We start from the raw sequence: 144,179 nt of genomic DNA, 5'->3' as shown, positions 1-144,179 counted from the left end.
TGTTAACATGAAATTCCTTATATTTATGCACAGTAAGTCCACTGTTTAACTGAGGCAGCATGACATCAAACTGATGACAAGTCCTCATGTAAACTTTTGTGAATAAGTTGAATATAAACTCATAGAAATATAGAAAGGATATTATATTGAGATATACAAATAACACATTTGTAAAGGATCTAAGGCGATCTATTTAGGCCCCTTCCATCAGTCTGCACCTCTTGTACTTACAACAACTTTCTAATTAGTCTCATGCTTCTTCCTTATTCAGGCCTGGACCATTCTACTACATATTCCAAAGTGTTCTGTACATGTTAAAGTTCTATAAAATGGAAATAGGTACTTAAGCAGTTTACTTACACTATTTTATATAATTCACATCCATCACTCTGCCAAAAGAGTAGAAGTTTTATGATTACAAGCATAAAAACTAAGAAGGTTTGTTTTATAATTTAAATAATTAAAATGGAGAAGTTTGCTTTCCCAACATCTTACTGAGTTCTTATAAAAACAAATCCTAAGAAAAGTTCTTGGAAGATGACACCAGGAAGAACCCCTGAGACAGTGGCAAAAGTGAGAAAGAGAAGGGAAAAAAAGCCAATATAATATATATTAATGAGTAAGATATTTTGTCTTCTGTTGCATCAGAGTTATCCCACCATAACATAGGGCACCTGAGATAGTCACTTCTCATCCTTTATGAGTTAAGGGTAATCTCAAGGCATTAATTCTGTTTTTGGTTTGTTTTTGTTGTTGTTGTTGTTTTTTGTCAAGCAAGCTGCAAAGTTTCTAGACAAATCTCTTAAGCAGAGTAGCAGTGGGAAATTTTAAGTCTGGACATTATCTATTCTATCTAGCTGCAGGTAAACTCAGAGGTAGAAATCAGTGTAGAATCTTCTACATTTTGTATAACTCCTGAAAGTTTCCACAGGTGGATGAAGAAAAAATATATGATGTACATAAAATTCAAATCAACTACTACATATTTCAAAATTGTATTAAAGGTCAATCAAATTTCCCCAGGTAAATTATCTTGAATCATGACTTTCAGTCACTATCACATTGATGTGCAATAGTCTTTTTCAATATTATTAAGTATTTCACAAGTATTACTTAGCTAAACTGAATAGTTATGTATTCCCTAAGTAAACTAGCTCAGGACAGTGAATTTAAATGTGTTTGATAAAGAAGTACAAGTTACTGTGTTGACTAGTGAGTAAAAATTCTGATTAACATTGAAGAACTCCTATGTCAGTTGTCTCTTTACAAGATTTTGTTTATCTTGTGTGAAGGCAAAATCAATTCACTTTTCACAAGATAATAGAGTTAACAAAACTCACTCAACAGATACTCAAGAACCTGGTTTATCTCCCAGACTCTACACTAAATACACAGCTTATAAATTACAGAAGTATGTATTGTGCAAGGCAGGTGAGGCATTATTTTCTCTCATGAAATAAAAAGAAAACTTGAGTTAGGAGAATTTAAATCCCATTACAACTCTCTTATCTCATGCTCAGGAATGGATGCTTATAAGAGTATCATTCTCAGTTTTTGCAAATGGTTAGACATCTTCTTACTTTCCATACATTATAATATTATGCACATTATGGTACTATCACTGTGTCCCCTTATAAAGAGAGGGGAAATTCTTAAGTAAATCACCAGTTACCTAGCACTGTGCTTGATAGATACTGTTTAAAAGGGATACCTGCACAGATTATTTCACGATAACTTATTTCCTTGAAATAATTGATTTTAAATATATTTAATTTCTAGATTATTTTTTATTTTCCAGTTTAGAATTAAGATTCCAAAGGAATCCCACCATGTCATGTAAGCAAAAGCATTTGAGTAATTTGTTTTTAGAAAGATAGAAAGTGAAATTTGATTAAATTAACAATGAAATAATGACTTTTAAGACTGTTTTAGTAAATCAGTACTTCGTTTTGTTGTTGATTGCATAAAAAAGATTCACACAGTAGGATATAATTTTGAAAGTGCTAAAATTTGCATTCATTAAAATTGCAGTGGTTAATCAAGAAATTTGCAATTAAACACCACTTCAGCTGCATTTTCATCAACTGTGAGAACTTTCTACATAGCTAATGATAAAATTTCAGACTGCACCTAACTATCCTTGATCTGTTCAGATATGAATATTTCTATCTTATAATTTTATTATCTATCTTTTATATTTTTGAATAGTTAGTATATTTTCATATATATAAACAAGGAATTGAAGAAATTACACTTTTTGCTTTAGGAGCAATTTATATTAAAATTGTCTTGCATTTGACCAACATATTGTATCTATTGGACAGAATATTAAAGGTGGTCTTCCCTAATTTCATTTTCCATTAAGAAATTTGAGACCTGGAATGGTAAAATCATTTTTTAAAAGGGCCTAAAATTAAACTAGAACATAGAACTCTTAATTATCATGCAATTATCATTTTATAACACACTGAATTTCGGTTGCAGTCATTCATGCAATAAATGTTTTTGGTTTACATTCTTTTATGCACCACAGTAGGTGCTGAGGAATTGTGTCTAAAAATAAATTACAAGGAGTTTATGTGAAAAAGTGATAAGATGTCAGGGAGGCCATCTTCCTTACTGTAGTAAATATTTAATCTACTCTGTACTTATAGTTGACTTGCTTTAGAGATTTTTTGTTGTTGTTGTTAATGAGGGTTCTTAATCCTTTATGCCTAGATCTTAAGTTGGTACACAGTTAAAATTCTAGAAATGTAAACTGTAGTCTGTATCATATTTAATTAATGACAGAAATATGAAGCAGGCAAAGACTGTGTCCAATTAGCTCTTCATGAAAATTTCTTATGGTATTCTTTTGGTGGGATTCTTCCAGATGACTTGAGATTGACAAATGCTTCTTTCTCTGTGGGCTGGGAATTTCTAGGGCTTTGTACTTTTCTATATTAGGAACATGAAGTGAGTATGATAGCTATATCCATGGGCTCTAGAAGAAGACCACCTCATTCTAACCCTGCTCTCTCTCTTAGCAGATACAAACTTTGGTCAAATTACCTATCCTTTCTGTATCTCACATTTGACTTTCTACTTCAGTTTCATCACACAGTTCTAAACATCATACAAGCTAACTTATGGGGGGTTGGGGGGGGAAACTTACTACCTGTGAATCAGCACCTAATAAGCAATCCAGAAAAATAAACTATTATCCAAATATAATCCATGGATTAAATCTGTTTTCCATTTTCTTTAATTGCAAAAATGTGAATCCAAATATATATCAAATCATTCTACATTTAAAAAGTCAACTTTTAAAATTCATCTCAGATATTTCATTATTAGTCTAAGCAGGCTTTTTCTTCTTCAATTACAGATAATCTTCAGTTTATTAGATTTTACTAGAAAAATATAGAGATATTACACTACTACTGTGGTGGAGTAAGAACCTCTAAAAAGCAGCTCTTTAATAAAAACAGAAATAAAATTGAAAAAATTATTTTTTAGAACTCTGCTAATTAACTAAAGATTTTTGATAATCCAAAAAGCATGGACTAAAAAAATGGCTGAGTACTAGTAAGAACAGTAAGTTTTTTATCTTAATTAAGTTGACCTAATCTTATCCCTTTCTCCTTTGTAATTGTCCAGAAAGTCAAGAGTCACAAATATGGTAGTTGTGAAACTCAGCATCCTAATATCACTTGGATAGGACAGATGGATTTGGAGTTCCCTAAAAGCTCCATTATCAGAATTGTCACTGTTTGACCTGGCATCTTGCAGAAAAGCTCTAGTCTCAGGACTTGTCATTCTTTGATGTGACTTCGAGCTCACTCTGTGCAACTTGCTTATCCCCCTCTCCAGGGATTTTTTCCCAAAAAGAATCATTAAGCAGTTTTTAACGTTACAACTGTCTGAGATGGTTTTATCAGTTAGGCTAAGAAGAGGCCGACCAAAAATAAACCTAATGGCAAGAATCTGGCATTGGAATATACATAAATAGATTTTAAAAGTCTTAATATATTCCCAGGAATCTAGAAGGCCATGCATATGTGCAGTGCTGTACATAAGAACAGCAAAGACCTGGGAAAACGTTAATCTCTAAACTGTGGTATGGCATGAGTGAGAAATAAAGACTAAGGTAGAATATAAACTATCAGAGAATGAAGACTGCTCCTGACACCCATGCAAAGTCACCCAGGAAAACTGGAAGAATTAATGATTAAAAGGATTTAAACAAATATCTTTTTAAACATTTTATGATCACTAGGCTAACTACACAAAGAATACTTTGCAAATTAGCCAAAAAAATTTTCATGTAACAAGAACAATAAAAAAGCACAACAATCAGCATTAAAAAGAAACACTGTGAGGAAGGGGAGGCAATTTAATTTACAGAATTGTTCCAATATTTTAAATAAATTTTTAAAAAAGATTTTATTTATTTGAAAGAGAGTGAGAAAGAATACAAGCAGGGGAGCAGCAGGCAGAAGGAGAAGGAAAAGCAGGTTGAGCAGGGACCCTGATGTGGGGCTTGATCCCAGAACCCTAGGATCATGACCTGAGCTGAAAGCAGACACTTAACCAACTAAGCCACCTAGGTGTATCTTAAATAACAACTTTTAAATAAGAAATTACATCAAAAATATAGAAAAGTTTGTCCTGTACACAAAAAAGAAAGTAGTTGATAGAACTGTCGCTGAGGAAGCTCCAATGTTGAAGAAACTAATCAAAGACTTTAAACCAGCTATTATAAATATGTTGAAAGAACAAAAGGGAACCAGGCAAAATAATTTAGTTGTGAAAAAATGTTTATATTCTCTACTGGATGAGACAAGTAGATATAAATTATTTTTTTAAAAAAAGAAGGAAATAGAAACTCTGGAGTTGAAAAGTAAAATAACGGAAGTGGAAAAATGAGTGGAGATCCTCAGGAGAAGAAATTGCAAATTTGAAGATATGTCTCTCAGATTATTCAGTGCAAGGAACAGAAAGTAAAATAAATAAAATAAATTAAAAGGGCCATAGAGAACTGAAGTATATCATCAAGCATATTAATTTACAGATGAAAGTAATGGCTGAAAACTTTCCAATATGTTGTAACATTTTAAAATGTTTAACTTTAAAAAAAATATTTCAGTTCCAGTTAGTTAACATACAGTGTAATTTTAGTTTCAGGTGTACAATATAGTCATTCAAAACTTCCATACAACACCAGGTACTCATCATAACAAGAGTACCCCTTAATTCCTGTCACCTATTTAACTCATTTCCCAACACCCCTCCCCCCCATAATCATCAGTTCTCTATAATTAAGAGTCTGTTTCTTGATTTGCCTCCCTCTCTGTTTTTTATTTGCTTTTCTTGTTTTGTTTCTAAAATTCCACATGAGTGAAATCATATGGTATTTGTCTTTCTCTGATTTATACAAATATGTTGTGACTTAATTAGTACTTCCAAGAAGCTTACAAAACTCTAAGTGGGATAAACTCAAAGAGATTTACACCTAGACATGTCATTATCAAATTTTAGAAATAGAATGACAAAACAGAACTATAAAAGAAGAAAAAAGCTTTAACATATAGGAGGGAATCATAAGATTAATGGCTAATTTCTTATCATAAACCATGGAGACATGGGAGAGGGACAAGATGGCAGAGGAGTAGGGGACTCGATTTCAACCAGTCCCCTGAATTGAGCTGGATATCTACCAGACCACTATGAACACCCACAAAAATCAGCCTGAGATGTAAGATGTTATCTCTGGATAAATACCAGCAGAATATCTCTGGCAGCTCATTTGGAGATATGAAGTGGGGAGCCATGATTCTGCGGGCAGATATTGGAAGATAAATGGAAGTCGGTGGGGAAGCATCCAGGATCCTGTGCCAATGAAGCTCAAAACCTTCCCACATTGGGGACTGGGCACAGACTTGCAGACTGGGAGCAATAGGGAAAGGACTTAAGGACTGCAGGGGCACTGAAAACTGGAGCTGCAGGGCCATATGTGTGACCTGGGGATGGCTGGTGGTTTTAGAAGCACAAAAGGCAGAGATGTGCCTGGACATGGAAGTGAGGGCTGGGAGTTCTGTTATGGGGCACACAACCCAGGATGCTGTGTTTTTTAGCAGCACCGACAAAAATGGAGTCAGTGTGGCCTGGAGAGTTTTCTGGAGAACAGATGGCAAACTCTCTGTTCTGAGGCAGAAGTTTGGATACAGTCACTTCTGCTCTGACTCTTGGAAGAGACACGGAAAGCTGCCAGGGAAAGTTGCCAGAGAACAAAAGCCTCCCAGAACCAGTTTTCACTGTGCCCATTCTCCCCCACAGGGGCAGGTCAACTCTGCCCAAACAGGGTTGACTGAGGAATAGCACAGGAGGCTCCTGCCCAATGTAGACAGGCTAAAGAACAAGAGGCTGACAACCCTAAAGTCCATATAAAACAGGTGCATCTTGCTTGGGATGTGGCCAGTAGTTTGGACTCTGTACACTCCCTCAATCACCCCTCAACAGAATGACTAGGAGGCGAAACCCCAACAAAGGAAAAATTCAGAGAATGTGACCTCTGCCACAGAACCAACAGATACAGATATAAGCAAGATGTCAGAAACAGACTTCAGGGTAACAGTTATGCAGATAATAGCTAGGTTGGACCATTATTGCCAACATAGATTCTTCTCTAAGAGCAGAAGTGAGAGATGATCTGGCAGAACTTAAAAATGCTATCAATGAGATCCAATCTAATCTAGATATTCTAATAGCCAGGTAAATGAGGCAGAAGAAATAATTAATGATCTAGAAGACAAACTGCTAGAAAAGAAGGATCAGGAGGATGCCTGTTACAAACAGCTTAGAAACCATGAAAAAAGAATTAGAGAAATAAGTGATGTCATGAAACATTCTAATTTCAAAATTATTGGGATCCCTGATGGGATGATATGAGAGAGAGAGAGAGAGAGAGAGAGAGAACTAGAATATATATATATATATATATATATATATATATATATATATATATCAATCCTACCTGAGAACTTCCCTAATCTGGGGAATGAAACAAGCATTCATGTCCTAGAGGCAGAGAGAACACCTCCCAGATTAAGATTAAACCAGTGCCCCAGCATGAAACAGTAAAACCCTCAAATCTTAAAACCAGGTTTCCCTGGTTTTAAGAAACTAGAAACCTTAAAGACAGTTAAGGGGAAGAGATACCTTATGTTCAGAAGGAAGAACAGCAGAATAATGTAGGACCTGTCTACAGAGACCTGGCAAGGCAGAAAGGACTGTCAAGACATATTCAGGATACTAAATGAGAAGAATATGTAGCCAAGAATACTCTATCCAGCAAGGCTATCATTTAGAATAGATGGAGAGATAAAGAGTTTCCAAGACCAGCAAAAACGGAAAGAATATGTGACCACTAAGCTGGCCCTGCAAGAAATATTAAGGGGGGGTACTCTCCTACAGGGTCCAGAAAATGCATTTGAATATTAGGTGAAAACAACCCTAATCTGGGGAAAGAAACAGATATGCAGATCCATGAGGCACAGAGATTCCCATCAAAATTCACAAAAGCTGGGGCACCTGGGTGACTCAGTGGGTCTTGATCAGCTTCAATGATGACCTTCAGCTCAGGTCATGATCTCAGGGTCCTGGGATCAAGCCCCAAATCGGGCTCTCTGCTTAGCAGAGAGCCTGCTTCCCCCTTTCTCTCTCTGCCTGCTTCTCTGCCTACTTGTGATCTCTCTGTCAAATAAATAAATAAAATCTTTTTAAAAAATTTCACAAAAGAAGTCCAAGAAGAAGACATATTATAAATAAGTTTGCAAAAGATCCTGATAAAGGGAAAAAAAAAATTAAAGTAACAAAACAAAAGAAGACAGTAACTTAACAAGGGAAAACCGACAAGGCTAGGAGGAGATGTTTCAACAGAAACTTGACAAGCCACAAAAGAGTGGCATGGTAAGTTTAAAGTGCAGAATGGGGGTAGACAGTATGGAAACAGTGATCTGAGAAACACCTGGGGCACACTGTGGGGATATTATTCACTATTCTAGAAATACTTCCCTGAGAGGCAGCATTCACAGAGATATCTCTGGGAACAAAGGAGCCGGCTGGGCCATTTTCCTTCATGCCCACCCCCCGGCCCAGGAAAAAGACAGAACCACCTGAGGGAAGCAGCTCAGTGGACACTAGCTGCCTAACTTACTTACACCAAGCCCCACATCCCTGTGCTCTGGAAGGACTACCCTTCACAGTCAAGCTTGGCTCAGTGCCAATGTGACAGGCCCCTTCTCCAGGAGACAAGTACAAACCCATGCCTACACATCTCTCTACCAGAGTTCTGCAGGTCCTCTGTTCTAGTGGAGTTGGTCTCAGGTCTCAATTTACAAGCACACCACAGCTCACCTAGTTAAAACTTAACATCTTCAGGCCAGGGACCAAATGCTGCTCAAAGTAGGCAAGGAGAGCCTTTGCAGATAATTGGCCTAAAGGATAGAGCAGTAAATATGTAACAGTTGAGTGCATGCATACCAGAGACACTCCCTGAAGTGACAGGCCCTATATACTACATAACATTTTCTTCATAAGGCTATTACACTCAGAAACAGGAAACATACCTGTTTTTTCTCACACAGAGAAGAAAGTGGACTTAACAAAATGCCAGGATGGAGTAATTTTTCTCAAATGAGAACAAGAAATGGCCACAGCCAGAGATCTAATTGAAACAGATATAAGTAACGTGCATGATGGAGAATTTAAGGCAACAATTATAATGATACTCACTGGGCTTGAAATTAAAAAAAAAAAAAAAAGACATCAGTGAGAACCTTACCACAAGATAAAAGAGTTAAAGAATCAATCAGACATGAAGAATGTAATACACAAGATTAGAAACAGGCTGATACAACAAATAGATAGACCTCTTAATCCTGTTTCCCCCAACAATTTTGGTCATTTTGCCTAGTCCCTGTAAAATACCTCAAAACTTTTGATATATTTTTAATCATTTACCTATATTTCTTTTACAATAAAAAGGAAATTCATTTATATTTTAAAAGATGAGTAATACCATTAACTAAGAATCCTTTCTTTTTATTATTAGTTTAAAATTTTTCCATAAATAAGTACTATTTGCTTTAATATCCTACCTAGTTACACAAGTGCAAAGAATATTTTTATTACTTTTATATAAATACGGCTTTAAAATACCATTTTTTTAATCTTAACATTTTTAAAAATTTTCTTTCCAGTGTTCCAGAATTCATTGTTTATGCACCACACCCAGTGCTCCATTCACTATGTGCCCTCCATAATACCCACCACCAGGGTCTCCCAACCCCCCACCCCTCTCCCCTCCAAAACCCTCAGTTTGTTTCTCAGAGTCCAGAGTCTCTCATGGTTCATCTCTCCATCAAATTTCCCCCAACTCACTTCTCCTCTCCATCTCCCCAAGTCATCCATGTTATTCCTTATGCTCCACAAATAAGCAAAACCATATGCTAATTGACTGTCTCTGCTTGACTTATTTCACTCAGCATTAAAGATATCATTTTGGGGGGTACTTGGGTGGTTCAGTCCTTAAACATCTGCCTTTGGCTCAGGTCATGATCCCAGGGTCCTGGGATCGAGCCCCACACTGGGCTCCCTGCTCAGCAGAGGGCCTGTTTCTCCCTCTCCCACTCCCCCTGCTTGTGTTCCCTCTCTTGCTGTCTCTCTGTGCCAAATAAATAAATAAAATCTTTTTAAAAAATAAAAAAAATAAAAATAACTCTTCTGTGTCTCTATCTTGGATTAGTTAGGTGGGATATGTCTCTTTAAAACCCAAACAAGAAAAAATAAGTATGTATATTTTGTATTATCATGAGTTATCAAAAAATAAAATCCAAGTAAAAATTATTAATGCCAGAGGTAAAACTGAGTATAAAACATAAAACACAGACATATATACTGCATCTTGGGTTTTGAAGAGAAAATTGGTAAAATATTACCAATATCTGATTCTTCTCTGTTCATGCTGATTGTAGAAATTTAGTAAATAAAATTTTTCCTATGCTCATTAGTTCACTAAATATTATGTTTTTCATATTCACAGGCCTAAAGCATATATTTCTTTATAGATCATGGAAAGGACACATCTTCCATGAAGACTATGATTTCATCAACAATGTGCAGATTTTCTTCAGTTGAAATGTTTGTTCAGTTTCTATAAACCAGTTGATACATTTTATATTTTATAATATAGAGGAGGATATTTCAGTTCAATTTATAAACTGAAATGTTTTCCTATCATGGTGTATAAAATATATGGAGTCTCAAAATTATTATAAATACTCCTGTAACACATAATTAACCAAGTGTATGTCATCATTACAAACAATTGATATACCTTTTTATTGAAACTATTGTTTTAAAGAGGTATCATTTTTAATGAATGAAATATTAAGATTCAATATACAATAAATTCATTTTTATTTTGTTAATGATTTTAATTAAATATATATCCTCATTTTCCTAAAATAAAATGATATTTATTTTTATTAAAGACTTCATTGTTAGTATCACTATAATTGGTTATGAATAGACTACAAGTCCATCTTCCTTTTATTATACATACTGACACTACAGTTCAAGTACAGGTCACTAAAAAATGTTACCTATTGGCCAAGAGCAGATTTCTGAATGAAGTTTCAGTTGAGAAGTAAAAAATTAAAACATTGTACCCACCCACTTTTTAAAAATCTAAGTCATAGACAGAAAGTGACAGCTTGAAGATGCTTCAGGTTTTAAAATTCAGTTGAGACAGGCAAACCTGTCTTGCTAAAACTTTTGTAGTGCAGGGACAGTCAATCACAATGAAATGCATTCTGACATTGAAATGTGCTAAAAGATATTGTGAAAAATAGCCCTGATGATTGCCAATACTGAAGTGTATTTGAAGAACGACTGACTGGAGATCAAGAAACAGAATAATTCATGCTCAGGATTATCACTTTAAATCTAAGTGTAGCCTTAATGTCACCATACCAAATAAGCAATTACTATCCCCAAAACTTAACACTATTGTGTAGTCTATAAAGGATAAACACTCACATTACTGGTAAATTTCATCTTCTTGTTGAGGACTTCTTGTTGTCAGGATCAAACACTATTAAAGAATAAGAATATTGATTGACTTCCTTGATCTCATCATACACTACCAGTCAAAAGATGATGGATGACTCTGTTTATTAATCATGCAAAAGGGACAACATGAGGTATAATTTCTCTCCTGAGCACAAAATTAGGAGAGCTGTCAGAAACACTGACATCATCAACAATTACTAGGGTGTTTTTCAGTTATTCGATTAAAAATAAAATGTTAACGAGAATATTCCCTAAAAAGCTTTTTAGGACTTTTTAATAGAGTCTGACAAGTATTCAGGGCATTGTTGTAATGCCTCAGTGAACAACAAATTAAAAAAAAAAGAAAAAGAAAAAGGAAAAGAAAAGAAAAGGAAAGGAAAAAGAAAAAGAAAATTCAAACTTAGGTCAAATTTACCATCAAGGCTAAATACAAAGATCAAGCGGGGCTGATTTAAGTAGGTGGAGTAGTAGGGAGATGCCAGGCTTGCCTCATCCCTCAAGCATAGATAGATCAATACCAAATCATTTTGAACAACTAGGACATCAATCTGAGGATTGAGAAAACAATCTACACAATTGTAGGGAGATAACATGGCAGATGTGTGCTTCAAAGATGTGAACTGGGAGAAAGAAAAGGCCGTGGTACTAAGGAGTGGTTCCCTTCTTTTCACAGAAAGAAGTCAGGGAGAGAGTGGGAGATAGTGATGCCTAGGGTTCTCACAAGGCCCTGTGGTGTGGAGATCCCCTGGGTCACACAAGGAGAAAACATTCTTCTTTCTGGAGTGCTCTTAGAAGAGGGTATTTTGCCTCACCAAGGACAAAAGATCCACTGGATGGTATTGTGCCACTGTTCAACAGCATGCACAAGGGGTAGATCACCTGGTCACAACCTTGTGCTGTGCTTTGACACAAACTCCAGGCACTTGCACAGGAATGCGACCACATTTCTGAGACAGAAAAGTACCAGATGTAGCACTTTGAGTCTCTCCTCCAGGAGAGGGCGGTGGGTATGCATACTACTGGGTACTTTAAGCTTTTTTGTTTTAATCCTAGCTGCCTGTCAGAGATAAAACACAAGAGAACTGAGGTGCCAGGAATGCCGACTACTGGGCACAGACAGGTTGAAGGCAGAGATCTGATGAAAGCTTGGGACACAGAAGAGATTGTTCACTATTTTTTGAGGGCCTTGTTGGGACCCCAATGTTGGGTCCCCCAATAATGGGTCCATGGTCAAAGGAGGGAGACTGATACAAAGCGAAGGTCAAGCAAAGCTTTATTTCGTGGCAAGCATCAAGAATCAAACCGTCTGTCAAACTGGTCAAACAGACTGGTTGGGGCCACCCCTTACAGAAAGGACGACCCCTCCCTGCTTTCCAGACTAACTTTTATTGAGCAAAGGCCCTGTGGTTGGGCCTGGCCATACACAGGTGGCTAATTGAATTACAACGCACCCCATAGTAGCCATGGAAACTAGCCCATCACCTTGGTAGCTAATAGACAGTATGCGCCCCCACTGATTGAATGTGACCTGACCCACCCTTGCATTTGGGCTGTTACCTGGGACTGGTTTCCCGGACTTGCTTTTAAGTAAGTTCCCCTGGTGGGGGGCAAGGTTAATTTAAGTTTTACAACAAAACGGCAGTTCAACCGGGGTGGGGCTGCTCTGGCTGAATAGGCCCTTACAGGCCTCTGGAATGCTGGTGGCCATGGTGGGGTGACATTATCTTCCACTCCCTGCCCATGAGTGTGATTGGACTTCAGAGAGAAACACAGCACCTCCAATGGAGACTAGAGTTGCTTACACCAAACCCCACCCCCTGAGCCTGGCAGGGACATATTTATTAGGGCAGGTCTCACTGAGCCAGCAAAGTGTGCCTCTCCCTCAGTAGACTCACACAGGCCCTCCACATGCATCAGGGCTACTAATCACAGAGTGCTCCAAAGCATCAGCTTCAGTTCCAGTGGAAACAGGACAAGACTTTTATTTTTTTTTAATCTTTTCTTTAATTTGTTATTTTTTAAAAATTTTTCTTTGGCAATAGGCTTGCAATTTTTGGTTCATTTGTTGGCTTATTTCTTTCTCTAATTTTGTGGGTCAGACTCACCCCCCGCCCCAGACTTTAAACAAATCAAAGCACATTTAGTTAAAGATCCAAACACTCCCCAATGCAAGCAAGGAAGAACTTTGCAGAGGACTGGCTTGTGGGGGAAAACTAGCCAAAACACAATAACAGTGCACACAGCATACGCCAGAAACAGTTCCCAAAGTGCTAGGCCCTGGAGAGTGTAGGAACCTTCTTAATATAGTATTATTGTTAGCAACAGGAAACAGAACAATCTTTCACAACACACAAAAGACAGAAACCTAGATGGGATTGGGAGGGAGACAAACCGTAAGTGACTCTTAATCTCACAAAACAAACTGAGGGTTGATGGGGGGAGGGGGGTTGGGAGAGGGGGGTGGGGTTATGGACATTGGGGAGGGTATGTGCTATGGTGAGTGCTGTGAAGTGTGTAAACCTGGCGATTCACAGACCTGTACCCCTGGGGATAAAAATATATTATATGTTTATAAAAAATAAAATTAAAAAATAAGTAAATAAAAAAATAAATAAATAAATAAAAAAGACAGAAACCTAGACATATGGACAAGACAGGAATTCTACCCAAATGAAAGATCAAGGAGAATACAGCCAGGGATTGTCTCAAAACAGATATAATCAACATATCTGAACAAGAATTTAGAACAAGAGTCATAAGAATACTAGTAGGGCTTGAAAGAGGCATAGAAGACACCAGAGAAACCTTAGCTACAGCAGTAAAAGATCTAAAAATTAGGACAAAATAAAAAAATGTTGTAACTGAGTACAAAAATGACTGGATATAATGACCACACAGATGGGACAATCAAAGGAATGTATAAGTAATATAGAAGATAAAATTATGGGAAATAATGATGCAGAAAAGAAGAGGGGAAATATTAGATCACTGATAGAGACTTAGGGAACTCAGTGATCCATAAAGCACAATAATATCCACATCATAGGAGTCCAAGAAGAAGAAGAGCAGGGAAAAAAGGGATAGAAGGTCTATATAAACTAATTATCACTGAGAACTTCTCTAATCCAGGGAAGGAAACAGGTATTCAAGTCAAAGAGGCACAGAGAATTCCCCTCAAAATCAACAAAACCAGATTAACACTAAGGCATATCATAGTGAAATTTTCAAAATACAAAGTTAAAGAGAATTCTGAAAGCAACTTGGAAAAAGAGGTTTTTAATCTACAAGGATAAACACGTAAGGTTAGCAGCAGACCTGTCCACAGAGACATGGCAAGCCAGAAAGGAGTGGAAGAAAATATTCAACATGCTAAATGGGAAAAATATGATGTCAAGAATGCTTTATCTAGTATTCTGTCATACAGAATAGAAGGAGAGGTAAGGAGTTTCCAAGACAAGCAAAAACTAAAGGAATCCATGAACACTATACCAGCTCTACAAGATATATTAAAGGGGACACTTTGAATGGGAAAGAGAGCCCAAAAGCAACAAAGGCTAGAAAGGAACAGAGACAATCTATAGGAACAGTGATTCTACAGGTAATAAAATGTAACTAAATTCATATCTTCCAATAATTACTTTGAATGTAAATAGACTAAGCTTCAGTCAAAAGACATAGGGTATCAGAATGGTTAAAAAAATAAGACCCATCCATATGCTGCTTATAAGAGACTTACTTTAGACTCAAGGACACCTCCAGATTGAAAGTGATGGGGTAGAACATTATCTATCATGCTAATAGACATCAAAAGAAAGCTGGAGCAGCCAACCTTATATCAAACAAACTAAATTTTAAACCAAAGACTGTATTAAGAGATGAAGAAAGGCACTATGTAATAATAAAGGGGTCTATCCAATAAGAAGATTTTAAAACTGTAAATATTTATGCCCCAAATTTGGGAGCAGCCAAAAATATAAATCATTTAATAAGAAACTTTTTAAAAAGATAACATTTATTTATTTGAGAGAGAGAGATAGAGCCAGCAAGCATGCACAAGTGGGTAGAGGGGCAAAGGAGGGGGAAGCAGTCTTCCCACTGAGCAGGAAGCCTGATGCAGGGCTTGATCCCAGGATCCAGGGACCATGATCTGAGCTGAAGGAGATGCTTAACCAATGGAACTATCCAGGTGCCCCAATTAATAACAAACTTAAATTCATTGATAATAATATAATAATAGTTGGGGACTTTAACACCCCACTCCCACCAATGGAAAGATGATCTAAGCAGAAGAGCAACAAGTTAATAAGGGCTTTGAATAATACACTGGACCAGAAGGACTTCAGGTATATTAAAAGCATTTCATCCTAAAACATCAGAATTCATATTCTGAGTACACATGGAACATTTTCCAGAATACATCACATACAGAGTCACAAATCAGGCCTCATCTAACTGGTACAAAAAGATTAAGATCACACCATGCATATTTTCAGACAACATCCCTATGAAAAAAATCAGCCACAAGAAAAATTTGGAAAGACATCAAATACATGGACACTAAAGAACAATCTATTAAGGAATGAATAGGTTAACCAGGAAATTAAAGTAGAAAATTTTTTTAAAAAGTACATGGAAATAAGTGTATATGAAAACATGACAGTCCAAAACCTTTGGGATGCACCAAAGGCGGTCCTTTGAGGGAAGTATATAACAATACAGGCTTTCCTCAAGAAGCAAGAAAAATCTCAAATATACAAGTAATGTTAAAAACAAAGGAGATGGAAAAAGAACAACAAACATAGCCTAAAACAAGCAGACTCCTAACCAGCAAAGAAATAAAATCAGTAATCAAAAATCTCCTAACAAACAAGAGTCCAAGTCTGGATAGTTTCCCAGTGGAATTCCACCAAACATTTAAGAAGAATTAATACCTATTCTTCTCAAACTATTCCAAAAAAATGGAAATGGATGGGAAACTTCTAAACCCATTCCCTGAGGCTAGCATTATCCTGATCCCAAAATCAGAAAAAGACACCACTAAAAGGAGAAATACAGGTCAATATGCCTGATGAACAGGGCTCCAAAAATTTTTACCAAGATACCAGCTAGTAAGATCCAACAGTACATTAAAAGGTTTATTCACCATGACCAAATAGGATTTATGCCTGGGCTTCAGGGGAGGTTCAAGATCCACAAATCAATCAATGTGATAAAACACATTAATAAAAGAAAGGATAAGAACCATACGATCCTCTCAATAGATCCAGAAAGACCATTTGACAAAATAAAGCATCCTTTCTTCATAAAAACCCTCAAAAGAGTAGGGATAAAAGGAATGTACCTCAACATCCTAAAGACCATACATGAAAGACCCATAGCTAATATTATCCTTAATGGGGAAAAATTGAGAGCTTTTCCCCTAACGTCAGAAAACAAGAGCGATGTCCACTCTCACCACTGTTGTTCAACCTAGTATTGGAAGTCCTCACCTCAGCAATCAGACATCAAAAAAGAAATAAAAGGCATCTACATCAGCAAAGTAGAAAATATATATGAAAGACCTATAGCTAATATCATCCTCAATGAGAGAAAACAGAGAATTTTTCCCCAACACTCAGGAACAAGACAGAGATGCCCACTCTCACTACTGTTATTTAATATAGTACTCGAAGTCCTAGTCACATCAGAAAACAAAAAAATAAAAGGCATCCAAATTGTCAAAGAAGAAATCAAACTTCTACTCTTTGCAAATTACATGATACTCTATGTAAAAGCCCAAAAGACTCTACCAAAAATTGCTAGAACTGATTCATGAATTCAGCAAAATCATAGGATATAAATTCAATGTACAGAAATCTGTTGCATTTTTATATATCCATAATGAAGCCGCAGAAAGAGAAATCAAGGGATCAATCCCATTTACAATTATACCAAAAACAATAAGGTACCAGGGAATAAACTAACCAAAGAGGTAAAAAATCTATATGCTGAAAACTGTAGAATATTTATGAAAAGAATTGAAGACGACACAATAAAATGGAAAAAAAAGTCCATGCTTATGGATTAGAAGGAAAAAAAAACACTGTTAACATGTCTATACTACCTAAAGCAATCTACACATCCAGGACAATCCTGGTCAAAATAACACCAGTAATTTTCACAGAGCTAGAACAAATAATCCTAAAATTTGTATGGAACCAGAAAAGAACCTGAATAGTCAATTTCTTTTTCTTTGAAAAAAAAAAAAAAAAAACCAAACTGGATGCATCACAATCCCAGACTTCAAGCTCTATTACAAAGCTATAATCATCAAGACAGTATGGTACTGACATAATAAACAGACACATAGATCAGAGAACCCAGAAATGGACCCTTTATAGTCAACTTTATAGTCAACTAGTCTTCAACAAAGCAGGAAAGAATATGCAATGAAAAAAAAAAGACAGTCTCACTTAATCCTAGGAAACAAACTGAAGGTTGCTGGCAGATGGGAGGGTAGGGATAGGGTGGCTGGATTATGGACATTGGGGAGGGTATATGCTACAGTGAGTTCTGTGAACTGTGTAAGCCTGATAATTCACAGACCTATACCCCTGGGACAAATAATACATTATATGTTAATTAAAAAAAAAAAAAAGACCGTCTCTTCAACAACTGGTGTTGGGAAAACTGGACAGTAGGAAGAAGAAGAATGACACTGGACCACTTTCTTATAGCATACACAAAAATAAATTCAAAAGGGAGGAAAGACCTAAATGTAAGACAGGAAATGTAAGAACTAAATGTAAGACAGGAAACCATCAAAATCCTAGAGTAGAAAACAGGCAGCAACCTCTTTCACCTTGGTTCCTGCAACTTCTTACTAGACATGTCTCTGGAGGCAAGAGATACAAAAACAGAAATTAACGATTGTGACCTCATCAAGATAAAGGCTTCCTCACAACAAAGGAAACAGACAACAAAACTAAAAGGGAACTGACAGAATGGGAGAGGATATTTGCAAGTGACTTATCAGATAGAGGGCTAGTATCCAGAATCTAAAAATATCTCATCAGACCAACACCCAAAAATAAATAATGCAGTTAATGGGCAAAAGAGGTGAACAGACATTTCTCCAAAGAAGACATACAAATGGCTAAAGACACGTGAAAAAAAATGCTCAACATGACTTATCATCAGGGAAATACAAACCAAAACCACAGTGAAATATCATCTTACACCTGTCAGGATAGCTAAAATCAATAGCACAAGAAAGAGTAGGTGTGGGTGAGGATGTGGAAAAAGGGGAACCCTATTGCACTTTTGGTGGGAAGGCAAACTGGTACATCCACTTTGGAAAACAGAATAGTTTCCTCAAGAAGTTAAAAATAGAACTACCCTACAACTCAGCAATTGCACTACCAAGTAGTTATTCAAAGAATACAAAAATACTGACTTGAAGGGGCACATGCAGCTCAATGTTAATAGCAGTACTATCAACAGTAGCCAAATTATGGAAAGAACGCAGATGTCCACTGAATGATAAATGGATAAAGAAGAGGTGGTGCGTTACACACACACACACACACACACACACACACACACACACACAGGAATATTACTCAACCCTCAAAAATAAATGAAATCTTGCCACTTGCAACAATGTGGATGGAGCTAGAGTGTATTATGCTAAGTGAAATAAGTCAGTTGGAGAATGACAAATACCATATAACCATATGTAAAATTTAAGAAACTAAACAGGAACATAGAGGAAGGGAAGGATAAATAAAATGAGATAAAAAGAGAGAGGAGGGTAAACCATAAGAGAAGTATAGTTAAGAGAACAAAATGAGGGTTGTTGGAAGGGAGGTTGGTAGGAGGATGGGCAAAATGGGTGATAAGTATCAAGGAGGCACTTGTTGCAATGAGCACTGGGTGTTATATGTAAGTGATGAATTACTAAGTTCTACTCTTAGAAACAATACTATACTTCATTTTATCTAAATTGAATTTAAATAAAATTTAAAAAAAGTTCTACCTCATGCAAATTCTATATTTATAAAATATAAACTTGCATATGAAAATTAACATAAGATATTTTATATTGCAGTTTCTACCCTCTGGCCCATCTGAAGAATTCGCTAACACACAGTACATAAGAGGATAACTGCAAGAAGGTAAGTAGCAAATCCAATTATGTGATGAAAACAAAATATTCCATTATTTATGTCAAAATTTGTAAGTGGACAATGATTTATATTACAATTTACTTATCCTATCAATAAGTAGAGGCTTATAAGCATGAATTACACAAATACTAAGTAAATCATTAAAAATTTGAGCCATCCTCTATTCAAAAATAGAGAAAAATATTGAATCTCACTGTTGAAATAGTTCATCCTACACACCAGGCCAAATACTAGGAAGTGTCCTTAAAAATGGGCCTTTTCTATATGAGAGGATCCCTAGAATTGAAAGAGACCATCAGGGGTCCCTGGGTGGCTCAGTCGATTAAGTGTCTGTCTTCTCCTTGGGTCATTATCCCAGGGTTCTGGGATTGAGCCCTGCATCGGGCTCCCTGCTGAGCAGGGCTCCCTGCTTCTCCCTCTCCCTCTGCCTGCTGCTCTGCCTACTTGTGATCTCTCTTTATCTGTCAGATAAATAAATTTTTAAAAATCTTAAAAAAAAAAAAAAGACCATCAGAAAACTGAGAGATCTCTTTGTACACTAAGTACTCTCCTATGAAAACTCACACTTGTTTTTAAATTAACAATAATTAAAATCTTTGAAATATTTTTTCTCTTTTTTTCATTAAACTGTTGGTTCACCTAATCAACATTAATAGACACATACTATAATTTTAGGTCCTTTGCTTATGCTAAGGATAGAAAATGAAGACATAGGGGTGCCCGGGTGGCTCAGTTGGTTAAGCGGCTGCCTTCGGCTCGGGTCATGATTCCAGGGTCCTGGGATCGAGCCCCACATCAGGCTCCCTGCTCAGCAGAGAGCCTGCTTCTCTCTCTCCCCCTCTCCCTGATGCTCTGCTTACTTGTGCTCTCTAACTCTCTGTCAAGTAAACAAATAAAATATTTAAAAAAAAAAAGAAAAAAGAAAATGAAGACATAAATTAATCATAGATACATAATTTCAGGGGTTTTTTTTGTTGTTGTTTATTTTGTTTTCTTTGAGAGAGAAAGAGTATGGGGAGGGTGGGAGGAAGAAAGAGAGAGGGAATCTTAAGCAAGCTCCAGGCCCAGCATGGAGCCCAACAAATGGCTCAATCTCACCACTCTGAGAACATAACCTGAGCCAAAATCAAGAGATGTACATTGAACTGACTGAGCCTTTCCAGCTCCCCAAACAATTCTAGGACTGAGAATCTTTTTTTTTTTTTTTTTTAAGGTGGTGGGGGTAGGTTGGGATAAAGTGAGAGAGAAAGATCAAGCCTAATATTTGAAGTTAATTCTTCATATGTATATTTAAAGCTATGGATAGCTAACAGGATTCTAAAATTAAATATTTCAATAACAGTGGTTCCCACATTCCCATACACATAAAAATAATTGTTCCTGTTCAGTTAATAATCACATTTACCTTCCATGATATCAGATCAGATTCTACAGTGTAAACTTGGACTCCAGTTTTCTGCACACTCTATAACCTAATGCTGTTGAGTCTACTTTCAGAATATGCTTACATGGAAGGCATTAAAAAAGTAACAAGTCTGATGGATAGATAAAAATGAATAAATAAATGGATGTATAAGAAAGCAAATGTGGCAAAATGTAAACTATAAAATATAGATGGTGGGCATATGTGAGTTCCCTACACAATTCCTTGACCTTTTCTATATGTTTGAATATTTTTCATAATGCTGAGGAATAATAAATCAGTAACACAGTTTCTTTTCCAAAAGTTGTGGAAGACTGAACCCTCCTCCCAACAGCAATTACAGATTCTTGACCAAATATAAAAGTAAAAATGATTTCAACACAAATTAAGAGTGATCAAAACTAGACATAAGGGGTGAGGTATATAAATTTTGGAAACAATGTCATACTATAAGTCTCAATGAGAGATCCACACCTAACTGCCCTTTTCACTTAGACCATATGGGCTTGGCCTAAAATGAAGATGAAAAGTTATGTGCTGCTTAAATAACTGGTGAAATCAGGCAGGCTTCAACGGTCTAGCAAGTTTGCTTCCCAATTCTGCTACCATAGATAAGGTCTCCTAGCACAATAATCCTCCTCATTAAAGGGAACAGTCATAGTTGTTGCCTATTGCTGAGTTGTGGGTTCAGTCCCCTACCAACCAGCAAAATTCATCTAACACGCCAATCAAATCCTCCCCTGGAACCAGAAAGAACCCATCTTCTTGATACTATGCCTTACCTATCACAGTCCCTGAGTTTTCACTTTGTTCTTGAGTACAGCATCAATGTGGCATTCCCTTCCTTCAGGTTATGAATGTATGTGACTAATAAATTTTTGTTGGTGTCATTTGTTCAGTGATGGGTGTGTCATATGTTCATCCCCTTTATCTTAGGGCCAAAATCCTTTCCTCAATAATAGAGGAAGGAAGAGGCACACTGAAACAGCATCATCCCACCCCTAAAACTCACTGTATTGGGGGAATAAAATACAAGAAAAAAAGAAGCAACAGTGTTGCAGTATGGAGAAGTCAAGTTTCTAATTTAGAATTGCCCATGTACTTGGAAGTAAACTGGGAAATCTGACAAGTGGGAAAGCTGAAGAATTTGCACATTGTCCTTAAATATTTTGCTGTTAAAGTACACACATACCAGACAAGACTACAATGAATGCAGATTAAGTAGCAATTGTAAGATTAAAGAGAACTGAGAAAAGAATTTATAAACTACCAAGTTGTGAAAACAAAGAGTGAATGTCCCCCCAAGTTAGAGGGGATAATAAACACATTGAGCCTCTGCTGAAATCCCAGATGAGATAAACCTTAGGAATAAACCACCTCTTGGATGGTGGGCTCTATTTTAGGGATAAGGGTAAAAACAAAAGAAAGTTGACATAAAGTCTAAAACCAAGCCTCCCTAATATCAAGGTGGTCTGACAGTAACTGTAAATCATTGCCTGATAGAAAAAAATTCTAACATTCTTTAGAGGAAGATAAGAATATCCCATATTACAACATTTTACCCATAATATCTGCTATAGAACAAAAAAACGAGCAAGCAAGAAAGATGGTAAATTATAGGAACCATAATCTAGAGAAAAGAAAACTAATGGAAACAAATTTTCCTAAGATTACACAGAGTTGGAATTAAGAGAAGATGTTAAATAGCTACTATAAAATTTTAGGACAAACATAGAAAAGTATATTGGAGATAGCAATAAATTAGAAAAGGTAGAATTGAGAAATATAAAATTAAAAAAAAACATAATCAGGGAGCACTGGGTGTGGTGCATAAATAATGAATTCTGGAATACTGAAAAGAAATAAAATAAAATAAAATAAAATGAAAAAAAACCATAATCATGATTGCTTCACCTAAAGATAGGGTTCTTTATAAATATATAAACTAAAGCACTGAGAAGTAAAAGATGAGAAAAAATTAACAGTATCAGCAACATGTGAGACAGTGCCATCTATAATCATATAGAAGAGGAGTGACAAGAAATATTTGAAAAAGCATTACAAGTCCTTTTGAGGAGGACAGGTGGAAATCATATTTTTATTTTTTATTTATTTATTTTTTATTTTTCTATTTTGAGAGAGAGAACACAGGTGAGTGGTGGAAGGGCAGAAGGAGAGAGAAAATCTCAAGCAGACTCCATGCTGAGCATGGAGCCGGACTAGGGGCTTGATCTCACAACCCTGAGATCAGGATCTGAACCAAAGCCAACAGACACTTAACCAAATGAGCCACCCAGGCATCCCCGGAAATCATAAATTGTTTCACCTGTATGAAAGCATGGAAAGAATAAGTGTCAGCCATAAAAATAGGTAAAAAGAAAATTTCAAATTATAATGAATGTTTAAGGTCTGAGCGTTGGTGAGCATGATAGAGCAGATGCAACAAAAGTACATTCTGACTTGCTAACTCTTTTCCTTAGGCCTCCATTGGATGATAAGTGAAAAACTGGAGGCCAGACAGGTAATGTGAGAGTAACTTCAGTGAACAGCTGTGCAGGTGATGATTAGTTGTGAGTGTAAGATAGACATGGATATGATTTGCTTCCCAACTCTTCTTTCCTATGAAGTATAAGCTAATTTCCTCAGAGGGAGGAGCAAAAAACAAATACAAAAACAAACTTTTTGCTGCTTCCTTTCCCAGGCAAAGATAGGTCAGGCGCCACAGAAGGAGGGTTTAAAACAAAAAGTGGTCTGCTGCTTCTCATTCCAGGGAAATTTCAGTGGCTGCTGGAGGCCTTCTATAACCTGTCCCATCTCCAGCACCAACATTGGCAAAATATATCTGCTGGTGGTGGAGGGACAGGAAGCCATTTCCTGCCCAGATCCTATTCTGAAACAGTGCAGAGGTACCTGGGTGGCTCAGTCCACTGAGCACCCTATTCTTGATTTCTGCTGGGGTCCTGATCTCAGGGTCATGAGATCCAGACCCCAGCTTCTTATCTGGCTAAGAGTCCCCTTGGGATTATCCCCCTCTCCTTTTGCCCCTCCCCCCAAACTTCCAACCTCATGCTCTTCTCTCTAGGGGAAGAAAACTTGCTAGCACCCAAGATCCCTAGTAGATAAAAGGCAAGACACAAGATCTATATTGCCTTCTTCTGTGATGAAGGAGTAAAGAACCTGTAGAAAACTGAGGCTGGAAAAAAAAATTCCGACACGTTAGACCTCACACTAACTAGAATGAATCAGTAGTCTACCATTGGAGAAACTTGAAGCCAGAGGTATATTGACAGTAACAATAGCAACAACTGAACGCAAATTCAGCCTAATTACTGACTAAATTGTAAACTCTCATACTAAAGGAATATTGCAGCAGCAGAATACCCACTTAGGGAAATAGATATAATATTTAAATAAATAATTTGAATAAATAATTTGAATAAATATATTTATCTCAGTTTCTACTGTTCTTTTATATGCAATGCATGATGATTAAGCCAAAGGAAGAGAGAAAAATATTGTTTTAAATTCCCCAAAACAGATAAGTCAAATACAAATGACAACATGTAATCTTAAACTTAACCATACAAAATACTATAAAAATAAGGAAACCTTTCATTATTAGGCAATACCTGCCAGATTGGATGAGAGCCTAAAACCTGTGTATAAAGAAAACCACAAAACCATGGATAAATTGAAAGTAAAAGAATAGTAAAATTGTCCATACAAACGGTAACCCAAGGAAAGATTTAGTGGCTCTATATATGTTGATGAAGTAAACTTTAGGACAAGGAAAATGAGCAGTGATTTAAAAAAAGAAGAGAAAGCATATTCTTTATTATTGAGGGTAATTCCATCAAGAATCTATTACAGCCCTAAATGTGTATATATACATAATAATTTATCAAAATCCATATTGCAAGGGCACAGTCCTAAAAGGAGAAATATACAAAGCCACACTTACATTTGGAGATGTCAACATGCCTCTCTTAGTAGTTGATAGAACACACAATGAATATTGAATATTAAAGATTTACACAATGCTATTAACAAACTTGGCCTAATTGACATTTTTACAGTATACCAGATGACAACAGTAGAATACACATTTTTTCCAAATACACATGTAACATTTACCAAGACAGACTATACTCTGGGCTATGTAACAGCCCATTAAATTTAAAGACATTAAAATCATACCAGGTATGTTCTCTTACAACTAGATATACTACAAATCAATACACTATGCAACTGTTTCACTGAATTAAACAATTCTTATGAAAGATTCCTGAAGAGGTTGCATCCTTGCTTAAAAACAACCTGAATGTCTTTATGGTTATTAAATAAATAAATTTAAGAAGAAAAAATATTTTTAGATAACATACTTCAGGTCCATTGACTTAATTATCAAAATCTCTCATACTCTTAACAAGATATAAAATATGTATTACTAATCCTATAAATTGTCTTTCACAAAATAGATTACAAATGACCAATACCCATGTCATATTTTGGGAACAAAATTATACTAACCCTATATATCATATATACATGGAATAATATTTAGCTCTCAAAGTAAAGTAAATTCTACAATATACGACATGGTTGAATGTGGAGGACCTTATGCTAAATGAATTAAACCAGTTATAGAGAAAGAAACACTGCATGATTCCACCTACATGAAATATCTGAAATTGCCAAATTCATGGAATTGAGTGGAATAGAGGTTGGCAGGGCCTTTGGGGAGAGGGAATGAGGAATTATGTGTAATGGACACACGCTTTCAGTTAAAAAAGATGAACAATTTCTAGAGGTGTGCTGAACAGAACTGTACTGGTGGTCAACAATAATGTACACTTAAAACATTGTTAACAGATTATTGTATCTCAGGTTAAATTTTCTTGAAAGTGTTTAAAAAATGAAATAGAGAATTGACACTATAAACAATGAATAAGATTTATATATGAATGGCAATACATTTAAAAATGCACAACATCATTGCATACCAGAGAAATGTTAGTAAAATCACAACATGATGCCTCTGGAAAGCTCATATATGATTGATAGAATTAACAGCAACCTGATACAATCAACAATAATATATCAGTGATTTGAAAAAGCATTAGTCCCATTATCTTTTTAATAAAGTATACACTGACTATAAAATCCAACAATACTATTTCTATATTTTGCCCCAAAATAAAGGAAGCATATGTTCTTATAAAAACATAAGTGTTCAAATCTGCTATATTCATCATACTTAGAACTAATGTTCATCAACTAGTTCATCAACCAATGAACAACCAAATTATAGTATATCAACACAAGGGAATACTGCTCAGTAATAAAAATATTAAAGTATGGATGCATACAATAACATAATTTACTGATTTATATGAATTTGTAGAAGACAAAAAGTAGCGTGGTTTTTATATGCTAGACATGGTTGGGGGGAACGATTGATTTTGAGGAGGCTCAGGAAATATTTTAGGGTCATCAAAATGTTCCTTATTTTGACTTTTGATCACTACATAAGTGTTTCCATGTGTAGTGGATTGAGTTTTGTATCTACACAAATTTTCTATGTTGAAACTTAATCCAGAATGTGATTTTTTTTTTGGAAGTGGGGACATATAAAGGTCATTAGATAATGAGTGTAAAACCTTCATGAATTAGATTAGTGAACTTTTGAAGAAGGTCCCGAGATCCCCATTGCCCTTTCTTCTATGTGAGGTTACAACATGAAAATTGATGTCCATGAAACAGGGAGCAAGTCTTTACCAAACACTGAACTGGCCAGTACTTTAATGTTGGCCTTCTCAACCTCCAGAATTGTGAGAAAGAAATCACTGTTATTTATAGTCCACCCAATTTATGGTATCTTTTTATTTTTTATAGATTTTATTTATTTATTTGTCAGAGAGGGAGAGTGAGCGAGCGCGCACAGGCAGACAGAGTGGCAGAGGGAGAAGCAAGCTCCCTGCGGAGTAAGGAGCCTGACGTGCGACTTGATGGATCAGGATGGATCATGACCTGAGCCGAAGGCAGCCGCTTAACCAACTGAGCCACCCAGGCGTCCCTATGGTATCTTTTTAAAGCATCCAGAGTAGACTATGACATGTATCAAAAATAATTGAACTACACACTTACAAAAAGGTAGAGTTTATTGTACATTGTATTTTTTATGACAATACACATTTCTAATAGCACTATAAATATGAAATGTTTAGGAATAAATTTAGCCAACCACATGTAAGAACTCAACACCGAAAATGGCATAACATTGCAGAGTAAAGAAAATGTTAAAATAGAGAACTATACCATGTCTGTAGGTTGGAAAACCACATTTTTAAGGTATTAATTCTCATTAAGTTGTTGAATTGTTGCAGTCCATTCCCTATCAAAATCCCTCAGAGTTCCCAAAGCAATTCAATATAGAAAGGAGTGTCATTAAAAAAAAAAAAAATAGTAATTCTGGAACAATGAGTTATGTGCTTAGAAAAATAAACCTTATATGATAAGCAAAAATGAATTAAAGTCAAATCATAGATCTAAATTAAAAAGCTATAATATCAATGATAATGGAATAAGGCATAGAGTATACCTTGTGTGACCTCTGGGTTGATGAGGAATTATCAATCAATCATTAATCCATTAAAATTAATGTCTTACTGGATAAGGGCTATTCAGGAACCTGCTGTATTATCTTCATAACTTTTGTATAAGATAAAATTATTCCTTAGTTTATCAAAAAATAAACCTAAAATGAGCATTAAAATTTTTTAAAAATGTATTTTACTCAATCAAAAGATATCCTTAAAAAAGCAAAGCACTGTCTTAGAAGAAATATTTGTGACACATATATCTAAATCGGACTCACATTCAGAATATCTGAGCTTTTACAAGCCAACAGCAAAGAGAAAATTAATCCAATGAAGATGCACAAAAGACTGAACTGAACTATTCCAATAGAATATTTATAAATTTCTAAAAGCAAGTGAAAATGTGCTCAACATCATTAGAACTTCCAGGAAATGCAAATAAAACCCAAAGGAGATATCAATACACAACCAATAGAATGGAAACTATTAAAAACAAACAAAAAAGACTGACAGTATCAAGTTTTAATAAGGATATGTAGTAACTAGAGACCACATATATTCTAAACATTTTAAAAGGAATATGAAAAAATGTTTGGTACCTTCTTATGAAGTGAAATATGTATCTACTATGACCCAGCAATTGTACTTCAAGAGAAATGAAAACATATTCTCCTAAAAGACCTATATACCAGAATTCATAGACATTCTATTCATAATTGCCCCAAACTGTTGATCACGAGGAGAACAAATTAAGCTCCATTTTTACAATGGGATACTATTCTTCAGTAAAAGAGGCAATCAATTGTTACACACAGTGAATGATATGGATGACTATCAAAAACAATGTGGTGCTACCAAAGTTAGATACAAAAGAGCACCTACTATATTATTTACATGACTTATAGGTACAGAAGTACTAAGTAATGGTGATGATAGAAACTACAACGGCAGTTTTTTATATTCAGATGGGTAGTGGTAATCATGGTGAATGAATAAAACAGGATGTTCTGGGTGATGAAAATTTTATGTATCCTGAAGGAGGTGTTTGCATCCCTCTTTGGCTTCATCGTTTCATTTTTCCCTCCTTTCCCCTATTATTTTCTGTCTTGTTTCTTAAATTTTTCATATTTTTGAGATCATATGATAATTGTCTTTCTCCAATTGACTTATTTCACTTAGCATAATACCCTCTACTTCCAACCACATCATTGCAAATGGCAAGAATTCATTTTTAATGGTTGCATAATATTCCATTGTAGATATATACCACATCTTTTTTATCCATTTATCTGTTCAATGGACATCTAAGCTATTGTGAACATTACTGTTATAAACATTGGGGTGCATATGCCCCTTCAGATCACTACATATGTATCTTTGCAGTAAATACCTAGTAGTGCATTACTGGGTCTTAGGGTAGCTCTATTTTAAACTTTTTGAGGAACCGCCACACTGTTTTCCAGAGTGACTGTATCAGCTTACATTCCCACCAACAGTGCAGGAGGGTTCCCCTTTCTTTGCATCCTTGCCAACACCTGTCGTTTCTAGATTTGTTAATTTTAGCCTTTCTGACTGGTGTAAGATGATATCTCACTGTGATTTTGATTTGTATTTCCCTGATGCCCAGTAATGTTGAGCACTTTTTCATGTGTCTATTAGACATTTGGATGTCTTCTTTGCAGAAATGTCTGTTCATGTCTTCTGCCCATTTCTTGATTGGATTATTTGTTCTTTGGGTGTTGAGTTTGACAAGTTGTTTTTTTTTTTTTTTTTAATAGATTATGGAATCTAACCCTTTATCTGATACGCAATTTTCAAATATCTTCTCCCATTCTATTGGTTGTCTTTTGGTTTTGTTGACTGTTTCCTTTGCTGGGCAAAGCTTTTTATCTTGATGAAGTCCCAATAATTCATTTTTGTCCTTGCTTCTCTTGCCTTTGGTGCTATATCTAGGAAGAACTTCCTGTGTCTCAAAGAGGTTCCTGCCTGTGTTCTCCTCAGGGATTTTGATGGATCCCGCTCACATTTAGATCTTTCATCCATTTTGAGTCTATGTTTGTGTGTGGTATAAGGAAATAATCCAGTTTCATTCTTCTGCATGTGGCTATCCAATTTTCCAAAACCATTTGTTGAAGATACAGTTTTGTTTTGTTTTGTTTTGTGTTTTGTGTTTTGTTTTTTTTCCCATTGCACTTTCTTTCCTACTTGGTCAAAGATTATTTGACCATAGAGTTGAGAGTCCATTTCTAGGTTCTCTATTCTGTTTCATTGATCTATGTGTATGTTTTTGTGCCAGTACCATACTGTCTTAATGATGATAGCTTTCTAATAGAGTTTGAAGTCCGGAATTGTGATGCCGCCAACTCTGGTTTTCTTTTTCAACATTCCTCTGGCTATTATGGGTTTTTCTGGTTCCCTACAAATTTTAGGATTATTTGTTTCATTTATTTGAAAAAAGTTGATGGTATTTTGATAGGGATTGCATTAAATGTGTAGATAACTCTGGGTAGCATAGACATTTTCACAATATTTATTCTTCCAATGCATGAACATGGAATGTTTTTCCATTTCTTTGTATCTTTCTCAATTTCTTTCATGAGTATTCTATAGTTTTAGTATAGCTACTTTGCCTCTTTGGTTAGATTTATTCCTAGGTGTAATTCTCCTTTTTGATGGGGTCTTTGGTTTGGGGATTAAGGTAATGCTGGTCTCATAAAATGAGTTTGGAAGTTTTCCTTCTAATTCTATTTTTTGGAACAGTTTCAGGAGAACAGGTATTAATTCTTTAAATGTTTGGTAGAATTCTTTAGGAAGCCATCTAGCCCTGGGCTCTTGTTCATTGGGAGATTTTTGATTACTGATTCAATTTCCTTACTGGTTAAGGGTCCATTCAGGTTTTCTATTTCTTCCTGGTTCAGTTTTGGTAGTTTATGCATCTCTAGGAATGCATCCATTTCTTCCAGATTATCTAATTTGCTGGCATATAGTTGCTTGTAATAGGTTCTTATAATTGTATTTAATTGGTGTTGGCTGTGATCTCTCCTTTCTCACTCATGAATTTATTAATTTGGGTATTTTCTTTCTTTTTGATAAGTTTGGCCAGGGATTTATCAATCTCATTAATTCTTTCAAAGAACCAGCTCCTAGTTTCATTGATCTGTTCTGTTCTTTTGTTTTCTATTTCATTGATTTCTGCTCTGGTCTTTATTATTTCTCTTTTCCTGGTGGGTTTAGGTTTGTCTGCTGTTCTTTCTCTAGCTTCTTTAGGTGTAGGATTAGGTTGTATATTTGAGAGCTTTCTTATCTTTTGAGAAGGCTTGTATTGCTACATACTTTCCTTGTAGGACTGACTCTGCTCCATCCCAAAGATTTTGAACAGTTGTGTTTTCATTTCCATTTGTTTCCATGAATTTTTTAAATTCTTCTTTAATTTCCTGGTTGACCCATTCATTCTTTAGTAGAACACTCTTTAGCCTCCATGTTCTTGAGTTCTTTCCAACTTTTCTCTTATGGTGGAGTCCTAGTTTCAAAGCACTGTGGTCTGAAAATATGTAAGGAAAGATTGCAATCCTTTGGTACTGATTGAGAGGTTGAGACCTGATTTGTAACCTAGGATGTGATCTATACTGGAGGATGTTCCATATGCACCAGAGAAGAATGTGTATTCTGTTGCTCTGAGATGGAATGCTCTGAATATATCTGTGTTGTCCATCTGGTCCAGTGTGTCACTTATTTTTAATTTTTTTGAAAGATGTTATTTATTTATTTGACAGAGAGAGAGATCACAAGTAGGCAGAGAGGCAGGCAGAGAGAGGGGGGGAAGCAGGCTCCCTGCTAAGCAGAGAGCCTGATGTGGGGATCAATCCCAGGACCCTGGGCTCATGACCTGAGCTGAAGGCAGAGGCTTTAACCCGCTGAGCCACCCAGGTACCCCCAGTGTGTCATTTAAAGCCTTTATTTATTTGTTGGTTTCTGGCTTAGATGATCTGTCCATTTCACTGAGGAGGTGTTAAATTCCCCTACTATTATTGTATTATTGTTGATGGGTTTCTTTGATTTTATTATTAGTTGGCTTATATAATTGAATGCTCCCATGTTAGGGGCATAGATATTTAAAATTGTTAGATCTTCTTTCCTTCCTCATCTCTTCTTACAGTCTTTGGTTTAAAATATAACTTAATTTGAGGACTGCCACCCCAGCTTTCTTCTGATGTCTGTTAGCATGGTAAGTAGTTTTTTACCCCCTCATTTTAAATCTGAAGATGTCTTTGAGTCTAAAATCTGTCTCTTGCAGACAGCATATCAATGGATCTTGTTTTTTTATCCATTCTGATACCCTATTTCTTTTGATTGGGGCATTTTTCCCATTTATATTCAGGGTAACTATTGAAAGACATGAATGTCATACCACTGTATTGCCTGTAAGGTGACTGTTGTGTTATATTGTCTATATTCCTATTCAGTCTTATAGACTCTTTCTACTCTATGTTACTTTTAGGCTCTCTCTTTGCTTAGAGGACCTCTTTAAATATTTCCTGTAGGGCTGCTTTGATGTTCGCAAATTCTTTTAGTTTTTTTGTTTGTTTGTTTGTTTGTCCTGGAAGCTTCTTATCTCTCCTATTTTTAATGACAGCTTAGCTGGATATAGTGTTCTTGGCTCCATATTTTTCACATTCAGTGCTCTGAATATATCATGTCAGTCCTTTCTGGCCTGCCAGGTCTTGGTGGATAGGTCTGCTGCCAATCTCATATTTCTACCACTGTAGGTTACAGATTTCATTCCCTAGCTCCTCTCAGGATTTGCTCTTAGTCTTTGACTTGTAAGTTTTATTATTAGATGATGGGGTGTTGACTTATTTTATTGATTTACTGATTTTGGGTGGTTCTCTGTGTCTCCTGGGTTTTGATGCCTGTTTCCTTCCTCAAATTAGGGAAGTTCTCTGCTATAATTTTCTCCAATATACCTTCTGCTCCCTCTTATTCTTCTGGGATCCCAATTATTCTAATATTGTTTCATTTTATAGTATCCCTTAGCTCTCACATTCTCCCCTCATGATCCAGTAGCTTCTTTATTCTCCATCGTTTGGTCTTCTGTATCACTAATTTTTTTTTAAGATTTTTTAAAATTTTTTTATTTGACAGACAGAAATCACAAGTAGATAGAGAGAGAGGGAGGGGGAAGCAGGCTCACTGCTGAGCAGAGAGCCAGATGTGGGGCTCGATCCCAGGACCCCGAGATCATGACCTGAGCCAAAGGCAGAGGCTTTAACCCACTGAGCCACCCAGGCGACCCTTTATCACTAATTCTATCTTCTGCCTCATTTATCCTTGCAGTTAGAGCCTCCATTTCTTATTGTACCTCATTAATAGCCTTTTTAATTTTGACTTCATTAGATTTTAGTTATTTTATTTCTCCAGAAAGGGATTCTCAAGTATCTTCTATGTTTTTTTCAAGCCAGGCTAGTAGCTTTATAATTGTCACTCTGAATGGTAGTTCTTATATCTTACTAATATCCATATTAAGTATGGATATTTCTGAAGTAAGTTTCTGAAGTAAGTACTGCCTCTTTTTTGTGTGTTTGTTTTTTTTGTTTTGTTTTTGTTTTTGTTTTGAGGTAGTTTTTTTTTTTTTCTTTCTTCCAATGTCTTTGCCTCATTTCAGTTTTAGGGTAATGCTTACCTCTTAGAATGAGTTGGGAAGTATTCCCTTGGCTTTTATCCTCTGAAAGAGATTGTAGAAAATTGTGATGTCTTCCATAAATATTTGGTAGAATTTATCAATGAATCCATCTGGGTCTACTGCTGTTTTGAAGATTATAATTTTGATTCAATTTCTTTGCAGATATAGGCCTATTTTTTTTTATAGGCCTATTCATATTGTCTATTTCCCTTGTGAATTTTGACAAATTGTATTTTAAGGAACTAGTCTATTTCATCTAGGTTATCAAACTGTGAATGTACGGTTGTTAATAGTATATTCTTTTCTTTTTTAATTCCCATATGATCTGTAATGATGCCCCCTATTTCATTTCTGTTATTAGTAATGTACTTTGCTCTTTTTCTTAGTTAGCCTAGCTAAAGGCTTATTAATTTTATTGATCTTTTTAAAAAAAACTGCACTTGCTTCCATTAATTTTCTTACCAATTTCCTGTTTTAAATTTCATTGATTTTTACTCTAAATCTTATATTTTTTTCTACTTACTTTGGATTTAACTTGTTCTTCTTTTTCTAGTTTTCTATGGTAAAAAGAATATGTATTTTAGATCTCTCTCAGTTTTTAAATATATGCATTCAGTGATATAAATTTCTCTTTAAGCACTACTTTCAGTGCATCCCATACGTTTTAATATGTTTATTAAATTCATTTCTATATTCACTTAAAAATCTGGGTTTTGAATTCTCATGATTTTACTTTTGATCATTCAGGAAGAAATTAATAGTCCTAGGTTTTCCCCCCTTTACCTGAAGTATGTAGCTTTAAGAACAGATTAAAAACAAAACAAAACAAAACAAACAACAACAATAAAACACTATCATGCACTGATTAAGTGCAAAAAGACTTTAGGTGGTTTTTGCCATTATGTTATAGCCATGCTGAAAAGACTATGTGAGTGGGTGAAAGGAAATAAATTAACTAGGTAAAAATCAACTTAGGTAATATTAGCTATGGTGGCAGAATCCTGAAAAATTAGTAAGAATTTGCAAAGGTAATTTTAATTTTTTAATAATAATTTCAAAATTCTTAGTAAATTGTAGTTATCAGGTTATTATCATTCTATGTGTTGGTCTTCTTGAGCATCTTGAGAAATAATTTCCCAATAAACAAATTGAAATGATTGTCATTAAATAAATACTGACAAATGCTATTTTAAAATTTCAGCTGAGTGAAGATACTTAGCTGCTGCCAAAATTGTAATAAAGAAATTAACTTGAAAATGAATCTTTTTGTAAAAGTCCTTGTTAAAGATATTCATTCAAATCCTTTTCTGTTTCTGGGTGATTTAACACTGATTAATTTGTTAAAGAAATTCTGAACTTCATAGAGATGTGTGCTTTTCCTCCATTTCTGGATTCTTTGGAGAATATGAATTCTCTATGTGGTAGTAAAATCCAAGAATGAACAAACACATGATCTTAGACCTAGCATATATAATCTGATAGAGAAAGGTCAATTTGGCCCAATTTATCAGAACTTCAGATGTTGTCATACTGAGGAACAATGCCACAGATTAGACAATAGATTTTTCACTTTCTATTACCCTTCAAATACTTGGTAAAAATCAAAGAAACATAGACATTCAGTAGAAGAGCTTTTTGCTCTAATTTCAGTACAAACTTTTTTTCTCTTGAGATCAGAGTAAAACTCATCCATAATACCTATGCAAAGTATTTTTTTTTTTTCAAATCATTCACAGGCTACAGATAAGATAAAATATATGGACAGTAGACAATTCCAGGAATTTTTATATTTGACTAATTATAAAATATTAATCACATAGCATGGAAAGATTATTTTGCTGTTTTCATAGGCCACTGAAGATCATGGAAGAATACCATTGGAAGGTAGAATTAAAATATGAATTTGACATAGTACATATGTCATTTAAGACATTTAAATTTTTAACAGTTTACATTAAAATGTTAGTATATATCAACAAATATAGTTCTGTTTATTTAATATTTATGAAAAATAAATACTGGAAATTTTATTCCCCAATTTGTAAGCCAGATTTCTTTTGACAATTATATCAAGAAAAAGTTCCAAGATTTTTATTTTTGAATACTGATTTTCAATTGTATTTTGTAGGCATTACTTTGCAGACAACCATCTGTTTCATTCTAAGTTTCTTCATATCCAGTCAGAAGGCAATTATGCTATCAATAGACAATTCTTTTTCATGGAAAAGATTTTAAAACAGCTTTGAAAGTTGAAGTTGCAAGCAGTTGTTGAAATATAATTTACATATAGTTCCCCATATTGCAAACTGTGAATTATTATTTTAAATTCCAAAATATAGATGTTTTTAGTATCTTCTATGATGTAATGCAGATATCATTTAAAAATATTTTTAGCTTGAATACTTAATACCTTTTTAGCCAGAAAGTGAGTTAAAATCACACATAAATAAACATACATGTGGCCACACTCTCAAACACCCAGGGAAAATAACATTTGTTTAAAGTTTGTGTCATTTGAATAAATTATCTATGCAACAGTTTAGATTTTTTTATATTGAATTTATAGGCAAGATATTAATACTTTAAAAAAACAGTAAAAATATTAGACCTCCTTAATCTCTTTGAAATTTTTCATCTCTACATGAAAACCTCAATGGGCTCCTTTAAAAAAAAAAAAAGGCCTCATATTTAGGGTTACCAGATTAAGCAAATAAAAATATAAGACACCCAGTTAAATTTTAATTTTGAATCAACTGATGATTTTTTAGTATATCTCTAATACTTCAGGGGATGCCCACATACACACAATTTTGGGACATATTTATGCTGAAATTTATCGGTTATTGATCTTAAATTCAGATTTAACTGGATGTTCCATATATGATCTCACATCCTACTATTATTAGAACATATATATTGAGAACATCAGGGTCATAATGTTTGTGTAATATAATCAGTATCTAATTGAGGAAAAAAATCACACATTCTGAATTCAGGGCACTGGATCCTATGTATCTGAGGATTGGTCAAGAGAAGGGGATTATTATCTGAACTCCTTTCCAAATGTATCTCTGAAAGTGCAATTCAAATCATTCCTGGTCCCAAAGTTTAAACTCATTTTATTATTCCATACATCATTTTCCTGGAGTGGAGGTAGTCCATAAACACAGATTTCTTCTGCACGGAGCCAATTTTACCCAGAGTGTGGTATATGCAGTTCCTATATGCTATAATGGAGGGAATCCAAGTTGCTCACCTGTTTCCAACTATGATTTCCATCAGCTTATCAGATGTGTAAAATAAATAGCATTAGAGTTGGTTCTCTACCAATGTGATAGGGAAAGAGGAAATCATCAGATAAACTGTGTTTCCCAAATCTGGCTCTGGCTGCTTGTAAGAATCTGGGGAATTCATTTTTAAATAGATATTCTTGGACTTTACTATGTGGAGTATAATTCAGTAGGTTTGTTCTGATAATCTTTTATGTTGTTCTGTTTTAATAAACTCTCCTATGAATGACATTTGGGAATTCCATATAGCCCAATTCCTTAATATTAGGAAGAACTGGAGTATAAGCAAGGTAGAATTGCTCTCTGAAGATTTCAGAGACAGTAGAAATTATGAATAAAATATAGACTTTCATAATTCTAGAGTTTCCTGGAGATCCAGGTCCTGTTCCATTCTCTGGGAGAACAATATGCAACTAACATTTTGACAGGTACTCTTAAATCCAATGTTACACTGTCACCACAATGTTATCACATCATTTCTATACCGAACTTTAATTAAAATTACAAACTGAGGGCTTTGGAAGGGAGGGGAGTGAGGGGATGGTTGAGCCTGGTGGTGGGTATTAAGAAGGGAACATCTTTCATAGAGCACTGGATGTGGTACATAAACAATGAATCTTGGAACACTGAAAAAATAAAATTTAAAAAATAGATAAATTAACTAATTTTTAAGAACTTGTCTATCATCACTTGTTATGTATTAACCTGGGAGCAACAATTTCTTTTGATTCCCAGAGAATCATGCATTTCTAGAAAAATGACAACTGCCAGGTGGAAAGTCCAGGAGAAGAAATTGGGTAAGTAGAAAAGGTGGAACAGAGTATTTTACTTATGGTTTGCAAGATTACCCAATTATGACAGAGTCTTATGCAATACTGCATTTCATTTAAAGAGGAGGGCATAGGACATTCAAAGCAGAAATCAACATGTTAAATATTAGATAGTGGGATTGGGGAAAGAAAGACAAATTTTAGGCCAATTTAACCTGGTTCTTCCTTTTCTGAACCTGGCACTGAACACTAACTTTTTGACAGAATGAATTATTAACATTATCTAAAGAATCTTTTAATTTTTGGCATATTCTGAAGATGACTAAATCTTATGCATGCTAACCACTGATATAAATTTTCAGTGATAGAAGGAGCTTTTCTTTTTTTTTCCTTTCACTTTTGGAGACTGAGAGACACTAATATGAAATTATAGTATTTGTGTGAGAAGAAAAAGCAGGAAGAAAGGGAGAATAAAAGAGCATTAACTATCCCTATTACCAGGCTCTGCTACTTTAGGATAAATGATTGGGAAGAATATTATCTAAGTCATATCAGATGAGAAGAGAATATGTTTGTGTTTCATTATTAACACAGCATAGAGGCATATTTAATAACATCTGAATGGTTATAGAACATAGTATACAAAAAATTTACTGAATTTAAGGCAAGTGGAATCAAAGAAATGAGGTATTTTTCCAATCGTGTTTCTGCAGCTTAAATAACAATATGGGTGTTATAACATAGTGGAACACATTGTGGGTTTCTTTTTAGTACAACTATTGTCTCCCTTTGATTCTTCAAAGTGAATAACGTTTTGTGGGAGTGAGAATCACTGTCATTTTTGTCAGATAACTAGCCAATATCTGGTAAAATGGATATTATCCTTTCTCCTTTTAGAAATAAAATTAAAATATCCCTGTTTTTGAAAGAAGTATTTTCCCCCCATTACAAGCTAGAAATTATCTCAATGTACTGTCACAGAATATCTTGCAACAGAGATCTTAGAATGAAGCAAGCATTCAACCCATCTACTTTGAGGGCCCTTATTATGCTTTAGGCAACTTACTTCACTCTGTGGGGTATCATAAGTCTACTTTGAATGCCTCTCAGGTACCACTCATTAAATAAGATGGTTCAAAACTGAATCTCAATCCAGGTTAGATATGTATGATTTTATATAGTTCTGAGTTCCTTTCTGCCTTTTAGAAATTTAAATTATTTATCCCCTTCATTCCTAGGTTAATAATCTTTAAACATATTTTAATAACTGATACTTCACAGCAATCATAAAAATTTATAAACATATATATTTATATATAAAATCCATCCATGTACTTATATTATATATATATTAAAGTATATAAGATCATATATAAGACTATTCTATGTAAGTATATAGAATATTCTATAAGTATAAAGAAATACTTAATAATTTACATGGTATGTATTCAATACTTGCAGCTATTGTTAAATAGATTGGATATGTTTATTTCTGAAATGTATGTGATATAATAATTATACTGACAGCTACAAGGATCCCCAAAACAAACAAGTTGGAATGGATTGAAACTGCCTACTTAGAGCTAAACTTTAGGCAAGATATTAAAAAAATCTCTAAACAGCATTTCCCATATGAGATGAAGGTGGATATGAATTATCTAATGCTATTGTTGTGAAAATGTACATAGATGATGTGAAATTTCCTAAGACACTTTCATGTATACCCATTATATATACGTTAGTAGCACACATTAGTATATTTTGCTTGGGACAAAAATATGAAAGAAAAATTTCAATGTAAGATCAGAAACAACTCAAAGAGAAAAGGATTTCTGGGTTTATCTGGGTTCCTCACAGGATTTAGGTCTGGATCAAGATGGATACTTCTTAGAAAGTTCATTCACCAGGATATTACTAAGATCTTTAAATTTAAAAATTTCCCTTGATTAACTGGCCTTTCTAGGGTCTCCATTTTTCTAACTGTAAGTTGAGGAGATAATTAAGTGAAGAAAACCTAAAAGTTTTTGTTCATAACTCTTGGGCTAGGATAATGAACCAGTGACTAAATGCATTTTCCAGCAAAAAGAAACCTCCTGCAATATTTCAAAGAACCAGAATTAGCTTCATATACTCTCACAAGAGCTCTTGCGGACTATGGGCCACCTAAGCTGGCTGATGGTGGCAAGTACTTTATGAATTTTGGTTTAATGGAGGGGCTGTGTATCTGGCTCCAGGTCTGGGTTTTGACTTTCAATGGACTTTAAATTTTGTCTTAACAATTTGTGATGATATTTAAGATCACAATAGCATGAGTCTTCATTCTGTCCTAAGGAGCTTAAAATCTCAAAAATTTAATATTTTCCCTGTTTTGTTTGGGAATTTTTTTATTGATAAATTTTATTTTATTGATCCAGTTTTTGAGTTTACTATGATGTTTATAAAGAGAATTTGCATTGTTACTTATCAATTGCTATAACCCTATATGATGAATTTATTTTAAATGGAGCAAGATGATCACTCATTATAACATTTAGTAATTTGTGTTTGGGAATAGAGTAACTTGCGAAAAATTTTGTCTACTCTTTTAACATATTAAAAAAGAAAACAAACTTAGTAAAAATTTGTTGACAGAATCTGCTGCTTTCTTTTAAAAAATCTGGGAACTGGTTTAATTTCCTTCTTCTGGCTAAGTATTATTTAATTCCTATGAAAAATGCATTTCCCAAATAAGTATTATCACAGCACAACACATTACATAAAACTTATATTAGTTGAAAGAAAAAATGCATATTTATCTTCAAATACTTATAATTAACCTTTGTAGTAGTTTTGCATATGCCATAGACTAATGGCAATATGGTATGTCAGGTTTAGAGACTGTTGTTAGTAAACCAAGTTACTTTTAGAAAGAGTTTATTTCTGTGGAAACAGCATAAATTTATGGCCAGAAAGACAAATGTTATACATTTAAAACAAACTCCTTACTTTTTATGAATACACTTAAGGCAACACTCCAATCTTGGAAATGCTTGGTTACTGACCAAAAGGATGTTATGGGATAGTCTCAAATATATGTATTTTACAATATCAATTTCTGCATATATTTTATTAAACTCGTGTTTATTCAGCTGAGAAGCCACATGTGCTATGTGTACTTGGAATGACTACTGAAGTTGCAGTGAGAAACCACATGCTTAGCTTTTGCCATTTTTCTAAAATTACATAAAGTCGGAGTTTGCTGTCCTTTTTAATCACTGACAATATTTTTAAACGACTGGTTATCTAGATTTGCAAAGGCATCTTGAGATGAGCTGTTTCAACTTCATTCTCCTGTTTTTACTTAGATCCTTCCTGGAAAATGACATCTCTTTTTATTGCTGCTGTCCCAAACAGAAAATTATATTTTATTCTTTTCTTGCATAGAAAAATTTTTGATAACTTATGGCATTTTAATGATGCAAATTTGATTAATCTGTCATTTCTACTTTTGACATCATAGTAAGAACCTAATCCCTTCTCTCTCTCTCTCACTTTCTCTTCAACTACTTTACTCTACAAATCATAAAAATCATTTTAGTAAATTTTCTGACCTGTCAGAATTTATGTGATTTTAAAAATTTGTATTAACTTACTTTTTCTTTGGATGTCTTCTTATTCAGTCCCTTAATTACTCAAGTATCCTCACTTCATTCTAGAAATATGTGGTTAAATTCTATATAATTAAACTTTTGTTGTATAGTATATAAAATATACAGTTAAATAGAGTTAACTGTATTTATACAGCTATATTCTGGTTACATATAGTTTGAATGTAAATCTATGCATTGCATATTATGCAAATAACAATATAAGTAAATATTTTCCCAAGTTTCTAACATACTCTAAGACAAAATCATGCAAATTCAATATAATATAGTGCATAGAAAAAAAATGAATTGTCAGAGTTCGAGTTTCATGGGTAATTACACCCTTATCTTTACAAATATATGAGGTATGTAACCAAAAATTGTTGGACAGTTTCCCTGAAGGAGGTTGAGCATTAAGAAAAGCAAAGAGTAAAAACAACTCAAAGGTTGAATGGATAAACAAAATGTGGTATACACCTACAATAAAATATTATTCAGCCATAAAAGGAATAAAGTCCTGATACATGCATGCTACAACATGAATGAGCCTTGAAAACATTATGCTGAGTGAAAAAAGCCAGCCTCAAAATGCTACATATTGCATGATATCATTTATATGAAATATATGTAATGGAAAAATCTATAGTGAGGGAGAGCATATTAGTAGTTGCCAGGGGGCAGGAGAGAGGTAAATGAGGAGTGACTACTTAGTGGGTAGGAATTTCATTCCAGGGTGATGAAAATGTTCTGATACTAGATAATGGTATGACTGCACAATATTGGGAATGTACTAAAAGCCACAAAATGATATACTTTAAAATGGTTAAATTAGTGACTATTACATAAATTTTATCTCAATAAAAAAAGACAAAGAAGCATGAAATAGTGATATATTTTTATGTTACTATAATGTGGTGAATGACATTAAGATCATCGCATTGCCTGGTATGTAAGATATTAAAGCACATTTATTGAAAAGTTAATAAGGAAAAGGAAAATTTTTGAAAGACTTTGCCAACTTTGTTGAGTTTGAGCTAAATCCTAAAAATGACTATATGCCAATGAAAGTCTAATCAAGAAAGTGGCATTTTCAGATTGCATATTTGGTACATTCACTGTCATTTAAAAAATCAGAGGAAAAGTCTTTGGAAAAGTTTAAGTGTGGAGCATTAGTCTCATTGAGAGATGATGAGGTCCAGAACTAGAAGAAAGGCCATAGTGTTGTAGAGGAGGGAAAATTTACATTCAGAGAAAGCATCTGTAAGAATCAGTTGTTTACCAAATATGTTCACTGTCATGATGTAGTTCTTATCCTCAAGGATATTACTTCCAATGAAGTAATACTGATTTTGATATTGTAAACTGTATTAATGACTGACAAAACTACTGACACTGCCGAATATTATCTATGCATATATTCGTGTATCATATATACTAAATTATATTAAATATTTTATAGACAAATTTTTATCTCTATGTAGATATCTACCAAAATATACATTGAAATGCAACTAACAGAAATGATCGATTTTCAATTGCCTGGATGACAGTTCAGTGTGGTTAATTAACTTTTACAAGGTCCCTCAACCAGGTAGTTAATAAATTATTTCCATTCTCATTTGTTATTTTTTTGTTTTCCCAATGCATTTTCATTTCATTTTTCTGGCAAGCATAAGTAGGAAAATAAATAAATTTGAGAATACCTGTCCCTCCCTAAGGTAACAGAAAAAGTGAGAGAAAAATCATATTAAATCAACTTAGATATTATGAAAGAATTTATGCACCTTCAAATACAAGCAATATACACCTTTTGCACTGTTAGAATCAGAGTTACTGTATTGAAAAAAAGTATTGAATAACCATCCAGAATTATAAATATGGTATCTGCCTGGGCATCAACACACAAATGGAAAGCTAAAGAAATCGTATTCAACTTTATTAAATGCATTTTTTACCCAAGATGAAGTCTCTACGACCTTCTATACTGTAATTCACATTTGAGACACCTGCACTTTGCCTTTTATACAAAACTTTGCCTTTTATACAATACAAAATAATCAGACGATGGTGATAACCAAATAAGAGATGGTGAATACATCATCTTCCACAAAACAGAGTCAATTACTCCTGGCTTTGTATATGAAAAAATATGAAAATGATAACATCTTTCACCACCCTATTCCAAACCAGCTAAGGAAAAACAATTGCTTAAAAAACCTATTCAGATCTGAAAAACAGAAAGTAAAATTTACAGTTGAGACACTGCTTTAACTACTTACTAAATGCATTCACATGCAGGACCCAACATTCATTTTATAATAAACACTCAGCTCTCACTACAATAGATTACTACACTACAATAGATTAGTAACATTATAACTAACATCTTTTAAATTTTTCATTTTTATTATTAGAGAAATTTTAAATTAAACATATGAAACCTTTATGATTTTTTCCCATTATTAAAATATGGTACATGCTTTGTTGCTTAGTTTGTACAACCTTAAGTCCACAGCAATTAAACTAAAGAGATCATAGAATTTTATGGCTGGGATAACTTTTGACATTGGCTAACATGCTCGTTTTCTTACACTCTTACTGTTTTATTTTTTTCATCCTCACTTTGAGTATTAGAAATCTGTTGAAGAATGTTTAGCATACAAGTTTTGTATGTCACCCTTGCATTTTATATGTTGGTCAATTAATTCATTGATAATTTAAAAATCCATTTGAAACCCCAGTGTTCACCATCTAATTCCTTGTACCAAGAAAAAAATGTGAGTGATTTGGTAGGTAACATATAAACATATATATGTATGTTTTTATATATTATACATTTATATATATGTATATATATCACCCAACAAACTACTGATATTGTGTGTACACACACATACATACACACACATAGGGAGATGTAGCCAGTATATGGCAAATGGTCGATTTTATTGCTTTAATGACTTTTTGTTAAACTATTGATGGTAGATCAGAAAGTACAAACTTTTTTTATAGTAGTATGTATACTTTATGAAATTTTATTTAGAAATATTGCAATTTACAGTTTTACTAGAGAAAGTGTAGTGAAACTGATAAAAGGGATACTTTATATTCCAGTGTCCAATAATGCAGATACATGAAATTTCAGGTACCTTTTTGTGCGCTAGAAAATCTGCTATAATTTTTACTAATTTTAACATTATCTCACTTTTTGTATGGACAGCTCTTTTTTTTTTCTTTTAATTAGGCTGAAAATGCTGTATGCTCTAGACATTAATTTAAAAATTTATTTGAAGTTTAGAATATTCTTTTGGATATAATTAACTACTGACATACCAATAGATGTTTCTTCTATTTAAGATAATTAAAGCAAAATTATATTTCCCTTTCTATACAAATAAAATCAGTTTTGTGTAGGGTCTCACATTTATATGAAATCTTTTCTAATATAAGGTTTGAAAAGAAATGAGGCAGGTAAGACTTAAAACTGGAAACTAAAAATTCAACCAAAAAAACTAGATGTATTCTACTCATGTATCTGAAATTACTTATTCTGAGAAAAAGCACATTTATTCTAATAATGAGTAAGTGTGTTTAATATAATTTTTACTAAATCTATTCACATTTTAAAATACCCCTTTTGTGTTAAAACAGTTGGGATAATATTAGACAGTTCTTAGATCAACAGCCATTTACAGCATACAAAAGGCAAAGCAAGCTGAGAATTCAGAAAGGAGGAAATCTATAACCTTTAATTGAGAAATAGTTTGAAGTGACTGGGAAAGATTATTTTAGGAAGCATTAATTATAACATTAATTCACCATGGCTAATGAAAAAAGTTACTTTATATACATAGAAAGTTTTCTAGAAAATTTTCTTTTACATATATTTCAATAAGGATCTAGTCTGTTATTATGTAAGCATTACAAATACTGAGTGGATTAAAATACACAAGAAAGATGGATCACTATCCTTACATAGTCTTCATGATAACTTAAATGGGACATTTCATATTTAGAACCAATATCTTAATATTCTTAGATATTACTGGTTGTGAAATAAAAATAAAAGAAATCCAAAAAATATCATAATGATATTTGTAGAAACTAGGGTTTATAGGAAAAAAAATGGTATAATGAAAATATTAGAAAGTTTTTCATATACAAATTTTAAAAAGAGAAAAAGCGTATCTCTCATGGTTAATATATATCAAGGAGATGGAAGCAATATATTTAATATCATCCAACATCATAAGTTAAAGAGAACAAACTGGGTTTATCATATTTGGAGTTATTAGGAGAAAGGAGTTCTGGATGCTCTATATCTTCTTTCATTTTGATATAGGAAATCTTTATTGTGGTACAAACTGGCTGTACATGGGAATATGCCACATTATCCTTAGCAAGTTTGGTTGTAAGTATCGTAATTACAAAGAAGAATAAGTAACAACTATACAATTTAATACAAAGCTACTACTTTGTTTACTGTTTTCATTTTTAAAAAATGCCACCAGTATATATTTTTCAAGATGACTTTTATTTCATTTTCTGATTTCTGAATTCTGTCCAGGTAGTAATTACCTTATTTTCATTTTTGTCTCTAAAACAAATATACTCAAGACATCTACAGATATGTCACTGGACTTGGCCTTCCCCATAATACCTATCCTAAGAACACTCTTGCATATATAAACTAACAGGACAAAAATATACAACCAAAGGCAATGACTATATATATCAAACAAATGCATACACACACATACACACACACACAAATGGCTTGCTTTATGAACAGAGACATCTAAATTAAACCGATTTTCTTTGTATCTATTAACCTATAATACAGCTGAGTGTATACCAAGGATCAGATTGTCAAAATGAACTCACACATTAAGCTTAACTAGAGGGGAAGAGAATAGAGCAGGAAGATCCTGAGCTTGCCTTGTGTGATGGACACATCAAGGCAATAACTACATGCATTACAACTAAATCTAAAAATGACCTGAAGACTGGAAGAACAGATTGTCCACAGCTTATCATAGAGAGAAGGCCTTATCAAAGAGGGTAGGAAGGATGGAGATGCAAACCCTTGGCAGGACTAACCATGAATAGAAGGGACAATATGAAGGAGTGAGGGCATCAGACCTCACACTGAGAACCCCCAGCCCTGAGCTCCTGAATAAGGAAGACAAGTCCCCATAACATTCAGCTTTGAATTTCAGCAGTTCCAAAAACTTTAAAAATCAGTGAAGCTTACCTCCAGCATGCTAAATAACTTGGCCTAAGACACAGCACAGCACAGAAGCAGCACTTTGCAAAGTACCTGAGGTGTATATGAAGGAAATTTATTTATTTTTTTAAATATTTCATTTATTTATTTGACAGAGATCACAAGTGGGCAGAGAGGCAGGCAGAATGAGAGGGAACCAGGCTCCCTGTTAAGCAGAGAGCCAGATGCAAGGCTGGACCCCAGGACCCTGGGCTCATAACCCGAGCCGAAAGCAAAGGCTTTAACCTACTGAGTCACCTGGGTGCCCAAAAATTTATTGACTAATCTTAGGATATGTTCCAAAGGGGTACAGAATTTTGCATGGACATGTGCAGATTTCTCTGGGGAAAAACATTTTGGTGAGCACCATTTTTCTTGCCCTTCCCCAATCTAGACAGCTAGAATCTTATAGAAGCCAGTTCTAAAACTTTTCATCTACCTTGCTGGCACCAAGTGTCTCACTACAGTGCTCCCTTGTGATTCACTCCATCCAAACTACCCAGACAGGTGCTCCTCCAAATTATCTCATCTCCATTAGACAAAGCAGGTAGCCCTAGTCTGACACTAGTACTATTCCAAAGTGACACCTGCCCTGGGTGGGGAGGGGTATATTACTCCACACAGCAGTGTGTATGTGGTTCTTATAGCCAGGCCTATAGATGGCCATGCAGGGAGTTAGGACTACCCTTTGGTGTGCCTGCAGCTATGGCAGAAGCTAATTGCAGATGCCACTCACCAACAAGATCACAGCACCTCCAGCTAGGTCTCTTAATAGCTGGGGAGCAAACCCTGCAAGGTACACCCACAAGACTGAAACCAGGTTATTGCTGCCAGCTGGGCTGAGAACCAGGCCCATGCCTACAACAACTGCACCTTAGCCGAAACAGAAGACAAATAACCCACATATGAACACCCATGGAACATTTGGTTCTTGTGACCATGGTGATTGTGCTACAAGGTACCCCAGGACAACTACACACAAGGCCACCACTTTCAAGACCAGGAGAAGCAGCTGATATACCAAACACATAGAGGCAAAGAGAGACAAAATAAAGAGACAAACTAATATGTTCCAAATTAAAGAAAAAGAAAAAAATATAGAAAAAGAACTAAAGGCAATGGACATAAGAATTATGCCTAAGAGTTTGAAGTAATAAATCATAAAGAAACTCATTGGAATTGAGAAATGAATGATGAATTCAGTGAAAACTTCAACAAAGCCATAAATATATGAAAACTTACCAGTTAGAACTGAAGAATCCAAAAGCTAAAAATGAAAAAATATATATACTATAGGGAAAAACAACAGGTTAGAGGAGGTAGAAGAATGGATCAGTGATCTAGAAAACAAGGTAATGGAAAGAAAGTGAGCTGAATAGCAAAAAGAAAAAAAAATAAATAAAAATAACAGGAACATGTTAAGAGAACTCTGCCAAATCATTAACCATAACATTTGTATTATAGAGATTCAGAAGGAAAAGAGAGAGAGAAAGGGATAGAAAACTTATTTGAAGATATAATAGCTGAAAACTTCCCGACCCTGAGGAAGGAAATAAGCATCTAGGTCCAGGAAGCAAAGAAGCCCCTAACAAGGTAAACCCAAAGAGTTCTACACCAAGACACATGATAATTAAAATGAAAAAAAAAAAAGTAATAATAAAGAGAATCTTAAAAGCAGCAAGAGAAAACAGTTACATATAAGGGAAACCCAAAAAGGCTATCAAAAGATATTTCAGTAGAAACTTTTCAGGTTACAGGAAATGACATGATGTATTCAAAGCACTGAAAAGAAAAATCTACAGTCAAGACTACTCTGCCCAGCAAAGTTTTCACTCAGAATTGAAGGAGAAATGAAGTGTTTCCCAGAGGAGTTCATCATTACTAAGCCAGTCTCACAAGAAAAGTTTAAGGGAATTCTTTAAGTGAAAACTAAAGGCCATAATGAGAACCATAAATTATGAAGGGAAATAATTTCACAGGTAAAAGCAAACATATAGCAATGTAGTTGATTAATCTATATAAACCCCGTATGGAGATTAAAACACAGAAGTAGTAAAATCATTTATATCTACGAGAATTAGTCAAGGGATACACAAAATAAAAATATATAAAATACGATGCCATATACATAAGACATGGAGGGGGAAATAAAAAATAGTGCTTTTAGCATATATTTGAACCTAAGCAACCATCAACTTAATATAGACAACTATACAAATAGAATATAATGAATCAATTCAAAGGTAACCACAAATGAAAAACCTATAATAACTATTATAAAAATATATATAATAATATATAATAATGAATAACCTATAATAACACAAAAAATTAAGAGAAAGAAATTTGAGAAAAATGCAGAAAAGAAAAGCCATCAAACTACATGGGAAGAGAGAAAAAGAAGGAAAAATGAAACAGAACTATAAAAACAATCAGAAAGCAGTTAACAAAATGAAAATAAGTACACAGTTATAAATGTTTGCTTGAAATGTAAATAGATTAAATGTTTCAATTGAAAGAATAATGAAATGGATACATAATAAGACCCATTTATATACTGCCTACAAGAGACTCACTTAAGATCAAAAGACACATACAGACTGAAAGTAGAGGGATGGAGAAAATATTCCGTGCAAAAAAAGTGGGAGGAAAAAAGTAACATAGCAATACTTCTTTCAGACAAAATAGACTTTACAACAAAGACTGTAGCAAAAGAGAAAGAAGGACATTACATAATGATATAGGGATCAATCCAACAAAAGGATTTAACAATTACAAAAATCTATGTATGCAACACAGTAGCACCTAAATACATAAAGTAAATATTAAGATATAAATGTAGAAATTAACAGTGATACAATAATAGTAGGGGATTTTATCACCTCACTTATATAAACAGATCATCCAGACAGAAAATCAAAGTAGAAACAATGGCTTTGAAAACATATCAAGCATTTTTTTTCCAACCACATGGTATAAAACTAGAAATACACAACAAGAATAAAACTAGTAAACAACATTCTATTAAACAACCAATGTATCAGTGAAGAAAAGAAAGAGGAAAGAAAAAAATACATGGAGACAAATGAAAATGTAAACACAGTGGTCCAAATCCTTTGCGACACAGCAAAAAGCAGTTCTAAGAGGGAAGTTTATAGGGATACAGACCTGCCTCAAGAAACAAGAAAAAACTCAAAAGGACTAAACTCACACCTAATAAAACTAGATAAAAAACAAACCAAGCCCTAAGTTAGTAGAAGAAAAAATAATAAAGATTAAAGAGAAAGATAATGAAAACAAAAGCAAAAAAAAAAAAAAAGTAAATAAAAAAGATCAATGAAACCAAGAGCTGGTTCTATGGAAAGATAAAATTAATAAACCTTTACCCAGACTAATCAAGAGAGGACCCAAATAAATAAAATCAAACACATAGGAGGAGAAAGAAACAATAATCAACATCACAGGCATACAAAAAATAATTATAAGAGAATACAATAAGAAATTGTATGCCAACTCTTTGGACAACCTAGAAGAAATAGATAAATTCCTAGAAACATACAATCTTCCAAAACTGAATCACATAGAAATAGAAAATTTGAACAGGTCAAGTACTCATAATGAACCTGAATCAGAAAGAGGGGAAGGAAAAACAAAAAAAAAACAAAAAAATAAAAACAAAACAAACAAATAAAAAAACCAACCAGGATCAGATAGCTTCCCATGTGAATTCAACCAATATTTAAAGAAAAATTAACACTTATTCTTTTCAAAGTTTTCTAGAAAACAGAGGGGAAGGTTAACTTTCAAATTCATTCTACAAGGTCAGCATAACCCTAATAAAAATAAACCAGATGGAGATACTATAAGAAAACTACAGGTTAATAACACTGATAAATATAGATGCAAAAAACCTCAGCAAAATATTAGCAAAGCAAAGGGATCATTCACCACAATCAAATGGGATTTATTCCACAGGTGCAAAGATTTCATATTCCCAAATCAATTAATGTGATATATCACATTAAAAAAGAGGAAGGGTAAAACCATTGTAGTAATCTCAACAGATACAGAAATAACATGTGAAAAAATTTATCTGTTCACAACAAAAACTCTCAACAAAGTGGGTTTAGAGGCAATATACCACAGATATAATAAAGGCCATATATGAACAAAACAAAACACACAGGTAACAACATCCTGATCAATGATGGAAAACCAAAAACTTTTCCTCTAATATCAGGAAGAGGACAATGATGGTCATGCTCATGCTCACTACTCTTACTCAACACAGTACTGGACATCCTAGCTGTAGCAATCAGACAAAAAATAAAATAAAATAAATCCAAATTGGTTAGGGAGAAGTAAACTTGTCACTATTTATAGATGGCATAACAGTATAATATAGAAAACCCTAAAGATTCCATGAAAGATTATTAGATCTAATAAGTGAATTTGGTAAAGTTTCAAGATACAAAATTAATATACAGAAATCTGTTGATACCACCACCTTTGTTCTTCTTTCTCAATATTTGTCTATTTAAAGTCTTTCATGGTTCCATATGAATGTTAGAATTATTTGTTCTAGGTCTATGAAAAATGTAATTGTTATTTGGTAGGAATTACATTGAATCTGTTGATTGCTTTGGGTAGTACGGATACTTAAACAATATTCTGCCAATCCATGAATGTAGTATATATATATTTTTTTCCATTTGTGTCTTCAATGTCTCTTTTCAAAATCTGATACCTTTCAAAGTATAGGTCTTTAACCTCTTGTTAAATTTGAGGGATTTTGCTTGGGTGCAATAGTAAATGAGATTAGTTTTTATTTCTCTTTCTGCTACTATGTTATTAGTATATAGAAATGGACTAGATTTCTGTATATTCACTACCCCCAAATCTTCTGTGAACTCTGCATCTCTATCCCCATTGCAACCCTAAGCAACCACTAATCTTTTTACTATCTCCATAATTTTGTCTTCTAAAAAGTTATAAAGTTGGTATCATACAGTATGTGGCATTTACAGATTGGCTTCTTTCACTTAGTAATATATATTTAAGTTCCTCTAGGTCTTCTTATGGCTTGATAACTCATTTCATTTTTAGTGCTGAATGATATTCCATTGTCTGGACGTACCACAGTTTACTTATCCATTCACCTAATGAAAGATATCTTGGTTGCTTCCAAATTTTGGCAACTATGAATGCACCTTCTACAAACATTCATTTGCAGGTTTTTACATTGGTATAAGTTCTCAGCTTTTCTGTGTAAATACCAAGGGTGTAGCTGCTAGTAATAATATTCTCAGTTTTGTAAGAAGTGACCAAATTATCCTCCAAAGGGGCTCCAACACTTCACATTCCCATCAGCAATAAATGAGAGTCCCCACTCCTACACATCCTCACCAACATGCAGTGTTTTCAGTGTACTAGACTTTGGTCATGTATAGTGGTATTTCATTGTTTCATTTTGCATTTCCCTGAAGATATATGATTGGAAGCACCTTTTCATATGCTTGTCATTTGCGTATGTTCTTTAGGGAGGTGTTTGCCCATTTTCTAATTGAGATGTTTCCTTATTATTCAATTTTAAAAGACCTTCATCTTGGATAATATTCTTTTATCAAATGTGTCTTTTGCAAATATTTTTCTCCCAGTCTGTGGCTTGTCTTTTCATTGTTTTGACATTGTCTTTCCCAGAGCAGTTTTTAACTTTAATGAAACTCATCTTTTCAATTATTTCTTTATTTCTTCCATGGATCATGCCTTTAGAATTCTATCCAAAAAATCACCACCTTACTTAAGATTAACTAAATATTTTCCAAAGTTATCTTGTAGGAGTTTTACAGTTTTGTGTTTTACATTTAGGTCTGTGATACATTTTGAGTTTTTTGTGAAGGGTGTAAAGTTTGTGTCTAGATTTCTCTCTCTCTCTCTCTTTTTTTTTTTTTTTTTTTCTTAATGTGGATGTTTGGCTGTTCCAGTAACATTGTTAAAAAGACTGCCCCTATCTCTCATTGTTCACCTCCCTCCATGCTATTTGTTATGCTCCACAAATAAGTGAAACCATATGATAGTTTACTCTCTCTGCTTGACTTATTTCACTCAGCATAATCTCTTCCAGTCCCGTTCATGTTGCTACAAAAGTTGGGTATTCATCCTTTCTGATGGAGGCATAATACTCCATAGTGTATTGGACCACATCTTCCTTATCCATTCTGTCCGTTGAAGGGCATCTTGGTTCTTTCCACAGTTTGGCAACTGTGGCCATTGCTGCTATAAACATTGGGGTACAGATGGCCCTTCTTTTCACTACATCTGTATCTTTGGGGTAAATACCCAGTAGTGCAATTGCAGGGTCATAGGGAAGTTCTATTTTTAATTTCTTGAGGAATCTCCACACTGTTCTCCAAAGTGGCTGCACCAACTTGCATTCCCACCAACAGTGTAAGAGGGTTCCCCTTTCTCCACATCCCCTCCAACACATGTTGTTTCCTGTCTTGCTAATTTTGGCCATTCTAACTGGTATAAGGTGATATCTCAATGTGGTTTTAATTTGAATCTCCCCCATGGCTAGTGATGATGAAGATTTTTTCAGGTGTCTGATAGCCATTTGTATGTCTTCATTGGAGAAGTGTCTGTTCATATCTTCTGCCCATTTTTTGATATGATTATCTGTTTTGTGTGTGTTGAGTTTGAGGAGTTCTTTATAGATCCTGGATATCAATCTTTTGTCTGTACTGTCATTTGCAAATATCTTCTCCCATTCTGTGGGTTGCCTCTTTGTTTTCTTGACTGTTTCCTTTGCTGTGCAGAAGCTTTTGATTTTGATGAAGTCCCAATGAGAGACTATGGACTCTGAAAAACAATCTGAAGGTTTTGAAGAGGTGCGGGGGTGGGAGGTTGGGGGAACCAGGTGGTGGGTATTAGAGAGGGCATGGATTGCATGGAGCACTGGGTGTGGTACAAAAACAATGAATACTGTTATGCTGAAAATAAATTAAAAAAAAAAAGTTAAAAAAAAGACTGCCTCTGCTCCAGTGCATCACCTTTGCTCCTTTTTCAAAGATCTGCTAACTACATTTATGTGTCTATTTCTGGGCAGTCTATTCTTTTATAACAAGTTTTGACTTTACTGGACATTTCTCTAACTTAGCTCTCACCCTTCAATTTTGTGTTGACTATAATGGGTATTCTTTGATCATTACAGTTTCTATTATTTCTTCTATTCATTTATCTCTTTCTTCTCCTATTATTCCTAATAATTCCATTATGAGTAGGTCATAAATTTTTCAGGTGTCCCACTATCCTTGACTGTTCTCTTCTGTTTCCATCTTTGTTTTACTTACTTTTCAATTTTGGAAGTTTCTATTCAGATATCCTTAAGTTCAGAAATTTTTCTCAACCCTATCCAGTCTATCAAAAAAGCCCCTCAAAGATTATTTACACTTGTTACAGTGTTTTTGATCTCTAACGTTTCTTTTTGGTTCTTTCTTAACATTTTCATTTCTCTGCCTACATTAGCCATCTGTTCTAAAATCCTGTCTACTTTATTAGAGTCCTTTGCACATTAATCATAAGTGTTTTCAACATAAGTTACATTAAAATTGCTTTAAATTATTAATTGTAATCACTTAAATTCTGATAATTCCAATATCCCTGCCATTTCTGGTTCTGGTGTTTGCTGTTTCTTCAAATTGTGTTTTTTGCCCTTGGTATGCCTTATAATTTTTTTTCTTGAAAGCCAAAAATGATGTGCTGGGTAAGGGGCACTTCAGTAAATAATACTTTAGTAATGCGGTGGTGAGGTGTTGAGAGGGGTAGCACTCTATAGGCCTATGGTTCAGTCTTGTCTTTTGGTGAACTTATGCCTTTGGACTATGAAATTCACTACCATTTCTCAGTTTTGTTATCTTCCCACCCCACCTTATGTGGGACATGGCTAGAGTGGGCTGAAATTTGGTATTTCTGTTACCCCCAGATTAGTTGGTTATGATAATACCCCAGTAGGTTAAATTCTGGTTAACTGAGGTTAGGTTCATCTGAGGAGAGGCCTTGATAAGAACAGGATGCTCTGGTATATTTTAAAGTTGTTATTTCTCCTCTTCTGCTAGAAGCATGAGGCCACTATTCTCAGATATTGTGGGAATCTGGTCAAACCCCTGAAGATAAATTTCAGTGCTTGGGAAAGACCTCTCATGACTGGGTCCCCTTGGAGTTTTAAACCCTCAGACTTTTTCCACACTGATCCTCCAGAAATGTGTCCATTACAGTTTAATTTTCCTACCCAAATACTGGTTCCCACTACAGTTCTGCCCTTGAGTCTCTAACCAGGAAAGGTATGACTGTGTATTTCCTATGTCTCCAGTCTTGAGGGCAACAGGGTTTCCCTGTGCCTTCTCCTCTCTTATAAATCCAGAGAGGGTTGTTGATTTTTCAATCTGTTCAGCTTCTTACTGGCTAATAGGATGGAGTGGCAACTTCTAAGTTTCTTACATGCAGACCTAAAAACTAGAAACCTAGCTTAACTTTTCCTGCTCTAGAATTTTAAATAAAATCACGCAGTATGTACTCTTTTGTGTAATAAATCTTTCATTCAGCTTAATGTGTCTGAGACACATCCCTGTTTTTTGGCATATTAGTTTCACATTCTTAATTTGCATTTCTTTCTATAAGTGTAAAACAGCTTGTTTATTCTACGGATAGACACACTTGATGTTTCTAGTTTGAGATTATCAATAAAGCTATAATAAATATTTTTGTACTACTCTTCTTAAGGATTTTTTCTTTTTGGTAAACCTTAGCTAATCATAAGAGTGCCAGATTTTAGGGTATTTAATTTTATAAGACATAATCAAGAGACTTCTGCTTTCAATGACAGCATATAAAAAAAAAAGTTTTCAGATTTGTTTCAATGTAGTAGTACAATTTCACAGCCCCACAAACAATATTGCTTCAAATCATTATCAAAATTTGGTTATGCCTTCTTTATTTAGACATTGTGGTGGGTGTTAGCTAGTAAAACATTTTAGATTTTACATCTCCTTAATGGGTTAATGATATTGAATACCTTTTTTTAATGTTGAACACTTTCTAATGAGCTACTAGTCATTAATATATATTCTCTTGTTAAGTGCCTGTTCATTTGTTTTCCATTTTATTGGTTGATTATTGAGCTGCAGGGAGCTTTTATAGGTCATGTGTATCATAATTTTATCTGATGTTTTGCAAATATTTTCTTCCAGTTTGTGCCTTGAATATTTCTTAGCATTGTTTTTTTAATGAACAGAAATTAATGGTTTAGTCTAGTGTATCAGTTTTTCTTCTTTTACTGCTTTCTCCTAACTATGAAATCTTTACCTAGCTCCAAGCTATGAGCATATTTGTATGTTTTCTCCTAAAAGCTTTATGGTTTCAATATCTATAATACATATGAATTGGATCCTATTGTTTGGATCCTTCCTCTTTGCTTATTTGGTAATTTTATATGCTATGCTCAGCATTCCATAGAAAAGATTATGGAAACCACAGACATTATCTTACACCAGAGAAGGTTCCCCATTTCCTCTCTCAGAATATATAACAAGGATTCTATAGTCTCAGTCCATTCATGTATTGAGTTGAGTTGTTTCTTAATTGTAACTTCACTTCATCTCTAGTTTATTTCTAGTTTGGTTCTGTCTTTTCTGAATTTTTGATTGAGAATTTGACAGGCCCCCAACTCCTCAGCTCTGAAATATTACACTTCGGAGGTTTAAAATCTAATTCTTTATCTTCTTGATCCATGAAAGCATACATTGTAATTAGTGTCCTGAGGCCAGCTGTGTTTTGTAGTGGGCTCTCTCTAGCAAGACTGTTTTCAAGCAGCTCAAAACAATAGAAAATTTTAATTTATCTTTTATCTTTTGTCCATTTTGCCCACTATCTACAACACACCAGAAATCTGACAAGTAAAAATAGTGTGACTTTGGGGGTCTTCTAGTTTTCAGTCAATCATACTAGAGTCATAACTCATGCATCAGATAATTCTCTGTTGGTTTCTCATTCCTTCACTAGACTCTCACTGGTTGGGTTCAACATAATCCTCTATCACTCTCCTTGGAAAGATGATGGCTGGTTCTCTTCAGCACTTCCCTCCCTGTAAGTACTATTTCATCACTGAAATTTTAGTTTTCCCAGGTTTTATTGTTTCTGTAACTCTTCAATGCTTTTAAAATATAATTTTTCCAAGGTTTTTTTTTTTGTGTTTTCTAAATGCTACACTAGGAATATTCAGCGGCCATAATCCATTGGCATTTATACAGATGTGTAAGTCACATCTTTATGACTTTACTTGAAAGTTTATATATTCTTATTATTGCCCTTGGCATATTTAGTAAACTGTTATTGGATGGCTTTACTTGAAAGTTATAAATTCTTATTATTGTCCTTGGCATATTTAGTAAACTTTATTGAATGTTAAACATTTTATGTTAAGTAATTTTAAAGCCTTAAATGATGTTATCTTACAGCAGAGGTTTACTTTTACTTCTGACAATTTGTTAAAACAAGGATAAATTCACTGTGACTCAGTTTGACCAGATTTGAACCTGAGTTGTAGCTTTTGAAAACTTATACTTACTTCAACGGAGTAGCTCTTTAGGGGATCCTAGTGAAAGTGTGACTGTTTTCCAGTACCTCTTCTCCTTACCTGCCACTGGACTCTAATTTTTTATTACTGTTGAAATTTCTGCTTAATTTCTCAGTCTGTAGCCACCATTTATAGTCTTTTAGCTGCTTTTGAGTTAGCAAATTCCTGAAGGAGGAGAATGATGTTTGAACTACTTCTCTGAGCCTGCTTTTCTCTGGTAGTTTTGCCCCTCAAATTCCAGTTGCCTTGATAGCTCTTGGATGTCTCCAATGACTTAAAGAAATATATCATACCCTTCTTTTATTATTGCATTTGGTTGAATAATTTGTCTCGTTTATCAGAGCTAAGGGTAGACACACACCCTCTGACTTTTTGTAACCTAAGCCCTCTTTCCAGCTCAATACCTATACCCTAAACTAAGTTGTAAGCTACTGAGGAAACATAGCCGAGCTGTTCATATCTCAATCATAATCTTTCTCTAAATCATATTTCTAAGCACATTGGAGAAGTTGAATGGTCATATAGATCTTACTATAACCAAGTTTAATGCTTTTTTCATCATTTCTTAGTTTCTACTCAGATTCTGTTAATCCAGAGCCACCTCATAAACTCGTTATCACATGGTATATTCATACTTCTGATTCTTGAAATCCAATACCCAACATTCTGCCTAATGTCTCCAGATCACTCACTCCTTCAATCTTAATATATTTATTATGAATTTTAAAGAGTTTCTTGATTCTTCAATTTCTTTTAAGTTTTACAGTATTTTATGAATATTCTATAATGCTAAGCTTGTACAACATGACTATTAATTCAAAGAAAACTGTTTTCATAATAATTCTGAATATCCTAACATGGATGCATTCCATAAAATCCTCTCTCTGCATTTTCTAAGAAAATCTCACCATCATGATGATTTTTGTTACTACAAATTTGATATCTTTAACATTATATGGCTTAAGAAAGTTTTTAATTATTTTTTGAACAAAGTTTACCTGGATGCCACTTGCCAGTTCAAATACCAGGAGTCTGATGATTGTATGTTTGTGTGCAGGGGTGATGGGCATGGTTATAACTAATACTGGGTTATAAAATATAGATAGAATCCACATTGGAAAAAATACAAATAGGTAACATTGAAAAAGAATCAGGAAGTTTTTAAGCAGTATAACACAGACTGCATATAGAGGAAAATCAGTAAGATTGGTAAGAAAGAATAAAAAGGAACTTGTAGATATCCTGAAATATTGGAAAATGATCTGGGGAGCCTAAAAGAAGATAAAATAATTGTATACTTGGAATAATCACATAGTATAGGCATATTAAGGTTATTTTCATATCAGTGTTTTAAGACAAGGAATGATATTGACAGAACAAATCTTGTCTTATTTTTCTGTTTCTGAATTCAACAAAATGCCTCAATCCTATTCTACTTTTAACACATATTTAGTGTATAAAATGGGAGAAAAAACCCTTTTAACTGTATTTATTTAAGACTTTATTTATTTGTTTGAGAGAGAATGAGCAAGAGAGAGCACAAGCCCAGGAGATGTAGAGGGAGAGGGAGAAGCAGACTACCCGCTTAGCAGGGAGCCTGGTATGGGTCTCCATCCCAGAACTCTGGGATCATGATCTGAGCCAAAGTCAGACGCTTAACCAATTGAGCCACCCAGGCACCCCCACCTTTTAATTGTATTTAAATAATATTATAACTTTATTTTCAAGCTAATGTCACTAAGCTTACATTTCATAATTTGTATTATTACAGACCCACAGGATGAGTACATATGTAAACTGAACTTTTCAGTTGAGTACAATGTAATAGCCTCACATTACACAAGCTACATCTGTAAATTCTGTAAATTAAGTTTTCAAATTGAAAATGTAGGTGAATCTTACTTTGCTGGGGAACAGGGAAAAAAGTAACAACGTTTATAAGTGGGCACATATCTAGCTTACCCTTCCAACAAAGGAATATTAGGTATATCCAGTAAGCAAGTATGAAGAATAATGTAACATATGTTTATTGATTAGGTTTGACTGGGAACTATAGAGCATGTGACAGGATTAATAGAAAAGTAACAAAGTTTCCTAGATTTTTATTGTAAAGAAAAGTCATTTATTATTTTGATATATAAAGGTTATTCATTAGAGACAGAAATCTGGAAATAAGATTCTTTCTGCCATTTACTAGCTGTATGAATCTCAAAGTACCTAATTTTCTCTATGTTTAAAATAGAGAAAATGGCATCAGTGATTTGTGAGAATTATATAATAGGTTATGTCTAATAGAATACTTGGCACATGTTAGATGTACCAGAAAAGATAAGGCAGCAAGGAAATAACCAAAAAGTAGTGAATATATAATTAATAAATGCATACTTAAACTGGGAAATAAGAACTACCTAGGGATATTTTTGATGAAATGATTTAAGTATTCAGAGTCAATAATATCTCAGGTGTTTTTTTTTTTAAATTTTAAAGATTTTATTTATTTATTTGGCAGACAGATCACAAGTAAGCAGAGAGGCAGGCGGGGAGGGGGGGTTGGAGCAGGCTACCTGCTGAACAGAGGCAGATGTGGGGCTCGATCCCAGGACCCTGAGATCATGACCTGAGCTGAAGGCAGAGGCTTAACCCACTGAGCCACCCAGGTGCCCCTTAGGTGTTAGTTTTTAGAATAAACTAGGATATGGCAAAAAGGAGTGGTATGCTAGTCTTCTGACAAAAACAAAATTTTCTGTTTTATTTTAGTCATTTAGACAAAGGAAATGAAAAAAATAATAAAGATCAATTATATGGTCTTACTAAAAAGTGCTTGATTTATATCATTTTGACATAATCTCAATAATTTCATTTGAAGAGACATTTATTCCTGATAAAAAATTACTTTTTTTTTTGGCTATTCTACAAAATGAAGATGCTAACATTGGCCTTATATTCAGGGATGTGTCATAAATATTTGACAACATGCTAAAGATTGAGATGAAGTGATTTATGTTTGCTGGGTACTATGGTGTAAATATTTCCACCATGGCTAATTTCAAACTACAAATATGATGTCCACTAGCTCACATTGGACTTGAAAATTTAATAATTCACTCCCAAGAGGTAGTATAAGCTGGCTCCAGCACACCACTGTTCCACATGTTATACTAGAATAACTACCAGTTTATACTTCAACAGTTTACTTAATATTGTTTGAACTCTATCTTCCCCAATTTTAGTCCTTATAGAAATTATTTTATACTTTGTGTTTTATAGCTTAATGATTGGTAATTTGATAATACAGATTATCCTATGAATTATCAATAAATTAGAAAATTAGCAATAAGTTAGAAAATTGGAAATAAATTAGGAATATTCTCCAATGGAAAAATACTGAGTTCTTCCTCAACCAAGAGTATCATTAAAAGTCAGATCAGTTTGAAATAAAGGATTTGGCAACTTTCCTTAAGATTAATAAATCAGTTAAATCATCAGAGGATAACAGTTCTGTAAGTTTTTTTTTTTTTAAGATTTTATTTATTTATTTGACAGAGAGAGATCACAAGTAGATGGAGAGGCAGGCAGAGAGAGAGAGAGAGAGAGAGAGAGGGAAGCAGGCTCCCTGCTGAGCAGAGAGCCCGATGCGGGACTCGATCCCAGGACCCTGAGATCATGACCTGAGCCGAAGGCAGCGGCTTAACCCACTGAGCAACCCAGGCGCCCCAGTTCTGTAAGTTTGATCTTTAAAATTAAAACAAAATAAGAAAACTCAAGAAATGTTTTTTTCTTAAATTTCATATTCTGTGGCTGAGAACAGAGAATAAAGTTTAATGGAGGAGGATGAGACATTTAACAAAAGAAAAAGTAGCTTATGTTGTATAAGAAGGGTTCTGTCTCATAATTTAACCAAAGTAGAGATAATTTGAAACATAAAAGGCTTAGAACTATGTAGTCCTGTTTCTCTGTTGCTAGTAGAAACCTTTAAGAACATGCCATGGATAGCTTCTGCAATGTTTACTGATGTTAGCTTTGAAGATTCAACTTCCCAATTTAAATGTTTAAAGCCTCTAAAACAGAAGGCATGTCTCAAAGGGCTAGCTTAAGGGTGCCTGAGAATTGGTAACAGAAGTTCAATTTTGCACTTGGACTGTGTATCTTGGAACAGAGATATGGTTTCTTCTCCTGGCCCTTTATAAGCTTGTATTCATAATATTTATTATCTTTTTTAAAGCAACACACTGGGGCAAAACATGAAACCAAACCAGCCTTCTGTTCTCTAATAGCAAAAACTAAGTCCTTCCAAGAGATTTGCATCTCCCGAGTATCACAGCAGATTGACCAAAAAGCCAAAGTCACTGGCAAATTATGTTTCATGTCTGTACCTCATGGTTAACAGTGAATTTATGGTTTGTGTGCTGAAGTGATTTGCTGAACTGTTATAATTTACTATGTTTACATGACTGGACAATTTCATCAAGTTATTTGTTAACTAAAAGGAAGCATGTATTATAGAAATGTATGTTTAACACAATTTCAATGTGTAAACATGAGTCTTATTGTAAAATTTGAACAATAAATACCCATGCCTATATTTTTTTCAGCTCAAATAGAATATGACCATCCCACTAGGCTTTTATGAGAGAGACTTCTGGAAATTGAGTCAGTCATGATGTTGGCTGAAAATTGGAACAGATTTGCAGATCTTAAGATGTATACCAGTGGACTTACTGATTGTATGAAGAGTGACTCCTTGGAATCTGACAGTAATACTGTTCTTTGTCTCACATAATATATAGAAAACTTCATTAGGTCTTAGTACTTCACTGACTAGAGTCTACCTACTTTATGCTTAATATAAACCATCTTCTATAAAGTCTGGCTATTTATTTGGTCCCAGACTTTAAGAAGTACTTAGTAAGATCTTTTCAACTTCCAATTTGTTAGCCTTTATACATATTCTTTATCTCCCAACTTACTGTCTTTAGAAATACTACTTCTCTGCACTCTGTGCCTTAGCACAATTTCTATCATGAGCTGAGTTTTCAAGGCTAATTTTATTTATTATTTATTATTATTTTAGAGAGATATAGTGTACATGCATGAGCAGGGGTGGAGGGGACATAGGGAGAGGAAGAGAGAGACTATCTTAAGCATGCTCCAGGCACCAAGTGTGGAGCCAAACACGAGGCTCAGCCTTGACCCTTAAATCATGACCAGATCTGAAATCAAGAGTTGGCTGCTTAATCTTGAGCCACTCAGGTGCCCTGAGCTGAGTTTTTTTTTTTTTTTTTTTTAATAAAGATTTATTTATTTACTTACTTGAGAGAGAGAGAAGCAGCAGAAGGAAAGGGTTTAGAAAACTCTGTGCCGAGCACAGCCTTCTACAGGGCTCAATCCCACGACCCTGAGATCAGACTTGAGCCAAAATCAAGAATCTGATGTTTAACTGATGGAGCCATCCAGTGCGCACCCCCCCCACACACACCCAACTGAGTTATTTGAAAGATACATGGCAACAACAAAAAAGTCTTGCAAGAAAGTTCTACTTTTGGTCTCTAACTAAACGCAATGTTCTAAATTCATGTGAAAATTCTAACCCTGAGATGTGATGGTTATTAGTGGGCTGAGGCTTTGGGAAGTATTAAAAAGTGGAGGCTTGGAGATGTATTAAGACGTGGGAGCTTTGGGAGGTGATTAGTCACAAGAAGTTTGCACTTAGGAATGGGATTAGTGGTCTCATAAAGAAATCACACAGAGCTCTCTCTTCCCTTCCACCATATGAAGATGCAATGGGATGTTGGAGATCCAGGAGAGGACTAAAGATTCTATCACACAGATCTCAGACTTCTGGCCTCTAAAACTGTGACCAATAAATTCCTGCTGTTTGTAAATCACCAGTCTTTGGTATTTTGTCATAGCATCCAGAACAGACTCAGACACTAAATTTCTTCTAAGGCAAAAGAATACCAAAGAACCTAGAAAAGTTTATGGATGGTGCCTTTGAACATCTAAGTACATAAATGAGTGAATGGGCATGCAGATATTAAAACAACAAAATCTCGTTATCATGCCAAGTGACTTTTCATTCATTACTTACTACAGTCTAATCTGAACTATGAGGAAGCCCATAATAAACTAGTAATTACAATGAAGTGTAAGGGGTGCTATGAAAAGGGAAGTAGGATAAAATGGTAGAACACATCATGGATCTGTAGATTACATTTTAATGATACAATATAAGGCATAGAATTAACTAAGCAAAACAAAACAAAAGAGAACTACAAAGCCCCAAAAAGACTCAAAGCAAGTCCATTTCCTTAGATAAGTGCTTCTTAGGCTGTAAGAAATTTGAGACTTACAACTAGAACTTTCCTCTTATTCATCATGGAAAACATCAGCTTTCCAAAGAAACATATTTTCCCATGCTAAATTTCACACTTATTCCACATAGCTTTTACTCTCAAGTCTTCAATAAAATAAATCCTTGTTTATTATAAGTGGAAGAATTGAAATCCTTCCACACTTATTAAATATCATTATATCATTGATACCATTCATTTCTTTGAGCTTGACTGGATTTCCAATCTTGACAGCAAGACACCATAGAGCTTTCAAGATCAGTATTGTTACCTAAACTGTGACAGAAATATTTAATGATAGTTTCGTAGGAACATTTAAAGTGTGGGGATTTGATGGGAAGACTAAATGACTTCTACTGTGATTTGAATAAATGGTTTTACTAAAAATAATTATTCACAGTGAAACTGTAAAAATGTTATAGTACTTATCTTTAACAGTGTGGAATGAATTAAAGAAAAAAAAAGCCTCAAATCTAGTTTGAAATTTAAAGCAGAAGCTACAGACATTCTGGGAAAACAGCAAACCATTAAGATAACTACTGAAAAAAAATAACTACTGGCCACTAAGACAATTTAATTCCATCATTGGAAAAAAAACAAACAAACATCATTTTATGTAAACATATTTATTCTAATAATTACATTGAAAATGGCAAAATAAACTAGGTTAACCTTAAATTAGATAAAAAAAAAAATGTTTCAACCTCTGTCAGTTTCAAGTCTCAAATAGAAATCCAGCATTGGGAAATAATTGGAAGTAACTGATACATAAATCCTCATTCCCCATAACTTATGAAAACAGTCTCAAAACAATTTCCTTGAGTGCTTATCATTCAAGTTTTTATTCAATATATACTGAATCTTGTTATATGTCAATTATTGTCTTAAGTGGGAGACACAAATTATTTCTACTATATCTCTAATACCAAATAGACATATAAGTAATATTTTTATTCATTACAGAATAAATAAAACATAATTCATTCCCTCAAAAAGTTAATGTTCCAGAAAAAAACATTAAGATCTATATACAGTTGTATAAATGGTATAAGTAAAGGGCTTAGAAACAGACAATAGAGTAGGTAATTCTGAGTTGGAAGAAAGTAGCACAGAAAGGTTTCAGAGAAGAGGTAATATATGGAAAAATTGCCTTGTATGAGACATGATTGAATTTATTTTTGTAAGTGTACAGGTATATATAGAATCAAAATGAACAAAATCATATTCATAAAAAGTAATATAATGTATATATAGGAAGTGAGTTGTTTTATCATGATTTGTTCACAGGTTACAGAGATTGGTAAGGCTGGAAATACTGACAAAAGCCAGTTGTGTGTATAAAATTCCATCCTAAAGCTTGAAATGCATTAGTTAGAGTGTGGGAATCTACTGAAAGCTCTTAAGCAAGGAAATGACAAGATTCAATAGATATGCTACAAAGAAAATGCAGATCCCTGTGAAGGGTGAATGGGAGTTGAGAAAAAAGCTAGTTCTAGAGGGCGTTGATTAATTTGTTTACTTTTGCTTTCAATTACCCCAAACCTCTTTGACTATAATTCAAAGAACAGCCAAAGAAACATTCTCTCTCCCCACACTCTGCCTCAAGGGTGAAGGTACAAGTCCTAGTTTCGAATAATCAGGTGTTCCTACTGGAATAGTGCGTACAGGTAAATGTTCTCAGCAGGGCTGATGCCTGTACAGACATGGTCCAGCAGTGGCAGTAGCCATTGATAGCTATGGCAATAGAGCCAGCAATGACATCTTAGAATGTGTCTGTGACATGATCTTATTTATGATACTGATGATTTAGCTTTTCTTGGTACCTGAACATATGTTGAGACGTAATGTCTGTTCTTCCATTCATTCTGTGAAATATCCTAGGTTTTCTCAATTCATTTTCTGGGTTTGTTTTAAGATTTTATTTGAGAGAGCACGCAAGCATGTGTGATCATGAGTTGGGGAAGTGGAGAGGGAGAAGCAGACTCCTCACTGAGCAGGGAGCCCAATGTGGGGCTCTACCCCAGGACCCAGGGATCACAACCTGAGCCAGACAGCCACTTACCGACTGAGCCACTCAGGCACCCTCAGGGTTGTTTTCAACTGCTTGGAATGATGAACTCTTTCTCACTAACGAATGGGCAAAGTATTGAAATAAATTGCCAAGTGAAAAGTGGGAATGGAATGCTCTGTGAAGCATTCATGCTATTTTGGAACTAAAATGAACAGGTTTTGAAGATTAAAGACCTATTAGGGAACATTCAAATGACACTATTATGGTAACTTCATTATTGTAATAAATGGTTCCAAAGAGAAAAACATCTATAATGTTCTGAAGCAATCCATATTGTTTATTTATTAATTTAGTATTTATATATTTAGTAATCTATACTAAAATAACTTTGAATTTGGAATTTGGATAAATAAATATTTATAAAATCTTATCTGTACCTTAAATAGAGTAAATCAAGACTCTGAAGCTCAACATTGCAAGGAAAATTCTCATATATTGAATCATGTCTCCACTAAGTACCTTATACTGGGTCTTGAGTTTTATCTTACTTTTATAACCATCACCATAATTATGCTCCTCCCCTTATTATCTTGGAATTAAACATTAAATGTTCTTGCCAAAACATGGCCAACACACTGTTCTTTGTTTCACTTATAAAACAGGTTAAAATTTTTGGAACATTTTTATTAAGAATATGAGTAAACACAAATGAAATGGACTGAATACAAAGTTTATGAGAGTATAGTCTAATAAATTAAAAGTGCTTTGAAGACAGAAAAAAAATAACATTCAAACCCAGGACCACCTCCAAGATATGAAGGTCTCTGGGCAAATATTCTTTTTGACTGGAAGAAATATCTAGAAAAATGATGAGATTTAAAAATGTATAAAAACAGTGGCCTAGGGAGAGTGGAGGAAGACATAAGAGATGGATTACAAAGGACAAACTTTGGGTGTGATGGGTATGATTGCTATCCTGCTTTGATAATTTTCCAGGTATACATATATGCCAAAATACATTAAGGTGTACATTTTAAGAACATGCTTTATTTATATCAATTATAGCACAGTTTATAAACAAAGTAAATTATACAATTCAAGATCTGTGTAGATATAGTGATGTATTGATGAAAAGTTCAAATCATAGGAAGAAAGAGTTGCTTACACCTTACAATATATTTATTTTCTAATCAGTATAGGTGAAAGTTCATTATCCTGTGTCAGATGCAAGTGCAACTCGCCCCAAATCAGCACCATTATGGCATCACAGTTTTTTCCTCATCTCATGATCACATAAATGGCAGCTTGACTTCTGGAACCAGGACCTGGTAGACACTAGAGTGGGCCCCATAAATTGAAATCCCAGAGATGCAGAAATTCACTTTCCCAACTCCAGGTATCACTTGCTTTAGACAATATAGAAGGCTTTCAGAATTTCAGGAAAGGTTCTTAAAAGCATGGTGCTTCTGATGTAGGATCCAGGGAAGGATCCCTGATGGCTTAAGAATGAGGGTGGTATTTGTCAATTTCCATCCCTTCCACAATTTACAAGAGTTTGAAGAACTGATTTAACTTCCCTGAGCCTCAGTTTTCTCAAAAGTAGGATTTCTAGACAATACACACACACACACACACACACACACACACACACACACACTAGCTGGCACAGGAATACATAATAAGAGCTCACTGTTACCAATCACTTCTGTTTTGTGTTGTCTTTGTTTCTCTGTTTTTATATTGATATCATCTATTTTTATTGAATATACATAGCCTGACCTATACATTATAGCCATCTGATCCTGCCCTAATTATCTTGTTTCAGGTGCTCAGGGGTCCTGGAATATCCACTCGTCACTCTTAAGTGTTCTGCATAATTTCCCTCCATTTCTAAATTTTTCTGTGTAACTTTGCCTGCCTCATTCAGGTCCTTTTAATTTCTAATTTTTTAGCCAAACCTTATCAGGACACCAAGGTAGATAATACTTTACTTCACCTGTTAATCTCTGTTCAATTTGGCTCCTGTTTGAAAAGAAATAATTCTTTCCCCTGCTAATTGTGTAATAATGAAGATCTTTACCTTTCAGATCTTTACCTTTCCTCTCCTTGATATAGGAATTAGTTTTGCCCTTAATTCAAATTCAGTAATGTACTAATAGTAATATAACAGTATCTGTGTAATAGTACTCTAAATAAACACAGAACTCAATTCACTGAAAGAGAATGTTTATTCCCAAGACTCTTCTCATGTTCCATACACATTTAAATTGTCAAGTCCTATAAATTCTGTATGTATTCGTGGTTTCAATGTTACTTCAGTAAGTCAGAAGAACCTCTTAGCTGACTTATTTCTACCACATCCTTCTAAATAAACTATTTTATTGGTCTTTTAAAGCCCATTCTTTTCCATGTCACCAGGAATAATATTCCATACACTTAATACTCAAAGGTGGTGCAAGGACCATCAGCATGGACATCACATAGGGCTTGTTAGAAATTCATATTCTTTGGCAATTTACAGTCTCAGAAGTCTATGAATGCAGAAATATTTAGAATCTGAGGATCCTCAAAAAAAATTGCAATCCTATACAAAGACTGTTGATATGGTGTCTTTGGTTGGGGGGCATATAATTAATCTTAAGTAATCTTGAATGTATTTGGTACTGAGCATCTACACACATAGTACTGACTGAAGAAAAAATAGAGTCATTTTATCTGGAATGGTAACACATTAACAAATATTAACATGTGCTCCCAAATTATCAGTTTCCAAGCATGATTTTGCTAAAGTAGAATACGAAATTGGAAAGTTATAAGTCCATTTTTGAAAAAGTAAGTTTGTGATTAAGTTCTTTCCATAATTTTTAATGTCATATTTTATAAAGAGTTATTATTATACATATATGCATCTCTGTCTTCTGATAGACAGTAAGGGTTTGAAAAGTAAACACCTTGCTTATTTATCTGTTCATATTCATAATATTTAATATTTATATTAAAAATTTAATATTTATCTTTTAAAAACTGGGCCCAGAATTTTCAAAAACGGAGCAAGTGCTCTGTCAGTATTTGTTAAATGAAATCTATAAGTTCCCCCCCCATTTCTTGCTTTTGTGATTATCTTTTGAAAACAACAGACAAAATGATACAAGATATCAATAGTTTGTGAATACCCTTGATCCTCAGTACCTCAGACTGTCTCAGTGGTACATCAACTCTCATCAAACAAGGGCAATTACGTGAAAAACTGATTTAATATTTCTCTTTGTGAATCTTTCAGCTAGAGATAATGTGTCCCTCATTCAAAAAAAAGCCCACGTGGTTCATATAAAAAATAAATATTCTAGTTCTCCTTTAAGAGAGTTGTAAACTGGAGAATAAAGTTAGAGTGATAAATGAGTCAGTAATACATTTTCAAAGATCAGGAAGCTGTATTTGTTGTACTATATTTGTGATGAATCACACGCAATGCTTATTTCATAAGGAAAGAGTTACATACATATTAATGGACATATATTATGAGGAAAGCATATTAGACCTTATTATATACATGGAAACATGATTTGGCTAGCACTATAATCCAATGTTCAGGAGCATGGCAACCCTTAATGGAGTTTTTACTATATTACCGTTTTTATTCGCATTTATATAAAAAAATCCCAACATTTTACAATATGGTTTACCCCCTTTCCATTGTAATAAATCTCTTTGCCAATAATAAGAAATTGTGCACAGTTTGCTTTTGCATTTATGAATAATAATTTAATTTAGACACACATAAAATATTAAAGCTTAGAGCTCATTAGACCTAAATATGGTTACTCAGACACCTTAAAAAATAGTTTTTGAAGAGCCTAAACTATGTGAAGCTTTATATATATTAAAGTTGCATTGTGTATTCTGCAACTTTGATAGCAAGAATAAAGTTTGCCTTGATAAGTTGGCAATTTATGCTGTGGTAAAATACATACTATAAAAAATACTGTAAATAATGTGCTGTCCAGTCTTCTTGGCAATATATGTATACAAGTGAATGCTATCATTGTGTTACATGTCAGCACATTTAGTAAACTGATTTTTGCATGAAGATGTTTTATTTCAGGATGCAGATGGCACCAGCCTTGTACAGTTTTCAGTAGGAGCACAAAATTGCTTTATTAACACATTTGGACAAGAAAATATTTTCAGTGCAAAGTTTCTCTCACTTACATCCTAAAAATGCTTTAAATGCATATTGACTTTGGTAATACTGAAGAAGTGCTGTATTAAATAACTTAACAGCTTATTTGCATAAGTTAAATCATTAACTTATTTTCCAGAAAGCAGATCTGTAATTACAAATGACTAATGTATTTTCTACTTCTTAAAACATCCAGGATCCACACCAAGAAGAAAAAGAACTCCATCAGCTAATTTCTACAAATACTGCTAAATAACCGAAGGCATAGCTGAAGTCATATTAGCCATGCCATTTGATAAACCTTTGCTAGCACATTATTTGTGTAACTTGTTTAAGAAATGATGCAATTTCTCTGAACTTTTATTATTTAGTCAGTACAATGGGATTAAGCATAATTATTTTGTAGGATTATTGTAGGGATCAAGTATTTAAAATACCTTACAGGTAAAGTAACTTACATGTTTTGTGTGCTAATAAAAAAGCTGACAATGGGCTAACCTTACCTCTTACTCTTTAGTACAGTCATTATTAGTGGTAATGGTTTTTAAAATTACTTACCTTAAGCAAATATTAGTGCATAAATTAAGTAAAAGGTATATTTTTAATCATTCATTTTTTTTCCATTACAATCTTTTTATCTCCACAAAATAAAGGGACTGTTTTGTTGCAATTTGTTCCCATGTCAGCCTTTCTACAGATTATAAATGTAAGGACTAAAGGGGAATGTCTATGTTTGTTGTTCTGTGTCATCAGAATTTAATGCAATTCTTAGGACAAAATACTTGTTCAAATATTTTTGCCTGTAAAGACAATTCTCTTTCCTTACTTTTAACATTAGTGTCTGTAAAATACTTAAAGGATATGAAAGAAAAACAAATACTTTTTCAAAAAGGCATCAACTGACCTGCTACTCTGACAAACAACATTTTCTCGGACCTTTCAAATTCAAGTGTTCTACATATGAAACGAAAAGTATTCTTCAAAAGACCTCAGAAGAACTACTGCACAAAAAGGATGTATTGCTTCAATTGGAATTTTTATAAGATTGATGTAGGGAAAGAAAAATATCCCTTTTGTCTCTACTATGTACAAACCTTATCTGTTAAGGATATCGTGTAAGTAGGGAATTATATTTTCAAAAGAGCTAATGCATGTTGGAAATATAAGTGAAGAAGAGCCTAACAGTAATTTAGAATGGGTTTCTGTGTCCTACAGATTGTTTATTGTGTGCAAACTTCCTTAAGTGTGGTTGATACATATTATATTTAACAAAATTATATTGCCTCCACTAGAAGTCAAGAAAGAACCATAGAATTCCAGTGCTGTAGGTGGCCCACTTCTTATTTGGCATCCACACCTCCCACACTACAGCTCTGCTCTGTTCCTGGAGCTAGGAAGGGATTCCAGGTATGTGGGTGCTTTGGATAAGATATCCAGTTTTCTAGATACCTTGTCACTACTGTAATGAGTTAAAAAGGAGTCCTAGAGTTCTGCAAGTTTCCAGTGATTTGCACACAAACCCCTTCCTCAATCTCAAATAACCACCTCTAAAACCATCTATGTAACATGAAATCCTCTGATTAACCTTTATGTGAATCCTATCAAGATATCCAGGGTTATCAAATTACTCTACATATCCCCAGTTGTCTAGGCTTCAAAGGTGCTGACCCCATCTCTCTGCCCTCAACTCGCAACATCCTTCCAATGTACTTTCTACAATTTTTAATGAATCAGCAGTAAAATCTTGAACCTTCCAACTCAACGTCTTCTTATCTTCCTGTTCTACTAGAAATTCACGGGCTTTTTCTGCACCTTGACCTCCATACCATGGGGCCACAGGTGACATAGGTGACTTTTTTATCTTTATCACTTCCAGAAACTTCTCCTTCATTCTTCCCTAAAAGTCTGAATTATTATCAAATTAAACCACCCTATTCTACTTTGCAATCTCCAAAGACCCTTTACTACAACTTCTGGTTCATTGATGATTCTGAATAGTGCCTCACTGCCACTCTTAGAAACCCCTAACATAATTTTCAATAACTGATACCCAGACAGATTATATTTCCAATACTTTCACATTTCAAATACCTTCATCTTTGTGCCTTCAACAATCTTGTCTTCTTCCCTACCTTAGCAATTCATTCCCATGCTCATACTATGAGATTTTTCTGTCTCACCCTTACTGTCATCTCAACTTCAAATCCCCTGATTTCTGACCACAACTTTTAATAGCTTACTCTCCCAAGTACTGTAACTTCCACATTTCTTTAATACCACCCATCCTTATTAACTGCCTTCCAACCCTCTCATCTTTTTTACTTCTCTTCCCAGCTTGAAGCAAGATTAATTACTATAATTACTTCCTTTTAGACAACCTCAGTTCCCTTGGCTCTTCTTTGCGGCTACTTATTCACCTGTCAAAACCATAACCCTAAAAAAAAAAAATTATGCTGACTGTTCTCACTTTGAAATCACAACCACAGACCTCAAGTGGATCTTTAATGATGTAAGCACTTATGTGGCATTTTCCTATCTCACTCTCTCCCACCACCCTTAGACTTTAGTTTCGCAAGTTCTCCCTTTTTATCAAACCTGCAACTCCTCTTCCTCAAACCTCAAAATCATTTGATGACTTTGTACCTATCTAAGTTGGAAGAGGGAAGTGAGAATAAATCCTCCATAAATTGACACCTACATTTACCCACCTACTTAAATCTATGGTTACTCTCCAACTGTATTCCTCTTGTTACAGATAAACTGCCATTGTTCCTAACTAAAGCCAAACCTTCCACATGTGTACTAGATTCTATCTCCTAATGTCTTTTTAAGAATATACCTGGAGCAATTTTCTCACTTCTTTTGCATCATCAGTTTTCCTTTTAGCTGAACCATTCCTATCAGATTATGTATCGTTTCTCCCATTATAAATCATTAAAAGCTTTTCCTAACCCTATGATTTTCTCTAGTTATTGCCCCATTTCTCAGCTTCCATATATAGTAAAACTTGTCCTTCTCTTTCCATTCTTATTTTGTACAATTCTAAATTTTAGATATTAAATATAATACAAACATACAAAAAGAAGAATATGGTTTAAAGAATCATTTCAGTACAAACTAGCTTACAACTACTATACATGTCAGGGGATAGACATTTGTCAAACTTACACCCTCTCAATCACAAACCCTTCCTTCCATACCGAGAGTTACTATTATTTTGACTCTCCTGGTAACTAGTTTCTTACTTTTTTTCGCCCCAGCCTCCACCCCTGAGTTCCCTGTTCTTTTTTGACTCACCTCCTTACTGGCTTTGCTCTCACCTTCTACAGAAATGCTCTTTTGAGTTTTGCCAATGACTTAACACGTTGTTAAAGCAAATGCATCCTTATTTCGGTTAATATACAGTTGTTTAACTATTAATATCTATTTCTTGAACACCACTCATTACTTTATTGACCATTCTCTTTTATTTTATTGCTCTAATATCACTGACATCATTATAAGAAACTGGTAACAGAAGACTTAAAACTTCTTAAACTTTCAAATATACATTACAGTACTTAATTATATGCACATTCTTGTACAAAAGGGTCTAAAACTTTTTCATCTTGCAGTGACTCAAATTCTATGCCCATTGAACAGAAAATTCCTATTTCCCTAAAATAGTGGCAACCACTATTTTACATTCTACTTCTATGAGTTTGAGTACTTCAGCTACATCATTTAAGTATGGTCATGTAGTGTTTTTCCTTCTGTAGCTTGCTTATTTCACTTAGCAAAATATTCTCAAGTTTTAGTAATATGTGGAAGGATTTCCTTCTTTTTAAAGGCTGCATAATATCACATTGTATGTATAACCCCATTTTCATTATCCATTTATCCATTGATGGACATTTAGTTTGTTTCAACCTCTTAGCTATCCTGCCTAATAACGCAGTGAACATGAAAGTGCTGATACCACTTCAGGATCCTAATTTCAATTTTTTGGGTGCATAGGAGTGGGATTGCTCGATCACATGGTAGTTCTATTTTTAATTTGCTAGGGAAACGTGCTGTTTTTCATACCAGTTGACCATTTTGGCGTCCCTGAAAAAATGCACAAAGATTCTAAATTTTGCACATCTTAACCAATATTTGTGACCTTTTTTTAGAATGGACAATGTCCATTCTAACAGATGTGAAGTGATATCTCCTTGTGGTTTTGATATGCATTTCCCTGATAATTAGTGATACTGAGCATCCTTTCATACAGCTGTTAGCCCTATGTAGATCTTCGTGAGAGATCTATCCAAGTTCTTTGCTCATTTTTAAATTGGATTATTAGTTTTTGTTATTACTGGGATGTAGGAGTTTCTTATATATTTTGGATATTAACTTATCAGGTATAATCAGGAACCTCATTCTGTAGATTCCTTTTGTAATCTGTTGTTTTTTGTTTTTGTTTTTGTTTTTGTTTTGCTGCCCAGAGCCTTTAAGTTTGATACAGTTTTATTTGTCTATTTTTATGATTCTTGCTTATGCTTTTGATGTCAAATCCCAGAAGTCATTGCCAAGATGAATGTCAGGCAGCTTTGCATATATATATATTTTTTTTTTCTCCAAGTTTTATAGTTTAAGGTCTTACATTTAAGTCTTTACCCAATTTTGATATTTGTGTATGGTTAAAGATAAGGGTTCTATTAGGTTATTTCGCATGTGCCTAACCAGTTTTCTTAGTACCGCTGGTTGAATAACATTTTTCCCCAGTGTGTATTCTTGGCAGTCTCGTTGAACCTCACTTCACCGTATGTGTATGGATGTATGACTAAGTTCTCAATTCTGTCCTTCTGGTCTATAGGACTGTCTTTAAGTCAGGACTCCACTAGTTTGATAACAGCAGCTTTATATGTCTGAAGTCAGGAAGTTCAAGAACTCTAACTTTGTATATTTTGCTCAAGGCTGCTTTGCTTATGAGGTGTTTTCTGTAGTTCCACAGGAATTTTAGCATCCTTTGTTCCATTTCTGTTAAAAAAAAATGCTCGTGGGATTCCACTGATTATAAAAATCAACTTGGGTAGTATGGACATTATAACAATATTACTTTTTTCTAATCTACCAACAGGATATATTTTTATTTTATTTTCATTGTCTTTATTTTAGTAATGTTTATAGTTTTCAGTGTGCAAATGTTGCTCCCTCCTTAATTTTATTATTAAGTATTTTATTCTATTTGATGCTACAATAAATGGAATTGTTTTCTGTTTTCTTTTTGTGTAGCTCATTGTTAGAATATAAATATGACTGATGTGTGTTGATTCTGTTTCCAGCAAGTTTGCTGAATTATCTGTAATAGTTTTTGTGGAATCTTTAGTGTTTTTCCATATAAGATCATATAGTATGTAAACAGATTAATTGTACTTTTTTCTGAGGAGAATGCTTCTGTTCCTTTTTCATGCTTAAGTCCTATAGCTAGGACTTCTTGAACTAAGTTGAACAGAAGTGGCTAGGGTGGGACTCCTTGCCTTATTTCTAATCTCAGAGGGAAAACTCTTTTTTTTTCACTGCTGAGTATAATGTTAGCTGTGGTCTTTTCGTATATGGTCTTTATTTTGTTGAGGAAATTTCTGTTTCTAGTTATTGAAATGTCATTTATATAATATACAGTAACAATTTTGGACCCAAAGAGGAGTGCTGGAATCTCCTTTCCTTTCCCAACCATTATTAATTTTCCCTAATAAATTACATCTCATATGTTTAGCTTGAGGTAGTTGGTGTCTGCTGAAAAGAACAAAGTACACATTTGAAATTTTATGATTTCCTAAGAAGATGTAAGCTCAGAATAAGCTCCAGGTGGATCTACATAAATATATTTATCTAGAAAATCCAAATAGACTGCTTAGACCCAGAGTCAATAATGGACTAAGTTAAACTCTAAATATAGATGTCCTCAAGTAATAGATGGGAATCCCTTGGTTTCACACCGTTTGTCTTTATGTTCTATCCATAATATTTATCTGATAACCCAGTCTCACCAGACATCTTATTATATAAGCAAGGCATGGAAATTTAATTCTTATTTCCAACACATTTAGAGTGTCCATAGATCCAGGTCTAGACTGTGTTGCTTTAATCTTCCTATTAATTCCAACATTCTGTAAGGTATTGATGGAGTAGATTTAAGTAAACTTATCATCAAAATCTTAGTATGATATTGGCATATGAATACTCATATAAGCCAATGAAACAGAATAGAGAGTATAATACACATATATGGTTAATTTATTTTTAAACACAGGAGTAAACATAATTTGGAAATGATTGTCTTTTCAACAAGTAGTCCTGGAATAATTGAATATCCATAGGTCGTACAAAGTCAAAATGGAGCACAGAAAAAACAAGAACAACAACAGCAACAACTAAGGACTCAAATTCCAGTTCTGGCTATGATGAAATGGCAGGCATGGAATTTATCTTTCTACCTTAAACACCTATAATATCGGACAAAATATATAAAACACTTTTCAGACACTGGGCAGGAGGCAGTTCTGGACAGGGACACCTAAGAGAAGTGAAACAAGTGGATGATTGTCCCACTTACTGCCTGGTGAGAATTTCTAGGACACAATGGAGGAAGACAAAACCAAACAAATCAGAAGTGCTGCTGAGGGGAGGAGACAAAGTTTAAAGTTCTGAAAAGAAAATGACTAGGTTTGGGGAGACAAAGCACAGTAAAGAAAGAAGCTGCATAAAGACAAAGCCATGGAGATGTATATAAGCATTCCTTCAAGTCTTTGGCTTGGAATTTATCAATTCGTGTTACACTTGAGACCACTTAAAAAAGAAATAGAGCTTTTTTAAGGACAAAAATATTTCATGTTCCTAGCAGTCAGGAGAGAAAGACTTCCTAATTCACAGGGAATTAGAATCCTTGGATGGGTATTATTTTAGTAGTGGGACTAGCAGAACAACTAGAAGAATGGCTCAAAGCTTAAAAAGCAAACCCGAAAATAACAAACTAATTCTAAGAACATAAAACTATGTCCTATAATAAAGCCCCAAAATAAAGAAAATCAAGTACTGTTCAATATAAAATTTACAATTTGCTGCATCTAATTAGAAATACTAACATGTAAAGAGGCAAGAAAATATGGCAGATAACCAGGGAATATACACATGTTCAAATGTTCAAAAAAATGTTCCAAAAGAAAAACAAGGGTAAGAAATGGAAGACAGAAAAAAGACTCAAATAAAACTTGTGGAAATTAAGATTATATGATCTGAAATAAAAAATACTTCATACAGAATTAACAACAGGCTATTCACTGGAGGAATAAAGATCACTGAAATTGAGTACATAGGAACTATCCAATATGAAGCACAAAGAGAAGTTGGAAAACAGTTTTAAAGATTGTCAATGTTTTGTAGAAAATATTTGGTATCTAACATAAGGGAAAATGTTGTCCTTTATAGCCACATTCCTCAACACATGAAGATGTGCCATTCTTTCCTCCTTGAGTGGTCAATATTGTCATAACAGGACATACCTTACCATTACTGAGAACTTACATGGTCATATTTTATGAGGAGCAACTCTATCAGAATGACTAGGATGCCATTCAGAATATATAAAAGAATAGCTAGAACATCGATGTCTACTTAACTCTACTTCAAAAATTTGAGTGAATTTGCAATGCCAGGATAAGTGATCTTCTTTTATTTCACTTCCATAAGAAATCCCAATTGCTTCAAAATTAAGTAATAGGCTTTTAAAGGAGAACTTTTTCAGCTGTGAAATGCATTGAATTTTGGCAGTTTTAATTTTACTTCTTTGTGCCATAGTTATTATTCCAGGTTTTTTTTTCCAGTGAATTTTAGCAAGTGTCATTCTCAAAATCATTTTCCCATATAGCCTTCAAAAAAATCGAGGCATTATAAACAGTGTCTAACACAAAAGCTGTACATCTCTGATACATAATAAATCATTGCACTCTTACCTAGCTGACATCCTAACTGAGCCTCTAATATTCCCTGTAAGAGGAAACTTTCTGCACATACTGTATAAAATCTAGTAACTTTCATTTGTCATGAAAAATTAAATATTAATTGTTCTGATTTCACCTTGAATTTTCCCTGCATCAAACATCTGTTACAGATCTTCATGATCTATTATCTCAAGCTTTTATCTATAATAAAAGGAGGGGCGCCTGGGTGGCTCAGTGGGTTAAAGCCTCTGCCTTTGACTCAGGTCATGATCCCAGGGTCCTGGGATCGAGCCCCACATCGGGCTCTCTGCTTGGCAGGGAGCCTGCTTCCTCCTCTCTCTCTCTGCCTGCCTCTCTGCCTACTTGTGATCTCTATCTGTCAAATAAATAAATAAAACCTTTAAAATAATAATAATAGTAATAATAAAAGGATTTTATTAGTTATATAGAGAACTGAAAGTTGTCAGAAGAAACTAGAAGGAGGTGGGGGTTAGGCAAAATAGGTGAAAAGGAGTGGAATTAAAGGCCTCTGGTTATGGAATGAATAAGTGACAGGAATAAAAGTTACAGCATAAGGAATATAGCCAATGATATTGTAATAGTGCTATAAGGTGACAGAGGGTAGCTACACTTGTGGGAGCATAGCATAACATAGAAAGAAGTTGAGTCACTATGTCATACTTGAAGTTAATGTTACATTGTGTATCAACTAAACTTAAATGAAAAAATTAAAAATTTCATATAAAAATAGGCCCTTCTCTTACTTAACCCTATAAATTTTATTGTTATACCCTTCATTTCTAGATAAATGCCTATTTTTACCAATGTACAAAAGTTTTACCAAGGACAGATATTCTATTGATATCCAAGTTTATACTTTTTACAAGTTCTGGTCTCACAATAAAATCACAGTAAAATCATTCTGTCAATAGAGTGTTAGATTTCATCTTTTTAACTGCATTCCTAATCAGTTTTATAACTAATTTGAACTTATATTCTTTCCCTCAATTATAGAGAAATGCATTACTACTCTTTCTTATAATAGAAGTTGCAGTATAATAACAATAGCTCATAAGAAGGAATAAACAAGTCAAGCATGCAGGAACTCTTAGACCTATTAGTCTCTCTCATTCTCTTCCAAAACTCAGAACATAGTAGGCTTGAATGACCATGTAATTGCATTATCACCTTCACTGGTTGTTCTTTTTGCTCTAATTTTTTCTTTAGAAAAGCACAATTTCTTTCATCTTTTGCAATCTTTTTTAAAATATAAGACTCAATTACCTGGTTTTTCACACGCAACCACAAAAAAATACAGAATGTGTTGGTATTAAATCAAAGGACAAGACAGAGCCTGTATTAGTTCAGGTTCTTGTTATCCCACCACCCCCATCCCCCGTCCAGATCCTTTAGGCAAATATATTCCTTTATATATAGGAAATATATCTGTATCTGTGCCTATATCTGTACTTTTCTATAGACATATATACACACACACCTTTATATATAAATATGTATACACACACACACAAAGAGATTATAAGGAATTGACTCATGGATTTTGGAGGCTTAAAAGTCCCACAGTCTTCTATCTACCAGCTGAACCAGGAGAACCAGTGATGTGGTTTCAGTCTGAGTCCTAAGGCCTGACAACCAGGAGAACTGAATAGTCTAAATTTCAGTCTGAGCCCAGAAGACCAAATCTCCAGCTTGAACATGGCCAGGCAGAGGTCCACCCACCTTTCATTCTATTCAGGCCTCCAGCTGATTGAATGAGACCCCTCCACACATGGGGGGATGATGGGCTTTCTTGTTCTACCAGTTCAAACATTAATCTCATTCATAATCACCCTCACAGATGAACACAGAATAATGTTTAACCAAATATTTGCCCCTCCCCTGTCCCAGTCAAATTAACACATAAGAAGGATTCCAAGGAAGGATAACATTAATAGCCCCTACTTGTTATGTGGGAATAGTACAGGGATGAGACTAGAAGAAAACTGAAGATGTTATTAATATATTACCTTATACATGATTTTAGGATACTGATAGATTCTGGTTTTAGCTGTCTCTTTGTAGTCACATATTAGTGAGCAAAATAAAACTTAGATTTTAGGAAACATGACCAATAAGACATAACTGCTTACTTACAGAAGTCTTACAGGTAATAAATTGGATAAGATTTTTCTTTATGAGCTTGCTAAACTATATTTTATTATTTTGGAGAGTCAAATACTTGTATGTTTGTTAAAATGGAGGCCTGATTATGATTGTCTATTGCCTTACAACTAAATACAGTGTAATAAATTGTAGCTTTTCAATAGTATTCAGTTCAACTTTTGATAAATTATATATCCTATTAGTGTTACCTATCTCATTATATAAATTTATTAAAATGCTCCATATAATAACTCTGTGTTAATACACTCCAAAGTGACCCCCAAGAACAACTAAGGAGAAGCTTGAACTTACTATAATTAAAGAGGATATAATTAGACAGTGAGTAAGTTATAAGCAGAGGAATCTTCAAGCCTGGACTGGCTTCTGATTAACTACACAAGTAATTTTCCAACATACCCCTACTAAAACTGTCTAATTATGCCTACTAGTAAGGAATATTATCAAAATACTTAACACATCTGATTAGATATTAAGTCATGAAGCATTCTTAGGACAATTAAGACTACCAAGTCATTGTCATATTATAAAGAACATTTCTACAATGGCTTCAAGTTTGGTCTCTTGCAAAATACTGTAACATATAGTAGTTTTAGGAAACTAGAGAAGTTTAAAAACTCCTAGTCTACAAATTTTAACTATTTAAACAAGGTGTAGTCAGTGAACATTTAGTTATGCATAAAAATGAACTTTTCAATTTATAGTCAGCTTTCAAGTTATATAGAAATATTCTGTGACTTAGGAAAAAATATAGAGAAATTTCATAATTTCTTTTATTAAAACAGAATTTTTAAAATTTCATTTTTCTTTTTTTTTTTTTTTTTTTAGTGTGGTTCATTAAAATTTGCTCTCTCAAGAATAGCTTTACTGTTTTTGTATCTTTTCCTCCACTAGACTATATGTTCCTGGCCAGTGGAAACAACACCATTCAATATTCCTGGTCCATCAGTTAATGAGGTGATTTTAACGGAATGAATTATCTGGACAAGCTAGACAACAAAATATTTAAATGGACAGAATAAAATAATTTAGCAAATAGTAAACAAGACTAGGGAAATCAGAAGGTCAGAATAGGATACTGTTTAAAGCATTATTCTTCAAATAGAGTTATTAAAAAAAAAAAAAAAGCCCCCAAACAAAAAAAAAAACAAAAAGCAGACAAAAAAAGAACTAATGTCCTCAAAATACAAATTGTTGTTCTGTTAGTAGATAGTTCCTGGTCAAACCTTGGAAATGAATAACATTATCTAAATATCTTTGATGTGTTACTACAAATACTTTTAATACAATGCACCTTTGAATTTCCAAGGTTTATTTATTGCTAGAGTTTTTACTATCCAGGATAGGCTAATGTTCTACAAAACACAGTTTAAAAATGGGTTGGGAGAAGGGCTAAACTTTGCAAGGCACTTTCGATCAGACCACTAGACTCTATTACTCTAGGAGCTTTGACACCCTTTTTTCTTAAAATTACTTCACACTCTTCCCCACTAACAGACAGACAGACACACACACGCACCTATATGCATCACTATTTCAATTGAAGACAACACTGACTTGCTTCAAGAATTTTCTCCATCATTCTACCTCATGGCAGTGCTTCAGTACTCATCCCTTCCCAACTGCCCAATGTTAACAATTATCGTTTTACTCTTTTTAATTATAGTAATTACTCTTTTTAGTATTGCTAATTAAATGTATGGTTTATATATTTTTATATTTTGAATAGCTTAAAACTTTGCACCTACTGCATTTTAAACTGTGAATGACACAAAGACCAGTGAACAGAATGAACAAAAGTGGACAAAAGTTTTTTCCTTTCTTTTTAGGAGAGACACAGAATATGAAGGAAATGACATTTGCATAAAAAATAAGATTGTGCTGGCACAGTTATGTGACCTGAAGTATTTAAATTCATATAGCTTCAGTTATATGTTCTGATATTTATAAAAAGAATATTCGACTAGGATTATGGAGATGAAAGGGATTTGGAAATTTTATTATTTTTGGTCTAATATTTTGTTTCCCACTACACTCCCACCAGAGCCCCACCTAAAAACACTGTTCTTGCCAAACATCCACTTTAAACTACATGAAATGGAAAATACTGAACCCAGAGGAGCTCAAAACTTCAATGCCTAATCCACGGAATGGAAGAAGATATTCGCAAATGACACTACAGACAAAGGGCTGATATCCAAGATCTATAAAGAACTCCTCAAACTCCACACACACAAAACAGATAATCATGTCAAAAAATGGGCAGAAGACATGAGCAGACACTTCTCCAGAGAAGACATACAAATGGCTACCAGACACATGAAAAATTGTTCATCATCATTAGCCATCAGGGAGATTCAAATTAAAACCACATTGAGATACCACCTTACACCAGTTAGAATGGCCAAAATTAGCAAGAGAGTAAACAAAAAGTGCTGGAGAGGATGTGGAGAAAGGGGAACTCTCTTACACTATCGGTGGGAAAGCAAGTTGGTGCAGCCACTTTGGAAAACAGTATGGAGCTTCTTTAAGAAATTAAAAATAGAGCTTCCCTATGACGCTGCAATCACACTACTGGGTATTTACCCCCAAAGATACAGATGTAGTGAAAAGAAGGGCCATCTGTACCCCAATGTTTATAGCAGCAATGGCCACAGTTGCCAAACTGTGGAAAGAGTCAAGATGCCCTTCAACAGATGAATGGATAAAGAAGATATGGTCCATATATACAATGGAGTATTATGCCTCCATCAGAAAGGATGAATACCCAACTTTTGTATTAACATGGACAGGACTGGAGGAGATTATGCTGAGTGAAATAAGTAGAGAGAGTTAATTATCATATGGTCTCCCTTACTTGTGGAGCATAAGAAATAACATGGAGGACATTGGGAGATGGAGAGGAGAAGTGAGTTGGGAGAAATCAGAGGGGGAGACAAACCATGAGAGACTATGGACTCTGAGAAACAAATTGAGGGTTTTGGAGGGGTGGGGGTAGGGTGAGCATGGTGGTGGGTATTAAGGAGGGTACATATTGCATGGAGCACTGATTGTGGTGCATAAACAATGAATCTTGGAACACCTGAAGAAAAAAAAACTTCAATGCCTAGATTATCTTGAAGTCCACTTTCACCTCCAAAATTCCATAATTTCTTAATTTGATTGATTGGCTAGATTATTAAACTCAAAGAAGAGAAAATTAGAACCAATATCAAATTCAATTAAGGAAGACCTATCTTTGACCTAAATGTGAAAGCTAAAACTAAAAAAAAAAAATTATAAAAATGCATACATAAAAATGTATACCTCATCTGGTCAGCAAGCACTAGCCACAAAAATGCTTTAAAGATCAGTATTATACTTTATTAAACAAAGGTTTTTGAGCAATAAGATACTGAGAAAAACAAAATGAAGAGCTTATTCTTGATGCAACAATCTGGAGAGAGATGTTTCAATTAATTCTTTTCCACTCCCAACTTCTTATTTAACAAAAGCAGAGAGGCAATAAAGAAAACTAAATGCTATGTACAGGATTGAAATCTTGCTTAAGTATTTTGTTTATTCCAGGGGCACCTGGGTGGCTCAGTAAGTAGGCTTCTGCTTTCTGCTGGAGTCATGAATCCAGGGTCCTGGGATGGAGCCCTGCACCGGGTCCCCTGCTCCATGGAAGCCTGCTTCTCCCTCTCCCAATCCCCTGCTTGTGTTCCCTCTCTCGCTCTGTCAAACAAATAAAATCTTTAAAAAAAAAATTTTTTTTAAGAACCTTGTTTATTCCAATGATGTAGGGAGATAGGATTCAACACTTAGATTTCCCTAAAACATGGAGAGAGGCAATCATATCATAGTCTAAGATAAAAACGGGCAGATAAATAAAGGTCTTCCCATTAAGCATAGTCTCTTAGGGTAGATTATCTGGATGCTACACATTGGAGTGTGTCTGAAAAATTTTTTTAAAATATATCGTATATAAATCTGAAAATGTACCCACATAGGTAACCATTTGAAAAATGAGAAGGAAAGAGACTAGGGAAATTGACAGATTATCAGAAGCAGGTCAAATGTTTAATACTATTTGAAACATGATAGTCCAGTGAGGATAGAGGTTTAAATCAGAGTGGTAATGGTGGTGGTAATGAAGTCGTTCCACTTAAGCTTTGCAACATTCACACGCTAGACTGCCATCTCTCCCTTTGAAGTAACTGTGTGCTCATACTGTTCCTAGAAGCTGAGTGGTTTAGGCTGCATATGGCTAATTAGGTTCCACAACCATTTCCCTCAGTATATTTAGTTTGGAATTTAAAATTCTCATTATCACACATGCCCAGCCCCCGCACCATAGATGTTTTAATATGGTCATGGCAGAAAGCCACAATTTTAAAGGTTAAGGCTCTGCCTACATTACCCCCACTGGAGTTTGGCTGCTAAGAGGCAATAGAAATCTGCTTAACTCGCAATTGCTTATGTTTAATTGTATGAGCAAATCCATTTCTTGAAGTAGGAGTCTTGAGTGCCAGCAAGATTCACATACACTTGATGGAAACATTTAGTCTCAGAATATCCCATGTTAATACTTTAAAAGTTAAGACTCATTTTATGTAACATAATTTGGTGTGGTGAAGAATATCAAATGAGGAGAATAATTTAACAGAATAACATTGGGAATGTAATGGGTCCACATTCTTTCAGTAGATGAGTGGAGACTTATACAATTATATTTCTAACAAAACAGATACAATGTTTTATTCCTGCTGTTAGCAGCCTCCCTTTGGCTTATTTTATCTCTCTTTCTTCCCTAACCCCAGGGCAATTTAGGAGGTTTCAAAACACAAAGAAACCAGTTTCAAAACAGGCAGTTCTGATGTCCATTCAAATTCAGTAAGTAAGAAAGTCATAGCTCTAAAACTTAAGTGACAGGACTGACCGTATATGGAGGAACTGGTGTGCTAATAATTTGAGACCCTGGTTTTTAAGATCTCAGAGCACCTTTTGAAACATGGAAACTAAAGGGACCCCATGAAAAACTGCTTTTTTGCTCCTTTTCCTGCTTCCATTCTTATTAGGACCTGCACCCCTGCCTTATAGAACAGATAATGTATGTCTTCCTTGTAAAGGTCAAGAATTTAATGACTTCTTTGGAGCCTTCCAGAACAAGAGATTACATCTAAGGAGTGACTAAGTGGGCTCATCCTGAACTTTTCCAAGACCACTGACTCATCAAGACCCCTGACTCCAGGGCATAAGTGTTTTATTTATTTAGGAGAATACTTAAACATAGGTTTACTGAGAAGACAGGTGCACCAGACCACCATCCTCAGTAAAAACCCCATGTCCCAAGCAAGGTTATGACTCTTTTTTTTTTTTTTCCTTTCTCAGTCTCTCAGATGTTCTATCTATACCCTCTATCTTCAATAACTCTGCTCTCACTTCCTCTCAGCTTGCATTTGATTTCCTGTGAGAAGCCAAAGAACCTCTTGAGTGGTCTGTAGAGTCTTCCCCTGGGTCCTTGTATCCAGGCAGCCTGCACTTGTACGACTTCATTTTCCATACAACAGAGGTCATTTTCAGTGGAAAAACTAGAATTCAGACTAAGGTTGTGCCCTGCCTTCAATGTGTTTGATCTTTAAAAGTTTTGTTACCAAACAATCAGGCTGGATAGTATACTGACTATTAGAATTTAAATGCTTAAGTAACTGGACTAGATTATTTTAACAAGTTAGGTCATCTTATTAAACAAAATACCATGACTCTATAGACTTTTTTTTTTTTTTTAACTCTGAGATACATTGTACCTTGGGAAGAAAATGCAGGACTTTTATTTTTAACCTATTTGTGGCACTTAATATATAATATGCTTTACATTTTTTCAAGGGCCATGTAGAAAAAAAATCCTTAAATTATTTCTGATAAAACGTATTTGTTTTATGGTTCGTTTTTCAGGTAAAAAATAATCTATAAATGTTAAACTATATATTTGACCTACTAATCTAAAGAACAGTAGATGAGATACAAATAAATCAGAGCTTTATATCCTTCTGCTCTTTGTAATTGAAATATTCGCATAATCAATTATTTTAGAAATTGTCTAAGGATCCTTGGGTTCTACATGGACTGCCGGCCAGTTTATTCAACTAGAATTTATTGAGGGTGGAGTTCCCAATAATCTGACTACTGTGATATAGATAATAGTATGAATATACACCATATAAAAAAGAATTTGTCTGGTCTGGATGTCAGTTTCCATAGACAATTTCTAAACCCTTGGAATTTCCCAAGTGATTGAAAGGTCTTTGTTATTCATGATGACCCCTGGGGTCATTCCTGAGTTTATGCTAATGAAGTGACTCAGGGTGGGCCCCTAGATAGTTTAGTAATGGCGGCTGGCCATGCCAGAAGACTAACCATAAAAAAAAAAAAAAAAAAAAAATAAAAACAAAATGACTAACCATGTGATTAAACAGTTTGGGGGGCTTTGATCCACTCACATCAATCTGACCTCCAGGGACTGGAGCAATCTGGAGAGTGAATCACTGGATACCTGAATCAACTCAATCAATCATAATAATACGCAATATACAATAAAGGCCTGCTAAAAATTCAGGACATCTAAATTTGGTTGAGCTTTCTGGCTGGTGATACACACTGGGGAAGGTGATGTGTCTGGGAAGGTGATGTGTCCTGAAGACGTGAATGTTCTGCATTTGGGACCCAGCCAAACCTTATCCTCTGCATCGCTTTATTCGATTGGTCCTTGATGGGTACGTAATCAAAGGAGCGAGACCGATACAAAGGGGAGGTCAAGCAAAGCTTTATTTCGTGCCAAGCATCGAAAATCAAACCAACCGTTCAGTGCCCTCTTTTACAGAAAAGGCGACCCCTCCCTGACTTACCAACTAACTTTTAAAGGGCAAGGGCCATATGATTGAGCCTGGCCACACACAGGTGGCCAATGAGATTGCGACACACATAGAAAGCTGCATAGTCATGCTAGGTCACACACAAGTGACCAAGTGAATCACAGTTTACCCTATAGAAGATATTTGAACTAGCCTATCACCTTGGTCAGAATTGGCACCCAAAAGGCGCCCAAAAGGTGGGGCCCACACTCCTTGGTAGCTAGGGAGACAATATACTTGTCCCACTGATTGGATGTCTCTACCTGGCCTGACCCACCCTTGTATTTGGGCTTTGTTACCTGGGACTGGTTTCCTGGACTTGCTTTTAAGTTAAGTCCCCTGGTGGAGGGGGCAGGGTCAGTTTAAGTTTTACTGCATAAACAGCAAAATCACTGTTTAACCGGATGGAATCACTCTGGCTAAATAGGTCCTTACAGTCCTGATTTGCATTTTTCACAAAACTATAATTGTAAGAACAATGCTTTTCTAATTACTGTGAGCAATTCTAGTCAACTATTTAACCTGAGAGGATATTGGGAACCCCCAGATTACAGTCAGTTGCTCAGAAGCATGACTGGTCTTGGAACCCTTAGTACCTGTGGCTGGGGTCCACATGAGGGGAGTTTTGTGGAAAACTTTGCCCTGAACTTGTGAAGTCTGGGCTAATTCTGGGTGCTTAACATCAGAATTACGTTCTAATGTCCTACTGCCACCAAGGAAGAAACTGTCTGCAATGTACTAAAAGCCCATACCCAGTCAGCATCAGTATATAATGGGGCAGAATGGCAAATACAAATCCTCTAGTGGTAGCCCTGTCGACCTCAGAACCCCAACACAAATACACAGCCTGGGAGATGGCTTCCTGGATTGCTATATAAACATGACATCATTATTTTGCAATCTTTAGCAAGCTCCAGATGCCTTGCATATATAACATTGAAAATATATTTAGCTGCACCAAGTTGCAATCCAGACAAGTCTGTCTCACTACCACAGTTTGTGACAATTAGTTTAGGTATGTGGAATCTTTGACAGGTTGCAGGTCTTCTGGGCTGGTATTCAAGATGAAAGAAATCTGGGCTAATCAAAAATATTGCATAGAAAAAGGGTATATCTAGGAATTCTTAGATTATAAAAAGTATCTCCATTTTTCCCTAGCCCTGAACCTTGAAGTTATGTAGGAGTAAAAGGCTTTATAATTATTCAAACATGGTAAACATACTTCACTTCTTTTGTTGTCTGCAGAATCTATCAATTGCCCCATAATTCTCCATAATAAATCAAATTGTTTTAACCAAAGTAAAAACACCAACAGGTAAGATCCACATCAGCATTTCTAAAGAATTGATTCTTGAACTGAAATATCAAAGAGTTAAATATATTTAATTAGAGGGTGCAACATGTGCAAAGTTCCAATGACAGGTGGGAGCAGATCACAGAGAAGAAAGATATAGGCCACGTTAAGGAGATTTTACTTCATTCTTCGAGTCATAGTAAAATACCAAAGTGTTTGAAATAAAGAGATGAGTTGGTCAGATTTATATTTTGAGATGATCACTACTTTCAGTATAGAAAATGTCAGTGGAAGACAACTTAGTTGGGATAAGATAAAGTTGCCTTATGTTCTGGTTGTCCTGGTGGGTCCCAGCACAGGCCTTATGTCCCAGAGTAATTATTAGTAATGAACTCATAGCAAAGCTCATACTTCAACATTTTTTTATGTGCCATATGACCACCAACTTCCACTTGTCAGACTATGCATCTCTAGGTCTGAGAGTCTTTGGGTTTTTTAATTTGTTTTTAATACTGAAGACCCCTCTATCCTATAGACACAAGAGGTTACAAGATGTAAGATGTAACCTCCCTCATGTAAGATGTAGCACCCCTCAAACAACAACTGATAGAAATAAACTAATATTCAACTATATACACCCCAAAACCATATTTTACCTTATTTTTTAGGGTGATTAAGCTTCTGTCACCAGAGGTAGCTGGCTTAGAAATAAACTAATATTCAACTATATACACCCCAAAACTATTTTACCTTATTTTTTAGGGTGATTAAGCTTCTGTCACCAGAGGTAGCTGGCTTAGTGATGCTCTTCTTTGCACCAAATTCTTATTCCCCTATTCATGCTCCCTGCAGCTCCAAAATTAACTACATAAAACTGAATCCTTTTTTCAGGGTCTGCATCTCAAGGAACCTAGACTTAGAACGAAAAGTGCCTTTAGAAAATGATTCCTAAAATAAGTTTCTGGACCTGGATCACTGAACAAGCAAGTGGGAATAAAGACCCTACAGTAACCAGTGGTACAATGGACTGTATGTTTGTGTCTCCATCAATTCATATTTTGAAACCATAATCCCAGTGAGATAGTATTTGGAGGTAGAGCCATTGGTAAGTAATCAGGTCATGAGGTGAAGCCTGGGATTAGTGATAATCTCTCTCTCTCAGCCATGTGAGGAGGATACAGGAAGAAGGTAGCTGTCTTCAAGCCAGGAATTGGGCTCTCACCAGACACTAGCTCTACTGCCCTTTGTCCTGGACTTCTCTGCCTCTGGGAGAAACAAATATCTGTTATTTAAGCCACCCAGTCTATAAGATTTTGTTATAGAAGCCCTGGCCTATTAAAACATCATAGTTACCAAGAATTTCACCAAAATAAGAATTTCACCTGTAAAATAAGACCCACAGTGTAAGAAAAGCAAAGGGGAAATTCCTGAAATAATGACTCCACACCCCTGGATATAACTTCCTTTCTGTAATGGGGAAACTAGTGCTACTTTTAAAAACTTACAGAATGCAGAGCCAGTGGTCATGTTTACAACCTTATTTAATTCACCAATGTGGTCTTTTCAAAAACTGGATTATCATGGTCTTTCATGGGGCACTACCAAAAACCTAACTGGCAGCCTCACTTTTAGATGCTGCTCTGGGTATCTTTAATGTATAACAACAGATCTATAAAATAGATAATAGACAATGCCAATTTATGGCAGAAATTGATGAGAACACAACCCATCAGATCAACAGCTTAATAGCAAGCACTAGAAACTATTGATCTGGCTAATGTGGCCATTTCAATTTCTATTATGGAGAACAATCTAAAGCAATTCACATGGAAAGACCATGGGATACATTTGTAGGACAAAGAATAAGACATATTCAGGGTCTTGTCACTGGCTATATAATGCTTGTATGCTTTGTCACAAAGAATTTAGATTATTTGGACATTTTAAGAAATACTAAACTGGGGGCGCCTGGGTGGCTCAGTGGGTTAAGCCTCTGCCTTCGGCTCAGGTCATGATCTCAGGGTCCTGGGATCGAGTCCCTCATCAGGCTCTCTGCTCTGCAGGGAGCCTGCTTCCTCCTCTCTCTCTCTCTCTGCCTACTTGTGATCTCTCTGTCAAAAAAATAAAATAAAATCTTTAAAAAAAAATAAAAAGAAAAATTAAAAAAAAAAAAAAGAAATACTAAACTGTCCCATCATATTGATAATATTCTGTTAATTGAACATGGGGTCCAAAAAGTAGATCATATGCTAGATGCCCATCAAAGGATGGAAAATAAAATCATAAAATCTTCAGGTACCTGCTAATCAGTGAATTAAAAAAAAAATCATTACAGTGGAGTAGTCTGAGTTACCTCTCCAAAGTAAAGGACATATACTGTGCCTCAGAACTTATCACTAAGTAAAAGCAAATGCTCTGTAGGCCCTTTCATGTATGGGAGACTGCACATCAATTGGGAATAGTTTTGCAGTTCCTTTATCAGTTGATTGAAAAAACTGTCAATTTTGATGAAATGCCAGAATCAGAAAGGCTACCTCAGCAGAAACTAAGCAGCACAGTTGTTTGTGTGATTTGACCCAAGTGATCCTATGTTGCTAGAGCATTTGTAGTATATTAGAGTATCATGTGGAAGATTTAAGAAGCTTCAATAAGAGTTGCCTTAAAAATTTTGGAGCAAAAGCATGGGTCTGCAGCAGAGAATGGTTCAGAATTTGAAAAGCTTACTTTTAGCCTACTCTTGGGCCCTAGGACTACTTAACTATGGGAATCAAATTCATGTCCAAAACTGCCCCTAATGAGCTGAGTATTGTCAGATCCACTAATAAATATCTATCATATGATGGCAAAACCATTTAGGAGAATGTCCTAAACAAGAATATAGGGTATATGTAATTTATATAAATACATATCCTGGCTCATGTTGGGTAGGCTTGTTGTGTTGAGGATAGCTAAAAATGTTACCTCATGTGAAAATATGTGTGCTTTCCTGAGCAATGAGAAGTGATCTGCTGGTTGGTTGAGGCCCTGGAAAGAACAAACTTGAATGACCAGTAATACAGTTATCCAGGGTTTATCTGTGAGTGGCAATGAAGTGGAAGGGTCTTTGTTTTTCATGTTAGTGCCCACTGAAGAACACTGAACATGGTGGTAAGGATATTCTTCCAGCAACATCAGCCAGTCTTTATTCTTGGCCACAAAGTGGGTGACATAGCCATGGTTGTAGGAATGAAGGCTATACATAAACCTAACATCATGGATTGATTCTCATCAAGGCCTCTCTAGTTAATGCTATTGAATGTTTGACCTTTCAGTAACAAAGATCAATGCTAAACTCTAGATATGGTACCATCCTTCAAAAAAATCACCCAACCACATACAGCAGTTGATTTCATTGAATCCTTCCATCCTGGAAGCAGTCAATGACTCAGCTTTACAACATGTCAACCAGGCTCACTTTCATAAGAATTAGAATGATTTATCAAGATGGGGTTCCACATAACAATGGAAAGGCATCCATTTTATAAGAAAAGAGATGTGACCATGGGCACATTATCATAGTATCCACAGATCTTAAACTATATTCTATAAACCAGGAGTGTCTGTCTTGATAGATTGTTTTGAAATTCTCTTTAAAATCATAGTTGAGGTATAACCTTAGAAATGACACCCTGCAGGACTAGAGTACTATAGGATAACACTCTGAATCAATGGGCATTATACAAGGGAAAAAAAGAAACAAAAAAAAGTCTTTTCCCCATGTGCCTCCTTTACTACTTTTATACTGAATGCTTAACTTCTGACACCAGATGTGTGGGAGTTTTTCCTCACCAAGCAATTCTTGACAACACCAGCTGGGTGTCCAATAATTTAACTCAATTTTGGCACTATGTACCTGGAGGTATATCATAAAGGTTAAAGATATAGTCCCTTGAGGCAGTCTCCCTGACTTTAGATGTTATCACAAGTATTAGGTCACCAGGTTACCTACAACTTCTGTCTGACTTTGTTACAAATCTGAGGTTCCCATAACCTCCTCCTAGCAATTAATTTGCTAGAGCAGCTCACAGAACTCAGGGAAATATTTACTTACATTTACCAGTTTATTAAAGGACATGATAAATGATATAGATGAACAGTTGGATGAGGAGATACATAGAGTGAGGTCTGGGGAGTCCTAAGCATAGGACTTCTCTCCTTGTGGAATGAAGGTGTGTTACATTCCTGGTATATGAATATGCTCATAGACTTGGACATTCTCCAAGTCTCACTCTCTTGGGAATTTTTACGGAGTCCTCATCACATAGACATGATTTATCATTAACATAATTTTTAGTCCTTCTCCTTTCTGAAGAGAAGGGGAGCTGGTGGCAGTGCTGAAAAATTCCAAGCTTCTAATCATGGCCTGATCTTTTTGGTGCCAGTCTCATTGAGAAACCATCCAGGAGCCTAGCCATAGTCATTTCATAGAGCAACAACTAACACAAAAATCCCACTCATTTATAACAAAGCTTTCTTCTCCTCCTTCTCCATTTTTTTTTTTTTCTTTTTAAGAGAGAGTGTGTGAAGAGTCAAAAGCAGGGCTTAATCTCATGACCCTGAAAATCATGACCTGAGCTGAAATCAGTCAAGAGTTGGATGCTTAACTGACTCATGCTACCCTGGTACCCAAATAAAGATTTATTTCTTTTTAACACTATATGTCCACCTTGGATTGGCTGTGGTTTTGTTCCGGGTCATAGGCACTCTGGGACCCATGTTAACTGAGCAGTTTCTACTTAGTACATTGCTATTTATTATGACAGAAGGGAACGAGTCATGCCACCTGTTGAACTTCTGCCTCAAGTATCATATCTCTTCTACCAATAGTTCATTAGTCATAGAAAGTCTCAAGGCCACTATGAGTTTCAACAGAGTATTATCCTCTCACATGAAGAGGCACTACAGAGAGAGAAACTGGAATATTTGATAAAAAGTGATATCATCTACCATACTAATAAACTACATTTTATCAATGTCATATTTTTGCCATGATCCTTCATTCCTCTTTTAAAATATGTGCTTAGAAAAATCCACAAGTAAAGATAGGAAAAACGAACAACAAAACCAGAAGAATGAACAAAATAATAAAGATTAGAGTTGACATAAATAATCTAGAAATTGAAAAAAATCAAAACAGATAAATGAAACCAGGAGCTTTTTTTTTTTTTTAAATAAGATGATAAGCTTCTAGCCAGGTTCATCAAAAAGAAAAGAGAAAGGACCTAAATAAATAAAATAACAAAGGAGAGAAGAGAAATAATACCACAACAAAAATACAAACAATTATTAAAAAAAAAAAAAAAGACCCATGAAAAGCTATATGCTAACAATGGAACAACCTGGAAGAAATGGATAAAGTCCTAGAAACAAACTACCAAAACTGAAATAAGAAATAGAAAACGTGAATAGACTGATAAGCAGCAAAGAAATCGAATCAGTAATCAAAAATCTCCCAAAAACAAGAGTCCAGAGCCAGACTGCTTCCCAGGAGAATTCTACCAAACATTTAAAGAAGTGTTAACCCATAATCTTCACAAACTATTCCAAAACCTAGAAACAAAAAATGTCCAATTTCATTCTATGAAGCCATCATTACCTTGATACCAAAACTAGGCAAAGACTCCTAGAATAGGGGCACTTGGGTGGTACAGTTGATTAAGCATCTAACTCTTGGTTTTGGCTCTGGTGGAGATCTCAAAGTCATGAGATTGAGCCCCATGTGGGGCTCTGTGCTCAGGGTGAAGTCTGCTTAAAAAGACTCTCTCCCTTTTCCTTTGCCCCTCATCCACCATGTGCTTGCTCTCAAAATCACTCACTCTTTTTTTTTTTTTTAAGATTTTACTTATTTATTTGACAGAGATCATAAGTAGGCAGAGAAGCAGGCAGAGAGAGGAGGAAGCAGGCTCCCTGCTGAGCAGAGAGCCTGATGCAGGGCTCAATCCTAGGACCCTGGGATCATGACCTGAGCTGAAGGCAGAGGCTTTAACCCACTGAGCCACCCAGGCACTCCCCAAATCAATCACTCTTAAAAACAAAACAAAACAAAAACTCCACAAATAAGAGAATACAGACCAATATCCCTGATAAACATGGATGCAAAAATCTCAAGAAAATACTAGCAAACTGAATCCAGCATTATATTTTTAAAAAATCATTTACCAGGATCAAGTGAGATTTATTCCTGGGTTGCAAAGGTGGTTCAATATTCACAAATCAATGATCATGATACACCACATTAATAGAAGAAAGGATAAGAACCATATGATCCTTTAAATAGATGCAGAAAAAGCATTTGACAAAGTACAGCATCCACTCATGATATAAACCCTCAACAAGGTAGGTTTAGAGAGAATCTACCTCAACATGATAAAGGTCATATTATGTTTGAAAAACTCACAGCTAATATCATCCTTCAATGGGGACAAACAGAGAACTTTTCTTCTACAGTCAGGAAGAAGAAAGGAATGTCCACTCTTACCACTGTTATTTAATGTAGTACTGAAGTCTTATCCACAACAATCAAACAAAAAGAAATAAAAGGTATTCAAATCAGCAAAGAAAAAGTCAAACTTTCACTATATGTGGATGACATGATATTCTATACAGAAAACCTAAAAAATTCCACCAAAAAAAAAAATGCTAGAATTAACCAATTCGGTAAAATTACAGGATACAACATCCATGTACAGAAATCTGTTGTAATTTTACACACCAATAGCAAAGCAGCAGAAATAAGGAATCAATCCCATTTATAATTGCACCCAAAGCAATAAGATACCTAGGAATAAACCTAACCAAGGAGGCGAAAGATTGGTACTCTAAAAACTATAAAACCCCGATGAAAGAAATTGAAGAAAACACAAAGACATGGAAAGACATTCCACACTCATGGACTGGAGGAACAAATATTGTTAAAATGTCTATACTACCAGGGTACCTGGGTGCCTCAGTGGGTTGAAGCCTCTGCCTTCAGCTCAGGTCATGATCCCAGGGTCCTGGGATCAAGCCCCACATCGGGCTCTCTGCTCAGCAGGGAACCTGCTTCCCCCACCCCCTCTGCCTACCTCTCTGCCTACTTGTGATCTGTCTGTCAAATAAATAAATAAAATCTTTAAAAAAAAATGTCTATAGTACCCAAAGCAATCTATACATCTAATGCAATCCCTATCAGAATACCACTAGCATTTTTCACAGAGCTAGAGAAAATAATTCTAAAATTTCTATGCAACCAAAAAAGAGCCTAAATAGCCAAAGCTACCTTTAAAATGAAAAGCAAAGCCAGGTGTATCACAACTCTGGACATGACGTTCATTACAAAGTTATAGAGATCAAAACAGTATAGTATTGGAACAAAAATAGATACATAGATCAATGGAACAGAATAGAAAACGCAGAAATGGACCCACAATTACATGGTCAAGTTTTGACAAAGCAGAAAACAATGTCCAACAGAAAAAGGACAGTCTCTTCGACAAATGTTCTTGGGTAAACTGGACAACTACATGCAAAAGAATGAAATTAGACCACTTCCTTAGACCAAACCCTGATACCAAAACCAGGTAAAGTCTCCTAGAATAGGGGCACTTGGGTGGTACAGTTGATTAAGCATCCAACTCTTGGTTTTGGCTCAGGTGGAGATCTCAAAGTCATGAGATTGAGCCCCATGTGCGTCTCTGTGCTCAGGGTGGAATCTGCTTAAAAAGACTCTCTCTCTTTCCTCTGCCCCTCACCCACCATGTGCTTGCTCTCAAAATCAAACACAAAAATAAATACAAAATGGATTAAAGACATAAATGTGAAACTGAAACCATAAAAATCTTAGAGGAGGACCCAGGTAGTAACCTCTTTGACACTGGCTATAGCAACTTCTTTCTGGATGTATCTTCTGAGGCAAAGGAAACAAAACAAACTATTGGGACTTCATCAAAATAAAAAGCTTCTGCACAGCAAAGGAAACAATCAACAAAACTAAAAGGCAGTCTATGGACTGGGGGAAGATATTTGCAAATGACCTGTTAAAGGGTCAATCTCAAACCCCAAAAATGAAAAGTCTAGTTAAAAAATGAGCAGAAGACATGAATAGACATTTTTCCCAAAGAAGACATACAGATGGTAAGACACATGAACAGATGCTCAACATCATTCATCATGAGAGATACAGATCAAAACTATAGTGAGATACCACTTCAAACCTTTCAGAATGGCTAAAATCAAAAGCACAAGAAACAACAGGTGCTGGCAAGGTTGCAAAGAAAGGGGAACCTTCTTTCACCGTTGGTGGGAATGCAAACGGGTGCAGCCACTCTGGAAAACAGTATGGAGTTTCCTCAAAAAGTTAAAAAAATGAAACTACCCTATTTCCAGCATTTATACTATTAGGTATTTATCCAAAGGATACAAAAATGCTGAATCAAAAGGGCGCATATACCCTAATGTTTATAGCAGCATTTTCTACAACAGCCAAATTACGGAAATGTGCCCAAGTGTTCAACTGATGAATGGATAAAGAAAGTGTATATATACACATGGAATATTACTCAGCCATAAAAGAGTGCAATCTTATTACCTGCAATGATGTGAATGGAGCTAGAGTATTATGCTAAGCAAAATGTGTCAGAGAAAGACAAATACCATATAATTTGACTCATGTGGAATTTAAGAAACAAATGAACTTAAGGTAAAAAAGAGAGAAAGAGAGGGGAAAACCAAGAAATAAACTCTAAATTCTGCAAAACAGACTGATGGTTACCAGAGGGGAGGTGGAAAAAGAGATAGGTAATGTAGGTGATGGGGATTAAGGAGGGCACTTGCTGTGATGAGCACCTAGTGTTATATGGAAATGTTGAATCACTATATTGTACACCCGCAACTAATATCACATTACATGTAATGTAATACATTGCATAGAATTTAAAAACTTAAAAAAAAAGAAAAATCCAAGCACTTTTCTATTTAGAAAAATATCCATAAAGATTCCAATAAACTGATCCCCCACAAAAAGGCCAACAGTATTTACATGATAGTTTAGAGCTTTCAAAGCACTTCCAAATAAGTATCTCATTTATTTTTCTTAAGTACTCTGAAAATTTGAGCTCATGAACTTTGATCCTAAGTTTACCTGCTCTTTTGATTAACCCACTTTTCATTTAATTTTAAATGAAAAAAAAACTATTACATACCTAAATATTTTATTTATAGTTATTATGATCTGAATTGGATCATACTAAACTGGGCTTATTTGAAGAATTCATTAAGTCTTCTGGATTTTTGTGTTCTGTTTTATTGATTTTTGTGTCATCTCTTATGCCAACATTTGCTCTGATTCATAATGCACTGTTACTAGCCACCCCTAAAGATGACCTTTCCTGATAATTTAATTTTCTTTAAGCAGGTCATTGCTACCTGATAATTATTCTACTTTCTTAAATAATTCTGAATCTCATTTCCCAAAGTCATTTTCTTCATATACTTTGTATAGGAAATTTAAATATGTCTAATTACATAATGTTAAAGCTTAGGAAAAAACCTCAAATTCATGGAACTCTTAACAAAATAAAAGAGGCCTAGAGAGAGTAAACAAGCTTGAAATATCAAAGCTGGTGAGGGATGTTTATAACAGCACTGTAACTCAGGTCTTTGAATTTCTGATATAGACTCTATCCAGTGTTTTGCCTTTATTTAATGAATGAACATGCTATTCTTGACCTTGGGCTTTAGTATTTTTGTGTATTTTTCCATTCTGGTCAGATCCACTCTTTATTCTGCTCCTGTCCTGCTCTGTCTGTGGAGGTTATCCTCTCCCTGGTTGGGTTCAGGCAATGGAAAGCACCAGCAATGGCTGGACTCCAGAAATGAGAATTATGGATTTGAGTTCCTCTAGCTCCTAACATGCCATACTAGGATTGGCTCATGGCTGCACTTTTCCAGTGTCTGGGAGGGAGCTTCTCTGTTAAGCAACAGCTATGGGTTTTGCTGACCACTCTAGTAGCCATCCCTTACTGTCTCAGGCCTTCCTGAGGAAGTGATGACTTTCTGCACAGCTAGATTTTCAGTCTTTATGTTAACTTTTGCATTTGGTTGCAAGTTCCTAATATTAACAACCTTCTTGGTTTCTTCACCTTTGTCCACATCTCTGTAAACAGTGTCTTCATTAAACTCTTTATATTTGGAGTGCACATCTGTTTTCTGTTGGAACTCTAGTATGAGGTATATTGTCCTGACTTCAGCAAAAGGGCTACAATAAAAGTTACTTTTCTGTTAACACAAGTTTTTTGTTTGTTTGTTTGTCCCCCCCACCCCCTTAGGGCAAAGGAGATTCTTCTTTGCAATACATGGTTATGTGTAAGCTGTCACAGGTTGGGTTCTCTTTGACTGTCTTACTATTTGCTTCCGAACTATAATGCACATTCCAAAAACCATGAACAAGCTCTGCTGGAGCTCTAGAATGAATATTGCTTCTCAAACCTGTCTTAATTTTGGACTGAAATGGTAGAGACTTTACAAACACCCTCCTCAGTCAGTGATGCCAGCTGCCCCAGAAAGGGCATGATTAGACAAGAAGCTACCTGAAACTCAAAAAGGACCTGAGGATCTGTTAGGTGTAGGCTGTCTACTCACCCTGCACTCCAAGCTGGAAAACAGGTTATTTCTTAAAGATTACCTGTTTGCTGTATCTCTGTCACAGAAGTCAGTATACTTCTGTTTGGATGTGCATCATTACGTATATTCATAGGATTATCAGATAAAATATAAAGACATCCAGTCAAGTCTGAACTCCAGATGAACAAATTTTAGTATAAGTGTGTCCCATGCAATAGTTGAGACATCCTTATAAATAAAACGTTGAAATCCACATAAACAAATCATTAACTGAGTATTCTGCTTTTTGGGTTTTTTTGCCCTCCCCAAATCAGGCAATCCTAATATTAATTATCTATTATGAGAAGCAGTTGTACCTTGTATTAAATAGTTCAGCCTCTTGAGGTAGACTATAGCAATTCAAAGCCAACCTTTTTAAATTTAGCAGCTGTTTAATCTTAGGAAAGTTATTAACACCCAGGAGCTTCAGTTCTTCCTCTTTAAAATGGGGAAAATAAGAGGTCTTAATTTATAAACCATTTTGAGGATTAAATGAGTTTAAAGTAGAACACTGAAGAGTTAATGATACATAGTAAGTGCTCAATAAATGCTAGCAATGGCAATTATGGTTTTCAATACAACCCTTCTGTTGCACTAACGTAATGTAATACCATTCAATATATACTTACCCAGTGCTATAAAGTACCTAAATAGGATGTAGTCTCTTCCCTAGAATATTATATTCTAATAGAGTAGGTGCAGACCAGTCCAAAGTACTATAAAGGTCATACCAATAAGGCCATTAGGAAAAGTCTTGTGGTAAATTGTGACACAAAATTGGTCATAATGGAATTGAACAGTAAGATGGTTTACAGAGACTGAAAATTGAACTGGACCATGAAGACATGATTTTGACTTATGAAAATGTAGAGAAGAAACCCATTTGAAAAGAAAGCACAACATTTAGAAATTTATTCTGTCTACAGCAAAAGCTAGCTAACATTCTCTCTGAATTTCCTGCAAACATGCAAGACAACAGAGAAAATAGACATTAAATATGAAAAGCCAATATCACCAAACTACACACTAAACATCTGGGAAGAGGTGGGTTGTATCACAGCATGCAGATTTTAATTGACTGCAAATAGATTAGAAGACACTACATGCCCCCCCCCCCTTTTTCTATCCTCAAGATTTTATCTCTCTTACAATGTTTATAAAGATAATTTTTAATTCTGGTTCTAACATTTTGCTTGCCATGAAAATGGTAATCCAATATTTATTTTTCTTTAGAGATAGCTGTGCTCCTCAAGGGTACTGTTGTTTTTGCCTTAGACTTCATATTCCCCAGGGTTATCAGTTACTTTGTCAATGCTTCCAATGTCCCAAGACTGCCCACACATTTTTGCAATTCACTAGGACTCAACGGACTTAGCATTCAGTTGAACTCACCATATGATACTCTTTATCTGTTACAGAGATACAGCAGGGATCAACTATGAAAAAGAAACAGGCAGAGTCCACAGGTATCCATGTGCAGGTTTCCCATGGTCTACTCCTCTAATAAGGGAAGGTCACAGAGAGTGCACCCATCCTCCAGTATCAGAAAAGCAATGACAACCATGTGATGTTTTGCCCAGGGACACCTGTTTGAGATTCAGAAATTAGGGGTTTAAGTGGGAGGCGGTAACATAGACATTCTTTGCCTAGCAACTACAAAAATTTTAGGCTCTCAAAAGAAATGTAGGCTTTCCACACCTGAGACTAAAAATATAACACTGTATGTGAATGGTACTTCAACAAGACTAATAATAAACTTAAAAATAAATAAAATCAACATCGATTTTAGCCTAGTGACATGATTTTTGGATTTCTGACCTCTAGAATTGCCAGTAATAATTTGTGTTGTTTTAAAAACAAAACAAGACAAAAAGTGAATGATAATTATGTGGCGTGAAGGATGTGTTAATTAACATCTTGGTGAACACTTCAGCATATATACATGTATCAAGTCATGTATATATTGTACTCCTTTAACTTACATGATGTTATATGTCATATTTTGATAAAGCTGGAAAAAAGACGACTTAAATAGGTTATCTCAGAAGAGGCTATCCAAACAGCATTAATTACGACCTTCCAGTCAATCCCAATCATAAGGTAAATGATAAGCAGTACAGAAGTTCCTCAAAAAATTACCACATGTATACAGTAATTACCACATGATACAGTAATCCCACTCCTGAGTATCTGTCCAAAGGAAATAGAATCATTTAAGTTAAAACCCAATGAAACACCACTATGCCTTACCACAGTGGGGAATGTAGGGAGCAGGTTTTCACCATAAAACACATTGTTTGTGCAAACTTATGGGCAGCCAAGTCCCATATACTAGCCAAGGGTCAAACTTGGAAAACTGTAGCCTCCAGCCTACTGGGTTCTGTTTTCTCTGCAGGTCAGCATAAGAGTTCAATGTTTGGGGATGGATTGAGCCCTGAGATGAAGGAAACCTGGTATCAAAGTACTCCTCACTCCATAAAACAATTCTTCAGATCACAATTTCACTCATTATAGCCCAAGAATACGGTGAGGACATTCTGTAAATGGTTGGGGAAGCAACTGCCAGATTTTAAACCATTTCCACACTGTTTATCTACAATCCTGATAAACACAGTTCTTCTCTGCTAACCTGATTTTACATTTGAGAGCACTTGGGCCAGAGGCAGAATTACCACAAATGGGAAAGCAGTGCATCCTGACATAATGGTAATCGAAAGATAAGGAAAGAACCCTACAGCTTCCACCCAGCCCACCTAAGCTTTTTATCATGCAGTAGATCTTTCTCCTTCTACACTTCTCATACAGCAGGTTTAAGGTGGCCATGCAGCACCCAGGGATTTCTTCTAGACCCCAGCCCCCACCCCCCTCACCCCCTGGGGGGCCTTTCCCTCCTTTCCTGGTTTCTCAGGGATTGCTCTATCATTTCTCTTGGGACTCAGTCCTGCTACTTCAGGACCCTGGGAGGAACCACATTGAACATCAGTTTCACTTTTTTTTTTCCCTCTTAATTGTAAAATCTCATTGAAACTCTCTTAGAACATGCAGATAAAGACAAAAGAAAAAAAGGAAATCAAAACGCAAGTACAGCTTTGTGGTAGAGGAATAACCACTGTTGGCAGCTTGTGGCAGACCTTGTAAGTTTTTGTTTTTCTCCTTGTGTGCCTCTTCCTTGAAGCATAAGGCTAATGTCAGCCTACAATTGGTCTACTTCAAAGTGATGGAATGTCTAAAGACATCTGGTGAACTGTATAGCAATTTTTAATTACAATCTATTTGTTTATGGGGTGGAGCAATCTTAGGAAGAACAGAAACTGGGTCCATTTGGGGATTCAGACTCTTAATTATATGCAGAAAACTAGTGGGGTTATTTAAGAGAAGCCAATGAGCAGTAGAAAGAATTAGCAGCTTAGGAGAAAAGTAAATTTTAGAGTATGAGAGAATTAACTAGAGAAAACCTGATACCATTGTCTCAGTTATAAAAGGGGTAATTGTGGGCATAACATGGAATAGGTCTACAGGATTTGTGTATCTACTGAGTCTCCATTACACTCATTTCTGTGACCTGTGAAAGGTAGAGGTAGATCGTAATATTTCCCTAAACTAACGAGCTGTTTCACTAAATTACGAAACGTGTTACTATACCGTCGGCATTGCCTAGCAGGAAAGAATGGTTCTTTGATACTACTGCTCAGATGCCCTCAGTTACAAACTACTGATGAGTTTTGCCTTAAAGAGGCTCAGGCAATCAGCACCAGAACCTGTTCTCTCCATTCTGCAGCTGTAACCTCTGTGCCAAAACGCTGTGTAAGCCATAGCAGGAGACAGAAGCACCTCGGCTTATGCTCAGACTCTACTGGAAATTGCCCCTTGAGAGATTAAGTAGCAAAACCTGGCTGGCATGGACTAGCAGGTACATTCGGCATGGAATAGGGGTGGGCTTGAATTGATAACAAGGCAAAATATTTTAAAAGAGTCTATTGACTGGGTTTCTTAGACACATCCTGCATGGCAACAAATGCAGGGTTTCTCACCTTTAGGTGAGACGTCTGAAATCAGAAAGAGTTTGGCCCAGAACCCTGGCCAAATTAGGACCAGAGCTCAGGTCTCTTGATTCTCAACACACAGAAACAGAAGATGCCTTGCTGTGTTATATCAAAGCAGCAACATACTCATCCATTCTCAAGTAATGTAAAGTACCACACTTGCAACAATCCCTAAGTACTCTGGCAAACAAGATCACTTACAGTTGATGAACTGCTATGTATACACTGACCAGCTATTTTGTTTAAAGATGAATTGCAACGTATTTTCCTCTCATTCTTCTTTCCTGCTTTCCTTTCTTCCTTTTGTTCTGTCCACCCACCCCCCACCCCTCCCTCCTGATTTACAATCAGACTTTAAAAGGTCAAGGTATGAATGATTTCAAGCAAGCATATGCAGTTGTTCAGCAATGAAAGAAATGTAAAGGTCTTAGGTAGCATCTGAGTTAAGTGAAAAATAAGAGTAGCAGCAAAATGGCACAAAAGATGTCCTACTTTAATAGAATCTCTAACTTTACAGAAAGATTTTTGTTTGGATAATTGCTTTTAAGAATATATTCTAGTATAACAGTACACTTTTTTTTTAAGATTTTATTTGACAGACAGAGATCCCAAGTAGGCAGAGAGGCAGGCAGAGACAGAGAAAGGGGAGAAGCAGGCTCCCCACTGAGCAGAGAGTCTGATGTGGGGCTTGATCCCAGGACCCAGAGCCGAAGGCAGAGGCTTTAACCCACTGAGCCACCCAGGCGCCCCCACAGAAAGATTTTTGTTTGGATAATTGCATTTAAGAATATATCCTAGTATAACAGTACTTTTTTAGAGAAAGATAAATATTGACAAATGATATGAAGAGAGTGAGGGGGGGTGAAAGGCAAAAAGAAATGGAGAAGCAAGAGGGGAAGAAAGTTCAAGCCACATTTTGAGTTCCTGACCAGAAGCGTTCATGAAAGAAATTTTAAAGAAATTAGAGTTACAGCTTGGCATTTTGACATACAGCCTGTCTTCTTACATCATGGAATTGTAAGTTTATCTAAAATTTTAAGTTAGCTAAATTATTTGTGAATAAGTTATTTTCAGACAAGAAACATCTATTTTAGGGGATGTTCTTTCACTTAGTAAAGTTTCTCTTTAAACCTCCCCACCCCATTTTCCCTTTGACTTTCAACTTATGAACAGAACAGGTTTGTAGTCACACCTGTACATGTTAGGTATCCGGGTTGTGATCTCTGATAAGATGTACTTTTTAAGAGGATGAAAATTCCTTAAGTTAGAAGTTTCATATTTTATCACTGCATAAATTAATGTCCTGCTTTTTAATTCCATAAGATAGTTCCTACTGTTAAAAAGCCAGAGTTATGAATATTTCATATTAAAAGAGAAGATAATTTTATCTTCTTGGTATCAATTAGTTGGCTAAAAATACATTTGATTCAGGAAAAAAAATCATAGGCCAAGGAGATTTTTGTGAGATATATTTTAGGATACATCTGTGTATGGAATTAAAAAATATATATATTTTCACAAAATTATGCTAAGTTTTCAATAAAACATTGACCGAATAAATAATAAATGGAAGAGAAGAAAACAATTTTGTCATGGGAAACAAAAATTAACATAATCCTGGGGAATAAAAAAATGTGGTTTTTTTTTTTTTTGCTTTCAATTCTTAATAAAATGATCAAATCTTCCAACACGAAGAAAAGAAGAAAGGCAATGAAAAGGGAAAAATAAAAAAAAAAAAGACTCCTGCATTGTTTAGGTTACAGTGAAAGGGAGAATCTGTGGGGACGGTCAATCTGTATGATCATTTTTTCTGGAGCAGGTTATCAGCACTCAGAACAGAAGGCCCTGCTAACATAAATGCAGCCTTGCAGAGCAGGTGTGGATCTGCAGACAGGTGATGGCAGACATTCAACTCCATCGTGACCAGGACAGTGTTTTGTTCACTTCTTATAACCATTTCCTGTTAAAGGAGATTTAGACTCTCACATGAGCATTCTTGGCAAAGTGCTACCAAGGGTATTATAATAATCGGATCTGGAGGTGTTTAAGGCAAGGACCGAATGCGTACTGACTCAGGATAAGCACAGTCAGAACTTGGCAGCAATAAAGACACCAAAAAAGGGCAGAATCAAACAAATAGCATCTTTCAAAAAGACCAACTTTCTTCCTAGTTGGTGCAGCGTGCTTTTGACTCGATGACTATGTAAACTTTCATTTCCTTTAAATAAATATTCCTTTTTGACTTCTGTGGTGCATTTAATATTAAATTATGGGAAGTTAGTTCAAACAGTTCGAACTAAAGAAATGGAAATGCCCGGGAAGTAGCTGCAAAGGTCTATGAGGCTACTAGATTGGGCAGATTGGGCAGATGGGGCAATTTCAGTTTCAAAAATTAGTCACTAAATTTTAAGAAATTTCCCTCCCTCCCAAGGAAGTCAAAGAATATATACCTTTTAGTAAGCAAGCCAATCTCATTTGATTAACAGTAACATAATTTAAGTACGCTGTCTTTTTACTCCAGATATGGGGAGCCAGCATTATCACCCCCTTGAGGTACCCAATGCAATAAATACATGTTTGTAACTCTCATGCACCAGCTGCAACTTAAAAAATTTTTAAATGTATTTTAAATATCATCTTTTTGAGAACAGGGAGGATGAATTTCTTTCAATGTTGTCCCCAGTGAGACCTCAGATATTACTTGGCACAGATAAAAGTGCTAATGTATGTTTTATAGTATCTCCACTTCCTCCATTTCCAATTTAATAACCCCAAGAACATACTCCTTTGCTTGAATTGTTCCTGGCATGAGCAATCAAACATGTTGCACTTGGCGTTTTCCCGCTCTCATTTTAAAATCCTTATTCAGGTCATCTCAGTTTCCTTCATGGGCCGCCAAGTTACTGCTCTATCTGCCCCTCCCCCCACCCTTGGATTCTCTCATACACAGGAAATTTGACTTTTTAAACAATCCTACTCCTATTCCCTAGTCAACCTATCTGCTTCCTCACCTCACTTTTCCCCCTTCACATTATTCCACCTAGTCTATTTATATATGTTTATAATTCTATATCTGTAAAGTACCTATGTGTCTTAGTGAACATTATACTGGACTCTGAAATAGTTCCATGCTATTTTATTTGCTTCCAATCTTCTCTTAGAAGATCTTGTTTATCTGTGTACGTACCTGTATGATCTGAATACTGGCCTCCTTTGTGTGTTAATAATTATATATGGTTAAGGAAATTAAAGAATACAGACATGAGAATAGATAAATATAGGCATTGGAAGGTAGGAGTTTTTACAATGATTTTATGAGTTATGAACACATGGTAGAAAAACCAAGATAGGGCATGAAGAAGTATGTATGCTGTATGCAACTGCTAATGTCCATGGGTACTAGATGTAGGGGCCTTACTTAGAAACCTAAAATAAGTACTTAACTGTAGTCTTAATTTTTCTTATGGTTATTATTAAACTGTTATTTATATTTTGAAAAATATGTAGTGAATATTTTAGTTTCTCTGTCAAGTTTGCTCCCCAATTCCTCTGCAAAAATTGGAAAACAATAACTGTAAGCCTATAAAAAAGAGTTTCTGCATATAAGAGCACATACATATATACAGATCAATGAACGATTAACAATATCAAAAAAGTTACTTTTTTTGCATTACTTTTTTCGCATTACTTTTTTCTTTTCTCATTTTACCTCAGCAATTACATATGTAATTTTTTCCTTAGATAAATCTGAATTCTTGGAACTTGTCTACCTACTTATCATTTTTTTTTTTTTTTTGGACTGCTGAATCAATTAATCCCTGGGGCAATTTCTGTGGACACATCTCGTTAAAAAGCCAACAAAATAAATCAAGTCAATAAAAATAATGCCACAAGAATGATACTTGGAACCTGGATTATATCAACAATATCCTAAAATGTCATCTTTCAGCTGCCTGTTGTATCACAGGGGGTCTCCTCCAATCAGTGGGCAGCTCTCCACACCATATGTGCACTACAACAGGAGCCCAGAGACAAAATGCAGATTAATTCTTGTGAAATACTAACCAGAGCATGAATCTCATAGAGCTGCTCCTTCCAGCTAGGCTCCAATTCATTTGCATTTTGAAACAATTGATCTTAAAACCATTCAAACTAAAGCAGTGGGAAGAGGGTCAAGTAAAAGTAACATCTTGGCTACAAACTGTTAAATCCTACTGTCTGAAGAATATGAGCATTTATAAAATTATCCACATTCACCCAAATTCAAAAAGAGAAGTATGCATTCTGTGCTCTCAGGGCTTACAAAAATCAAAATAAATTTGATTCCTTGGAGGCATCTGTTAACCAAGGGTCTGGCAGATCCTACCTATGCCCTAGAAACTACTACTTATTTTTTCCAAAAAAGACAATAATTAAAGTTCTTCTCTGTTTATATATGCAGAGGGAAGGAATATTTAGGTAAGGGCATATCACAATACCTTGCAAATTATATAACATGGACTAACACTATTCCTCCTAAGGCAAGTATCCATTTAGAGGTAGAAGAACCAAAATGTAGAGTTTCCCATGCCCCAAAGGAAAACTTCATACCACTGCAATATTTGTATAGACGGGTGGACACCATTCTGAACCTCAACTCTACTGAACTTTCCAATACTAGTTCTCATTAGAAGTCATTGCTCTCATCCTGGTGATAGGATTCCATATTAGAGAACTAGATATTCACATCTATCCCATCAGGAAACCATTCTATTATCAAAACCCAAATATTTCTACTCTCCAAATATTATCTAATTAATTCCATTGTTTCAGACAGTCTTTGCATTTATTTCATGTCACTGTGATGTTATTTTGCTGGTCAGGGAAAGAAGAATTTTCTGATTTTGGCACTATTCTCTGTGACATCAGTTGGACTACATTAGCAGCTATCTGCTGTGCAAGTTCAGGCTGATTCAAATACCATGCTAGGTATTGGCTATGGGGGGTGGCTAACTCCATTTCTATGGAAGCTGCATTGTGGCTAATACAGTTATACAAGCAAATGGACATAAGCTTTACACTAGAAACATGGATTAGAGGTGGTTCACTGTGTTTTGATGTTCAAGCAGCCAGGATGAGGATGAAACATGAAGAAATACATAGTTTGTAGGTCCTGTTTCTCTTTGTTTCCTAAATTTAATAATCATCCATTCTATTCTTAAATTAAGCAATGGGTATTAACACTGCTATAAACCAAGGGTGTTATTAGATGTTTATATAAATACAGGTACACTCTGTACTCTCAAGGCTCTGCAAGGTAATTGGAAAGCACACAGAAGTTCAGAGACAAACGGAGTGTGGGGTGGAAAGTGCACTAACAAAGACATGTATGAATATCTATAGAAGCAGAAGAGAGGTACATTTCCTGTTCTTAGTAAGCAGAGAGCAAATCAGTGGCTCCATTAGAGATGATGATACTTGGCTCAGTGTTGAAGGATACCCCCCTTTGGATTCAATGGACCTTTATAACCAACCATTTCACAATTGTATTTCACAATATGAGTCGTAGGACTCAAGGGAGGCACGGTACATTGAAACCTCTTGGCAGCAAATTGTAAGAGTCTATAGCCCATCAGGGTGGACATCCATCAGATGCAACAAACTGAAAAACCTCAATTTGGAAAAAAACAAAAACAAAAACACCAGACCTTGCAAGCTATAGCTGGTGCTCTCTAGGAAAGAAACATTGAAGAACCAATCCAACAGGAAAATGCAGCTTTTGCCATGAAAAGGAAGACATGCCTATTTTATTGTTATGGAACTATAAAACTTCCAGGTTGAATCAAGTCACTGTAGTAGGAGTTATTTTTGTTATTAACATGGAGCCGTTGCTGACTACCAGAAATTCTTAAATTTACAGTTGAGAGATGTTTCATATGTCCATCCTTCATTTATCTGAGCACCATCCTATAGCCACCATGAGTTTATGGAAAGAATAAAGAATCAGGAAACTTTGAAAATATTACTGCGACCTCTGGGTGGCCAGGTAATATGCCTGAATGTTAATTTTCTCAATTAATTGGGAACAATTTTTGAAAATTTGATAGTAATTTGTTCTAGTGCAAAATAATTATTTAACGTGGTAATAATTAGTAAACTTAAAATATGCCAGGTATACTGCAGCATGCATAGAAGATTGGGAACTTCTTATGAAAAGGTGAAAGTTGAGACCACCTGATTCAAATATACAAAAACACAGATATTCTGAAAAATTAAAGAAGAATTTTAACAAATTTCAAAATACTTGAATAGCTTTTATAGTCAGAAATATTCAGGGACACCTGGGTGGCTCAGTCGGTTAAGCTGCTGCCTTCGGCTCAGGTCATGATCCCAGGGTCCTAGGATCGAGTCCCGCATCGGGCTCCTTGCTCAGGGGGGAGACTGCTTCTCTCTCTGCTTCTGCCTGCCACTTTGCCTGCTTGTCCTCTCTCTCTCTGACAAATAAATAGATAAAATCTTAAAAAAAAAAAAAAAGAAATATTCAGAAAAATATATCGGTTACAGGTAACTTACATACTTATTTTAATTAATCCTCATAACACCATCAAGATAGAGGCATTATCTGTACTTTTTATGAAAATACTATAGGTCTGAGAGTTTAAATGACTGGCTTAAAGTATCAAAGGGTCAAAGAGTGAAAATATCTACAATCTTTACCCCAGCGTTTTTGTAAATAAGAGGACAAAACCACAATTACCTAGGAAGGTTTTTGAAATTTGGGCTCCAATATGATACATTCTTAGAATTTCTAGGACTGAGGATTTAGGCAGATTTACTTTGAAACTTTTCCCTAGTTCTTTGTAATACAGCCACAGTTGTTTTTCTACTATGCACTGCTCAGTTTAAAACCACAGCACTAAAAACATACAGCTTTATTATGAACAAGAAGCAAAGCTTTAGGAAGACATATGCCAAAACCAAAATATTTCTGAGTACTTCTTTTACATTTTTGAATGCCCTGTGTGTTAAATACAACTGTCATGAAGGGTTTAGTTGGTCTTAAAGGTGGATTAAAAGACAAAACAAAAACCCCAAACCCTAAACCCAAAACCAAAAAAAATAAGCCAAAAAAAAAAAAAAAAACAAACAAAAAAAAAAAAAAAAACCCAAAAAACCAAAAGAGGAGGACACACAAAATAAAATAAAAATCACTTAAGTCCCCACATTAAAATTTTTGTTAAGAAAGAATTGCAAATTCCCATTTTCTACAGTTCTAATACCAGCTTCCTGGGGGAAATCATGGAGAATTATTTCATGTGCACTTTTTGGAAGAGTCCCTTCAAAGTTTTATGAATTTAGTAAACGAATTATTGAAGACTGAACCTATATTGTGGAAAAGGAACTATGATCCCATCAGTACTTCTGAACTTAGCTACATATATTTTATCAGCTAGAATAAAATAGTCTGGGCTAAGGTAACAAACACACAAAATCCTATTAGTTTAACACAAAATAGGTTTCTTTTTCACCACGGAACCTTGTGCCACATGCCCAGGCCAGTATCCAGGGCTAGTACCTTCCTTGTGTTTGGTCCAGCTCTCACCAAGGCATGGCTATATCAACACTATACTCTATCATCACTGCAGCAGGGAAAGAAATAGACGTCCAACATTCCCATTTAAATCCTTCCATCTGGATGTGACACATGTCTCTTCTGTTCACATTTTAATGGCTCAAGTATGATGCACAGGCATTGATGCACACTTAACATCCTGATAGCATCTTTCTGAATACTTTGGTGAATATTTTTAACTCATGTTAAATTTTTTCATGAAAGAAGAGTAATCCTGCTCATTAGGTGAAACCAGAATAGCCTCTAGATTGGATTCTGAATTCTACAATTCACGCATTGCTCAGGAGCATTTGTTTCTTTTCTACGTCTTGCTCTGCTTCTACCTTTATTCTCACAGATCTCTTTAATTTTCACTACGGTGTGTTGTAAATTCTTAGTCTCCAGTTAGTAACTGACACTTAAGAACCATGTCAGAATTGTATTATGAAGGGAATATTCAGTGCTGTTGTTACAGTCAGCTTTTTCTGGCTCCAGAGAACTGAGAACATCCCAGTACTGTTCAGGGACATCATCCTGGTGGGTTGATATCAGTCAGCCACAGTCAGAGTTTTTACACCATAGAAATCAACACATGTTACAACTCAGGCTTGTTTGTTTGATTCTCCCAGAGGGCTAGATGTTTAATATATACCAATACCCCACTGAGTTTATTGCTCCCTCCAGAGTACATTACATGTACTCTGTAATGTCCATGGGAAAAGGAAGGAAGAGTTTTCATCTGCAGCTGTAGAACAGAGAAACAGGAACAATAAAATGTTTATAAGACTTTGGGCCAAGTGTCAAGTCAGAAAAGCATATTTAAATTATTCAAAAGGACAAATAGAACTGACCGTGAGAGATCCAAAAGAAATGGGGAAGAGGGGCAGGGAATTCTTAAGAACATTTCCTGGTATGGGTTTGCCTTAGGTGGGTGGATTCTTTAAAAAGGTTCCACAGTAAGTTTACAAAAAAACTAGTATTACTAAAAACATCAGGGTTTTGTTCACCCTATGACCAGTCGATATTGAATGATGAATCAGGAATGCTTTAGTTAAAATTGTTGGAAGTAACTTCTACACTTAAGAGGACTCCAAGTTGAATTAGAAAAAAATAGATTGTGCGACACATGTTGTGTTATTGTGCGACACATGTTGTTATTGTTCTTATCTCACTGTAATGTAATCTATCTATGTATTTACCTTATCAGACTGAGTTTTTGGGTGAGGATTCTATCTTAGCTATTTATACCCTGGAAGAGGATGCATAGGTGGCACCTAATCGAATTGTTAAATTTACCTAAATTTAAACTGTTACGGTCGCAGCCTGTCAGAATGTATTCCAGTTTACCTATTTACTTTATTTACTTCAAACATTCTATAGGTTTTGCTGGATAAACACACAAATTTTAGAAATGTAAATATTTCTATGAAAGGCATGAAAGGCTTTAAGAATCTTGTCTAACTTGACCCTGAGACCTCTATTAGGAAAATAATCTTGTCCTCTAAGGACTCTCTCTTTGAGACTTTGTTGGATTTATATTAAAAGATCCAGTAGAACAAAGAGATCACTCTTCAAAGTAATTTATGAGCTCCTATAATTCAAATGTTGGGATTTCCACAAGGTTGAACAAAGAGATGCAGACTCCATCACCAAAGTGAAAAACAAGATAAGGCTCTTTGATTAGTTTATTTTGATTTTAAAAATGGTATTTAATGATACAAAATACAATGTTAGCAAGAAGGAAGAACAATATGTGGCATTTATAGTAACTTTTGCTCATAATAACCTTAGTTCAAACTCTATTTACCATGACTATGCTATGGATCTCCCCTGGCTGATTTCCAGTTTTCTTATGGGATCAGAGATCATGGACCACAGGAATCCATGTTGGGTTTGTCTACTATGACTGTTACTGGGGAAATTATGGTCTTTCTGGAACCAAAATATGGCTCTACAGCCATTGTGTCAAGAGTCTGGATAAACAATTTTCAGAGGAGAAATCGATTCTGCCTTTGACCTCCATATATAAGAACTCTTGTAATGCATCTTGGGTGCAGAAACTTAAGTTTCCTTGAGATTATGAGCCACTGTAGATAGGGAAGAGCAAGTTCACAAAAAAAGAGAAACAAAAGGTCTATTTTCTTTCATTTTATGATACAGTGCAGGCTTGTTTTTATATAAAAAAAAATAGACTTGAATGAAATATATAAGTGTAAATAAGACAGTAGGTACCTGTGGGTGCCTGCTTTTAGTCCACATTCCCAAGACACACATTTTAAGTAGTGCATGATAGGAAGTATTGGGTACTTAATACATTTTCCTACAGGACTTCTTGGTATATAATGAGCAAGTTTCTGATGATTATAGGTACACATAGATTCTAAGAAATTTTCCTAGAGAAAAGTATGATTATGTTTGAGAAAAGATATACAAAATGTTTTGCCTTCTTTTCCTTTGAGCCCATAAAATTATGTTAAATTGTGTTTCATAAAGGGGAGAGACAGTCCCACCACTAATGTACTTTATTTATACTATAAGTATGTAGGTTCCCTATTATATAAAACCCCAAATTAATGGTCAATGCTCATTTTGAGAAACGGTAGCAATTTGAACAGCATTTCAGATGGTAATTAGATTTTCTTCCAGGTTCTTAATGTTTTGTCCTAAGGGGTGTGTGGTTTGTATCTTATAGCAAACTACATTATATAAATAGGAAACAGATATTTTAATGGTTATTTGTATTTTTTTTGAATAACACTCAAAAAAAGGAAGGTAAATTATACATCTCTTGTAGAGGAGTTCAAAAAGTAGAGATACACTGAGGCCTTGCAAATCTTGTGCTAAAGGAACACAGACTTTCAAAGAAAATGAACCAAAGTAATTTGTATTGATATGGTTAAGAATTTTTTGTCTAGGGAAAGGAATATAAGACAGAAGAAATTTTTTTTTTTTAAATGGAAGTGAACTGAAAAAAGTCACCTTAAATACAAAGCCTAAAATTTCTCTTATGAATATTTCAACAGGTAATATATTAAAATGGTCAGAAAGTAGCTTCAAGGACAAGTTCAAATTAAACTGAGTTTTTTTAATCTTGAATTCAATTTCACTAATTATTTTGATAATTGAAGATGTTATCTAAAGCAAGTTGTAAATCAGCTAATTATTTACTCTATTTATGTTTTCTATCAAATTATGCATTTCAGTTGGTATAATAAAAATTACCTTTAGGGAGATGCAGGTGTAAAGTCTATGTAAAATTAACTAGAACAAAATCAATATCAGTATCAAATAAAGCAGGTTTACAGTTACAGTGGTTAATTTGGAAAAAGACAGCATGTGTATCACATATATTTTCATAGTCTTGGCAAAAATAAAAGTATAGAAAATTTAATTCACATTAAACTAGCACTTTATCTGCTTTTTCCAGAATCAGGCCTACCTTTAGAAACCCTAAATTTGGCTCTTCCTTTTGTTCTACGTTTTTGCTCCTCTTGAGTGTTTATCCCACTTTTCTTTCCTTTCTTCTATAATCACCAATTATTTCATCAAAAATTTAAAGTCCAGACAACCCAGTTTCCTTTATCTAACTTTTTCCCACTGTAGACATGGTCATACTCACTAGGGAATGAATAAGGAAAGGACTGTGGGTGTGTACACATACCAGAGAGGGGCCAACAGACAGGCCCAGGCCAACTCTTGTTTCTTAGTGGGAGTAAAGACTGGTTAGAAGAAGGGAAGTAGAAAGAAAATAGGTCTATAGGTATGTTATCATGGAAGGCATCAGAAAATGTGACAGAGGATGGGAAAACTACCTTAATGTCCTAATAGGAACGGGTCTATGAAAACTCCTATTTGTCTTTCAACATCATGTATTAACATGGGAATATCCTGGAAATGCAGAGACCAATCAGAAAGGATACTATCCTAACATGAAAAGGTTGGGGGGAAAAATAAAGATCAATTTTATTTCACAGGTTTGGTGTAAATCTTTTGGGTCCTTTATTGTTGAGATATATGGGTCCTTTATTGTTGAGATATACTTAAGTCTCTGACATCTTAGAAGTGGGCTCATGTTAGATGAGGGTCTTGCATCACTGAAATCAGTTTAACTTTACAAAATATTGCTGAGCCCTTCATCCTTCCTGTAATGGGAAGAAATATGGACCACTCACCCCAGAGTACAAATAGGTAGTAGTCATATAGTCCATTACCTACTGAGGAAACAAATAAGGATTGCCCATCTAGTCTAAGCAGTTTAAGTTATCTGGGAGAAATTTTTTCTAGATATAGTCATAGATAAATTCAAATAAGGGAACAACTATTTACAATATAGAAAGGTTAATGCTCAAAAGATTGAATATAGAAATATTAAAAACAAAAACTAAACATATATATATAGATCTATTAGAGAGACTTATTTGTCTGCCAATATTATGATAATACCATTTTCCTTTGAATTTTTGCATATAGGATAATGTAAGTCATTTTTTTGGAAAAAAAAAAAAAAGGGGGGGTATTAAGCCACACTTAGATTTGAATCTCAGATCACCACTATCTAGATGATCTCAAAAAGTAATTCTCTTAATATCACTATTTCTCAGTTCCCTTCCCTAAAAATGGGATTTATAGTGTCTACAATACTGTATTGGTAAAAAGAATTGGAAAGGCAATAGAGGGGAAAACCAGTTTTATTTCATGGCACATAGTGGGAACTCTGTATACAGTATTCCTGAATAAGCTCATTAGAAAAAATGATGACAAATCCCAAAATTATGGTTCTCATTTACAATTACACCAAAAAGAAATAAAATATCTAGGAATGTACTTAATCAGGACATCAAATTCCTGTACTATAAAGACTATTAAACATTAATTAAAGATACTGAAGATGTTACAAATGGAAAGATATTCCATGTTCACAGAGACTAGTTTTAAAATTTCCAAACGAAAACAATCTACAGATCAATACAATCACCATCGAAATGTCAGTAGTATTTTTCACAGAACTAAAATATTCCTGGGGCACCTGGGTGGCTCAGTGGGTTAAAGCCTCTGCCTTCAGCTCAGTTCATGATCCCAGGTTCCTGGGATGGAGCCCCACATTGGGCTCTCTGCTCAGGAGGGAGCCTGCTTCCCTTCCTCTCTCTGCCTGCCTCTCTGCCTACTTGTGCTCTCTGTCTGTCAAATAAATAAATAAATAAATAAAATTTAAAAAAAAAAAAAAAGAACTAAAATATTCCTAAAATTTGTATAGAACCACAAAGAACTTGAATAGCCAAAACAATCTTGAGAAAGAAGAACAAAGCTGGAGATATCACAATCCCAGATTAAGATATACTACAGAGCTATGGTAATCAAAACAGTGTAGTACTAGGACAAAAATAGATGTAGATCAGTGGAACAGGAGAGCAAGGCCAGGAATAAACCCACACTTAAATGGTCAAATCTATAAAAAAGGAGGCAAAAATATATAATGGGGAAAAGATAATCTCTTTAATAAACAGTACTGGGAAAACTGGACAGCTACATGTAAAAGAATAAAACTAGACCACTTTCTTACACCATACATAAAAATAAGTTGATAAATTTTATAATAAATAAATCAATTAAAAATCAATTAAAGATATAAATGTTAGACATGAAACTCCTAAAAGTAAACAGAGATCCAAGTGATCTCTTGGACATCAGCCTTAGCAATATATTTCTGGATATCTGTCTTCAGGCAAGGAAACAAAAAAGCAAAAATAAACTATTGGGACTACATCAAAATAGAAAAGCTTTTTCACAGCATAGGAAATGATCAACAAAACAAAATTCAACTTATGGAATGGAAGAAGATATTTGCAAATCATACATATGATAAAAGATTAATATCCAACTAATGAACTCCTACAATATCAAAAAAAAAAAAAAAAGACCCAATTAATCCAATGGACTAAATGCACAGAGGACCTCAATAGATATTTCTCTGAAGACATACAGATAGCCAACAGATACTGGAAAGATGCTCAACATCACTAATCATCAAGGAAATGCAAGTCAGAACCACAATGAGGTATTACCTCACATTAGTCAGAATGGGCAGCATCAAAAAGACAAGAAATACCAAGTGTTTGTGACAATGTGGAAAAAAGGGAACCCTCGTGCACTGTTAGGAATGTAAACTGGTACAACCACTGTATAAAACGGAATGGAGTTTCCTCAAAAAATTAAAAACAAATACAGTATAATCCAGTAATTCCACTACTGGGTATTTACTCAAAGCAAGCAAAAACAAAAATTCTAAAAGATATGCACCTCTACTTTTATTGCAGCATTACTGATAATAGTCAATATATGGAAGCAACCTCAGTGTCCATGGATAGATTAATGGATAAAATCGTGGTATATATACAATGAAATATTACTTGGCCATTAAAAATAATGGAATCTTGCCATTTGTTACAACAGGGATAGGCCTAAAGGTTATAATGCTAAGTGAAACAAGTCAGATGGAAAAAGGCAAGTACCATATGATCTCAGTCTATGTGGAATCTTAAAAAAAAAAAAAAAAAAGAAAAAAAGAAAAAGAAACAGATCCATAAATACAGAAAACTGGTGGTTGTCTGGAGGAAAGAGATTGGAGAGATGGACAGAGTGGGTGAAGGGGAGTGGGAGGTACATGCTTTCAGTTATGGAATGAGTAAATCACAAGGATTAAAGATACAGCATAGGGAATATGGTCAATGATACTGTGGTAATGTATGGTGACAGATGGTAGCTACAATTGTGGTGAGCATAACATATAGAGTTGTCAATCACTATACTGTATACCCAAAACTAATGTAACATTGTGAACTAAACTTGAGCAAAAATTTTAAAAATTCATAATTGTCTCCTTGGGGTTGATGGACTCCATGGGCACTGGTTTAAGAGCGTACCTTTGGAGTGGTTCCTTAATAAAAAGAGGACCTCAGTGTTACCATTAAATATATTTGTGGCTTCAGTGGCATTTGGAAATGATAATTGTGTTTAGCCAACTGAACTTCTATTTTATTTGTGTATTTTTTTTTCAATTTTTTAAAAATATTTTATTTATTTATTTGACAGAGAGAGAAATCACAAGTAGGCAGAGAGGCAAGCAGAGAGAGAGGGAGAAGCAGGCTCCCTGCTGAGCAGGAAGCCTGATGCAGGGCTCCATCCCAGGACCCTGAGATCATGACCTAGCCGAAGGCAGAGGCTTTAACCCACTGAGCCACCTAGACACCCCTTATTTGTATATTTTTAAACAGATTAGAAATACAAGACTTTTTAGGAAGGCTATTGAACCTCTAGGGACAAATAATAGTTCATCTGGGGACAAACATCATTATCTTTTCTCCAAAGGTCTGACCAGAAAGCCCACTTTTCCCTTTGGCTAACTAGCTTGAGGATCTTCTAGAAACATAGTCACCCTAAAGGGAATGCCATTCCCCTAGAGCAGAATTTCAGGTCCTAAATGGGTTGGGAAAATGGCACCATGTCCTTGCCAGATTCCCTTTATCTTCACATGTTCAGTATAGCAGAAATTTTGCCTATAGCAACGAAAGAACTCGCAAAAAGATTATATATTAAGGTTAAATTGTTAATTGCTTTTTTATTATTAGAAAATTGTACTTGCTTTGAGATACTCACTATAAAATAAGATCAGGATGTATTAGGAAGTGTGATTTAGTTGTTTTCTTGTTAAATGCTAACAAGTGTTCTCACCATGTCAGCTGAGTCTAGAAATAAATTTGTTTTTATGCCCAATGTTTTCTGTAGCTCAATGGAAACACTTATTTCTGCAATAGCCATATAATATTCAGAGCGTTGAGCTGTGATAATTATCTAATTTGTTAATTCTTCATATGGGATCAGGTGGTAGACTAGGAAGTATTGCATTGTGGAGCAAACATGGGATAGGGGATCCAGAGACAACTAGGTGCAAATCTGTTAGAAATCAAGATAAGGGTCAAGGAACCCAGAAGTATTCAATATTTGTATCAAAAAAGGCAAACACAAGTTTCCATAACTAAGGTTAAATATGCACACAAACACACACATACACAACTTAAAATGAAAAAAATATATATATTATTCATAGCTTTGACTCCCAAATCAAAAGCAGGGTACTTTGGTAGCTAGGCTTGTCATTATCTCAAAACATTATGTAGTAGAGTCTACTCAAAAAGGAGACTTAACTTTGTCCCCTGACCACTACCTATCCAAGTGAGAGTCCTATACATACACATTCATAACATACACCATTGATACCATTATCAAAATGAGAAAAGACCACATTTACTTGCCTTCATAGGTTCATTCGACCTCAAGTAGCTACAGTAGACCCAGGACAATGTGCGTGAAAGAAAAGGCAAGACAGCCACAGGAAGGGTCTTGGTCCTCCCATCCCTGACTCTGACAAAGGGAGAAAAAGTAAGTAACCTACCAGCAGTTGTGGTCCAATTGGCGCCCTGAAATCAAATTAACACTCTTTTTCTTAATTTTATGCATTAGTTTTTTATTGTTGACATAACAAATTGTCACAAATGTAGCAGGTTAAACAACAAAAATATATCATTATCTTACAGCTCTGTAGGTCAAAGGTCCAATGCTGGTCTCACCAAACTACAAAACCAAGACATCAGCAAGCTGGCATTCCTTTTTGATGGTTCTGAGGAGAGTCGTTTTCTGTTCATGGGTTGTTGGCAGGATTACAGTTCCTTGAGGTAGTAAACCTAAAATCCTATTGTTTTCCTGTCTGTCAACTATTCCCACTTCTAAAGTCTACCCACATTCCTCATCTCACGGTCTCTTTCCACCCTCGCTACCAAGGGCAGGGGTAGTTCCTTTCACGCTAGCTTTCTCTTCCTTCCTCCATCTTGTTTCTTTGGTCCAACAACAGGGTTCTTCACTTTTAAGGACTCGTGATTCAATTACACCCACCTGGATAATACAGGCTGTTCTCCCTATTGTAGAGTCACCTAATTAGCAACTTAATTTCATCTGCAATCTGAATTTGTTTTTGCCATTCAAGTAACATGTTTACAGTTTCTAGAGATTAGGATGTGGACATTTTTTAGGGCCGTTATACTTCCTATGACAAGAGTGAAAATTTTCTTATTTCAACATATATATATTATATATATGAGGATTATTTATAAGGAAAAAGAAAGTGAATATAGAGAAACCTTGAATTCTTTGCCTAGATTTCTTTTGTAACAGGTGCTTGCTGTTTGAATTTGAGAAAACATCTTAAATTCTCTGAGCCTCAGTTTCTGTTCCTCTTATATAAGAAAAGTGATGCTTATCACAATAAAGGTTTCTGGGGTGGGGAGGGGGTCGAGCAGGTACAGGGGCCAAAGGTGTGAAGAGAGGGGTTCGCTTGTGGTAAAGTGGAGAGGGAATGTCTCACCCAAAGGAATTTAAATTTCAAAATTTTGTGTAAACATTCTTCCTGACAAATAAAACACATCTGTAAGACATCTTAGGCAAACCTATCACTTGGAGGTATTTAACTCAACTCACAAGATTGCCATGAGGCCCAAGTGAGATGAATGTATGTATGATAGAAAGCATATTGCATCCACTTAAGTTTGCTTATTTCCTGTGTTGCCCTAACAATGTTTACTAGGTTTTTGAGCATGTAAAGATCACTTCATTCATTTTTTTCTTCAATCACTATCCATATCATACCATTTTCTGACACCTGAGTTCTTTTTTATGCGCTTCTAAACACATCCATTCAAATATTTGGCCTTGAAAATCCCCAGAGTCGCTCATAAGGCCCATCAACCACATGCAATCATATTTATATTCATCCATGGAACATAAACACCAGAAAATGGCCAATACTCAAAATAGCTTTTTATAGAACTCATATCATTATTCTCTTTGTGAGTGAGTTTTCTAATGTTTTTCTAATCCTCTTTTCTTATTTGTATCACTGTAGATACTAATGCCATATCATTTTGACAGCATTGCTTATTCATTTCACCCTTATTTTCTAATGATTCATAAAAGGATTTTAAATTGTGTAGTGGCATGTTTAATAAGTGCTATTTCTCTCATACAGTTTTATAGGCTATAGCCTGCATATAATGTCTTAGACATTAAGAAGTGTTCCTATATGTGTATTATCAGCCTATTTATATATTCTTAGCAATATGTTACATGGTTTAGGTGTGTTAATAAATGAACTTCATGTAACATTGCTCTGATTAAAAACAAACTTGGGCCAAAAGATTAAATACAAACATGACTATAATATATAAATTATAATATAATTTTACATAGAATGTGTTCATAACATTTTCAAATGGTTTTATCTTTTTTTTTTTTTTTTAAGTAATCTCTACACCCAGCATAGGGCTCAACACCAAACTGAGATCAAGAGTTGCATGCTCTACTAACTAAGTCAACCAGGGGCCCTACTATTTCCTAATTTTTTAAGAAGACTTTATATATTTATTTGACAGAGAGAGAGAAAGAGTACAAGCTTGGGGACAGCAAGCAGAGGGAGAAGCAGACTCCCCACTGATCAGGGAGCCCAATATGAGGCTCGATCCCCTGGATCCCAGAACCCTGGGGTCATGACCTGAGCCAAAGGTAGATACTTAACCAACTGAGCTACCCAGGCGCCCCTCATTTCTTCACGTTTGAATGATCTCCAAATTGAGGTTTCTCTCAGGAAACAGCACTCTCCATCTTTGGTCATAAGAGAAAACAACCTTGGGGCACCTGGGTGTCTCAGTGAGTTAAACCTCTACCTTTGGCTCATGTCATGATCTCAAGGTCCTGTGATAGAGCCCCACATCAGGCTTTCTGCTCAGTAGGGATCCTACTCCCCCACCCTGCCCATCCCACCCACCCCACCTGCCTCTCTGCCTACTTGTGATCTCTGTCTGTCAAATGAATAAATAAAAATCTTCCCAAAAAAAAAAAAAAAAAGACTAAACAAGCTAAGAGATTAAGGGCAGTAAACTACATTCTTGAGATCTTTTGTGCCTTAATTAGAGACATAGAAAATGAAAGACAAACTCTTGAATTAACTACTTAGTCACCACGCATAAATACTGTAACAGATTTTATGATTTTCTTTCTTTCTTTCCTTTCTTTCTTCCTCTCTCCCTCCTTCCCTTTCTTCCTTCCTTCCTCTTTCTTTTTTTTTTTTTGCAATAAGTTAGAAATATTATAATAAAGGCATTTTAATTTCTAAGGATTTTATTTATTTAGGAGAGAGAGAGCATGAGGGAGAGGAAGGGAGAATCTGAAGCAGACTCTGGACTAAGCAAAGGGCCCAACACAGGGCTAGGTCCCATGACCACAAGATCATGACCTGAGTGATTAGAAACCAAGAGCCAGGCATTCAACTGACTACTTCCCCACAAAATTATTTTCAATAAGATTTATAGGCATCATGTCAGATGTGCTAAATTTCAAGGAACAAGCTCACTCAATAAGAGAGATATTAAAAGGAAAACACTAATAGTAAAGAGGTAAGTTAGTTATCCTGAAGGAAGGAGAGGAAGTTATTTATGGTTGATAGCAACCTGTTGGACTTTCACTAAATTTTATTTTCAATCACGGCTCTTATTTGACCAGAACATTTAAAACTTGGCTTTATTCTAGCATTAGGAGAACAGTAAATAGTATGGTCAGAAGAAGAAATTATATCTAGGTTTAAATTCATACTAAACTATGTTTTCAACTCATCTGGCTAGGGTAACTATATACTTTTATGGCCAGATCCAAAAATATTTAAGAGTGAAAAAGGGTACATTGGTACAATAGCTGGAAAATCAGATTGTCCTGATCAAATATGAATGTATGGATGTTCTCTGCTTTCTATTGCCTCAAGGTTTTTATAAATCCCCTTTCCTCTTTTGGATTAGCCTACCCCACTGCTTCTATATTTATCATCTAGTCTACGTGTCTTTTCATAATCCACCTGCCATTTCCAGATGGTATGAGAGGTCCCTGACATGGTTTCTTAGAGCATACCATAATAACCATATTACAACATCATCCATTATTATAACATGGATCATCCATTATTTTAATCATTTGTTATTCTATCTACCCTACCAGACTATATGGAAATTTAAGTATAGAGCTTTTGGTCTTGTTCACTATTATTATCTCCATGGCATTGCACAATATCTAGCCTGACAATCATTAGTGTACTGTAACATAGCTGGTTCCCATTTCTAAACTATAAATACATAGGTAATATTGGAGTCCTATTAAGTGAGGAATGTTCAACTAGAAGTATTTCTGGTATTTCCCTGTGGAGTAAGAATAAGATATTTCTATTTCTATAGCCATCCCTCTTGAAGACTCTAAAAATAAACCACTTTCAGATAGGAGAAAACCAAGATTATTTAACATTTCAGAATTATTCGAAAGGCTCACTGTCTCAGGTTAAGTAATTCTACATTTCCCCCAAAGTCCTGGGGAACACTGTAGAGAATCAGCTATTGTGCTGGCTAGATAGGAAACATATTTTATTACGGTAAGTAGGGATGGATGCTGGGTAACTGCCTAAACTCCATCCCCTCATCTTCACCCTAGGAATTTATGTGGATGTTGGGATGAATGACACATAGGTACCAATGGATATGAAATAAAGAAATAAAATGTATTATTTACATAGTAAATATCTAAAGACTCCCAAGGAGAAGGGCTCAAGTTTGGTCTGGAGTAAAACAAAAAGGATCAAGGGGAAAGGATGAAGCTGGTTTGAATTGTGGTTAGGAGGTGGGACCAGAATGAAGGTTTCCTGAGCAGCCTGGGACGTCCATGGTTTGAACTTCCCATCAGCCCCATGCGAGAGAGCAGGAAGCTTTCTTATAAGTTTGTTCAGCTGTGAAGCAAAAGGGCCTGAATGATGAAGGTTGGAGTATGAAAACTGTTAGTGGTTAAACATCAAAAATTGAGCTTCATCTTTATTACAGGAAATAAGGCTAATTCTGTTTTAAAAGTTTTTAAAGAATGGACTAATAATCTCATTTATGGACAGTTTGGTAGGAATTAAGAATAGAAATATTCAGCAATGAATCTATCCTGCTTTTACAATGTACATAATAAACTAGTTTCTCATACATTGAAATTTAATCCTTGTTATAATTTTGTGTCATGACCGTATTACAACTAAGAAAATCAAAGTTCAGGAATGTGAAGTGCCATATACAGGATCGCGCACATACAAGTCAGCAGAAGCATCAAGCCGTAACCCAAAACATGTGACTACCAAATCATGCAGATACTTGCTTACTCTACTTACTGATGGGACCATCCTGAGTTAAAAAATCTAAGTTTTCTCTTTCTCAGTTTAGGACATCTGAAGACTCTTAATGTTTCCTCCACCTTGGGGAAGGCCAGTGAGTGAATTCAGTATCCATTTTTTAGTTCTTAATGTCATATACTCTGACCAGCGTGCTAATGAATCTGAAAACCATTGTGGAAGGCCAATTTGCCCACTCCACTGTTTCCAAGAAGCAAAATACTTTCAAGACTTACATTATTCAGTATACTACTGGTTTTTAAGTGTTATGTAACCAGACTATTTGTGTCACAATAAGGGTAACGGATAGCACACTGTGCTCAGAAAAGGATTGCTAAAACAGGACAAGCAACAACTAGGTTGCAAGTCAAATTTTCTCTCATGTTATGCAATATTCATATTTGACTCCAAAATTCAAATTTAGGAATATATTTCTTACCTTTGTTTCCATACCTGAGAGATTTCTTAATGTGTAATTCTACTAAGCAAATACACACTGATTCCATGTGCTCTTAAAGTGTCATTAACATACAGTATACACAACCTGTTCAGCTCCTCTCTGAACTATACTAAAAATAAATGCAGAGCAGTTATGGTAATTACAGAGTAAATATAACAAATTGACATAATTATAATTAAATCCAGGAAAAGTGGTGAGCATTTTGAAACATACGAAATTAATTCAACCCCCTTATTTTGTGGTTAAAGTTCTCTCTCCTTGAAGAAGCAAAATATTAACTGAAAAATTAGAGGCAGAAGGTCAAAGGCTACAAAGCAACTTTCCTTTCTAGGACAAGAACAATGATCTTTAAGCTAAATTTAAGCTCTATGGCTTTCACCCGGTTTACATGAAAATGTACTTAAAATGACTCTTTCATGTTAGGGTTTTGTCTACCTTTATGATGTGAAATATAGATTTGAAAGAAATATTCTGATAAGAAAACCAAGGTTAAAAATACACATTCACATATAATTTTGCCTCCTTACTGAGTTTCTAGTAAAATTGTTGGGCCTGAGTTATCTGAACAGCTGTCTCAATTCCCTAATGTGTAAAGAAAGACATTATGTACAGCCTCATTTTTTTCTAAAGTTTTTTTTTTCTAAGTAGTGTTTGTTGCTTAAAAGTTTTCTTTCAATTAACATAGCAAAAACAAAAACAAACAAAGATACCTCTCCCTGGGGTTTTCCTTCTCTTCTCTGAGACTGCTTATCTGGGTGCCCAATTTTTCTGTGTTTGTTTTATGGAAATGAGAGACTGGTAAAAATCCTTGGCTGGTACTCAGTGTGCTATTTTACAGTGACACAGAGAACTTCATTAAAGCTACATTGTCAGTATGAAAATGATTCCAGACAACTCATCTTTTCAAAAGATTGCACTTTAAGATTAATATAAATAATGTATCATGAATAGTATCTTCAAACTGTCTGTTCTGACAAAGTTCAAGAATCCAGTAAATGAATGTCAGGGACTAATGGGTATCTCATGGACAAAGCTTCAAATGACGTTCTCAAAGACAAAGGCCAAGGAAGGAAGGAATGTGCAAGCAAAGAAGATGAGAGCAAAATGAGGAGAATGTATACAGAGAGAAACTTAAAATATGTACTTTTTAATCGTTAACCATGAAAGTTGGACATAGATAAATGATAACTATGTTAACTTTTATTGCACAATTTTTTGTGCATCATTAAATGTGACGAATAAGAGATGTGTACAGGGGCGCCTGGGTGGCTCAGTGGGTTAAATCCTCTGCCTTCAGCTCGGGTCATGATCTCAGGGTCCTGGGATCGAACCCCACATTAGGCTCTCTGCTCAGCGGGGAGCCTGCTTCCTCCTCTCTCTCTGCCTGCCTCTCTGCCAACTTGTGATCTCTGTCTGTCAAATAAATAAATAAAATCTTAAAAAAAAAAAAAGAGATGAGTACAAAGTCCAAAGACAGATCTAAGTGTATCACGAATGATGGATGAGGAATGGGGGCACAGAGACAAATTTCACTGAATTGGGAAGGACTGAGTCTGTAAACTATTTGTACTTCATATGACATAGGCAATCAAAGGGATTAAAATAAATTTGTAAAAACATTTGAGGGAACATTTTTGGGTGTTTTAAGGTAGTAAGGATATTTGAAAAAAATATCTGTTCATTATTCAACAAAGGGAAACTGGCCAGTCAGTAATGTCACTATCAAACAAAAACATGGTATAAAGTAGGAATAAGAAATATATTTATCTATATAATACTGATTTTTAAGGTTGATGTGCTTTTTTGTAATGTGATGTAAGCAAAAATAAAATTTCAGTGAAGAAATTCCTCAGTCTTGATCTCAGGGAATTTTTACTTATTCAGATTGTTAAACTATACACTTTTCACTCTGGAAAGTCAGTCTCTCCAGAGTGAGGTGTCAGATGTTTTAGAAAATCCTCAAAACTCATAATACGTTCTTAGCATTCATATTTGAAATCAGTTCATGAAATTTGATAGTTCAGGGAATGCATAGTTATCTCTGACAATACTATCACGTCACATTTTTTTCCTCCTTGTCCTCAAGGCTTCTTCCTGCTGTTTCTTTATGTAAAAGCTGAAATAAAGAGTGTCCTCTGCCTCCCCCAACCCCGCAAAAAAGTCTCTCACTTCCCATTAAAAAAAATAATGACGTTTTCCATTAGGCTTACAACCCTGATCTACCATGATTGATGCAACCTCTGGTTTGGGGGTTTGCAACTTTTTTTTTTTTTTTTTTTAATGACTGGTTTGTAATGTGCCATTATGGCAAGTGCCATGGCAGGTATCTCTAACCATAAAGAGGAGCTGGACAGACTTGGCAGAAGACTTCTTTTAAGAGATATTACATTTACTTTTATCACGTTGTTTCCTACTGCTTGTACTGTTTTATATATTTTTTCCAGGGTCAAAGAGTTGTTTTCCATAAACCCTTTCTGCCAGAGGGTATATGAGATATTAAATATATAGGAATGTCATATATTGTTCCAAGAAGGAAACTTACACATATTGTAAGAAAGGTAAAAGTAGATGAAAAGTTTTGATATGAACCTTTCTTTCACTCCTTAAAGGTATGAATAACTCAGGTATAATATTTAGGATGCTGCAATAACCTTCCATTTGGCATGGGGTTAGTGAACTTTGTAGCAAATATATATATATATATATATATATATATATATATATATATATATGTGTGTGTGTGTATATATATACACACACATATATATACACACACATATATTTATATACATTTATATATATATATATATAATTTTGTTAAATTAGCTATATGTAGCTAATTTAACAAAAAAATCTATCTACTCTTAAAAAACTGAGGGAGGGGACACCTGGTTGGCTCAATCGGTTAAGAGTCTACTTTCAGCTCAGGTCATGATCTCAGGGTCCTGGGATCAAGTCCTGTATCAGGCTTCTTGCTCAGCAGGGAGCCTGTTTCTCTCACTGATGCTATCTGAGCACCCTTGTGCTCTTGCTCTCTCTCTCTCTCTGTCAAATAAATAAATAAAATCTGTAAAAAAAAAAAATTAAAAAAACTGAAAGAAGAAATGAAGAACCATGAGAAAATAAGATGAAGGAAATAAGGAATAAACAGAAGAAAGAGTAAAAAAGGAGAAAACAATCTAAAAGGAAAAGTATCTAGCTTGATGAATATTTTAACAATTTAATCAATTGATCCCTTCTTGCAATAATCATAGGAAATAAGAGCTACTATCTTTATACTGTACATGAGGAGTTGAGGTTAGAAACTAAATGTTTGTTCTCATAGTGACATAAATTATAAGTGGTAGAGAAAGGGCCCAGCCTCAGGCTTTTCAAAAAAAACTCACTGGACTTTTTCCACTCTTCCTCAGGGTAGAGCAAGGAATCCCATGGTACGTAAGAGTTAAGAGCCAGAGACTGCCTGGGGTATTCCACTGTGGTTCTTATGCAAAAGAATGTCTCTTCCATCTTTTACGGATCTCACAATTTATTAATCCAACCAAGGAGGTCGTAGAAGATACTAAGATATGTTAAAGAAGTTTCTGTGAGGCGTTCAGCCTAATTACCACTGTCCAGCAACAGTTCTCTTGCAACTGAATTTTATTCTGCTTTGAATTTAAAACTAAAGTTTTTGTGTTATATAAATGGAGAATAACTAATACGCAGACCTCAAAAGCACATGAAATGAACTGAACTTCAGATTATTAGACTCATCCTTTCCACTTAAAAAGAAAACTGCAAATTGAGAAGAAAAAGAAAATTTCAATTTTGATTATTTTTATCAGTATTCTCTCTAAAGTTAAAGTTGCCTATATTAATATCAAGGATCAAAAACATCCCGAATAAAGAATATTTTATGGAAATTATTTACATTTCTCACTTTCTTTTAATTTTGAAAGAAACCTATGAGAATAACAAGGTTATCCGAATAACCCAATTGATTTCATTGCTCCTGTAGTCTCAGATCTAGGCTGTTTTATTTAATCTGTTTGTCATTGACAATGTCATGATTCGAAATAAATAATCAAGAAAGTATCTCAAAGTAGGCTTCATGCTGTGAAAGAACAGGGCAATGGTAGATGGTTTTCCTAGCATTCTTCTCTCTTTCTAGAGCATAAGATTTGCTAAAGAAGATAAATAATCCCTCCCTATGCAGAAGCAGAATAAAAATAAAAACAAAAAGAGTTATGAAAACAACATCTGAGGATATGGAAGATAAGATTAGTATCCTCAAATAATTTGCAAAATCTACAAGATCAGGACAAAGAAAGGAAAAAAAATAGACAATAAAAGCAGTTTCATGGAGACTGAGCACCATACAATAGATTTAGAAACAGAGAAACAACAGCAAAATGTACATAACATATAATGCAATTACGGACTGTGAAAATGAAGGACAGGAAATTACCAAACAATAGCAGGACCAAAAAAAAAAAAAAAAAAGCCATGAAGGAAGGAGTAGAGACTAATAATTATTTTCAGTGAAAACTGCTTAGCCCTAATATAACTAAATACCATATAAAAACAGTAGGAGTTCATAAACTTTCTTGCATTAACCTAAGAGGATCCCAGAAGTGATAAAAAAAGAAGCTGGGAGCAAGCTAAGACTGAAAAAGTAAGACAATGCTATAGCCATTGTAAATAAGAGAACATGTACTAACTCTGTTACAGCAAAATAGATGATTCAAAATATATACACATTTCCATGTTTATAATTTGCTGTTTTTCATAAATCACAATTATAATTAATCATTACTATGTAATGCTAATTTTAAAGCTAAAAATAAAAAAACAAAATACATATATAAATATATATGAATATAAATGTGTATATATTTATTTATTTCCTCTTAAGAAATCAAATAAAAATAGTTATATAAAAAGTACCTAAATCTGCAAAGGCCTGCTAATTTCTGATCACCAGATGCAGGAGAGCCACTGATTGGGTCCCCTGAGTCCATGTCTACCGTAAGCAGAATGGTGCAGAAACTCACAATAATGGTATTTCAAGATGCAACACTGATGTAATGACAACACTGTTGGCCACTGGGGTAAGAAAATGAGAACGCACATATGATTTTTCCACAAGATAGCTGTAAGACCCAAGGCAAATTTTTTAATCTTCATGATTCTGTTTCTTGAAGAATATACAGTGGCGTTATTATTTTTTTTATAAAAGTTGGATATTTTTATAGGGATGAACACACCAAAATAAAACTAATTTTAATTATCGTAACCTAAATATAAAAAGCCACAGTTTACCAGAGAGGTTTAAAAATATTACCGTAGGATTAAATATCTATTTGCTGCTGTAGCTTTTAAAACAATAGCAGTAGCTCAAAGGATGCTAACTTTGTTGTAGTTGCCTTTGAAGATCATATACCAACCTACTTTCTTCACATTTTTACGTGATGTTCAAATGAGAAATGAAAAACAATTAGAAAATACATTTTACCATGCTAAGATATGTATATATATTTTGCTTTGAGGTAATGTTTTTGAAGACATTTGTCTGAACCTAATCTTAAACTCTACCACTCTCATCCTTCCCATGACTTCTAATGACACGTACAACTCCAAAACCTTACCAAGACCTAGCAGACCTTATTAACATTGCTCAGGACTACCTCTTTGACATCACCTTTTGCCCTTTTCCCCTTACTTCCTGGGCTATCATGTTGTTCTCTTTGTCTTCCTCAAACACTCACATACATTCCTGTCTGAGAAGTTTATGCTATGATACTGCCTAGATACTCTTCCATCATATCTAATAAGGATTTCCCCTCAACTCATATAATCCAGGTGGGTGTTTTTAATGCCATAAAATTAAGGCATGCATGAGATGTCTTCTCTCAGTGAAAAATTAGTAAAACTTCTAGGCAGATTTTTTTAAATTTATTTTTCAAATTATAATTCAAGGCCAGAAAATTAAGTATCTCATATTACATAGTAAACTACTGTTCAAAATGTAAATGATAATGCCCTTAGGTTAAAAGAAGCTTTCAGGAATCATGAATATTTTGGAATGTATCCTTCAAGGTTGTGAAGGTTTGATAGGTGGATTAATGTGCTTTTATCCTTTTATTCACATTAAAAAAAGAAAATGTAGGGGCACCTGGATGGCTCACTTGGTTAAGTTCCTGACTCTTGGCTTCAGCTCAGGTCATAATCTCAGAGTTGTGGGATCCAGGCCTATGTTTTGCTCTGGACTCAGCAGGGAGCCTCTTTGTCTCTCTCCCTCTGCTCCTTCCTGTATTCATGCTCTCTCTCCATCTATCTCTAAAGTGAATAAATAATTTTTTTTAAAGGAAATGTAAAGGCAGTATTTCATCTGGAGATCCTAAGATCCTAATAGTAGGGTCTTTTTTGTTCCCTATAATTGCCTCATACTGACTTCTTGGTTATGAAGAAGTTTCTCCTAGTTTCCCATCTGTGAAGTGTATTAGAGATAATCTGAAATGCAATAGTGGGGGAAGAAAGCCAGGCTTAATTATACTGTCTTGTTACTGTTTTTTATGTCATTTTGTCCTTGTAAACCCACATTTCTGGATGCAGGACACAGTTGTATGTTAGATTGGGGATCTGCCCTCATATCTTCATATCCCCTGTTCAAGAGCTTCTTCAATCTGAAGCAGCATTTGAGAGATATATGCAGACAGATAATAAGAAATAATAGAAAGAAAAGGGATAGATAGAAGAACAGGTCACATGGAAATGTCATATTTAAATCCCTGCCAAAGTTAGAGAATCATGGGAACACAGTGGTGTACACAGTGGTATATCCGGGTTTCCAAATGTCCAGGAAATCACTTTACTAAGGCTGTCCCAACTGCAGAAAAAATAAAATAAAATGAAATAAAATAAAATAAAATAAAATGGGATTTATACACACACACACACACACACACATATATATATATAATATATATTTGGGATACACACACACATATATCTAACATATAACATATATTAATATATAAAGTTAATATATAACATGTATATTTATATTTATGTATTTATATATTTATATGTTATACATTAACGCTATATATTAATATATCAATATGTGGACAATATATTATTAGTGCTACATTTGTGTTATATATATCTTGAATAGTTTGAAGAATGGCATTCTTAGTTTAACTGTCAGTTATGCATACCTTTCATGTGATTATTAAGAAAAATATTAGTATAAATATGTAAATGCTACATTAATGGCATAAAAAGTATACTTATACTTTCTATAGGAATCGGAGTTCTCACACCACTGAATCAAAATGGCTTACAGACTCATTTTCTGTTTTTCCAGTTGTAAAGGTCACATGAAGTATAAGAGAAATTTGCTGGAAAATTTGAATTTATTTGAAACTGAGCTCCTAATTATCTTAAATACTATATTCTTATCCTGATTGCTTCTGAGAAAATACACCCTTTTATATAATCTTACAAGCCTATGAATGACAGTTTTTAATATATCATCTATTTTTCAAAACCGTCTCTGAGTTCACGTGTATGTTTAATTATTCTCCAGTTGTTATTTGTTTTTTCAGGAAATATTGGGGGGAAACATCATTTTTGTTTTGAGTCTTTAACCTATATTATTTCCCCCATGACTTATACATGTCCAATTCAATGTATTAAATAAAAATTGAAGTCTCACTAGCAGTCGGGATGTTCTGATATTCATGCCTGAGACAACTGATTAAGATCTTTAGACAGTCCATTAGAGTTTCTGTTCAGTTTGTCAAATGCATGTGGTCATAGTCTAAGCTATAATTTCATGATAAAAATATCAGCCATACTTCCTGTACAGATGGTTGTGGAAATTGACATTCTAACATGATGATAAGTTCATCACCCTATGGGTTGCTAATTTATACTTTTTTTTCCCCCAAAGTGTACACTTCTATCCAGGGATGTTTAAAACATGAATAGTTCAAAAATCAAATGAAGTTATGCTTAATTCATTCACTCCTTTCTTCTAAAACTTAACATGGGTAGTCTTAGGGACACCTAGTATAGTGTAGGCAATGTGTTAGGTATGAAAGAAACCATGATGAAAACAGCCTATTCATGGGCTTTAAAACAAAATAAGACATAGAAGGATATAAGCAATAAAGTCAAATAAATGCTAAATATTACATGTCATGAAAGAACATAGAGGAAGGAATGCTCATAGTTATTGCCAGGAGAGAAAATACTATACATTTCTTAAGGTAGGAAAGTTCTTTTATCTTGAATCCAACCTTATTTCCCATAAAATACCATGCCCTTCTACAATGAGCTCTGATAGTTTGTGCAAGACTTGAAACTGTAAATTACCTGTTCTGCACATATGCACATACACAACCTGAATCCCTTTCATTCTCTGCCTTTCTAATCCTTTTCTTTCTCAACCCAAGATGGTTGGTCCAACTCTTGCAATTTTCTGTCATAGGTTAACTGTTTCACACTCTAGATCCTGCTATTCTAAGTTGAGCTCACCAAAGAATGAAATGAGACATATCCCCCTAAATAGCTCTTGTCTAAAGAAAGAAACATACATATGTACAGACCAATACAGTAGAAGTGCAGAAAGTGCTATTTCAGAAATAAGTACAGAGGCCTTTTTTAGCATATAGGACAGATTGAATAGCTCTATGAGGTCAGTGTAGGCTGGAAGAGACATTTGAGAGGATTATTGAACAGGTATGGGGAAATGCCATTTGTTCTTCATCACTATACTATACTATACTTCATCCCTATGCTACATACTAAGAGACTGTAATGCAGTAAGCATTAACCACGAATCACTGATTCATAGAATAAAATATTACATTATATACTGCCCCCTCCCCAATGGTGGTTGGCCTCTATGTAATTGGATTAAACTTCCAAATTTTCCTCTTGACCCCTGTCTTCTACAGTACATTTTGCTAATTTTCTACCCTTATGTCAAGACTGCTCTAATTATGAGTGGTATCAACTTCACTTTCATTTCACGCCTCCTCTCGCTGGTTAGGTATGGACACAACTATAAAGAGAGAGCAATCATTTAGGAAGCAAATAAAAGTATTTGCTCAAAGCCTCAGTGTAAAATACAACCTTGAGGGAAGAGATTCTTTTAATGTAGCAAAAGGAGTTATCTGAGCTCAAAATAGAACTTATCATCCCTTCCTCCTATGTTCTGTCCATTATCATGAGTTCTGAAAGACTATTGTGTTTGCCAGCATGCTTCGCATCTAGGTATTGGGATGTGATTGCCATTTTTCCAGTGAGAGCCCTTTATACAAGATCTGAAAGGAAAAGGGAAACAGAAAACATCAATCTTTCTCCAGCAGTGACAAGCGTCCACATGGGCTTCCGCAGATTTCTTAACAACTAGATGTTCCTTTGCAAATTATTTGCCTTGGTGCTGCAGACAACTGCATAGGTGGGATTTCTTGTAGTTCCTGACCTGGGCAGTAACAGTAATTATGTGGCAAAAGTAACTTCCTAGTGTCCTGAAAGCCCACAGTGAGTGTCCAAACTGACAATATGCAGCATGCTTCTTTGATTTCTGATATTTACTCTTCCACCTAATTTTGTAAGCACCTATTTTTCTGATCAGACATTATCCTATTGTAAACATCTACAAGGAATTATATTTTCTGTACTGGACCCTGAGTAGATGATAACATACCTATCTAGAACTAAATTCCCCTCTGCATTAGTTACAGTAAACACATTTGCTTTAATTAAAAAAAAAAAAGAATTCAGTATTTCATTAAAGCAATCTTCTATAGATATGTAGAATATGCCATGTGTAAATGTTTATTTATCTTTTAGACCATTGATAATAGATGAAAATGAGTTGTATTTATGGTTTAAATATTATCTGTACATAGGTCCAGCCATGATTTCTGTTATAGATCTACATTTTCACTTATTATCAAATAACTCTACCATGATAACATAAAGCACCCTAAACTCTTATGGCCAAAAGTGAACACAATGATTGGTACCCCGTGTACCTGCTTGTCTAAGCCAAAAGTCTAAACTTGATTCCTCTTCATTACTGGGAGCCAAGCGTTTAGGCTTTGATGTCTATTTAGGTTTAAGATATGTGTGCACACATATCCACACCAACCCACCCGCCCACAAGCGCATACACACAATTATATATTTAATAGAAAGTAACCCCTCTCAAAATCACCTTTAAAAAAAGATAATTTCTGCATACCCTCTAAACACAGGAAGCAAATAATGTAAGTAATATGAGAATAAGACAATTAGTCAGCACTGCCTTTCATTTCTAGTTACCTTTGGAGAAGAGAACTAAAGTCCCATACCCTTACAATGACTTAGATCTAACCAGGAGAAAAAAAAAAAGAAAGAAAGAAAGAAGGAAGGAAAAGAAAGAAAAAAAGTCCTCTTAGGGTATAACATCATGGATACTTGGCATAGCCTCTCATTCATAATGAAATTCACTGGGTTTGCTAGTTAAGATTTCATCTCTGCTTGCTTGCTTGTTTGCTTGCTTGCTTGCTTTTTCTTTTCTTTTCTTTTTTTAAAAAATATCTTTTACTTACTCATTTGAAATAGAGAGAGAGAGCAAGTGAGAGCATAAGGCGGGGGTCGGAGGGGGCAGGGCGACTGTCAGCTGGATAGGGAGAAGCAGACTCCCTGCTGAGCAGGAAGCCCAATGCAGGGCTTGATCCCAGGATCCCAGGATCATGACCTGAGCTAAAGGTGGACACTTAACTGACTGAGCCTCCAAGGTGCCCCATCACTGCTTTCAATAAACCTCATTATTTTGTTTCTTAATTCACCTTAATTTCCAGGTCAGTCCTTGTTTTCTCTCTCATTCTGGAACTTTCCCTTTCTGTTAGGTTTTCTGGTGAGGGACAAAGAGATAGAAGATAAACATCTCTGCTCTGGAGTGAAACACATAGGTTCAAATTCCAGATCTGTCAATTTGTGATTTTGCAGGATTTGCTTAAACATACTGTGCTTCAGTTACCCCCCTGTTAAATGAGAATCATAATAGTACTTACAAGTTTAGCTGCTCTACAGACTAAACTATTTAAAACATACAAAGTGTTTATGACATTTCAATAAAAGTTACCCATTGTTAAGATAATTGTAAAATATACAAGTTTAATTTTATTTTTCATTTCTAAGGATTATTTTTTCAATCATCTATTGCTGCATGCAAATACATGTCAATTAAAAACTTAAAGTTTAAAATAATAAGCATTTTATTATTTTCACAGAGTTTGTAAATCATGAAGTGGGAATGAACATAACACAGATGAACTTTCTCTCCTTCACAATGTGAGGGTCTCAGGTGGGAATATTCAAAGCCTAGGGATAACTCAGCTAAGAGCTAGATTCCTCTGAAGGACTCATTCATTCATAAGCCTGACAGTTAATGTTGGCTGTTGATTACAATGTCAGTTGTGACTGTCAACCAGAAAGAATTTCTATGTGACTGCTTGGGCTTCCTCACAGAATGGTGGCTGGCTTACAATCACAAGAGTTGCAAGAAAACAAAGCAATGGTGTATGATATATACGTATGTATATTCCTGCCTTCAAAATGCACAGTTTCTATTGGCTGTTGAGGCAGTTGTAAAATCCTTCCTAGATTCAAGGGGAAAGCTTATAACTCCCATCATTCAATAGAAGGAGTATAAAGGTTTTATCATAAGAAATGTATGTAGAATGGCAGATACTGTGGCCACTATCTTTAGAAAATAAAATCTGCACATTGACTCTATCTCCCATTTGATTACATTTGCTCTAAATGACAAATTAGTGGGCAATAGTGGATGTAGGAAGCATCTTTCTTTATTTAGATACCACTTTTTAAAAATTTTTATTTTTTTAATTTCTTTTCAGTGTTCCAGAATTCATTGTTTATGCACCACACCCAGTGCTCCATGCAATACATGCCCTCCATAAGATACCGCTTTTATAGAATAACCTTAGTATTTCACCTTTTGTTATGATGTCTATCCTTTTGTTGTGGTGGATAGTATTCCAGACTTACTCTTATTTTTCTCTATTGTGAACTAGCAATTCAGTGTATCTTTGGTAGTCAGGATTCACTTCCCCAGCCAGTACAGTAATTCCCTCTTTTGCCTATTGATTCAAAGGTGTAAGTTGCTCAAAGTGCCTGGATAGTATGTCTTAACTTCCAGATCAATAGAATCATTGTTGTGTATATTGGTGAAAATATTCCTCCCTTTGGAATTAAGACCTCTAGACAAGTAGAATGTATGGTACAGGGATAGGAAGCAAAAATTTGCTAGTGGATTACAAGGGATAATAGCGAGTAGTGTACTCTCATTTATATCCCTTGATTGCTGGACTCTAAATCCTGAGTATGGGAAAAATGGCACTATATATTAGATGCAGCAATTGCTGAATAATATCCACCACAACAAAAAATAAACACCATAGGGTGCCTGAGCGGCTCAGTTGGTTGAGCGACTGCCTTCAGCTCAGGTTAGTCATGATCCTGGAGTCTCAGGATTGAGGCCCAGGATCTCTGCTAAGCAGGGCATCTGCCTCTCCTTCTGACCTTCCCCCTTTCATGCTCCCTCATTCTCTCTCTCTCAGATAAATAAATAAAATCTTAAAAAAAAACATATTAAATGATGAAACACTAAAATTATTTTTACTCTATAGAAGTGAGAAAGGTATGTAAGAAAAAGATTACCATTGCTTATATAAATAAGAAAGTGAAGCCTGCTGTCTCCATTATTATCCAATAGTCTGTGTGCTATGCATGATGTAATTAAAATGCGAAACAAATATAGGTGAAGGGTGAGAGAGAGAAAGAACTATACTAAGAATAAGGACAACGGGCATTTAACCACTTTTTCATATATCTCACTTACAGTATCAGGGTCTGCACAGACCCACTATGTACATACTACTTTCATTTGATTATGGAGTGCTGCTGTGCACACTTAAATTATGACTTTGTGGGTCATGTAACATCCAGTTCATGATGGACAGCTCAAATTGCATGGTAACTTAGTAACCCACAATTAAATATTCAGTCTCATATTCAGTCTCTACTAAGGCCTAATAGCAAGCCAAAAGCTGCTTCTCAAAAGAAGAAAAGTTATGTATGTAGGATAGAAGGGCTTTGCTCCCAGATTTTAAGGGTCTGCACTATGATTCTACTACAGAGGTCTGCCAAAGGCTCCAGATGGTCTATATCTACTTCAGATACTTTAAGTTCTACTGGATCCACTGCCACCGTATTGCACAAGGGGTAGGGCAGCTCACACAGCAGCCTGGATCCATGGTAGAGCCTTCCTTTTTTCAGACCCCCACTCAAAACAAATAGTTTTTGGGGTCACTTCATAAATGGGCCAGAGTAACACACTCAGATGATTCAGAATATGTTGCCTCCAAACAACAGACACACTGCAGGGTTAAGAATTTAATTTGTTGTAATTCAACATTCGGCAAAGTCAGCTCTGTGGTTCTACGAGATAAAGTTTTCAGGGCAGATGCAGAAACTATCAGGTCACGTATGTGGTGGTGACCTGGGAATTTGATTCCTGAGCTCATCCTTTTGTTTCCCTATGCTGTCCAGCACCGGAGTAACTAGCCAATCTCCTTAAACTTATGAGTTTGACAAAAATATTCTAAGGTATCCAATAATGATCACTTAGAAACCCCTTACAAGTATTTGATTAGGCATATCCATGATGATATGTTGTCTATTTCTATTGCTGTATCATACCATGAATTATTCATGCTTTTTTTTTTTTGCTACTAGAAATGGAATATACTGTCTTTAATCTAATCAAGTTAAATAACAATTCAGAAATCCCAAAACCATTTCAGAAAACTCATCTTTAATATTCTGTTCCTCTGGAATCACTCTCATTACCAAAATTTGTAATAGTCAGTGTTCCAGTGTTCTTCAGAGAAATAGCACCAATAGACACATATGTATGCCTAAATATATGATTTATTATATATATGTGATTTATTGTATATATATATGTGATTTATTGTATATATATATGAATATATACAATTTATTTTATATTTATTTTATATTTCTGGTTGAGGCTTTTGTATAAGTAGAGTTTATTATAATTTGATATGCAGGACTTTTTAAAGAATCACATCATTGTTGACTAAAAGGATTATAGTTCCATATGCAAAGAGATTACTAGACCCCAATTCTCTTACATGAGAGCAAAGAAAACTGCTTATCTGAAAAGAAGGATCATTTCTGGTGGAAAATAAAGGATGGATCAGGGGGCAGAGTCAAAATCTCAGAAGGAGGAGTTAGCAGCCATTGAGAACTACCCCTAGAGAGAAAAACTGTGTCCCAGTTAAGAAACAGTCCTTGACTCTGGATCTGCATGAAATGGTAACATGTGCCCAGTTGAGCTTCAAATGTACTTCCATGTACCATTGACTCTATTACATCTTTCATTTTTGCTCTTTATGAACTGGCATATCTATTTGCTTATGCTCTCCCTTTTTTTACCACTTATGATGAAATTACTGGAGAAAGATAGCTGTTCTCTGTAAATGGGAATATGCACTTGAGAAGCAGCCTCCAAGGTGCTCCCTCCGAGGGGCTTCATCTGCACCTAATGGTAAGATCTTGTATTGTAAGCCACTGCTCTAATTTAGGAGTGCACTGGATTACATTTTCCTTATAAGAGGGATATGAACTGTTGTGGCCAGAGGGTTGACTGTGATTGTTGATATCTTACAATAAATTTCTTCCCTCCCTGTATGAACATCCACATCCAGGACTGAAGATTATTTCTCCTTTTCTTGAATATTGACTAAATCCATGACTGATTTGGCTATCAGGATGTGGCAGAAGTCACATTCTAGATTTCTTTCAAACTTTTCTTCCTCTTGGAATCCATGTGCACATAATGTGAGCTCAAGCCAATGTCAAGTAAGATTATCCCAATTACTGTTTTGCCTCCATGGTCCATTATGGCCACCATGATCACTTTATCTTTGGTAAACAAGTGCCACCATTTAGTCCGTGCCACCCAAGGATTCCATTATTCTCATTGCATTTAGGGTCCCCACTTCCATGGTAGCAGTTACCACTATAATTTCTGAACTACAAAGAAGGGTCACCACAAAGACCTTCCATGATGATGAGGCTGCTCTTACCAATTTGTTTCTTATACTTTTGGCAAAAATTATGTATTTCTAACTTTCCTAGGGAGTGTGAACAAGTCTTCCATTATGAAACACTCTAAGATTCCAGTCTCCCTAAGCCTTTGAATATGTTCCTCTATAGTGTGTTTATGAATTCCTAGTATTTCAACATCATTTAGTGTAGGCCACCTTTTGGTTCAAGTTTCAGTCAGCCAACTTAGCAATCTTTTTAGAGCCCTTCCTGACTCCCTGGGTGAAAACAATGAATCCATAAGCTCTGCTTAGGTGGAATATATCTCAAGTTAAGTCTGATCTAATCTTATATTCTTTTTACCCTCATCTCAGACCCTTAAGATCCAATTCCACACATATTCTCCAGGTTTCTCCCCATTTAAATCAGAAAAACAAAACAAACATGCAGTTCTTTGGGTGTGTAGTGCATCTCCTTATGTGTCATACTTTATACCTTACCCATAGGACTGCACTTGGAACTTGAGATTAACTTTGGATCTAGAAGTAAAGAGAGGAATGAGGGTTGGTCCTGAGAATGACCAGTAAAGTTTTGCAAGACAACTACTTCAGGGGAGGCTATTATATGTTCATCAGGCAAAACAGGGTTAACCTCAGGAATAGAAGGACTGCTTATATTATCAAAAGAAATTCAAAGAATTTAAGATCTCAAGGTCCCCCACTTCAATGGCATTGGCTTTATGTCCCCATTCCAATTTTTAGGAGCCTTCTAATTGGTCACAGCAGTTTGTAATTTACTCTTTGGAGTCTGCTGGGGCTTGAATCCAATTATATGTCTAAAAGCAAAGAGATACATTAAGGCAGGTATTCAGGAGAATAGAAGTGATTCCAAATCAGGAAGGTCATTATAGATTCTTTAGGAGAAGGGGGACTAATATTTTTCAGGCAGAAGTTAAAGGGCTGCTTCTATTGGCAAAACAAACAACAACAACAACAAAAAAACAAAACAAAACAAAACAAAAAAAAACAACTGAGCAGAATTCCGGGGTCTAGAGCTTCTCCAATATAGTTTGCTGACATTCCCAACTTTACGGGATTTTTCCCATGTGTCTTCACTCCGGTTTTCAGGATCCATTTCCTCCCTAATCAATGCCCTGACTTGGAAAAAGTGACCTACATACAAAAAGCAGAAACAGACCCATAAATACAGAGAACAAACTGATGGTTGCCAGAAGAGAGGGGGTGGAAGGATGGGCAAAATAGATAAAGGGAAGTGGGAGACAAAGGCTTCCAGTTACAGAATGAATTAGTCATAGGGATAAAAGTTAGAGCATAAAGAATATAGTCAGTGATATTGTAAGAGCTCTGTATATTGACTGAGTATACACTTGTGTATACACAAATATACACTTGTGGTGAACATATTATATAACTTTTGGACTTGTTGAACCACACTGTTGTATACTTGAAACTAATGTAACATTGTATGTCAGCCATCCTTCAATTAAAAAAAAAAAGTGACCTTGTAAGATTGGAAATTAAATTTACATTGTAATTAAATCACCTGCACCATTGGGCTTGGTTTTTAGAAATCTTGACTTTGTAGCTGTAGGAGACAGTGGCTTCTTTCAAAGCAGTCATAGATGTTTTTAGGCAATTCATGGAGACCTTGATCTGAGAATTTAAGGTCTTCAGCTCACCATTTTTTCCCCCAAATTCTCTGGAACAGTTAGAAATACCAAACCAATTCCATTACACATTTAATTTGACTAAAATGTTGTAAAGTAGCAACTAATTGGTCACCCAGAGTCCTGCCTTCTCTTCAAAGATACTTGACTATAATTACCTAAAGATAATAATTTGAGTAACACTTTTGTCATGCCATGCTATGGCTTAGCAGTGTCTTCTTTACCTCTAGAAACAATCATTAGTGCTTTTAAATCAAATCAGATTAGAGAACCAACTCCAGAATTCCCAGAATTAATATAAATATATAGATAGATATTACATATAAACCTATATAGACACATACACACACTCACATATCATTTATTCTATATATTAGTGCAGTATAGTACATATTTAGGGATTTTTTATAGACGATTGGCTTAGGCAAGTGTAGGAGTTCACTTATCAGTCTAGAAGGCTGTTTTCTCTTCCTCTGATGGTGGTGGTTGAAGTTCAAAGAAAGGTAGTGAGGAAGGGACGATCACAAGCAGGCTGGAAACCACAAGCTTGAGATAGAAGCCCACAAGAGAGGACTGAAACTGTCTATATTCTTATTGCCTCCCGCTTTGGTGATAAGGTTATTCTGCAGAAGTCTGGCCCCGTTAGCATAAAGACGTACACCTGGACAGATTTCAGAGAAGTTAAAAAAGGACCTAAAGGAAGGAATTGCGTGCCCAGATGCCACCAGCCTATCTGTAGTAATGTGGGCCCTACACAATGGCTATTGCTTTTCTTACACCTCACAAATTTTGAAGGATTCTCCCTCGTGGCTCACCCAAATTGTAAGCATATTTTTAAAAAAGAAATTTTGAGAAATATAGTTTAGCTTAGACATGTTGGCACATTAAAAAACCATCACCTTTATGTCAATGTCTTATGTCTTTAATAAAATGTTAAGAGTTTGAACACTTTTTTTTACAAATTTCTCTAAGTATATATATGTCAAATTGATTGTGGCATTTTTCATGAAAATATGTGCACATGCATATGCATGTGCACATATTTTTATCATGCTTTGGTATTAAAATGTGCTTTGTAAAGTGAATTGGATGGTTTCCATCTATTTCCATGATCTTGACTATTTGGTATAAGATACGAAATTGTGGATTCTTATCTAAAGGATACATTGAACTTAGCTGTAAAACCACCCAGATTTTAATCTTATTAAGTAATAGATCTTTAACAACTTGCTTATTTAATGATTATTTGTCTATTTCTTCTGGAAATTTAGACTTGAAATTAAAGACTGCAATTTAATCCTGGCATGTTACTAAATTGAAGATTATGTAAAATAAAAACTCGAACTAAAAGGCAGCCTCCTTTACAATGGAGAGAGAGAGAAGAGAATGAATAATTATTTAGCCCTTACAATGGGCTAGATAGATACTATTCTAAATTAACTACATATATTTTCTTTTCTCACTCCTGTGTTAGTGGGAATCTGTGAGACAATGGAACAATTAGTCCCATTTTACAGTTGAAGAACCTGAGACACAGAAAGGATAAATAACTTGACCCAAGACACGTAAGTGTGGGTTAAGAATTCAAATCCAGCTAACTAGAGGCTAGAAACCATATACAATGTTAAAATATTTTTTTGTGCTGTTGTATGGAAAGAAATTAAGCTAAGAAATTACATACTCAAAATTGAGCTGAAAGAGACTTCTTGGTTTTGTTTTTATTTTGACATTTCAGATGAAGGACTCAGCTTCTTCTTTGACCTTGTTCCTTTGTGCTTGTGTGTCCCCACCTCAAGATCACTTCTGTAATATAACTAAGCTTTGTGGAGTTCTGCTACTCAGATCAGAAGACTCAACTAAAAAAAGAATGTTATTTTCAGTTCAAATAGATATAGACGCTCATAAATTAAAGATCTGGCATACTCACTGAACACCAGTAAATACTATAAATTCAAACTAGTTTCTGAAGTTGGGGACTATGTGTTATTCATCCTTGTATTATTCTCTAAAATTCTGTGTTTTAGCCATAGTAGGTGCTCACTAAATCTATTGAATAGTGTAATCTCTTACACTGAACTACTTAAAACTGTCTTGGCATTTAACCACTGTGCATTACCATCTTTTTTTTTTTCATTTTCCTATTGATTCTATTTATACCAGCTACACTGATCATTTTTACCAAGCTGTTTCCAAAATCTAGCTCCAGTGTACATACAGATATGTATTCTTTAAAAATATTATCTATATGTTTTAAGTTCTGTTTTCTCCTAGTGTGCCACCTTCTATAGGCATCCTCCTGGTGTCAGCCTTGTTGGCATTGGTATAATTACAGTCTTCCATGATTAATGCTTTTGCTCTTTTACAGGCTTTTCTTATCTGCATATATGTTTCTAAATCTGCTTTTTCATCCTGCTTAAGACATAGTAGCTTTTTATCATTTCTTTCTTTTCCATTTCTATTTTTTGCTGTAATCCAAATGATCTCTTTGGTCTTTGAGCAATGTTATATTTCTCTTTAGATGATGCTGTACATTGTCTCTTCCTGTCTGGAAAAGACTAGTCTTCTGATAAAATATCCTCCTGATTTTTAATAGGGCTCTTACTACCTCATTCTCCTTGTGCTACTTTGATATATTAATCTCTACTTCTTGACCTTGAAAACATTACTTTCTCTGTCTTTCTTTCTTTCTTTCTTTCTATCTTCCTTTCCTTTCTTTCTCTTTCTTTCTTCATTGCCTTTTCTTTCTTGCCTTATTGCCTTCTTTGTTTCTTCAGTTCTCCAAAGAAACAAATAAATGGTAGGCTCTTTCTAACGGCTTAGGTGTATTTTGTTGTTGCTTTTATTATTTTTGTCATTTAAGAAATAATTAGTTCTCAGTTCTACCTTATCAACTTTCTTCTCTTTACTTACTTTAATTGTTGAAATAACAATATTCAAGTTTTTGAGTCATCCTTTATATGTATCCATGGCATGTTAATCAACAAGTTACCAAAACGCAGTATATCCTGAATACATATTGTTTACTGTATCTATTTTGTTGTTCTGTTTTCACAAGGGGGCTACCTATCAACTTTACCAGGAAGAAGAACAGGGTTGAATTTTAACACAAATGTTCTATAACTGAATGTGTATACTAAACGCATACAACAGGCACCATTCTGGAGTCTCTGAAAACTTGTAAAGACAAAAAGTCCCTGGGTTCTTCTAATTTTACTTATTCTTTAATTTATTTTTTTGTCCATTAATACCTTTCCAAATATACAGAAAATAAACAAAAGAAAGTGCCAGGGTGATGAATTAATATTTGACATTAAAAATTTACAAAATAGTAGGTTCATTTTTGCTTCCAGCCAACTCAAAAATATACAATTTCCAGTTGAAATGGAATAGAGGAAGAGAATGGAGGAAGAGAAAGTGTTGTGAGGTATTGCTTATTATTGATGATAAAAAAATTTCAAAGAGAGAGTATCTAAAATAAACCTCCAGTTACCAGAGCTCATATAAAATTCAAGTGTATAAAAGAATTTCTTCTTAGCATTATGTTATTTTTTTTCTATTTCTATCAGGCTTTATTTTGGTTGTCTGATCCCTTCCCTGTAATTTCTAGAAGTGCAGTGTGTAAAATTGACTGTGAGTTTATGATTCCAGTTTTCCTTATCACATTCTATTTTCAGTATTATCTCCATCTACCTTTGGTTTCACTTTCCCTTACTTTCATTTTAAAGACACAGCTTATTTCTTGCTCTTGGCTGCCCTCTCCTTGATCATTTTTCTTTCTGACTTCCTATCTTACCCCTATCTACACTACAAATTCAATGACAGTCGTTGTTCCTCTATACATTCCCATCTAGCAAAATGTAT

This window comes from Lontra canadensis, unplaced genomic scaffold (assembly GCF_010015895.1).
Source record: "Lontra canadensis isolate GAN:19392208 unplaced genomic scaffold, GSC_riverotter_1.0 scaffold40, whole genome shotgun sequence".
In the NCBI taxonomy this organism is placed as follows: Eukaryota; Metazoa; Chordata; class Mammalia; order Carnivora; family Mustelidae; genus Lontra; species Lontra canadensis.
Note: the sequence above shows the minus strand (reverse complement) of the source record.